The 144,179-nt window shown below is 36.9% G+C and overlaps 4 protein-coding genes across 5 annotated transcripts; 3 read left to right on the forward strand and 1 right to left on the reverse strand.

Annotated features, from left to right (window-relative positions):
- Positions 1-1,526: 1,526 nt before the first annotated feature.
- Positions 1,527-85,729, forward strand: LOC129248515 (uncharacterized). Its single transcript, XM_054888088.1, has 9 exons — positions 1,527-3,899; positions 29,525-29,872; positions 30,183-30,697; positions 30,774-30,870; positions 44,605-44,692; positions 45,318-45,582; positions 45,677-46,029; positions 46,096-46,369; positions 83,633-85,729. The coding sequence occupies exons 1-9, from the start codon at positions 1,527-1,529 to the stop codon at positions 85,398-85,400; spliced, it is 6,081 nt and encodes a 2,026-aa protein (XP_054744063.1). The 3' UTR covers positions 85,401-85,729.
- Positions 85,730-86,033: 304 nt separating this feature from the next.
- LOC129247588 (RNA-binding protein 7) lies at positions 86,034-87,219 on the reverse strand. Its single transcript, XM_054886767.1, has one exon. The coding sequence runs from the start codon at positions 87,090-87,092 to the stop codon at positions 86,343-86,345; it is 750 nt and encodes a 249-aa protein (XP_054742742.1). The 5' UTR covers positions 87,093-87,219; the 3' UTR covers positions 86,034-86,342.
- Positions 87,220-91,922: 4,703 nt separating this feature from the next.
- Positions 91,923-93,174, forward strand: LOC129248092 (uncharacterized). The gene is made up of 4 exons (XM_054887526.1): positions 91,923-92,099; positions 92,248-92,372; positions 92,468-92,565; positions 92,629-93,174. Exons 1-4 carry the CDS (start codon positions 92,051-92,053, stop codon positions 92,987-92,989), a joined length of 633 nt encoding a protein of 210 aa, XP_054743501.1. The 5' UTR covers positions 91,923-92,050; the 3' UTR covers positions 92,990-93,174.
- Positions 93,175-93,284: 110 nt separating this feature from the next.
- LOC129247082 (nipped-B protein) lies at positions 93,285-100,078 on the forward strand. Of its 2 annotated transcripts, XM_054885997.1 has the most exons (4): positions 93,300-93,335; positions 93,387-94,850; positions 94,920-98,057; positions 98,126-100,078. In XM_054885997.1, exons 2-4 carry the CDS (start codon positions 93,648-93,650, stop codon positions 99,971-99,973), a joined length of 6,189 nt encoding a protein of 2,062 aa, XP_054741972.1. In that variant the 5' UTR covers positions 93,300-93,335; positions 93,387-93,647; the 3' UTR covers positions 99,974-100,078. The 2 variants fall into 2 exon arrangements, with proteins under 2 accessions (XP_054741971.1, XP_054741972.1); XM_054885996.1 differs by having other exon boundaries at positions 93,285-93,335; positions 93,387-98,057.
- Positions 100,079-144,179: the final 44,101 nt, after the last annotated feature.

The raw sequence follows: 144,179 nt of genomic DNA on the forward strand, positions 1-144,179 counted from the left end.
ATTCTTCTTCTTTTTCATCTTGATTGGCGTGATTACCGCTTACGCGATTTTGGATGAGTTTAACAAAACGCCGTCGTTTTTTTTCTCATCCCAGTTGGGCATACCAAGTGAAGTCAAGTACTTCTCCGTAGAGGCGGCCTTCCTCTTCCTCTACTACCATCAGCTGGTGCCGCATCGAATATTTTCAGAGCCGACATGACCCAGCCAGCGTACCCGCTGGATCTTTGTTCGCTGCTCTATGTCTATTTCGGCGTAAAGGTCATACAGCTCATTATTCAATCGCCTAGGATACTCGCCATCACCAACGTGCAAAGGTCCAAAAATCTTCCACAGAATCTTTCTCTCAAACACTTCAAGGAACGCCTCATCGGATGTTGTCATCGTCCACGCTTCTGCGCCATACGAGATGATTAGGACGTGCAAGATGGGCGCCTAACACTCTACATACAGTTAGTTTTGTTCGCCGAGAGAGGACTTCACTCTCCAATTACCTACTTAGTCCAAAGTAGCACTTGTTGGCAAGAGAGATTCTACGTTGGATTTCAAGGTTGACATTGTTCTCGGAGTTAATGCTGGTTCCCATATAAACGAAGTCTCTTACAACCTCGAAGTAATAACTGTCAACAGTGATCAGTGACCCATCTTTATCTTTATTACAATATTATAATTTTCTTATTTACAAGTTTGTGCTTCTCTGTATCCATTTTATTTTAATGCGATAGCAAAACAAAAAGATTCAATATCCAAATTTGTTCCTTTCTTCAGCTGCTTAAATGAGTAACGCCTTACGAATCCTCTAAAAAACTACCATCCCCATACTTACAAAAAATGTCTCTCCTCTACCAATTTCCACATTGGCAACACCATCAGCTGATGTCCAAATAAGTAAACGTTAATTTTACACTTCCATTTAACGGTCACTCAGGACTTGCCAATCGTCTACAACGGTACCTACCACCCATATGAGCGTACAAAAGTCAATGGCGTAGCGGCAAAACGCGCAGTCACGAGTTACGAGCAGACGAGAACGGTCGAAAAATTCTAAAATATTAACGTGCAGCAAAAAAGTGCCACAACAAGACCACAGCAGTGCAGGCAGTGAGAAATTATTTTCTTTTCAATAAGAAAACAACTCAGTAAAAATAAGCAATAAGTCTGTGGGAGTGTAGCGCACCGCAACTGGTCAGTGCATTTAATGAGCAGCACTGGCTGAATGAGCGGATGCCAAGTGCGTGACGAAGCTTAATTAGAGTGTAGACCAAATACCGGGCACAATAAAAAAAAGAACGCAATAGTGCAGGAAATGATTAAATGCAGCTAAGAAAAATAAGAACTGTGCATATTATAATAAAATTAAAGTAGTGGAGTAAGGAAAATTGTTCAAAGCAAAAGCGTGGCGCATTTGCGAATCACCCAACGAATTGTGACAATCAAAAGCGAATTTTAATGGAAACATTACCAAATATACCTTTAAGCTTAAGTTGAACACAAGTGCTGGTTTTTTAGTGTTTGTGTGTGCGTGTAATATGTTCTTTCGTCGCATGTTTGCGCGCAAGGACAGCAGTGGCAGCGGTGATAATACCGCTTACGATTTCAATGAGGACGACGTCAACGCAAACGGCAACGATACTGAGCGCGATGAGGTGGGCGCTTTGGGAGGCGCCACAGCACGTGGCAAGCACCACAGCAGCGATAACGGCAATGGCACGCTCAGCAATGGCAGCGGCGCCGGCACCTTCAGCAATGGCAACAGCAGTAGCAGCGATTACGAGTTGCAACGTCGTCGTAATGAAATGCGCAATTATGGTTCTGCTACGGCTCCCTCCAGCGCCACAGCTGGCATCAAGCACTGCGGTTCGGCGAGCACATTGCATCGTGCAGCCACCTCGGGACCGGCTACGGTGCAGCTAACGCCACTGTGGGAGCACATACTGCGTACGCGCACACTGCCTGACAATGTTTATCCCATTAAAATATTCGGTGAATTTCTCGAACGTCTGCGGGATCCCGAGTGGCAGGTGCGTCAGCATGCCTTGCGCGTTTTTGTCGATGTTTTGGTGGTGATGCGCGCCGAGGCGGACGCGTACATGGATCCGCTCATACCGCCATTGGTGGAGAATTTGGGACATCCGGCGCCTACCGTGCGGAAAGGCGCACTCGATTGTCTGCGTGTTTATCTCGCTGAAACGGAAATGCCCCAGACGATATTGCTGCAGATACTCGATATCGGGCTGAATCAGAAGATTACCAACGAACCGTTTGGGGGACGCTTAACATGCGGTGTTATGCTATCCCTACCAGCGCTGGTTCAATCGACGCTGCACACGAGCAAGCGGCATTACATTTTGCGCACGGCCGTGGAGATGTTGGTGCAGAAGATGGGGCAGGTGACACATCAGGAGATTACGTTAAAGGTGCTTTTGAAACTGCGTGAATTGGTTGGCGAGGATGAGTTTCGCGAGTACATGACGAAGAGCGCGTACAGAGAGTTCGACTTGTTGTGCAATGTGTACGACGTGGAGGCCAAAGCGCATGCTAGCACGAACGGATATGGCAGGCATCCGTATGTAAATAACGGTACGAACACTTGGCGTATGTTATCCAAGCAATCGGTGCCTAGTTGCTGGCGTTCGTCAGATGAGGAACAAATGCTCGAAGAGGCAGCCAAGGGAAAAGTAATTATGGAGACGGAGATTAAAATCAACGATGACACCGTAACGATGCGTATACTCGAGGCGAAAGATGAGGATTGCGAAACGGAAGCCGACACAGATTCCACAAGTCCACGCAAATCCGTCGACACATACCCGAATAGTTTGGAGGATGAAGTGGTATGTGGCCGTTTGCCCAGCGCTTCTCGCGACTCGCCGCATGAGATAAGTGCCGTTGTGCGTTTGCTTAGCGATTCCGAGCTGGAAATGGAGGATGATAGAAGTGACAGGGCGCGTCAGTCACGCCAGCGTGAACAACAGAAATATTACACCGTCATAACGCCATCGACGCCATCACGCACGCCAAAACGTGTCACATTCGGCGGTGAGGTGGTGAAGATGCGCACACCGGACAGCGATGCCACTACGTCGAATAATAGAAGCAACGGCAACAACAACGACTTTGCCGAGGCTGAGCACCAGCACACACTCTTCCCGGTGGCGGCAGGCAATCAAAATTCGATTGACGCCGGCGGTGGCGGCAGTAGTGACAGCAGCGAAGCGGTACAACGCACTGTCACAACAACAACTACCACGACGGAAATAAAAATCATCAGTACGCCATCCACATCCACCACAAGCAGTCCGGCGCCTGAGGAGTGCAGCAAGATTATGGCCTTAAGCGTCGAAATAATCAACGATAACACCAAGCCGCTGCCGGTGGCCGCGACTACAGCGGTGGATCACTCAACAGCAACGCGACCCAGAACAGCACAATCGCCGAGACAACCACAAATATCAATCATAGCCACCGAAGACGCTGCCACATCCACTGCAGACGATGCGAGTCCTTTAACCTCTTCGAATACAATTCGTTCGGATTCGCCACCCAAAAGACGCGATTCCGCTGCCAGCGTCACTTTGTCACCGCATTCAGCCTTTAGACGAGTCATCATTAGTCCAGTGGACAATATTATTAGCCCCAAGACGGAACATAAGCCCATTGAGGTGATGCATAACTTGCAACGCGATCCCTCGCCTGTACGTGCACGCAGCGCACGACGCGTCGAGTCGGCCAAGCATTCATCCCAAGCTGGTGTGAGTGAGAAAAATGACGCCTCATTGACGGCTCCAGTGACACAAGTGACACATGCTCCACGTGCGCAAACACCCTCACCGCTGCCACCCAAAAGCTGGGAGGAGCTGGACATTGTCGATTATGACACGTTATTGGATTTGCGTTCAGGGGTAAGTGAAAGTCAATATGCTGGTAATCAGCGAGGCAATTACCTATTTATATATGATCGTACATACATACATGAGATAAAAAAGTTGTGCTTAGTCAACTGTCAGTGTGGCAACATTCGCGCTTTCCATTTCTATGGACTCAACATTCACAGACTTTGCGTCTGAACGCGAAGGTTGTTGCACAGCTGCAATCCAATCGATATATTGCACTTGACGTCAGTTTATTGTGCAATTAAATAAATAAAAGTGTATGAAAATATGAACTTATATCACTTCAGTTGGCACTTTGGTAGTTGGTAGATTTGTCTGCGCCATAAAGTTGCTCGTAAAGTTTTTGCAGCGGCCATCACTTTCACTATAAAATTTTCGAATTCGCTATAGACGTTAAATGTAAACCGGAACCGTGCAGTACTGCAGTTGCACGCACTCACTTTCCGCTATCGAATTGGACCAGTAGGACATTAATTAGCAAGTAATGCGCCGCAAAGGTGCAATTATTTGCACGTGGAGATTTATTTCAAAATTTTATTTTATTTGTTCGCATTTTGTCCATTTGTTCCCAGCGAAAGTTAGTGAGAAGTCACTAAGTTAACTTTTCACTTTTAAATCCGCCGCTAGAAAATTTGCATACCTGCGAAAATGAGTAAAATATCAGTAAAAAATCAGTTAAGTGAGACCATAAAGATTTACAAAAAAAATACAAAATAAAATTCTTGGAATTTAAAATTTGTTTTTTGGTTTCTATATTACTTTTCCCTTATATACCTAACATTATTTCATAGTTTTAAGTACTGTAGCATATTCGAGAAATCTTGTTTTTTTCTTTCGTTAAAAGGTGTCCTAAAAAATTACAAAAATTCATTTTACTTAACTGCTTAAAGAGAGAAAAAAATGGCTATCTATTTCTTTTTTAACATCACCATTATCATCATTTAGCGCTACAGCTCTGTGTGAGGTTTGCCTTACTGCACAAAAATATTTCCATTTGCCCCGATCCCTGGTTGATTCCTTCCAGTTGTTGACCTTGAGTTTTCCCCGTGTCGTTTTCTAATTATCCAATCTATCTTGATCTTGGTCTGACTCTTGCTTTCGTTGCAAATGTTTAACGTCAATTTTTTTTTCGTTGAGCTTTCGTAGGGTCCATTCTCAAGGTATGGCCTAACCATCTTAGTCTTTGAGCTTTGATGAACAGCACAACTTTTCCCTCCTTATAAGTTAATACAGTTCATGGTTCCATCTTAAAAGCCACTTGCCGTTGTCTTTGGTTGCACTGAAGATTAGCCTCAAAATTGTTCTCTCGAAAACTTGAAGTTTTTTCCAAGACTACAATCCGTAACAAAGAACTGGCCGGACTATAGATTTTTACAGCGGAATTTTGCAAAGTCTGTTCAGCAGCTTCGATTTAAAAAGTTTAATAGAATAAAATAGAGCACAATTTTTCCAATAGCCTTGAGCGCTCGAGCACTGACGGTAAAGCAAAAGTCTGTTTGATGAAACTATATTCAGCGTTAACACTGAGTATCACATTGGGCCTCCAGGCCTCAGCATCTGGATTGAGAGTGACAACCAACGCGAATTAGTCTAACTTAACCTAAACACTTACCAGATGGGTTAAGTTTATAAGGTCTTCCATTGAAAAAACACCCAACAAAAATTAAAAGTGAAATTCCACTTAGCCGCAATTGAAACTCCCAAGTCGAGGACGATTAATTCAAAATGTGTTCAAAAATATCGAAGATTTCTACAATTTTTTCGATAGCACAGCGTGAGTTTGTATGTACTGTGAGTGAGTGGACCGAAGATAGAGAGGGGAGCGGTAGGATTACAAAAGCTTCGGAGTGAGCTCGTTTGCGCATGAGACCTGTGGATGCAACAATATGGTTCCGGCTCCTGTAGAGCATCGCATTTACTTTAGCCAACATCTCGCTCAACGAAGAGTACGGAAACTATTGAGACTTTCAAGCATGAATAAACGTTTTTTCCTATAAATTCTAACGAAGCATTGAACACTTAGCCAGATGACCAACATATTCTGAGTTTGGTGTAACAATTTCTATGGGTGCTGCAAGTGATGGAGTTCACTCAGCACTTTTGGTGCGAACACCTCGCACTTTGAGAAATACGCTTTAGATTTCTGGTCAATTACTTCTTTGGGCGTCGGAGCAGTGTAGCTGTAGAAAGAAGGGTTGATCGAACCCGTCAAAAGGTCTCAATAGTTTTGAGCTTCCATAAGAAAATGACTGGGTAAACCTCACCGGAGATTCCTGGCCTAGGCGTTTCTACGAAGGTCTGGACAGCTTATGCAAGGCTTTGCTGGAAGGGCTGTTTATATTTGTTTATATAACGGTGAAAATAGGGAAGTATTTTCTCAGCACTCAGTAATGAGCGCCTCTGGTCAAGGAGTGGACTCTTTTAAAGTGTAGCCCGTCTAACCTATGGAAAAATGATTTCAGAGGAGTGGCCAAAATCAGATCAGCGGTTCTCATTGGAAAGAATCAGCTGATTGGCTGAGGTCCCATTGGTCATGACAGTGGTTTGTTTACAAAAAAGCTGAGATTGTGTGGCGATATGCGAAAAAAATTGACACGAACTCCGCTTATGTTGCTTCGTTGCCTTCAGAACGATTGATCTGACGAATGGGGAAAGAAATTGAAAAGGTGTGGCCAATAACAGACCGTTATCTGGCTCTCAGGGAATTTGACAGAATCAACTGATAGGTTGACGTAACTAGGATCACGAAGCGGGTTGTTCACGAAAAAAAGAAAAATGGGGTAGTGATATAAGAAAAAATTTACACAGGGTCCTCTATTGCTGTCTGAACAACGACTGATTGGACGAGTGTTTAAATACGTGTGAAATGATTGGGCAGAATTCGGCTGCCGAATTCCCTGTGACCTGGCAGCCGAAGTTCCCCACACAATTTTCTTTTTCACCATAGGTTAGGTTAAATGGCTGCTCTTGTGAGAAGCCCACTTGAACAAAAATTTAAAATTTGTCTTTTGTTATATCATACAGGGGGAGGGGAGTGGAAAAGGAGAAGGGAAGGAACCAGACAGGTGGAATAAAATGAAGAAGGCGGCTTTGAATTAGAGGAGAACGGCCAACACTGGCGATTTACGTTTGTATGAACTGCTTCAAGCTTCTCATGAATTTTCCCAGATGTGCGATAAACCTGCAATATTCGCAGGTGCAGCGAAAAAGTGACCCAAAAAAGAAAAAGTCACCATAGATATTAGTCAAACCTTGTAAGTCTATCATCCTTGGATCGGACGTGTGTGTGAATATGTGGAAAATGAGCGAACAGATTTCTGCTGCCGAGTACCCGACGACGTGGCAGTCGAAGTTACTCTCATAATTTTTGTTTTTCCTTTTCTCCGTAGCTGAAGGCCAAACCTGGATATCCTTGGTCTAACCTAACCCAATCTCCTTTAGTATTATGAGCACTTGCATTTCCTGCTGGTACATTTACCGCGCTGAAAAGTATGCAACACGTACACCTATAAGCGGACAGAAAATATGTAATTTCCACAACAATAATTTTCCATATGCATGACCAGTAATAATAATTCTGCAGTGAAGTGCACATATCCGACTAACCAAAATTTACAGGTGCATACATATTTTTTTGTATTAATAAAAGTTGGTTTGCAAGCACATTTGCGAGTGAATGATTTAATAACAGACGCAAAGAAACAATATAAATTAACAACCAAGCGCATACATCATAGGAAATATGCGGCAAACTCTCAGTGCAACTCACGTTTTTACATACATATTTGTATTTATGTGTGTATTTATGTATGTGCAGGACGGTAGTTATGTACACATCAGCATGCCTACATATAACACCGAAAACGTGTGTCCTACGTGTATTGGTTACAGCTAAGTTATTATTTTATCCGCCACTGCACTCGAAACTGGGTCATTAGGATATCGTACGCGAGTCCGTGTGTATGTGTTAGTAAGTATGTAAATATAATCGAATGGGGTTGTAGTAGGATACATTTAGTTATCGAAACTCAATTCATGTTTTATTAATATTCGATATAAACATCTGATAAGTAGCCGAGCATATGGAAGTGCTCACTTTCAGCCATAGGCGATGAAACTTAATGCAAAATACAGAACTTGGATACAAACTCTATACTCACATACTGGCATACCCGTATGATATTGAGATATATTTACCACAACAAGGAGGTTTATTTGTGTTTGGCTGTTTTAGTTCTAAAATTAAATTCAACGTGGTTTTAGCGCAAGGGGCAACTGCTAAGTCGATGTAAGTTCTTTTTCGATAAATCCAGAGTGGTATTATTTATATCTACTATATATGAGTATGTACACCTGTACGTTCAGCACCACATATTGCTAAGTTTTGATTATTGCCTTATTTATTTTTATTTACTATTTAATTTTTTATTATTTCTTTATTTACTATTTTTTTATAAAATTATAGTTCATATTACAACAAAAACTATATAACTTAAAACTCAAACTCGTCCAAAAATTACAAAAACTTAACAAAAAAATTAACAAACTTTCGTAAAATTTAAAAAAAATTGCAACCATAAAGTTGAAAAACTTAAGGAATTTCCGGAAAATTTTTTAGAAAAGTAGAAAAAATTAACAAATTTTCGTGAACTTTTTTAGAAAAGTTTCGCCCATAAAGTTGGAGAATTAACAAATTTTCGTAAAATATTTTAGCAAAATCTCGACCATAAAGTTGAAAAAAGTAATAATTTATCGTAAAATTTTTTAGATAAGTTTCGCCCATGAAGTTGAAAAAATTTACGAATTTTAGAAAAACTTCGACCATAAAGTCAAAAAAAATTAACAAATTTTCTTAAAATTTTTTAAAAAAATTTCGACGTCAAGTTGGAAAAATTAACAATTTTTTTTTTTAATTTTGTAGAAAAAAATTAACAAATTTTCGTAAAAATTTCGATATAATTAAAAGTTTTCGTACATTTTTTAGAAAATTTTCGAACATAAAGTTGAAAAAATTAACTAATTTTTGTAAAATTTTTTAGAAAAATTTCGACCACAAAGTTGAAATATTAACAAATTTTCGTGAACTTTTTTAGAAAATTTTCGACCACAAAGTTGAAAAAATTAACAAATTTTCGTGAACTTTTTTAAAAAAATTTCGACCATAAGGTAAAAAAATTAACAAATTTTCGTGAAACTTTTTAGAAAAATCTCGACCGTAAAGTTGAACAATTGATCAAATTTTCATAAAATTTTCGTAAATTTTTTAAAAAAAACTTCGCCCATAAAGTTGAAAAAATTAATAAATTTTCGTAAAACTTTGTAGAAAAATTTTGACTATAAAGTTGAAAAAATTAACAAATTTTAGAAAAATTTTTTAGACAAATTTCGAAAACAAAGTAAAAGTATAGTTCATATTACAACAAAACCCATATAACTCAAGGTCTCAAACCTCGTCCAAAAATTAAAAAAATTAGGTAAAATTTTTTAGAAAAAATTTGGCCCATAAAGTTGAAAAAATTAACAACTTCTCGTAAAATTTTGCAGAAAATTTTGACCATAAAGTTGAACAAATTAAAAAAATGTCGTAAAAATTATTAAAAAAATTCGCCGATAAAGTTGAAAAAATTAACAAATTTTCGTGAACTTTTTCGCCCATAAAGTTCAAAACAAAACGAATTGTAGTAAAATTTTTTAGAAAAATTTTGACCATAAAGTTGAAAAATTTAACAAATTTTCGTACATTTAAAAAAAAAAATTTCGACCATAAAGTTAAAAAAAAACAAATTTTCGCAAAACTTTTTAAAAAAATTCTACCATTAAGTTGAAAAAATTAACAAAGTTTAGTAAAAATTTTTAGATAAATCATAAAGTACAAAAAATTAACAAATTTTCGTAAAATTTTTAGAAAAATTTCGAGTTCGTAATAAAAAACAAAAAATGTAACCCTATGAATGGTAGTGGTCCTATACATTTTTTTTTGTTTTGAAGGTGTTATGCATTTTCTTCCATATAACGAATGGAAACGGCGGCCACCGTAGCCGAATGGGTCGGTTTATCACTATCATTCGGAAGTGCGTAGGTTCGAATCTGTGTGAAATGTCAAAATGAAGAAAAAATTTTCTCTAATAGCGGTCGCCCCTGGGCTGGCAATAGTAAACTTCCGAGTGTATCTTTGTCATGAAAAAACTCCTCATGCAAAAAAAGGTTTCTGCCGTTCGGAATCAGCTTAAAACTGTAGGTCCCTCCATTTGGACTCGACCAAACATCTAACAGAAGTGTACGCGCCAATTATTTCTTTAACGAATGGTCGATTTTTTTATATGGAGAACAATTTAATGCGGCTATGGCAACTGCGGACAAAGAGCTATTCTTTTATAAAAAAAATGATTATTTAAAAATAGTAGTTAGTTACAAAAGTAACGAAGCTGGTGAAAACAGTATTGAGCTGTAATATGCCGCATGTTCTACAAACATACACACACAATTTGTACTGCTCGATGTAGTTGACCCATTCGAGCATAACGCGTATGAGCTATAATTAAATGCCAACAACTGACTTGTATGCAATTGCCCATACTATTTTTAGCTAAGTCGTATGTAGAACAGGAATGGTGCCAGATATGGCCGATACTGGTATCTATTGCCTATTTATTTAGGTTATTTATAATATATGTACCTATATTTTGTAAATATACATGCAGATTTACCATAAATATTCAAATAGAGGAAGGTGTTAACGGCACCATCTCCTCTCTTTCATTTAGCACAAGTTTTTGTATGTGTATATGGCTGTATGTTCAGTGCTGTTGTTCAGTGATTGTCATATGTAAACTTCAGTCATGGAGAAATGCATGGAGAGAAATTTTGTATGGTGAGAGTGCAGAGACAATTCGCCTTGACACTATTAGTTATGCTTCTTTGTGGTTTTTTTGGAAGGAAGTTGCGTTCGGATAACCCAAAAACAACTCTACTCATTTCATTATCTGCCGTTATTCCATTAGTACTTATGGCAGTGTTGCCAGAAAAGTTACGCCAAAAATCTGTTTAATGTAGATAAAATCTTTCAAAAAATATAGAAAATGAATACAAAATTTTTAATATAATATATTTTTATATAAACAATTTTTTTTGTAAATTTTAATATAAACAAAAAAATACATACAATCTGTTCATGAGATAAATCATTTATTTAATATTAATAAGAACCCAAAACTTTGTTTTAGTATTATACAAACATGAAAATGAACATATAGTAAAATGGAATATACATTTACTAGGTTGTTCAATAAGTTCTGCGGTTTGATAAGAAAAACATAATTTTAAGGTTTGAAATATGGTTTGAAATATGGTTTGAAATATAGTTTGAAATATGGTTTGAAATATGGTTTGAAATATGGTATGAAATGTGGTATGAAAAGTGGTATGAAGTATGGTTTGAATTATTCAATATAGTCTCCCTGAAAATCAATACATTTGTTCCAACGAGATTTAAATTTATGAACTCCAACTCTGAAGTGAGAATCTGGAAGGGCTGCAAAAACGCTTTCCACGTTTGATTTTTTTTAGGTCTAAAAAACAGATAGAAGCCGCTAGTGGCTAAATCTGGTAAATACGAATTCGAACTTTAATTCATGGATTTTCACCGTTGTCAAAATGCAAAAATAAAAAAAAAGATTTTTTTCTTTTGCAAACACGGCCTTTTTCCACGAATTTTTTCCTTCAATATTAATAAACGGTTACAATAATATTCAGAATTTATTTACTAATCCAGAAACCAAATTCCTTTTGCATCCCAAAAACCTGATGCTAACACCAACAAGATAAGAACTCGTTTCGGAGCGGAAGAACCAGGTTCACACCACTCTTTAGCCTTTTGTTTAGATTTAGCATCATAGTTATAGGTCTCTCCAAGTCTCTTTCATAGTGATGAATCCACTGAATCTGAAACCCAATACTTCAATCAAAATATTGCTTACACTGCCCAATGAGATGCCTGGGGCTTCTACTAAATCTCTTTCAGTGACTCGATGATTTTCCAATACGATATCCTGTATTTCTTCCATAATTTCTGGTGTAGTTGCTGTTTTTGGACGTCATTAACGTGGATCGTCTTCAGGGCTTGTAGGACCACATTTAAATCCAGCAACCCATTTTTCTACTGTACTAATTTATGGCGAAATTTTCCTATATATTATACTTTCAACATTCGTTTATAAATTCCCTTTGCTTTTAAAACTTCCAAAGTATTTAATTGCTAGCCATGAAACTTAACAGATACTTTTCCAAGCTTCGCTACCAGGCTTAATGTGGTATGTTTCTTCTTGTTGTCCCGCCAATGGAGGATCCTGCAGTTTTTATCAGAAGCACTTTCATGGAAATTCACTCTTAGTTTGGTCATTGCCTGCCGAATGGCGTTCGCCAATAGACGCCTCTATTCAAATAATCTAATTTTTTATTGAATAATTGTAAAAATTTTGAGTAAGAAATTTTCATATTAAAATCATTCGAGTTGCATATAATAATGGTGAAGTGCTACTAAAAGATCTACGTCTTACTTTCTACTACTGAAATAAATAAAATGAAATGAAATGGTAATTCATGCCCACAACTGGCAACGAACCCTAAACCAACCGGCTGGCAAACATCTACATACCTGCCCAAATGTGATATGTACGGTTAACCTACTTTTCAACACCTTATATACCCATTGGCATAAGGAAAATCGCTGCTGCATGCCACGCTCGCATCTGTGAAATAATCCAGAAAATACAAAACCACAATAGAAGTTAAGTATTTAATATCCGCTGGTGGAGATTTGAATAAGACGTGTCCCTGCAACATTTCTTGCTCACTACAAAGAAGAAACGAAAATAAAAGGGGAACGTGCATTGAAGTTGTAGTTTCGCCGGGTTTTTTCAATTACTCACGCCTGTCAAAGCACTCATTTTTGTGCGGCTTTTCGCCAACTTCAATCCCTCATTGTGATTTTCCATATTTTTAATGGGAATAAGCGGTTACAAATGTATTTTAGCGCTGGACTTAGTGCCCTGTGGCTGGCTGGCGTATATCAACGTCATATCCTGTCCGACATCTAAGCGTCAATGCAGCGACACTCGCCGCCACTTCCTTCCTCTTTCAGCAAGTGCGCTTCTATTTGTGTTGTTGGTGTAGTTCTAGCGGTAGGTGTGTTGGCTGGCAGGCGGTAATTTAGTAAATGTTTTATTTTCGTATTATTTCATTGTTTCTCTATTTTCTTTTTTTTTTTTGGAATATTTTTTTGTATTGTTGTATTTTTTTCGCTGCTCGTTGACCCGAATTCTGCATTGTTTAGTGACTGTATTACCGGTACATTTCCCATTAAAATGTGGTACTCGTATCGTGGCGGCATTATGTGGTACTCAATTACTTCTCCAGCCGCCGGCCGGCTCGTCACTCATTGTTTATACCGCTTTGACTTTTCAACATCGCGTGCGTTTAAGTGGCTGGACGGCGTGCAAAGGGGGAATTATACAAATACTAATGTTTTTTTTTTAGTTCATATCCATAATACAGCTATTTTGCATTTTTCTGCCGCAAGTTTTGAGGATGCAGGTGCTGAGTGGCGGCTGGTAAATTATTTGTGGTGGCAAATTTTATGCGAGAATTTTCAGAAGAAGCTCATAAAATATGGCAATATAGTGCTTGTGTCATTGCAAAAATTAAACCTAATCCATATGCATATTTCTGTTAGTTCCATTTTTCCGCTGCAATCACAGCATAATACATCACCGCTTCACACGGCGTATACGCAATTTCAGTTTGTTTGTGAAAAAATGCAAGTAATTAAAATACATCCGTTTCACATCAACACAAACGCCTTACCAACTACATACATACACTAGTAGATATGTATATGTAAATTACTACGCTCACTCGCATGCACGCACACGTGCAAAGATATCCATGTGCTCATAATAGCACTTCCGGTTAATCGAGTAGCGTTTTGCCGGCCCCAAAACAGCTGACCTCAATTGCTACGGCATTTGTCGCCAACGCAATAGCCACAATACTCGTATATCTGTGTATGATGTGTGTGGGTAGCCGGCCTGTTGTTAGTCAGCTTAATCTGCACTGCTGTTTTCTCTTTCCCTACGCAGTTATCTACGTCATTTACTACGATTATATTTTTGTTACTTAGAATTGCATAAATAATTGCTTTGCTTTATTGGAGCGCGTAGTGGAGTGGTGTGAGTTAAGTAGATGGAGTGCAAAGCGATAAGGCATTTACATGTAAATCGGGGTTAATGTCACGGAAACATGTGAATATCGCCGATGGTTGCTGGTCAATGTGAAGGGATGGACTACCTTGCACTATCATTCTGCCTCTTATAGGCGTTGGATTTAAAGGCAAATAAAGCAAACGGATTTTATTAAATCAGATTTAGTGAATCAGAAAAAAATATACATCTCAAAATCCTACTCTATGAATGAAATAGAACTTTTTTGGATTCCAGCAATGATTTTCATACAAAACATAAATCTCACTTGAGCGCAGAGAAATATTTGCTGAACAAAGAACACTTCTACGAGGGAGAAGCATACAAGCGCTGTCTCCGGCCGCAAACAAGGTATATTTGATCCAACAATCGGAAAATCCAGCCTTCGCGAGAATAGAGAGAGGGAAAGATTTACAGAACAAAAAATACTTCTACGAGAAAAAAGCATACGAGTACTGCCCCCCTCTGCCTGCAAAGAAGGTATATTTGATCCAACAATCGGAAAATTCAGCCTTCGGGAGAACACCTTGAAGCTCAACGAAGAGAGACTGATCGAAGTCACCGCGACTCGCATCATGCATACAGGCTTTTCCCTCGCCACGATATTAAAATTCCGTTAGGCAACTTTAAAGCTAAGGTGGGCAAGAAGGGCATATTTGGATTGACATTCGGAAAATGCAGCCTTCGCGAGAACACTTTCAAGAACAACGAAGAGAGGTCGTACGAAATCGCTCGGAAAATGGTAATGGTTAGTTAGGGCGAGTGCATCCAGTATTTGCGAGCTCACAAATCTCCAGGCGCACTAAACTGTGAATATTCAACTTATGTGGGAAGTCTGTATTGTTGTACGAAAGTTAAACGTGGCTGGTCTCCAACACCATCACACAGAGGCTAGAACGTGTCGTCAATCAACAACGACGCATTGTGGAGATCAACGAATGAAGAACCGAACGAAGAAAGGGGCGATGGATTTATCACAAGCTTAGAAAACCACCAGCGAGCATTACGAGAAAGCACTGGACTGGAACCCGCAAGGGAGTGGAGTTCGCGCTCGGCCAAAGATCACTTGGCGAAAGTCGATGTTGCGTGTGCTAGCAGATGCCGACTCTACATGGGAAGGTGCAAAAAAAACAGCACAGGACCGTGTACAGAGGCCTTATGCTGCCGAACGGAGTGAATAAGGAAAAAAAGTTATCTCAGGAATCCTTGATAATATATGGAAAGTACGTTTCGAGCGTGCTTGACAAACACTCAGTCCGAATTGCCGACATCGACTCGGACCACCGAACCAAAGTACTCGTGTTCCTCTGCAGATTAAATGTTGTTGAATAGTAGCGCCAGTGGTGCGCGTGACGAAGGCGAGCCCAAACTTGTAAATAAGGACTAATCTCAAGTCTTTCCACTTGACATAGTCGAGGTCCAATAAGGTGTCTTAATAACAACGACAGATAAGGTGCATATACCGTTGCCTAGTCAAAACATGCCAGAACATTGGAACCGCAGTGTACCTTACCCAATCGATAAAAAAAGTGATCTTCCATCTCGCGCCAGCCACCGTGGGACAAACCATCCCCATGTCGCCTACGCATTCCTAATGGCAGTACTGTGTGATAAATGGAAGCGCTTCGATAACAAGCTGATTGGCCAAACTTTGACCAGATAGTTAATTTTTTCTTTTAAATTCCGGAAAGCCCTCGTCGATTTGGCATTTCTTCAACTACACGGACGAAATCCAGGACCGAACTCAACTACAACTACTGGATCAGACAGTTTATAAACAGGTATTAAACGACACATTCATCGGGAGTCTCTCACCACCGCCAAAGCATCCAACGACCACGCGTCGCAGACGAAGAGCTTCTGTTGCCTCATGAGATCCGCGTTATCTTGGGACAATAACGTTCATAATAGTATAGTCCGGTATGCGATGGATATCATCGGTACGTGGAGGCATCCAGCATGATACTAACCACCCATTCACATGCCCCCTTAAACCCACTCACCTAACACCTCTCTCCTTTTGACCTCAACCTCAAACCAGACCATGTTTCCTGGGCCTGCGGGTATATAAAATAGACGATGACGATGACCGGTTAACTACCACAAGAGATCCTTCGACTAGTCACCCCGGGTTTAATAGGTAAGAATGAACAAAATGGAAGGGACAGGAGTAAAATATCCAGACTGGACCTGCCAGCACATGGTGCGCGTAAACTCGCGAAACTTCGCAAATCACAGAAGTAACAGACGAATTTTTTTTTGGCTCAAATCGACAAATGGTTGTATTGTTAAATAGAGATAAGAATGGGAAGTGTAGCGTACAGAGAGAAGATGAAATATTTATTATGGTCACACGGAATTCTGTGGAAAGAACCTGTATTTAGTTTGAAAGCTCACAATGCCAAATTGATAATTTCCCGGTAGAGCTCATTCGAATCCCACAGTGGATATGAAAAATAAAAAAATCCGAAGATTTTTTCTAATAGTGAACGCCAATCGGGCAACCATGGCAAGCCTCCGCGTGTGTTTTTGCCATAAAAAAGCTTCTCATAAAAACTATTCAATTTTTTAAGCAGCATTTTTGCAAAATTTCTGGGCGTGCAGTTTTAAGACCCATTGAATTTTAGTATAACAAAGTGCAACTTTCAAATGATTACAATCTGAACGGTAGAACTACACTTAAGTTTTATGGAGGCACGAACTTCTACAAGTTTCTGTGCGACAGATTTTTTTTTTTTTTTTAACATTCGGTAATTTTCCGTTACCGGCCAATTTCAATATTTTTTATTTAATTTATTTTTTTGATATTCCACAAGCGCTAGATGAAGATCGCTCCCAACTTTCTGACTACCAGTCATTCACTCAGCCATATCTGCCCTCTTTCACTTTGCCCACAATTAATTTAATTAAATCACAAACCCACGTAAATGGAAAAGAAAACAAATTTATAAAATTTCCATGCGGCAGACTTGAGGAAAAAAATGTCAACGCCCACTAACCTTGACGTGTGGGTAATAACACTCAAGACAGCTCCCATAACCACTGTAAAATGCATTATCCAATAGATAGTTGGTATCCTATAGAATTTCAGTCGAATTCATACAAACAAACACACGCAAGCTGGCACGGTGAGTGAGTAAGCACTGCATGGCAGCAAAGCATGCCAAAGGTGTGCTAAAGGAAACCAAAAATTCACTATCAACCGCAGCGTAGTATTGACTTTCGGAACAACACCATGAGAAATCGATTAGAGTCACTCAGGTGGTTGGTGGAAAGACAATAAAAATGTACACAATACTCGTTTTTTTTCTTTCCTCGATATACACAGAGGACAAAGGATTTGTCACGGTTGCTGGTCGATTGGCTATATAAAAATACAGTAGTATGTATGTGTGTACATGTGGAGCTTAAGAAAGTCGCCCTCAGAGAAATAAAAAAAGTTGTTGCAATTGTTTAGGTACAGGGTTCAATGGCAGCAGACTGTAAATGTAGAGAAGGCGGAAGATGTTAGTTCTATCTTTAGTAAGCTTCCTTTTACTTCTACGTTACTTAATTATATATAAATAATAGGGCGGGTCGATTTAAAAATCGCTCATTGCTCTGTGAAAATAGTATTCTAGGGATCAAAATAAGAAACTTTGCCGAAGGAACCATACCTCTAAAACGAATTATGATGTCCCCCAATTTGGGTCGAACGAAAAATCCCTCTTTGACCCATTTAGAGTGCTCCAATCGAGTCCAAATGTATGACCGACCCCCACTAACTTTGGACGGCCGATCCACCCATGTAAGTGGCACACCCCCTGGAACTCTCCTTGGGGGTTCCCCATACAATCATTTCAAAATATCACCATTTTTGGCCTTTACATGAGAAAAGAAACTAAAAAGTTCGACCCAAATTGGGGGGCATCAGAATTCGTTTTAGAGGTATGGTTCCTTCGGCAAAGTTTCTTATTTTGATCCCTAGAATATGATTTTCACAGGGCAATGGGCGATTTTTTTGCCTCCCCACAAATCGACCTGGCCTAATAAATAAATAAAAATTGTAGAAGTCAGCACTTCGATCTACAATCCATTGTCCCTACTACTCCTCAGTTCTTTCAATAAACCTGAGATGATACTGGGCTGAGCTGAGCATCTTTGCCTCTTCACAAGGCCGGAATGCTCATTACTTATTCTCGATGTGGCAACACATTCATTCATTTATGGTGATAGGACGTAGAATCAACAGAAGACGTTGGACCTTACACCGAGACTGCGCAGTCCACTTTGCAATCTGCAATGACCCGTAAGCATGCCTGAGTACTCTAAATTGGTATTTGTTGGTCTTTGCCAAGGTTTGTGAGATGCTAAAACTCTTCTGATTATAAGCTCCCAGTAAGGACTTGCCATCCGTGAAAATGGGAAAACAGCACCGAGCACAGTTCCGGCTCTGGTGTCTACTTGGAATCCAACGGGACAAAACTACACTTTGCTCTTGGAATGTATCTGTGTTTCTTGCTATTCAAGAAACAATTAATTTTGTCGTATAAAACAGATGGAAAGGCAGATCTGTATGTACCATATCTGCAATGACAGCAATGCTGCGCACACGGCCTTAGACAGCTCTCCAACCACTTCAAGGGTAGTTGAGTATTGTAAATCCGGGCTGAACTATGTTTAGCTAGGATGAGTTCTGAGGTCCACTTTTTTGGCTCGGAGCCCGTTCTGCCCATTTCTGGGCGTCTGCCCGGCCTTCGCTCGAATCAGTCTTTGGCACTGATGTGTTAAAAAGCGACCACCTTGACTCTCTGGCACTGCAAGATCTACTCAGTTTTCTTCAGAGGTCGGGTAGATTTAAGAAAAGAAAAAAAAAGAAAAAATTAAAAAGAGAAACCGAGTGCAGTACAATCGACTTAATGTTGTCGCAATGCTGTGCTTGCTAGTCTGTTCCCACAAAAAATAAAATAAAAACAAAAAAAGGACTTTGCTTAGCGTAGCGGTGCCATGTTGTTCCATAGATTAGATTGATTTGAAATTTGCACTTTGACCTAATGATCTTTTGTGCCTTCCACTCATCACACAACTTCACCCAGACCCAGTTACCTTATTAAACCTAAGATGGGGCTGTGTTGGACTGAGCTTGTGTGCCTTTCTTCTGACTGCAATTAGCTGCGATATCACAACCTTCCCCACGCTATAGCCCCGCATTCAGATAGAAGGTGTATTGGAGTCTCCGAGGATTCATCGTAGAAACGACAAGAAAAAGGGGACCATATTTTATTCCTATGCAGATGACTGCGCAGTCTACAATAGCTTCTGAGAATGCCCATGATAATTTTCAGTTTATAATTGGAGAGGGTTATGAGTTTTCGAAACCTCTTATGGCTGTTCTCCCGAAAAAGGATTTCGCCTGGCGCAGCCTCATAATTGGGTCCAACTAATCTCCCTTAGCGTTAACTCTTCACTCCTAAGCCTCTACTTGATGGTATGTTGTCCCATAGCAAGGGAGAGCTCGGGACTTATTAATAACGAAGTCGCAACCTCTCTTCCTGATGCGTCCACTACTTCATTCCCAGTTTTACCTCTGTGGGTTGGGACCCAAATGTGCCGAATGCGACTTTACGTTTCTAACAGATTCAGTTTCTCGAAACACTCAAAGACCAGTTATAACTTAATCAACCTTGAGTGCTGCCTACCTGTCGCTTAAAATGGCAACTTGCTCATTCTGGAAATTCCTGTCTAAGTTGATCTCCACTCATAGATAGATGGCAAACAACTCCGTTTGGAAGATGCTTGAAAAACCACACATCGGCACAAAAAGCTTGGTGTTGGGGCCATATATTCCTACACTAATACCTTCTGGTGCCTTTGAGCAAAGCACACTCCTGGAGTTTGCTTTCCTAGAGTTTCAGATGTACTCCAGTTTATTTTGTCGTCCATAGACTTAGCTTTTCACTTGTGAGCGACTGCTGAATGGTGTGGCGTTTCTCTGTAAGGAAAGACCGCTTTGCGTTTCTTAAAGAAATTATTTTTTACCAGGCATCATTTTTAGTCTTAAATATGCAAGGTTGATCTATTAACATGAACACGAAATGCTTGGAAAATTTAATAAATTTAGGAAAAAAACAGCCACCATAACTGCTTAAGCGTTTTTGGTCGAGTTCAAAAACGGTCCCAAAATCTTTCTCAAGATTATTTTCTCGAGCACTCCAAGAGACCCAGATCGGATGAGATCGTCATTGGGGTTTCTGCATATATAATAAAAGTGTAGTTTTTGGTAATAGTGAGTGGACTTTACTACTCAGTTTCCTACTAAGTTCAAAGTAACAAAAAAGGAAGATCCTTCACTGGCTGACATATTGATTGGCGCGATTACCGCTTGGGGGGGATTTTTACGTGGCAGGACCCAAACCCAGTGGACCAGATATTTCAAGCGCTTTCACTTTCTCACATTAACTCGTTCAAAAGATACTTGGGCATAGACCACAAGTTGTAAGCTGCTTGGCCATATGAAGAAGAATCGTTCTGGCCACTCTCAAGTAAATGGCGATTAGAGACTTCTTCCACATACGTGAACTTCTATTGACATATGGAACCATTCTCCTGGCTGGCATAACTAATGGTTTAAACGAAGCGTTATAACTATCAACAGTGACTATTTCTGATAGCAAAAGATAATTAATCTTGTCTTCGTTCAGCTCAAAACACATTTCATATATTGTATTGCAAGTTTTAAAAAATCGTGTTGATTTTTAAACAATTTTTTTTTGTGACACCTCTAGCGGTTTTTTTGCAAACAACAAGTTGAATTTATAAAAGTTGGAATGAAGTTTTTATTTTTTTAGCAACTTAAAAATTGGACTTTCTTATTTCAAAACTCAACGGCCAAAAACACTGCATACATGAAATTTTTCTAAAAATGCAAATTAAAAAATTCAAAATTTGGTTGAAAGTTTTTGGAATTTTTTAAATATTAAGAAAGTCTTAAAGTTTGGTTTTTATGGTTCTTATTAGAGAACGAACGATATTTTTTTAATAGCAGAAAAAAATTTAAGTCGAAAAATATGCTTCATTTCATTTGCTTCATTTCTGCATTGTGTTTAAAAAATGTAGAAATAGCAGGGCGTCTGTAGAGGCTGAGATATCAAATCATCAAGAAATTAGCGTTAGATGACAAGTAAGCAGTTCAGACCTGCATAACATACAGAAATTAAGGGGGAACGCCACTGTGGGGGGTCAAGAAATAGTCGATATTTAGGATTTTTTTTCTGTAAGTTGGAATCATTATTCGAGGATCGGACAAAAAGCAATTTATTACATGTGTATTAAACTATGTTGATGTAAATTTTTAATGAAAAATATTGAAAATTGACAAATTTATGTAAATAAACGTAACGAGTTAAAAAAAATGACGTCATCTGGCGGCAGCGATACAGGAATGTATAATCATCTGAAACCAAAAACCTAAAATTTTTATTAATCCACACAATAGTGGCTGTCGTTGTACGTAGCCGTGTTTTTTTTTTTTTTGGTTTTTTTTTTTTTTTTTTGTGGATAAAATGGGGTTATTTGAATTTCGATGTGTGTTTTTCACCATTTTTTTGATTTTCAACAGGCCTAAAAAAATAGTTATTTTCAAAATTTTGAAAATCGGCTACGTACAACGATAGCCAATGTGATAACAAAAATTAAAAAAAATAAATAAATAAAAATCGGTTCATTAGTCTTCGAGAAATCGTTGCCACCGCATCAAAAAAAGTCGTTTCGAGAAAAACGCGTCTGAAATAAAGTATCGTATCGTAAGCGCTACGGGTCCGAACCGACGCGCGCTCACTTAAGTGCACATAGAATCGGGAATATCGCAAATTCCGGATTAAAATTTTTACCACATTTTCTTAAGTAGTTGTACTAACAATTTATGCAAAAAAATATCAATTTTTTTGAATATTCACAGTGGCGTTCCCCCTTAATAAAACTCAAATACTTTCCCGTTTGTTTCTACCTCCAGACTTGAGTAGATGTTCGGAAATATCTTAATGGAAGAAAATTTTCAACATTGTTTGCCAAAAAAAAATTGTCAAAAATCAAAGGGATTTCTGAGCGACTTAAAAATTTCACTTTATTGACTAAAATCGTATAGGCTGTTGAAGAAGTTCATTTAAGTAAATTTTTTTTTTTAAGTTGAACTTTTTTCTGAAAATTGTTAACATTATTTAAAATTTCATTAGAAGTTTTTGGACGCTTGATTTATGAGATATTTGTTTTTTCGCCAAAAAAATGTCCATGAAAAATATTACAAATATTCCAAAAAGTTAAAGTAACTTAATTATATGAGCACCAGTGTACTATACCGACGTATACTAGCCATGGTCAGTTCCTCTTTCAATTAGGAAGAAAACTGTTCACTGTCTCAGCGCACTTTAAGTGTTAGTAGAAGGACAATCAATAGCGGACAGAAATCGCACGCAAATTAGCGCAGTCATGAGCAATGAAACGAAGAAGAAAGCACAAAGGCGCTTGGCGTGGCTTCCGGTACTTGCCTTAATGTTTTATTTTTCAACTTTTACTGTCTTTCAATGACAACATTTCGTTGATTGAATAAGCGATTACGGGAGCTTCGCGTGATCGAGGCTATTTTCAATTAGCCGCGCATTTAAAAACAATACATTTTACTTTAATAGATAAATATTTTGTTGTCTGAGAAAGTTCACTTAAATTGCTAAATATTAAAGTGCCATAATGAAAGAGTGTCTGTATGTAGTATAAGTAAAGCACGAAACAGAGCTGTCTATAAATCGGCATATCGAAATATGTGTCTTATTTACCCAAAATTTATACAACAGCGTAAAACGGATTAGTCAAAAGGAGCTCTCTGAGTTATATGATACTGACCGGGATTTCAGACAGGTAGTTTTCATTTTGCCTGCTCTTGATTTGATCCAGTATACAATTCACAAGCCGTTGTTGTGACTCCGCACAAAAATATGGAGAACTTACTTTGCCAACAAACACACAATGGCACGCCTTTTGCCTACTCTTACGAGCAGAGTAGTTCAAACTTACTTAGAAAAGTAGAAAAGTTATATACACAGTACCACATACTCGTATAATTGCACGCTTAATTTTAGTTTTACTACCCTCTCTCTGTCAAAACGACGCTTTAGTGCTACTTGGAGAGTGCCAGAGTGGTACTTCAACCATTTCATTTCACGTTCTCGCTCTCTTCTCAATGCATTGCTTACAACAACTTCTAACTCAAATTGTTTATCAAACTAACGGAAATTTAGATTGCAAGCAAAATTGAAGTTTCATTGTTGTTGTTATACTCAAATCAATGTATTCTAAATATCATCAAAATAGCTACATACGAGGTGTGTTCAAAAAGTTTCGCGAATTTTGTGTTTTTTTTTCAAAAGTTATTTTTTTATTCATTAATATATCTTTTGTCCTCTTCAAAGTTATCCCCATGAGACATTATGCACTTGTGCCAACGTTTTTTCCAATATTCGAAGCACTTCAAAAAATCATTTTTTTTATCTTGTTCAGCTCCTCTTTCGATGCCGTCGATGTTTTTATCTCGTCAATCGTAGCGTAGCGTCGTCCTTTCATGGGCCTCTTCAGTTTCGGGAACAAGAAAAAGTCACAGGGGGCCAGATCTCGGGAATCAATGGCTGTGGCATAACTAGTGTGTTGTTTTTGCCCAAAAAGTCTCACACAAGCAACGTTATCGTGATGCAAGAGCCAATTTTTGTTGTTCCACAAATCCGGACGTTTCTCGTTTCTGGCGGATTGCTTTGCGCAAATTGCGCATAACTTTCACATAATATTCCTTATGGACCGTTTTACCCTGCGGCAAGAATTTATGACGCACAACGCCCCTGCAATCGAAGAAACCGACAAGCAAAACTTTTACATTCGACCAAACTTGGCGCGCTATTTTCGATCTTCGTTCGTGCGGCAGCTTCCATTGAGATAATTGAGCTTTGGTTTCCACATCATAACCATAAACCCATGATTCGTCACCAGGTATGACCCTCTAGAGCAAATTTGGGTCGTTGCGGACAGAGTCCAACATCTCATCATTTTTTAAAAATATTTTTGCGATTAATATAAAAAAAGTTATACTATTTTGATTTCGCCCTTTACAGGGGCGTTAGAGAGTTAGAAAGGTTGAATTTGCATATCTAAAAGTCTCCAATTCAAAATAGATTAACTTTTTTTATATTAATCGTAAAAATATTTTTAAAAAAGGACTTTAAAGCTAAAGAGTAGTACTTTGCGATGCCGTTGTGGAAAATTAAAAAAAAAACTTTACCTTGCTAAAAAAAAAATTAAAAGAATGGCCAAAATCTGCATTTTTTGACTATTTAACCTCAAATTGCCAAAAATCCTGACGTGCTGGAGCATTTTCAAGGTCATATTCGTTTTCAGCATAAAAAAACCTTCAGGAAACACCCATAGCGGTTTTAGAAGCTGTAAAAAAGCGAGATTTTGAAGGCCTATGATATTAATTATTTGAAATTTTTTTAATTTTTCTTTTAATTTATAAAGTTTTATAGTTTGATTTATATGTTTTGATTATAGAATAAACAATATTATATATATATATATACATGCCCCACAAAGTCTGCGTTCACCCGAATAGCCTTCTTAAATTTATTAAAAACAAAATAGAATATTATGATTAAATTGAGATCTTTACAATTTGTTTATTCACTACATTCCCAGCTGTTAACGGCAAAAAAAAGCAAGATTCCTCACTTCACTTTTTAGATAGCGGGAAAATAATTTCAGCAGCATGTAAATGTGGCACCAAAAAGTCTGCGTTCAGCCTGTTTATTTTAATGATACCGTTAATTTTAAGATATTTTTCCTTGTTTACATTAATTTTTGATTACGCATTACTTCGACTGAATGTTAACTGGAGATAATTAAAGAACATGCAATGAAAGGGAAAAGAAATAAGCGTTTCTGAGAGGAAAATAATTATAAAAATGTGGAAAGACGGAAAAAGTTTCCGAAATATTCGAAAATCTATTGGGAGAACGTATTCCTCTATTCAGTGAGTTGTAACAAATTTTCGGCAAACTGGAATTTTTACAACTAAGCCCAGGTCAGGGCGTCCGAAAAAATTATCGACCAGCGAAGAGCGTTCTATAATCATCCTCAAAATTAGTTGAAAACCTAAATCAAACATTTAAAAAAAGTATGTGCGCTGAAACTGCCAGAAAAGTTCTACGTCAAGCTGGATACCATGGTAGAGTCGCCCGAAGAAAGCCTTTCATTTCTCTTGTGAACAGACGTAAACGCATTCAGTTTGCTAATGAGTACATAAATAAGCCTCCCTAGTTCTGGAAAAAAGTACAATAATATTTTCAGACAAAAGTAAATTTTGTATATTCGGAATAAAAGGCCGTCAAATTGTTTGGCGAAAACCTGGAACTGTTCTTGAAAAGCAAAATCTTGTTGGCACGGTTAAGCACGGAGGTGGCGGGGTTATGGTTTGGGGCTGCATGGCGGCAAATTGAGTGAGTCAGTTAGAATTTATTGATTCGACGATGGATAAATGGGGATACTTAAACATAATAAAACGGAAATTAAAGCAAAGTGCAGAAAATCTCGGCTTATCAAGAACATTTTGGTTTCAACAAGATAACGACCCGAAGCACACAGCCGAGATCGTTAGGCTTTGGCTCTTGTACAATGCCCCAAAACAGCTTAAAACACCGCCACAGTCCCCAGATCTTAACCCCATCAAGCATCTGTGGGATCTATAGGAAAAAAGAATTCGTCAGCAAGTGATTACTAGTAAAGAGGTTTTGCGGAGTATCATGCAGGCAGAATGGAGGAAGACAACAGCAGAGGAAACAGAGAAACTAGTAAGTTCACTGCCAAATAAACTGAGTGAAGTCCTGAAGCAACGTGGATATCCAACTAAATATTATATTTAATTTTTGCATATAGCATATCATGTTTTTGTATTAGACTTTAAGACTGAACGCAGACTTTATGGTCGCTTTATTTACTTGTTACAGCCATTATTCACCGTTATCTAAAAACTTATGTGAGGAATCTTCAAATTTATTTTTGTTTTTGAAACTTAAACATATAATAAATATATAAATATATACAAATTTATAAAAATTATAACATCTTCCTATTTGTAGTGTGGTAATTTTCGAGTTTCACCGAGATTCGAACCTACGTTCTCACTGTGAATTCCGAATGGTAGTCACGCATCAACCCATTTGGCTACGGCGGCCACCGTAATATTTTTTTTATTAACTTTAAAATTTTAAAGTCGAAAAAGGTGGTAAATATAAATACAAAATATCATCATGCATTTAGTTATGTTTGCCACTAAGGGTACGGTGGCCTTAAACATGAATCGAAAATGCAAGCCAATTTTTTAAGATATTTTCATAATATAAAAATATTTAATAAAAAATAAAAGGAAAATAAAAATAAATAAGTAAATTTTAAACTTAGATCGCACATTACTTCTTCTTTATTTATTTCTTCCTTTTTAAATGAATATATAAAAAATAAAATAAAAAAAAAAAATAAAAAAAAAAAAAATAATAATCACAATAGTTAAAGGTAAAGTGGTCTCGTAGTGGACATGCGGAAAGTAGCGGACTCGACATAACAGAAATGGAGCTGGGAGAGGTATACAAGTACCTTGGAGTTATGCAAAGCAGCAGCATAAATACGATGCAAATGAGGAAAAATCTGATAGCAGAATTTAAAAGGCGCCTTCACGCTGTCTGTAAAACCCAACTTAATGGGAAAAACCAAATCCACGCTATTATTTCATTTGTCGTCCCGGTGGTATCGTATAGCTTCGGAATTGTAAAATGGACATCTACTCAAATAGAAAATCTACAACGAATAATACGTATAATTATGACTAAATATTTACAAGTCACGTCATCGAAAAAGCTCTATCATTCGAATGATGCTACCTAGAAAAGCGGGCGGCAAGGGACAGACTGAGGTTGGAGCACTGCACGACAAACTTATCTTAAACATAAGAGCATACTTCCAACATAAGTGCTCCCAATCCGATCTGCACAAGGCTGCTATTGCTGCGGATAATAATTACACCCCACTTCGGATGAATCAATCCTACGAAATCAGGAACGCAACCACAATAGATGAAAAAATCCAATGATGATCTGAAATGGCTGTATATCGTAAAGACTTGCTGAGCCCACATGTCGACCAAAAATTGTCGCATTTATGGCTTAGCAACAGGTCGATATTTGCCGAAACGGAGGGTACCATTTTCGCCATACAAGATGGTGTGATTCCAACTAGAAATTACATTAAATATGTAATACGAGATCCAAATGCCGCTGCAGACAGATGTCGAATATGAAATAGTCGTAGTGAGACAGTAGACCTCGTGCTAGCGGGATGCACCACACTGGCAGACAACGTGAAAACTCTTCAACTCCCAGAATATTTAATTTTCGACATGCAGAAAGAGGCCTTACTTAATTCTTGTCATATAGTCCGAAACTGTTTACAGTAAACGTTTTCCTTGTTTGTAAAAATGTTAACTATTTTATATAATATTTATAGACATTTATTTAATCGTAGTCTTTGTACCTGTTATAAATTATTGGCTTGCAGCAAAGCTGTCGCCAATTCATGTAAATCACTCCTTTTTGCCAGGTTCACACTACCTTTCTTTCTTTTTTTAATGTTCATTAATTCTTTTTAAAAGTATAGCTTTTTATATAACCAAAAACATATAAAACAGAATACAACATTTTGCATACAAAGTAAGAAAGATTAACAAGTTTCATCAGCATCAACAAGTTTCGAGCTTTTTAATTTAAATCTGTAGAAAATATTTTGGCATACACTCCTATAGCCTATTACAATTTTTATGTGGAAGAAAGTGCACAATTCAGAGGGGAAAAAATTAACAAAAATCGACATAATGTTTTAGCAACTTAAAATTTTTTTGTTCGATTTTCAATCGCAGTTTTCAAAACTCACGAAAATGTCATTGCAACAATCATAGAAATGATTGTTAATCCTTAAAGAGCTGCCGCTATAAAAACAGGGCACTTGGAAAAAAACAGTACAGTTTTAGGTTTTCCTATCTTAAAAAATTATGCAGAACGCAGACGTTTGAAAAGCAGTAAAGTCCCTGCAAGAAACAAAACGAGTGGTCACTGTAGTTATAGATCCCTATTTAGTTGAAAATCAGCTATTGCAGCGAAGAAAGTAGTCCCTTGTTTCAAAGAAGATTTTCATAAATAAGTGGTAGTGGTTGGCAATTGAACTGCACTTATAAAAGACTTACTAACCTAACAAAAACCACACCTTATAAATCTATCATCGTACCCATCTTACTAAGAGGCGAAAAATTATAAGCGCGGAAACGTTACTTTGAGTTTTAAAGAGAGTGGTTAAGATAACGGTGTTTTCCTCGCACGAATCCTCGAGGTGTTTGGTCGAACAAAGAGGGAATGGAGCTTCCTTTGTGCAACATCAAGTTGCTCTTCAAGAAGCGAGGCTTCAGCCAACTCAACAAACGCCTATTTGGACAGAGATACAACTGCGGCGTGCAAATGAATGTGAACTTAACCAGATACGGTTTGGTGATAGATAACCATGGGGTAAAACCCAGCCTCGGCTGTGTGGGCTGTTTGGCGGATGTTAAAGTAGCTCAGTCGCCTCCTTTTCTCAATATTCGTTCTCACTTTTCAGTTATCAATGGCCTAGAAGCATTGTTAATCTTCTAAACTGGTCCTTTTATTGTTCTACAGTGAAACCTCTATTGGGCGGACACTCACCGTCAGTTAGCTTTTGCTCGTACAAGAGAGTTGCCCACTCAAAATAGGGAAACTTCTTTCGATACATAAGATTTGGTATAGAAAAAAATGTCCGCTCAATGGACACTGTTACACTGTACGAGTATATCATTTCCCTGCTCTCCTACTTAGTGTCGTCTTAACCGACAATCGCTCCTTACATATATAGAAGTTTAGCCCAATTCTATTATTGGAGTAGCTTCAAGCTTTCAAGTTGTAAGAGAAACATGGTGGTTCTTTTTTGTACGCAAAAAAGGCAGGTGGACTCTGGGCGGACTGGGAACTGAACTTTGTTCATTTTGAGATGTCATCTAAAAACTTAGCTCTACATTTGAACTAATTTTACAAAAATTTTACTTTGCTTGCATTCTTAATTAATTTAAGTTACATTCTAGGAAAATCATAGGTTCAACGAATTGCACAAAACCAATCTGACAAAGTTCACTCTTGAACTTTGAAATCTTGAAAACAATTTTCTGTCTCTACTCCACTCCAATCCACTTCACTCTGCACTTCTACTTATACTAATAACATTTTTCGTTCACTTCCCCTTCCTCTATTTTAGAATTGTCACCATCGCCTACAGGGTGTCGCTCAACTCGAGGAAGCCTTACGCAACACCGATACACTGGCACAAGTTCAGCCTTGTCTTGATAGTTTGCTCCGCACACTACTCTCCTCCGAACGAAATCCAGATGTGGCAGAAGCAAAGCAACAACTACTAATCAATCTCATAACACGTTTGCCACTGGACAATTTGGAGGATCGCACAACACAAATAATGACCGGTCTATGTCGCCAAGGCGGCGCTGGCGCAAATCGAGTATGCAAAGCATTGATGCATCGACTGCCGACGGCGACAATTGTACTCAAATTATTATCGCAAGAATTTTTACATGCAAAGAGCTCAAGGGTAAGTGCAACAAGCGAAATCGCACAAGAAAACCAGCTGACCAACAAATGGTGGACTGCTGACCGCAGCTCTACTTTGAGAAATTATGAAATGTCTGTGCATATTAACAAGCTGGCCCAGTTGTGGCAACGTGTACTCATTGTTGCTATTTATGTCGCTGTGCTGGCTTTGTATTGCTAGAATTGATGAACTTCCGTTCTTCTTTTGTACACTTTTTTGCATTTAATTTTGTTCACTTGATACTGTTATTATTTGCTACTGATTTTCTTTCTCTATCTCCCTCTCTCTTTCTTGCTTTTTCTCAACACAGTTCCGCGAACATGCGCTTCAAGTGGTCATGTACTCGCTGATGACCTTTCCTAGCACTTGCTTTGACACGGCCACCTGTGTCACACAGGCCACGTATGCCGCCTTGAATCGCAAACGTCGCGTGCGTCAAGCCGCTTTAGATGTGCTCGCTATTTTGGGGCAGATTACCACTACACGCGCCGTACTCGATGTAGTGCAAGATATAGTCTCTGCACGAGATGATGGCCCAGCTCTGCTAGCCGCTGTACGCACGCGACTCGCCCGCAAACAAATGCCGCTCGTCAGTGCTGATGGACAGGTGCAATATGCGCTGCGCGTACCCTCGCCACATACGGCGGAGGCCGCGGATGCAGCTAGCGGGCAGATGGGTGCTGATATTGGTTGGATTGTGGCGGGTGTGGGTTCAGTGTCGCCGGGCACGTTAAAGCGGCGCACTTCTAGACGCAGCTTTCGTTGTTTGCCACCCCACAATGCATCGGATGTCGATAGTATGGCTATGGGAACGCCGTGTGGAAAGTGAGTGGAATGATGATGACGGATTAAGTTGGGATTTAGTTTATTAATTTGTTATTTTATTTATATTTAATTCCAGTTTTCGAAAGGGTGATGGGAACAGCAGTCGGAGGCATGCTTTTCAGTCACCACCAGATGTTTATGACAACTTTAAGGAGTCCTCAGCAAGCAGTAATGTGAGTTTGAATATTATTTTGACATTTTATCAACTATTGAATAGCACAAAAGAAGGTTTGTACTTTGATCTCGAGTTCTTTTGTGCTTTTTCTAATATAAGAATGGTTTTGTGTTTGCAGAAACTCTTATGAATGTTTTATGAATATTTTGCAAATTTCTGCCGTTTGGAATTTTTACTTTGCTCGTGAGAATTAAAAACAAAAAAACAACATTTAATACATTTTTGTGAATTAAAAAAAATTAAAAACATAACAAAAAAAAAACATTTTATAATTTTTTTTTACTATAATACTTCCGGAAATAATTTGTTTCTACTTTAATTCTCATAACTTTTAATTCTCATTCACCCTGAAATATTTCTATGTAACTTTACAAAACAAAAAATATTTTATAATTATTTTTTCTTTATTTTATAATTTTTTTTAACTCTAATGCTTGCGGAAATCATTTTTTTCTACTTCTAAATTAATTCTCACTTATCCCAAAAAATTTCTATAAAAGCTAAAAAAAAAAAAAAAAAAAATAGTTTATAATTATTTTTTCTTTTTTTAACTATAATACTTCCGGAAATAATTGTTTTCTACTTATAAATTAATTCTTACTCTTCCTGAAAAATTTCTATACAACTTAAAAAACAGAAAATATTCTATACATTTTTTTTAACATAATACTTTTTTTCTACTTCTAAATTAATTCTCATCCTGAAAAATTTCTATAAAACTTAAAAAACAAAAAATAGTTTATAAATTTTTTTTAACTATAATGCTGCCGGAAATCATTTTTTTTTTTTTTGTAATATACTTTTAAATTAATTCTCACTTATCCCGAAAAATTTCTATAAAACTAAAAAAAACAAAACAATATTTTTTTTAACTATAATACTTCCGAAAATAACTTTTTTTCTACTCCTTAATTAATTCTCACTCATTCTGAAAAATTTCTATAAAACTTTACAAAACAAAAAATATTTTATAAATTTTTTTTAACCATAATAATTCCGGAAATTTGTTTCTACTTATAAATTAACTCTCACGCATCTTAAAAAATGACTGTAAAATTGAGAAAAAAAAACCAAAAAATATTTTATAATTTTTTCTTCCTTTTTTATTATGTTTTTATAATTTAAACAAAAAATATTTTATAATTTTTTTTCTTTTTTCAAAAATAACTTTATTACTTCTAAATTAATTCTCCTCATCCTGAAAAATGTTTGTAACACCAAGAAACCAAAAAATATTTTATAATTTTTTTTAACTACATATAATACTTCCGGAATTTTTTTTTTCTAATTGTAAATTAATTCTCACTGGTCCTGAAAAAATTCTATAAAACTTAGAAAAAATATATTTTATATATTTTTTTCTTTTTTTTTGTAGTTATTCTGAAAATATTTTTTTTCTACTTCTTAATTAATTCTCACTCATCCTGAAATATTTCTATAAACTAAAACTGCTAAATCTCAATTACATTTTCTTAGAAAGTTCTTTAGTAACAAAGGAACACAAAAATTTAATGATTAGCACCGCAATGAAATTAAAAATATATTTTTTTAAAGTTATTAAATATTCTTATTACTATTTATCATTTCTTAAATGAAATTGGAATATCATCAAAATAAAAGTTTCAGCCAAATATTATTTTTGTTGCCTTTTTTTAAAATAAATGCCTGCCCCCAGGAGTAAACGATCAAATTCACTAAATATTTTTCTTACTAATGATTTTAAACTGAAATAAAACAACGAAAATTCAATTTGAGCACTCTTTATTATTATTGTATAGAACCATTCCTTACATTTATTTTTTAAAGATAATCCCTTTCAAATGTTGGCCGCAACTGCGCCGTAATTCGGCCATCCGTAAACACCAATTTTGACTGACGCTCACATGAGTCGCTCGAGGACTTCGGTCGGTAACTCGTGAATAACTTCAGTTATGTTGGCTTCCAGTGCCTCAATCGAAACTGGTTTATCCACGAAGTACTTAGACTTCACATACCCCTACAAATAAAAATCCAAAGGGGTGACATCACACGATCCTTTTGGTCAATCCACTGGTCTGAGACGAAAGCTAAAGTTAATCTGAATTCTGAGCCCATTTCATTTAGATGCTTATATCAGAAAATGTTTTTTCATATCACTGCTTTCTTTATATTCATATAAAGTTTTAAAAATATATTTCATGTGAAGATTCAATGTAAAGAAGTGGCTTTCTTCAGCTGCTGTGTCCAGCAAAATTGCACAGTTTGGCGTGAAGTCTAGTATACTTAGGACCCTTTTTATGAAGTACCTTTGCAGTTTGTCGACCTCATCCGATAGTGTATAACCCCACATAGGATTGTATAGATCTACAGACAGCTTGAAAAAGTTTATGTTTATTTATTTTAAAAATTTTAGTGTAACAAAGCGCAAGTTTGAAGTTGCTAGAAAATCTCGTTGATTTTTTGCAAGTGTCACCCTTGAAATGTTTGTTTATATGGAGAAGATAAGCAACACCGTTAAAGAAAAAAATTAAAAAAAGTCAACGAAAATTTTGGGCTACTTCAAACTTGCATTTCAATATACGAAAATTGAGTGGACTTCAAAACTGCGTACCCAATGCTTTTTTTTTTTTTTTGTTAATTCTGAATAAAAATATTAAAATTTTAAGGAAAATTAGTCTATTTCTTATAAATATTGTACAAAGTGTGGATTATATATATATAGTTGGCGGGTACACCCTTTTTGGGTGTTTGACCGAGCTCCTCCTCCTATTTGTGGTGTGCGTCTTGATGTTGTTCCACAAATGGAGGGACCTACAGTTTCAAGCCGACTCCGAACGGCAGATATTTTTATGAGGAGCTTTTTCATGGCAGAAATACACTCGGCGGGTTGCCATTGCCTGCCGAGGGGCGAGCGCTTTTAGAAAAATATTTTTATTAATTTTGGTTTCACCGAGATTCGAACCAACGTTCTCACTGTGAATTCCGAATGGTAGTCATGCACCAACCCATTCGGCTACGGCGGCCGTCGTATGGATTACCTGGCGGCAAAGTGTGGATTACTGGATTAATTTGAAGCCTGAATTAATAAAGTTTTTATTAAAGAATAAACTATATTTTTTCAAAAAAATATTTTTTAATTAAAAAGCCAATAAATAAATTATCGAAGCTTGAGGAAATGAGGACTTTCTATATTTCTTTCTTTCGCGCGCTGTTTATGCACCACTTGGAGCAATTACCCCAGTTTCACTGCAAGCAGGTCAATTGGCAAATATTCGTGCCACAACCATTAACCATAACAATTGTGACATAATTATTATCTCATTTATTTAGTTTCTCGTGACTTGACCATACGGAAACTGTTCCAATTCCAAGTGCGATTGACCTCATTTAAAAACGGAACGTTACATACATTTGTATAGCATTATAAATACCCTTATATAAGTGTCTACATAGGTAAACATACGTATATACACAGATGTTTTTCAATATAAAATTGAGTTTGCGTTCACGAAAGGCTAATAAATATTTAATAATCGAAGTTACTTAGGGTTTGTGGGCGGGCGTAAGGGTGGTGATATTTCATGATGGGTCACCGTATTTCTGATTGTTCTAAGAAATATTCTTTTCGTGTGAATATGTATCTACGTATGTCTACTAATTTAAACAAAAATTTTTTTTTACTTTATAGTTTCTTTTTTATTTAAAACTTTATTCATTTCCTGTGTCAACGCGTGACAGAAAAATAAACGTTCAACAGTTACACTGATTTCTTTTAAATTATTTGCATTTTGCAAATTGAAAAGAATAAATGCAAAGGGCATTTACTTGCCATACAGCCCGCGAAAGAATGGATTCACTGTATCGTTGTTTCGGTGAACAATTTATCACTCGTCTCGACAACCAGCTTCTATTGAAGCATTGAAAGCCAAAATTACTGAAGTTATTCACGAGATACCGATCGAAGTCCTCCAGCGAGTCAAATTGGTGTTTACGGATGACCGAATTACGGCGCAGTTGCGGCCAACATTTGAAAGGGACTATCTATCCAGTCAATTTGAATTTTCGTTGTTGTATTTCAATTTAAAACCCGATACCTTTATTTACTCGTCTCGTCAGAGTCCAAAAAAAAACAAGTAATTATAATTTCATATTGATTTCGATATTATTTCACGAATTTATTTGGATTTATTGGATTGTAAGAAAAGGTTTGCCTAAGTTCGAGCGGAATCAAACTTCAAACCGCCGTGACCGAATGACTTTTCGCGTGATTACTATAAACTATGAGTATAAATAATCAAAAAATAAAAAGAAAAAGTGCAGGCCATGATAAAACTCCAAGCGCACAGAGACATCCTCTCTAATAAAGAGCCATACTTTTAAGATTCATGTTCTCAAAGCATAGCCGCTAGAATGTTTTATGTGGTCATGTCATCAAATGCAACGTGCCTTAGATAAGGTCTTTCGCCGATTTTCATTAGAATTTACTTAGAATAACAAATATTTTTTGTTCCACTGTTCATTCACTGTTTCATTTAATGATACTTTAATATTTAGTAGAAGTTTGAAATGGTTAGCCGTGCACCTGCCAAATAGCAGATTCGGGGATGATACCTTCTACTCTTAATAAGTACATCGAAAGTATTGGATATAAACTATTAATTATCAAACTCTTTTGTCTGCTGCACTAATTACGTGTCATTAAAATTTGAGCTGGGTATTTAATGTCGTAATATTCTCCTGTGTTCACAAAACTGGCAATGAGATATATTGCAAGGTTTTGAATATTTATTTAATTTTTTAATTATTTATGATAAAAAATAATTATTTAGTTATTTTTTTCTTATAAATTATGTATTTAATTTGTATTTAATTTTTTTTGTAAAAAATATATGAATTATTTATCTACTTCTTATATAATTTTTTTTTATAAGAATTTGTAAATTATTTATTTATTTCAAAAAAAAAAAATAATTTTTAATAAAAATGTTATATATATTATTTATTTATTTTTTATGTAATTTGTTTTTTTTTTTTTAATATATTAATTGTTTCATTTATTTTTATTTACTTTTTTTTATAACAATTATACAAATTATTTATTATTGTTTTACTTAACTTTTTCATAAAAAATATATAAATTATTTATCTACTTCTTATTTGATTTTTTTTATAAAAATTTATAAATCATTTATTTATTTTTCATGATTTTTTTAAATAATTTTTAATAATATCTAAATTATATACTTATTTCAAAAAAAGTAATAATTTTTAATAAAAATATTATATATATTATTTATTTATTTTTTATGTAATTTGTTTTTTTTTTGAAATATGTATATAAAATTATTAAAAAAATTATTTATAAATCATTTATTTACTTTTCATGAATTTTTTTTAATAAAAATTTGTAAACTATTTACTTATTTCAAAAAAAACAAATAATTTTTAATAAAAATATTATATATATTATTTATTTATTTTTTATTTAATTTTTTTATAAAAATATACAAATATTTAATTTATTTTTATTTTCTTTTTTTATAACAACTATATAAATTATTTATTATTGTTTTACTTAACTTTTTTCATAAAAAATATATAAATTATTTTTCTACTTCTTATTTAATTTTTTTTATAAAAATTTATAAATCATTTATTTATTTTTCATGATTTTTTTTAAATAATTTTTAATAAAATCTAAATTATTTACTTATTTCAAAAAAAAAAAAAATTTTTAATAAAAATATTATATATATTATTTATTTATTTTTTATGTAATTTGTTTTTTTTTATAAAAAATATATAAAATATTTATTTCCGTTTTATTTAGGTTTTTTTATAAAAATTATATAAATTATTTACTTATTTTTATTTAATCTTTCTTAAAGTATAAATTAATTGTTTATTTTTCATGTACTTTTTAATTTTTTTTATTTTTATTTAAAAAAATTTGTGAATTTCTGTATTTTTTTTTAATATTTAAATTATTTATTTTAAATTTTTTAATAAAACATATAGTTCACACTACAATAAACTCATATAATCAAAAAACTGTCCGTTTTTTTAAACAAAAAAAATTTTGGTATATATAATATTTATTAATTTTTGTTTATAAGAAATCTGTGACTTATTTATTCAATATTTTTTTATAAAAAAATAAAAACAAGCTTATAGAATCAAATAACGGTAGTTTTTTTGATAAAACTTTTTTAGTATTTATTAATTTTTTTTTTAATTTAAACACTACAACAAACTCATGTAATCAAATAACTGAAAATTGTTTTTAATGAAAAAAGCTTATTATTATTTTTTTGTTTTTACGTAAAATATTTAAATTATTTATTTAAGTTTTTTTTTAATAAAAAATGTAAAAACAAACTCATGTAATCAAATGACTAAATTGTTTTTTAGTACACATTTTTGATCATATATATACATTTTTTTATAAAAAATATCAAAATTACTTATATAAGTTTTGTACTAAAAAATTTTTTATATTTTGTTTTATAAAAAATATGTAAATTATTTATTTAATTTTTTTTAATAAAAAATATAGTTCACACTAAAACAAATTCATGCTAAGATGTAACTGAAAGTTCCAAAGTTGAGCAAAATTAAAGACAAATCTAAAAAATTTTCATAAAAATTTCAAATTTAAAAAAAAAATTCGGGGTATGCAGCTTTAAAGCCCATTGAATTTTGTGGAAAATATATTAGAATTTTTTAAGCCGTAAAAATATCAATTTCGATAAAGTCAGAAATTTTTCTAAAAGTTTACATTACACTCGTTTACAAGTAATTAAAGATTTGTTTACCCCACAGCAAATATTTTTTTCTGTCCTATAATTTTCGCGATATCGTCAAATAATCCTAATCATTTGGATTTGGAATTTTCAAGGCATAAAAAAGGGCTTTTAAGATTGATACTTGCTTATAGAATCATGCTGTTGGTTGAAGTGGTGATTCACCAAGAATTCAATTAGCGCTTCCACATCATTTTGTTGTCACATCCTCGCTACCAGCGACTTATACAGGTTATTCCTTCACGACCATAACCAGTCTGCGCGATTGATAAACCTTATAAGGTTGTTTACGTCTGTACCAGCCAACTCTTCGAGGTCAGTCAGCTCTTCTCAAAAAGCGTTTTGCCAAGGATTAACATCCTCGTCTTCCATAGGCCAGAGCATTCACAGAGGAAGTGGAATATGTTTCTTTCCTTTTGCTTCTTTTTTTGGCTACTTGCTCTCCTATGGGTCAGAAGCCAGCCAATTATTAAAATTTTTATTTTAATCATACATGTAAGTATATATGAGAGCTTATACATTTCTCACAATAAAGGTTTGGTTATGGGGTAGTTGGGCTGTACGACCAGCTCACTTAGACCTTACAGATTCGTTGTGATATCAATGTGTGACACAGCAACCTCATTTATTTTTCTTTGTGAAACCATTTTATGGCTCTTATGAAGTGCAGAATTGGTCCCTCCCCTCGCCAGACAGTTCCGTATGAGAATTTTAAAAGTATCGACCTCAAAAACCTGCTCTGATTTTAGCTATGGCTGGATAATTGCAAAGGCAGCGCTCAACTGTTTCTTCCTCGTCTCTACAACTTCTGCAATATTCATGGGAGCAAAAAACTAATCTCAAGGAATGCTAGCCAAATAGTCAATGATCGGTTATAAAGCTATGACCTTCACGATATCATCTCTTCAAAGGCTAAGCAGTTCCTTTTTCTCGTTCTTGTTTATTTGCTACCACAGTAACCTACCTGTAACACATGTGCCTTATTCGCCTCTTGGATAATTATAATAGTTTTTGTTACTCACAATACATATAAATCGAACATTTTCATAGCTTTAGGGGGAAAAATATATTTTCTGGAAACTTTGTAAATACCTTCAAAATATTTTATTTTAATGAAAAATAAGGTATAAGCAAAATATATATATTTTAATTAACTTTAATCGACTAGCGCTTTCTCTAGATATTCTAAAACCATTAATGGGCGATATGTCGAAACCTGCATGACAGAAAAAAAATTATGTAAATTTTCGGACTCAGCGAGTGGATTTAAATAGGAATTGAATGGTATTCATGCCCAGAGGAGTAAAACTCGAAATAATCGAACCCTTGCTAAACTTAAGCGGAAAGAATTTTCCTTGCACTCTGTCTTCAATTTTTGTATTAAATTAATACAAACCCCGCATTAACTTTTGTTTTATTGAAATTCTCAAATCAAACACAACAGCCATTTTTATGCCGGTGCATTTATAATTTAAAACGTCTGTTTACTCTCATCACTCAATAAAACTAAATCGAAAGCAGTGGGTAAAACGCCATCGGTTATTTTAAAACCCAACTCGTTTATAGAACAAACCCACCTGGGAAATTCATGGAAATTTAAATTGCTCACGCCGCTTATTGTTGTGAGAGATAAGACATTTGTACGCCACACACATACATACAAACGCCCATAAACCCAGCCACAGCAGTTCAAAGCGATTGTGCTCACACACACACGCGCGAGTTAAAATCCATCCTAACACTTCACAGTCATACGAATGGAAAAACTGTTAACAAAGTGCTAAGCGCGTTACGTACTCACATACAAATATAATAATTTAAGCTACCGGCATGCAAAAACAAATAATACACATCAACTTACACGTACAAGTAAAATTTTTAATGGTTGAATGGCTGTTTTTAAAAGCAGCTGATAGACAACTGACTGGCTAATTTGTTACTGGGGGATATCCATGCACACCAACATACATAGGCACGTAGATATATACTTATATAGAAATTTCTTACACATAACTGTGTTTGTTTATAAGCAGCTATACGCCATGCAACTGCTTAACTACGCCATGCCTACAGGCAGCCAGTGTCAGTTCGACTTTTGTTGCCTGAGGTCTACAACGGGAATTCGCACGGATATTCGCAGCCACGGAAACTTTGCAATACTAGCAGGAAGAATTGGCGGCTTATGCATTTCTGTATTTTCTGTTTATATGTGTGTGTGTAGTTGTGTGCCGGTAAAGTGCAGGAATTTAAATTTCTATAAACTGGTGTTAAAGTGTAGCACAATAACAAATGGTTTTACCATTTGTGATTGATCCGAAATATAGTAGACGAAAAATGGTCGATATCTATCAAGCGTTTCCAATGTTCAATTTGGTGCCGGTGAATTTCAAAGCATGGGTGAGTGATGAAATTGCAAGTTGCAAGTATTGAAATGTGGTAGAGACATTGGAATTCCGCAGCTAAACTGATGCATTGGGCCTCTTCGAAAGTTACCGGCTGTAAATAGCATTCAACAAAATAATTAAAAATAATTTTTAATAAAAATATTATATATATTATTTTTTATGTAATTTGTTTTTTTTTTTTTTTATAAAAAATATTTAAAATATTTATTTCCGTTTTATTTACGTTTTTTTTATAAAAATTATATAAATTATTTACTTATTTTTATTTAATCTTTCTTAATGTATAAAGTTAGCGGCTGTAAATATAATAGCATTCAACAAAATAATTAAAAATATTTTTATGCTAAGAAGACAAGTGATTGACGCTAGACTAACACAATTGGTTTATTAAGCGCACAAAAGTATGCAATGGAATTCAGTTTTAATAAATTAATAAATAAATCGTGTAGGCGCCTCCCAGTTATCATTCCAAGAGTGTTCCAAATTTATGAGATTCGGACTGAGTCATAAGTAGTTCATATAACTAGTAGAACGTGCGTCTATAATATTGGTGTGTTGTGAGTCGAAATAATGTAAAATAAATATAGTGAATCACAGCTTATTTGATGCAGCCGAAAAAAATTATTAAAATATCAAATATATTTTATGGTATTTACATTACAGAAAAAAATCTTATATTTTTTTATTGTTAAATAACATGTTTTATTTAATAATAAAAAATAACAAAAAATGTTTCTTCATAAGAAAGATATGGCAAATTAAATTAATTCAGTTACAGTTTTGAGGTTACAGCTTAAATGATGCACTAAATTAAAAGTATTCAAAAAACGTAAACACCTTTAAATTTCGATTTCATGATTACGGCTAAAACTCGTATTTAGTGGGGTATCCCTTTTGATTCAGAACAGCTTTTAGTCGGGAATTCATAGATTCTACAAGTTTTGCTGTATAATCGGAACTAATTTTATCCCATTTTTCCTGTAGTGCCCATTTCAGATTAAAAGCATTAGAAATATTGTGGTCACTTATTTTATGTTCCAGCACTGAACACAAATTCTCAATAACGTTGAGATCTGGACTCTGTGCAGGTGTCTGCACTACATGTGGGCAGTTCCAGATAAGCCAAGTTTTTACAATACCAGACGTATGCTTGGGATCGTTGTCTTGATAGAACCTAAACGAATCCCTAATGCCCATTTTATCCGCACTTTGTACTACATTATCTTTTAGCAGATCCAGATACATCTATTTCTTCATGTTTCCTTCGATAAATGTTAAATTTCCGACGCCTGAAAAGGACATGCAACCGCTTACCATCATACTGCCCCTGCCGTGTTTAACTGTAGAGCGCAAATTACATGGTTGAAGCGCGGTATTTGGTTTTCTCTAAACGCAGGACTTTCCATCGTACCTGAAAAGGTTAAATTTGCTTTCAGCCGCAAAAACAACGGACTTCCAGAACGAAATGTCTTTGTTCAAAATTCTATTCTTTGTTTTCTATTACGAGCCTTAATCAACGGCTTATTTGGGGCAGTCCTTCCACGAAAATTTTCTTCGCGCCGATTTGTACGAACAGTTTCAGGGTTACAGATCTTGTCTAAGTATTTTCCGACTTCGTTCGTTGATTTTGGAGCGCTTAAATCGGGTTTTTCTTTAACTTTGCGAACAATCCACCTCTTATCTGCATCATTAAATATTTTATTTGACGCAGATCTGCCCTTATGTTCTGTCCTGTTTTCGTGGCGAAACGTTTCTATAATGTGCTGGACAGTTGAGGAACTAATAGCAACAATTTCTGCCATTTTTAGTTGGATTTTGCCCTCTTTATAATGACGAATAACGTCCTCCCTTTTTTCAAGTACGGTCCGTTTTCCCATTTTAAAAAAATTTAAATTTTTTCAACTTCTCTTTACAAAATTTTTTGAGAATGACTTAAGACACTTAGCTAAACAGAAAAAATACATTTCACCATTATTGCATTCTCAGAGAAAATATAAAATACATTGCATCATTTAAGCTGTGAGCATATTTTGATGAGAAAACTATTTATTTCTATATTTTTTCAGCAAGCTTTGTTTTTGTTATTGTTCTTTCTGCAGTGGTAAACAGTACATACATTTCTCATTACAAGTCGCATACATTTTTTTATTAAATTTAATAAACATCGAGTCATTTTCTTTTTTCTAGAAAAGTATTATTTGCACAGCCATCACCAAAAAAATAGGCTGGCATCTTTAAGTACAAGTCTTCTTCTTTCAAATGGCGTTTTGTTTGCTCAAATATCATTTTTTTCGCAGAGATATCGCATTTTGAAATTTTCATGTTTCTAAATTTTCCTACACCTGAAAATCTATTAAAATAACATAGACATGATATAGTCGATTACTAATTTTCTTGAATTGAGTCTTATTTTTCTTAAAATTTTGTCTCACACCATAAGTGTGCTAACTCACCAAACCACTACACTATCTAACCCACGGGTACCGAGTCACACACAGCCCTAACCCCTAGAAACCACCCCTACCATACCGCAAGCAGGCTAACCCACTTAACCCTGGAGACAGTGAGTTTAGTCACATATCTTTCTTGAAAAAAATCTTATTTTTCTTGATGTCTCGTACTACTCGTGGGTTAATTTACTTAACTTCTAACTTATCTTAATCGATTTTCAGGTGCAGGAAAATTTAGAAACATGAAAATTTCAAAACGCGATATCTCTGCGAAAAAAAATGGTATTTGAGCAAACAAAACGCCATTTGAAAGAAGAAGACTTGTACTTAAAGATGCCAGCCTATTTTTTTGGTGAAAGAAAACATCTGCAAGGCTACATAACCTCAAATATGGGCAAAAACGGTGTTTTTTGCACTTTTAGGTTAGGATATCTCGAAAAGCAGAGCTGATAGAGCAATTCTGGGGTCAGATTTGGATTTAGCGCATCATAAACCTTCGGAAATATATAGTCTGGTTTCTGGGTCTGAATGTTGGTTAAATTTTGTCGGCCTGTGTAATTGACAAAACAGAGGTTTAATTATACAAAACAAAATAATTATCATTAATACAGTATCGAGTGATAGAAGTTTTGTATATACGAGGTGTGTTCAAAAAGTATCGCGAATTTTCTGTTTTTTTTTTTTAAATTATTTATTTATTCATTAATATTTATTTTGTCGCCTTCAAAGAAATTTCCATGCGATATTATGCACTTGTGCCACCTTTTTTTCAAACCTCGAAGCGCTTCTAAAAATCATTTTTTATCTTGTTCAGCTCGTCCTTCGATGCCGTTGATGTTTTTATCTCGTCAATCGTAGCGTAGCGTCGACCTTTCATGGGCCTCTTCAGTTTCGGGAACAAGAAAAAGTCACAGGGGGTCAGATCTGGGAAATACGGTGGCTCTGGCATAACTAGTGTGTTGTTTTTGCCCAAAAAGTCGCGCACAAGCAACGATATCGTGATACAAGAGCCAATTTTTGTTCTTCCACAAATCCGGGCGTTTCTCGTTTCTGGCGGATTGCTTTGCGCAAATTGCGCATAACTTGCACATAATATTCCTTATTGACCGTTTTGCCCTGCGGCAAGAACTCATGATGCACAACGCCCCTGCAATCGAAGAAAACGACAAACAAAACTTTTACATTCGACAGAACTTGGCGCGCTTTTTCGGTCTTGGTTCGTGTGGTAGCTTCCATTGAGATGATTGAGCTTTAGTTTCCACGTCATAACCATAAACCTAAGATTCGTCACCAGTTACGACCCTCTGGAGCAAATTTGGGTAGTCGCGGACAGAGTCCAACATCTCATTAGCAATGTTCATGCGATGCTGCTTTTGCTCGAAATTGAGCAGTTTTGGTACGAATTTTGCGGCGACCCGTCTCATGCCCAAATCATTGAAAACAATCGTATGGCACGAGCCAATCGATATGTCTAGGTCCTCAGCAACTTCTCTAACGGTGATGCGACGATTGGCCAAATACCATTTTCTTCACTTCATCAATTTTTTCGTATGCTGTTGAAGTGCTCGTGCGTCCGGTACGCTTTTCGTCGTTCGCACCTTCTCGGCCTTCTGAGAGCATTTTGTACCACCGATAAACGTTACTTTGATCCAAAGTACTCGAAGCTTCTCCGTATGACACAGTCAACATTCGGAATGCATCCGCGCACTTAATTTGTTTTTTGACACAAAATTTGCTACAGATTCTTTGAACCATCTTTTCAAATAGGTAAAAATCGAAGACGAGCCGAAACAGGTGCAAGCAAAGCAGCTGTCATCAATTAACTGAACATTCAAAATGGCGGAGCTCGTCGGCATGAGTGAGAGACATGAGTACCAACATGTCGCCATAAAAAAATTGAATTAAAATTGAATATACGTAACCTGCGAAAAATCAAAATTCGCGATACTTTTTGAACACACCTCGTATTTTGAAATGGAAACTGCTAAAAATGGAAATCAAAAACCTGAAACTTGCTCTCAGAACTCTTTTTAGATAAAACCGCATAATAAAGTATTTTACATTACTAATACTACCACACGTCTTTTATTTCCAGAACGATTTGCATTCGCACAATTTTCAACATATTATTGGCAGCAATGTGCCATTGCACTATGGGCAAACAACTAAGAAATCAACGAACGGTAAGTAATGTTAAGAAAGTCGACGAAAGCTGCGGAATATTTAAGTTTACGCATTTGCCTGGTGAATATAGAGGCTTTCTGTGTTTTTTTTTTTTTTTTGTTTTTTTTGTTTTGTATATTTTTTTTTATATATATTTTTTTTGTTTTTTTCCTCTCTTTTTTTGTGCGGACGAACCCAAACGTTTACCATTTTATTTATTGTTATCAATATGCTAATGTATGTATGTATATATGCATGCATATTATCAGTAGTTTATCGATATTTTGATTTTCATTACCAACAAACAACCTTTCTTTACGAGCCTTTAATGCACAGACCTCATTTTTGGCCCATTTATGCGCGTTGCCTCTTTTGGGTTGTTTATTATGACGTTGACCTAACAACGCCCGCATAAATACATACAAATGTATGTTGGCACAGAAATACATGCACACATACGTACATATGTATGTGCGCCCGTGAATGTCAGCCGTCATTCATAACAATGCAATTTGGTTTCTTTTCTTTTTCTGTTTCTGTTTTTTCATGCCTTGCATAGGTATTTGAATATTTATTTCTACTCACGCACACACAAAAATTCATTTTGTATTATATTAATTTCTCCTTTCTCTACTCACCCCATAGCTGATTATGGCAACTATATGGCTGGACGTCGACTGGTTGCAAAATCCTGCTCAGACTCCTCCATGGAAGGCAGGAGCTCTGATAGCACCTACACAAGCAGCAGCGGTGGTTGCGGCGGCGGCGGCGGGGGAGGCGGCTGTGGTAGCGGAGGCGGTGACGCTGACGATAAGTCTAACTGCAAGGGTAGCGTTGGTGGCAGCACAGCGGCCAATGACAGCTGCACGGGCATTAGCGGCCGCTTCACACGTCAGACTGTAAATTCACGGTAATTTGCATTAAATTTGCACGAACTCAAGCTCGTTTAACCTTATTTACTTCTCACTTATATGCGGTTACGCCCACCATAAACACATTTGCAGTTTCCCAACGATGGATCGTATGGATATGAATACCACCTACATGCGCGCTCACAAGCCAAACACCTACCACCACCACGCGGGCATGGGCGCCTATGCACAACTACAACAACAGCAAATCAATATGAGTTCAACGTATCCGAAAATTAACTACGGCTTGGCCGCACAACAGCAGCAGCAGCAACAGCAACAACAACAGCAACAACAGCGTAGAAGATCGCAGCAACAGCAACAGCAGCAGCAGCATCAAAGGCAAACACAGCCGTCATCGTTGGCGCAACCGGTTGTGGTTGGTACGCGCGCTATGCAGACTGCGCGCGGCGTTGGTGTTGGTGGCGGTGACCCCTTTGCTCCAGGTTTGATTGATTGTTTAATTGTATTTTCTGCATGCAACTGACAGTAGCTTTGCTTTTTGTGTATAGAAAATTTCCGTACTGCCGAAAATTCTCCAAAGGAGCATAGCAATAAAAATAGCAACATTGGAATACACAACAGTAACGCGAATTTGGATGGCACCAACACGATTTACACAGGCATAGATAATGGCGGTGCCACGCCCGCTGCACAGGCAACAACAAGAAGCAATCAACAGCAACAGCAACATGCACACCAACAACAATATTTGAATGCCATGTCCACAACAGCAGCAACAAATGGACGTCGCTTTTTCAATGTGGAAAAGTTAGCAAAGCAAAGGTGAGTTCAGTTGTGTTGGGGTATTTGTAAAAAAACACACAAAGCATTTGAGTACGTGAGTGCATTTGTACTCACTCACACTTACACTCCAGCAAGCATGCGCTAATATGCACACATGCATACATAATTGAGATTACGCCAGTGTGCGCTGAAGTAGTTAGCTGCGCTTTAAGTGCAACACAAACTTTGTCAGCAAGCATTGCTGGTTTTTGTTGTCCGTGCAGATTTCTGCAAGATAATTAAAAACTTTTGAACTATGAAGTTCAGGGAAGCAACGGCCTCTTAGTAGCAATTTCACATCAACTTCTTCCATTTGCTATTAGCAACTTTGCGGTTCCATTAACTCTTAAACTTGTTGCATACCTCGAGGCACTTACTGGAAAGTTCTTCCGTGGGAAGGAAGCCAAATTATAGTAGAAATTGAATAAATAAATATAAAAAGAATATATGAAATGAAGTAACCACTTGAAAAGCATCAAATACGAAGGTCGTTTGAAAAGTCCGCTCAAAGTCAGAGAGATGACACTGCTGGCGCATATTGAGGTTATGTTTAGTTAGTAGTTCCAACACGACAGCGTACCAGCTCACGCCTCAGCAGTTATGGTCGCAAAGTTAATGGAAATAGAAAAGTCATTTCACAACCCCCATATTCTCCAGACTTGGCGCCCTCGGATCACTCGGCCTACTATTTGTTCTCCGATTTGCCGAAATGGTTGGCGGGAAAAATATTTTGTTCAAACGAGAAGGTGATTGCAGAAACGAATGTCTATTTTTCAGACGTGGGCAAATCCTATTATTCAAAAGGAATCCACAACCTAGAACAGAGTTGGACGTAGTCTATAAGCCTAAAAGGAGACTATTTCGAAAAATAAAATATAGCTTAAAAAAACTAAAAAACACGCTTTTATTGCTAATCGAACTAAAAAGTAGAAAATAAATTTTAATGACAAAGGGACCTATAATGAAGTAATAGCAAATCGATGGATCAGTCATAGTCAACTACCTCAGAACAGAATTATAACAAAAATTAAGATACAAATAGAGTAATTCAAATTAGAGTTAAAAGCGTGGGAAGCTTGATATAGTAAATATTACAATCATTCTATTGGCAACTACCTATGTACAGAGGATTATGAAAGTGAAGCAAAATGCATCCCACGCTTTTAACTCTAATTTGAATTACTCTATTTGTATCTTAATTTTTGTTATAATTCTGTTCTGAGGTAGTTGACTATGACTGATCCATCGATTTGCTATTACTTCATTATAGGTCCCTTTGTCATTAAAATTTATTTTCTACTTTTTAGTTCGATTAGCAATAAAAGCGTGTTTTTTAGTTTTTTTTTAACTATTTTTTATTTTTAGTATATGTAGGTGTTTACGAGTAATATACTATTACACAACCGCACACTAAATACTAACCTCAATGGTGGTGTGAAACTAAAAATTCCCAATTTTTGTTTAAAAAAATACCCAATTCATGTTTCTACCGGTATGGCAATATTGGCAAATGTTATAAAAAATGCACATTTTTCAGCGCTCTCACGAGAAAAAGAGTTTCCCATCTAGTCATCTATGTTGTGTGTTCCGAGTCGATCTGATTTTTAGAAGCCAGTGAAAATTAAGCTCAAAGATTCCGTTACAGTCATTCATACATACAACCCGAGCTAATAAAAGTGTGTTAAAAAAATAAAATATTAATCCTGGCAATCCTAATAAGGATAATGGAAAATTTATCTCACATGTCTCACACTGCACTCGTTCTTCGTGACTATTTCGCCAAAAATTCCACGCATATCGTTCCGCAACCACCGTATTCGCCCAATTTGGCTCCGTGTGACTTCTGGCTATTCCCAAAACTCAAGAGACCACTACCGGAAATGGAATATTTGGCATGTTTCGGGGATTGGAAAACTCGTTGGCATAAGTGTATTTCATCGAGAGGGCATTATTTTGAAGGAGATGAAATTGATTTACAAGAATAAATGACGATTTTTCATTTTACAACCAAATTCACCTTACTTTTTGCCCACAGGTAAAAAAAGAAAATATTAATCCTGGCAATCCCAATAAGGATAATGGAAAATTTTTATCAAATTATTGCATTGTCATCGGTCCTTGATAGGTGTGCAAAATTTCAAATCGATCAGATGTTTAGAAGCCAGTGAAAATTAAGCTCAAAGATTCCGTTACATACATACATACATACATACATACATACATACATACAACCCGTCCTAATAAAAGTGTGTTAATAAAAACGTTCACCCCAAACAATTAAGTAGGTTTTATTATGTCATTCAAATGACCATCGTAAGTCAAAGAGAACTTCTTAGGAATATTCTCGCCGAGTTAGTTTGTGATGATAAAAGCAGCCTCTGCTAGCAGCAGTCGTCACTCTGTAAGCACTAACAAACTTTCTGCTAGTTAAATAAAAGTTCTCGACAAGCAACTAAATTGGCACCTGAATGTAGAAGACAGAGTAGGGAAAGCTAGTAATAGAGCTACAGCTATTCTCATGGAAAAAAGCTATAGGACGCAGGTAAGGTCTTTCTCCGTAGAACAATTACTGGGTGTATAGAGCCTCCTTTACGGGATTATAGTCTGGTGGACGGCTCTCGATAAGACCACGATTAGAACCCCACCATCTGATGCTCTGCATACTCTTTTCTACTTACCTCCCCTAGACTTGGTTCGTAAACAAAATGCAGCTAACACTCCAGCTCGGCTTGCCGCAACTAATCAATGTGGCGATTTAGGTGTTGAACACTCGGTCATAACATTCGGTCTGGGTACAACCAGACTAGTGTTTGAATGAACCATGCCTTAATATGTTGTTTAGTACTAAAATTCCAGTTAGATGTGAGTGGGTTGACAATATACCTGGTCGGAAAAACTGCCTACGGTTTTTTACTGATGGCTAGGCGATAATATTGGCTTTAGTGTCTACTGTAAGAAGCCAAAAGTAAGCGTTTCAGCTTGTCTTCCTAACCATTGCAGCTGAAATTCTAGCCATTAATGGGGTAGCTGTCTGGCTAGGCAAAAATGTGACTACTTTTTAAGAAGTCTATAATTACTCCGATAGCCAAGCGACGATTAAGTCTCCCTTGGTGGAATGCCGGGCACCTATTAACGAGGTGGCGGATTATTTCCGTATACATTTTATATAGTTAGGTTATAGGCATAGTTCCATACAGGGGCTTCCAAGACAAATAAATTAGCGAGTGAGCGCACTAATACCCGCCTCCCTCTTGATATAATGATTCTAGGCATACGCCCTCTAAATGTAGCCCTCTCTTAACCTCTAAACTGCGTGGTGCACGTAGCAGTACCACTTCAGCCAACACGAGATGGGTTGATAGTCTCACATGTAATGCTATAAAAAGAATTTGGCAAAGGCGTTACTCAATCGGCCAAGGAAACCCGTATCCATGTTAGTTGCTTTGATCATAGGCCACGGTCTCGGTCGACATGCCGAAAGATTGAAAGTACTTCAATTCGACTAGTGCAGAAGCTACAAGAATGAGGGGAGGAAGAGTCTATCAGACATCTTCTCTGTCCCGCGTGGCATTTAACTAGCTTTAGATACTTTGGCTCCACACTCTTGAGTGATACTGATGACCTTAGCAATATAAGTGTCAACCAGATCAATGAGTTGGCACTTAAAACAAAATCGTTCAACGAGAAGTAGCAGATAAACTGCTACTGTGGTAGCACTGTGGTAACGGCAGCGGTCTAAGTGAGTTGGTCTAGAGGCCGACTGTCACTTTTACCTTCCTACCTACCTACCTATGTAATACACGATGCTATTAATTCTCTATTCGTACCAAGGCGCATTCATTCAAGGTGGTGGCACTAGATCAACAACACAGTTCTGTACGTTCGATTGTCAAAGCAAAGTATTGAGAAACTAGAAAATAATTAATGAATTCATTCGCCTTGTTTCATTCTGAGCTGATAGCCACACGAAAGAAACAACAACAACTCAACTGTTTTACCAACACCACCTTTAATACAGTGTGCCACTTAAGATAATATATTTTCTTTTAAGCTATATTACAAAAAAAAAGCAATTACTTTTAATTTTTAGTCTTATCTTATTACAACGAAAATAAACATACTGAAATATTTGCGTCAATAAAAGTCTATGTACCATTAATTTCTTGCGCTGTCTGGCGCCAGCGTTCTTCTTAGAAATAACGGGGATTTTTGAAAAATGTGTGCAGTACTGAGTAAATTCATTATAGTTGGCGTGTTTTGCTGGAGCTGGACAAAATGCATCGAAAAGAGTTATCATTCGATGATCGTGGAAAGATCCTGCATCTCCACACAAAGGAGCAAAAATCTTATGCAGAGATAGCTAGGATTATGGGTAGAAGCAAATCCACTATGCAGACTGTCATTGGGCGATTCAAATACGAAGCGCGTATTAAAAATAACAAAAGATCCGGCCGGCCACCTGCACTTTCCGATCGTGACAAACGCGCAATAAAGCATCTGGTAGACAAGGATCCGTTTTGTAGCGCAGTGCAGATTGCAGTGCTCTGGCGATCGCAACATTGACAAGGAGTCCGTAGAGCGATAAAAACATATAACTTTAGGTTCTACACACCTCGCAGGTAGCCGCACGTACATTTTATTAATAGAAGGAAGCGCTTAGAGTTTGCCAAAGGGTATGTGGGCAAACCAATTGACTTCTGGCGAAAAGTCATCTTCTCAGATGAGTCGAAGTACAATATTTTTGGCTCAGACGGGCGTCTCTGCTTATGGAGGAGAAGCCCTAAATCCAAAAAAATACCATAAAAACCGTAAAACACGGTGGCGGAGATATTATGGTTTGGGGCTGCATGGCTGCAGCAGGAGTCGGAAATTTGGAGTTTATCGACGGAGTGATGGTTCAAAACGTGTATATTGAAATTAAAAAAAAATATGAAGAGCAGCGCCAAATTGCGAATAGGTTCCGATTTCTATTTTCAGCAAGACAACGACCCTAAACACAATGCAACGAACACCAGGCTGTACCTCGCGTACAACACTCCACTCCATTTGGAGACGCTACCACAGAGCCCGGATATCAATCCGATTGAACACTTATGGAATATGGTGGAAAAAAATAAGATAGCACCACATAAGCAATAAAAACCCCCCTGTGAGAGGCGTTCTACCAAGAGTGGTGCGCAATGGATCCCAATTACATTGAAAATCTGGTGATGCCAATGCCAAATCGCCTCAAAGAGGTGATTAAGATATGAAGTTAGATACTAAGTTAAAAGTTGTAAGGAAAATAATGTTCCTTATAGTTAATAAATTTATATTAGTTTGTAAGAGTACGTAAACTTTTGTTGACGCAGATATTGAAGTTCCTTTTGTTTTTAATTAATAATATTATATTACATTCAGTTTGAAATCTTACTATTTTTATTACATTTTTGAAAAAAAAAATATATTGTTTTGTTAGCCTGCATCAAAGTTATTTAAATTTAACAAAAATTTGGCCAAGTTACAGTTACAGTTTAAAGTTACAGTTACAGAGGATAGGAGCAGACTAGCTGATTTGTTTTTTTTTTCCTTCGCCGTTTACATTCGGATGTCGGCACAAAATAAATTACAGAATGTATTATTTACACTCAAATTTGTGATTTGCAAATTGAGTGCTTGAATAAAAATATTGTAATACAAGTCTAAGCTGGTCTAGAGCTGAAAAAATGCAATGGAAAATTTCCTTTTTATTGAAGTTTTTATTTAATTTTGAAATTGAAAATTTGAATGAATTCAAAGGCTTTTTATAAATAAAGGCTTTTCCAATAAGAGGTGTTATTCCCGTAAAAGATCAATGGTTTCGTTGCTTGTGTGGCACCTAGCGCCGTTTTATTCAAAATAAACATTGTCCAAATTAATACCATCCAATTCCGGCCATAAAAAATCGTTAATCATCTCTCGATAGCGCAATCCATTCATCGTAACTGTTGCTCCAGCTGCATTTTCGAAAAAGTAAGGTCCAATGACTCCGCCGGACTATAAACCGCACCAAACAGTCACACGTTGAGGATAGAGATGCTTTTCAACAATAACTCTTGGATTTTCTGAGCCCCAGATTCGACAAATTTGCTTGTTGACGAAGCCACCGGGGTGGAAGTGGGCCTCATCACTCAAGATGATTTTTCGATGAAATTTCGCATCTTTTTCATGCATTTCAACGACCCAAACAGCAAAGACATGACGTTGTTGGTGATCGGCCGGCTTGAGTTCTTGTGTTAACTGGACTTTATAAGCCTTAAGACTCAAATCTTTATGTAATGACGTTTGTGGAATGACGTTTGTGGAATGCCTAATAGCAAAGAACGGACGAGGAGTGGACAAACTTGGATTTTCTTCAACACTTTCGACTACAACAGCAATATTTTCGGCTGTTCTTGAGCGACGTGCACGGGTTTTATTATTCACATCACTAGCTCGTCCCAACAGCGCGAATTTTTTCACCAATTTCTGTATTGCGGGCCGACAAGGTGCTTCACGGTGACCCAAAAATGTTCGAGTTTTACGAACCGTCTCTGCCAAATTTTCACCATGAATTTTAATAATTTCAATGCGTTGTTTAAGCGTTGATCAAATATCAAAAAATTACAGCTTCAAAAGTGCAATCTACCTAAAAAGCGGGCTATTCAAAATAACACCTCTTATTGGAAAACCCTTTAAATAAAATATTAACAAAATTGCGCAATTTGTTTTGAATAAATAAATCACTTCTTTGTTTTCTACTTTGACGTGACATTCTATTGCGCAAAATGTTGTTGTTGACCTATTGCCAGCACCTTCAATGAATTCGCCTTGGATGGTAGTCACGCACCGCCGTCATTCGACTACGGCGGTCGCCTTTATTCCCTAATGCTAAAGTATAAAAATTAATTTATTTTGGTATGTAATTTTTCTTTTATTTATTTTTTTTTTGCTGAAAAAAATTAAACTGCTAATATGGCGTGACCGGGTAAAAAAATACTTTTAAGGTTAGAGAAGTGAATAACAGCTGCTCATTATATGGTATAATATTTTCTTGTTTTGGAATGAGTAAACGGAGCTCTAAGTATTAACTGTAAGACTTTTTGTTTTCTTTTAACTAGTGCTGATTGTCCAATCTACTTATAGTATTACAGAAAATACCGTTTATAAAAGTTGTTCCATTTATAAAAATTGAAGCTTTAAAAAGTTCATGTTTTTTTTTGGTTTTAAAATATTCTTAAAACAAAAATTTTTTTTAAATTGTAAAAGAAATATATATTGCGTTGTAAAAGACCAGAATCAAAAGGTCATAAGTAACTTACCCGAAGCGGTCAGGTGGTTTTCATCCTCAAACACTTAGCCTTTTGGCAGGCTATATGTAAACAAATCATTCTCTTTGAACACAATTTCCAGTACAAATGAAATTTGGAAATTTGTGAATAATTCATTCTCATAAATTGGTGTTGGTTTAGGACAGAAACAAATGTTGGGGGTGTCACTTAAAAATGTCATAAAGTTTGATGGCTAATAAAGCCCATTCATATGAACTACCAATTTTTGTATGGCGACCAAATCCAAATTTTTTATATGGAAAAAGGGTTCAACACAGTAAGCAACAAAAAATTTTATAAAATCAACGTAATTTCTGCGGCACTTCAAGCCTTCACTTTGTTATACCAAAGTTGAACGGGCTACAAGACTGCATACTTAGAAGTTTTCTGAGAATTTTGATTCAAAAGTTGGCTTTTGTTTAAAAATAAATTAAGTTTTTATTGAAAATTTGGTAAAATGAAATATAAAAAATTAAATGTCAAAATTTACAGTCACAAGGCTTGCATTGCCCTGAAAAGGATCTTCACAGCCTGTCTTCCACTTGATTATACACCATCCCAATGGCGACGCTTAACCAGGTAAAAACGACTATTCCCTAGCAAAAAGTTTTAGACCAATCAGTTTGACATCGCTCGTGTCGAAAAGTCTAGAACGAGTGGTGGAGAAACATATTCGAATGGGGGTATTGCCGAGAAGTCCACTTAGTAGAAATCAATACGCATCCAGAGTGGAAAATCATGTGAATCAGCCTTACACGATCTTGTTAGCAAGATTGAGGCGGGGCTGGAAGCTGACGAACACACAATGGGCGTGTTCGTGGACATTGAGGGGGCTTTTGATAATGCCACTTTCGGCTCAGTATGTTCTTCTGCCGAACGACACGGAGTTAATCAAACCATTGTAAAGTGGATATATTCTATGTTCTCTGAGAGGCTCACCGTCAGGACCAAGCCATGATGTCCCCAAGGGAGCGATCTTTCTCTGCTGCTGTGGTGCTTGTTCGTAGACTCTCTACTAACGGAGATGCAGGAACTCGGTTTTCATATCCAAGCATATGCCGACGATGTCTGTGCGCTGACATCGCATAAATCCCTAAAGAGGTTTTGCACGAAAGTGCAGTGGATTCTGGACAAACTCGATGACTGGTGCATGAGACATGAGTCTTTCCGTTAATCCGAACAAAACCACCATAGTCTTGTGTACAAGAAAACGGAAATTGGATGGACTCAATCTTCCAACACTGAGAGGTGTGACACTTGGTCTTTCCGATGAAATTAAATATCTAAGAGTAATCTTGGATAAGAAGCTGACTTGGGAAACACACGTTTCACTGAAGGTGAATCGCGCGTTGAGGATTTTTCAGCAATGCCGCAGAGCCTCTGGTAAAACCGGGGGTCTGAAACCTGCTGTGGTCCTATGGATATGCACAGCACTTATCAGACCAATCATCACTTACGCCTCTGTGGTCTGGTGGCGACGGTGCATGGTTAAGTCCACAATCCGGGAACTATACAGGCTGCAAAGAAATGTATGTTTATGCATCACGGGTGCCATGAGTAGAACCTCTAGTGATGCCCTAAATGCTATGCTTGATTTGCTCCCCTTGGATCTTAAGATACAACAGGAAGCAGTAAAAGCAAGGTGTAGACTCCATAAATATGGTTGCTGGCAGGAAAACGGAACTTCGGGACACAGAGAAATCTTTAAGTTGCTATCTGAGCAGTATCCACTGTTTTGGGCACCTAAAGACGACCTGATACCCACAGTTTCATTTGGAAAGAAATTTGATGATTGCTCACGCAATGGAGCAATCCAGAATGCATGCAGTGAGGTTTGACGGATATTTTCTTTACGGATGGGTCCAAGAACGAAATAGGGTCTGAAACCGGATCGTATTTAAACGATAGTAATAAGTATCACTATGCTATGGCAGAAATGGCAACTGTTTTCTAAACGGAAGTTTTTGCCATCCTGAAAGTAGCCGAATGGATAATCGAGAGGAGATGGAGTGGGAAACAGATTGAAGTTTTCAGTGACAGTCAGGCTGCACTGAAGACCCTGAAGAACTCGAAGCAACCCTCAAAGATTGTTCAAGAATGTAAGAAGAAGCTCAATTCTGTCGCAAGACAAAACAGGCTTGTGCTCATATGGGTTCCAGGACACTCCGGTGTTCAAGGAAACGAAATTGCCGATGAATTGGCCAACCGTGGATCAGCGGTGCCCCCACAGGGGCCAGAGCCAATAATCGCAATCAGTCCCGCAGGAATCAAGAATTGGATCAGCGATTATGTAGGCAATCTACATAAAGAGCGATGGCCCGGTCTATAACTAAATTTCGCTTGTTAACAATACAGTGGGGAGCTAAGAAAAATCGCATGAACAATCGTAATTGCAAAAGTGTGGTAAAAGTGCACAAGATTTCGCTCCAGCCCTTGAAGCAAAAACCACCCAGCAGTGGCTAAAAAACATATTGGCACTTGGTTCATATTCGCAGAAGACTGGCCATATGGAAGTCCAGATTTGAGTCCATTGGACTACAGTTTGTAGTCAGAATTGGAGAACATGGCCTGTTTAAGACCCCACAGAAATTTGGAGAGTCTCAAACAAACTTTAGTTCGAACAGCGACGTCAAAATCTATGGAGACCGGGAAAAGCAAATGTTGACCTTTTCGAATGAAAATCAAAAACATTTCGTTTCATATTCAAATGATTAAATAAAATGAGCTTCATTAAAAAAAAGTATTATAGAATAATTTCATACCCATAACGGACTTAACTTGTAAAAGAACTTATAACAGGTCTAGATTATATTAGATTAGATTTATGGGTGAGTTGGACAAGTCCAAGCACTCAGTTAGGAGAACATTGTACTACACCCGGATAGATTGCAGTAGATAGACTAGAGAGATGGGAAAGATACAGGTACAATGTGGGTGGTAAGACGGAAAAAATAGCTTGAGTTCACTCTTCCACAAATCTCTTGGATTCATTGATGAATCTTAAGAGATCCGGAAGAGGAAGAGTATGAACTTTATCCTTACTCAGTATATCGCAGCCCAATATCCTAAGCCTGATTCTGGAAAACGCCGGACAGCTACAGAGAAAATGATGTGCATTGTCCTAATCCTCAAGACAGGATAGGTATATCGGGCTGTCGACGACCTCCACGGCAGCCATATGCTGGCCACAGGCGTTGTGCCCTGTGATTACACGCACCAGTACTCTCAATTCCTTTCTCCTGAGTTTTAGGAGAAAGGTCGCTAGATATTTTCCTGTTTGGATCTTTCACAAAGCACTTGGCTACTCTGCACGAGTTCAACCCAGACCAACGCCCTCTATGAGTAGACCTCAGGAAGTCGTCAATCCATAATTTAATCGATGCAGAATTGACACCTAAAAAAAGTTCAGGGCCTAGTGGCATACTTGCAGAGCCTTCATTAGTCTGTTTATCAGCCAACTCATTCCCTATAATCCCACAACGTCCAGGCACCCAAATAAGACTTCGCCAGACTTTGAATTTAAGACACCAAAAGACTTTGTTATGTTTTGCAACACTGTTCAGTTTTGTCTTACATTCACCGACTAACTTCGAAGAGCAACGTGGGTTAGCAAGGGCTTTCAGTACAGCTTGACTGACATTTTTTAAACTTATCCGCCGGAATCGCGTTCAATTCGGATGTCACAGTTTTTTGGATCGCCTCGATGGAGTCGAAACGCCTCCCCTTCAGCTCTCTTTCCCGCACATGTAATAAGTTAAATTTAACTCTTCACTGATCTCACGTAGACTAGCACGACGGTCAATGTTCAAAAATTCACGAACTCGGCTCACATCATCGTCTGTTTGCGTCAGCGAAGGCCTTCCAGATCGCTGTTCGTCTTCGACGTCCTCCCGGCCTTCCTTGAACGGCTTGTGCCACCGTTTTACCTGGGCACTGGACAGAGATTGCTCCCCGTAAGCCTCCTTGAGTAGCCCAATGGTTTCGTTACTCGTTTTGTTTAGCTTTACGCAAAATTTGATCGAATAACGTTTCTCCAACGATCGCTGCATTTTCGCCACTGCAAAATTCTAACACACTTTTAAAGCAGCTTTCACGCGCGAAGCGATGTTGACTGCACCGCTGATGCCAGCGAACTGGGACCGGTTTCTAGTGGAAGGGGAAGGTCCAACGATCATTTTCCACCACCAGCTGATTCAGTTGATCGCTTGGCAGACGCTCCGCGCGGGAAGGCTCATTTCAATCAAACCCAGTATATCTGACAGTGACCAGTGCTTTCTTAATTTCCCCAGTCTCCGTTTAACTTGAGCCTGTACGCCGCCTTCATCGCTTCCTTTCGAATTTGAAGATCTAGAGGTTGTAAGTTCAGAAAGACATTAAGGGCATCACCGAGTACGACATCTGGCACCTGTGATGCCCAACTAAGCAGGACTAAGTACTATATATTTAGCATATAAGGAATGCATAATATATACTTGTAGGAGATATAGTGGGTATCACCTTCCTGCTACCAGCTTTTACTTAACACAATTTTTAGCTTCCAGTAGAATTATTTAATTAAAAGTTCCACATAGTTGATGAGAAATATTCTAAATAATTAATTAGCCGCCATTCGCGTCCATTCCGCCACCATTCAAATGCAGTTTTCTAGGCTGTGCAGCTGTCAATGGTTAGAACAACTGCCGATCAGTGTATCAACATATTCAATTGACCCAGATTATACACAAAAGTTTAAACGCATATTAATTGGCCACTGACCACAGGCCGCTTGAAAATGCCAATCGTGCTGCCACTCACTGCCACTTCGAGGGTAGAATTCTGATGCCATACGAAGTGCGCGCAGCTGGTGGTACGCGTGCATGGGGCGTATCAATTGCTTGACCGCAAAATCACGCATATAATAAAATTACCACACAACTGTGAAGCTTATACAATTATATGGTTTTGCAAACATCAAAAATTATAAATGTTTGACCCAGAAAATGAATGCAGAAAAATGAGAGCAAAGCAGTAAAAGGCGACTTTAAAATAAGAATTCTTTCATTTGAAGTATTTTCTCAACGAAACAGCAGAAAATAGAAGAAACAGCAAACCTTTACTCACACACTGCCAGCAGTAATCCATGTACGGCGTAGGAAAGGAAAGTCCTAAAACGCATTCAGAGCTGAGTCATAAAAGGAAAAGTCAGCTTAAACGGAAATTCGAACGTAATAAATAAGCAAAATGTGGGAAAAAAACTATTTACATGCTACGTCGCCAACAGCAAACGACTAGACTTTAACTAGTAACCCCCACAGTGCAACTACTACACATACACACTCGTATATACATACATACATACATACATACATACATACATACATACATACAAGAACATGCTGCTATAAGGTAGTAAATAAAATTTCCAGAAAGTGAATTACACCAGAAAACCTCCTGCTAACAGTCATCATCCCCTCCTTCCACATTGCCAGCTGAGGTGTTTCGTACCTTCTTAAGTTTTCGTGTTGACCACTTGAACTCTGCCTTTAAAGTGTTTTTTTTTTGTTTTTTGTTCTTCATTTTCGTGTTAAAAATGAATGCTAGAATGTGGAGTAATGGTAACTGTTTCGGGCAGTGTTGGCGCAGAACAAACACACGCAGCGGTGGTGAACCTGCCCCACTAGTCGGTCAGTTGCACAGTGTTTTGGTGTAACAAGATAAGCTGACAAAAACTATTTTGGGTTTTAAAAACAACTATGGAAGATTTCATAACGAGAAATGCTTTGTTATTAGCTGCCTCATTCAATAGAGACTTTGCTTTACCTAGTAGCTGAATTTGACGTTGAAATATTTTTGCTTTGGGGCAGCATAAATTAAGCTAAAACTGACTAAAGTATCTCCCTTTGTACATATATCTGATGCAAGATGTTTTATATAATTCTGAATTGATGTAAAGTAAGAAGAAACCCTAAATGAACCCCCAGAGATAACTTACACCTATGCATACTTACTTGGAGAGTAAAGCATCTAAGTACAAAATTTAAGAAATGTTCGATTCGTACGGAAACGAAAATAAGGTTCTGAAATAAATGCTTCATCCTGTTCTTTTTCAGTAAAGCCACTTAGCTTTTGAAGACTTGAATGCTTAGTATTGAGCCCCAAGGAACAAGGCTCAATTTCCTTTATAAGGCTTTACATGGGAAGGCGTTGGATCCAACACTGGTGGGAATTTCAATATTTCCGTACGCTTAGTCGACCTCACCAAGAGTTGCTGTATGCACTTTTTGGAAGACAAACAAGACTGTGCAGATAGCTGAAGAGGTGTGAAGTTGAGTATTAGAAGTATTTTTTTTTTTTGTATGGAGACTAGATTTTATAACTCGCGCCTCGAAAAAGGGCCTTTGAAGTAACTGAACCTAAATAAACTGCGATGCCGAGGACTGCATAAAAATAATAATAATAATAGGGGACGTATACAATCTTAAGCTCTACTCTTAATCCAATTTGGATTATCCGTTGGTAATGGAGTTTATATTATAATTATCATTACATACTGAAAAAAAGATCCGAAAAGGAGGCAAGTGGAAAGAGATTCGTCCCAAGGGATGCTATTAAACACCTTAAAAGTAAGAAAAAATTATGGAAACAAAGTAGTCATTTCACCGCTAACGTTTAGTGGTTGCATATTTTCGATGCGTTGCAGAGATTCGTTACTTCGTAATAGGTTAGGTTGAAGCAGTTGTCCACTATGGAGCACACACAGGGGTAGAGCACATTGTGATGCCGCATGAAAATTGTAGAGGATCCTTGATTTCCACAGTACTAAGATCTTTCAACCCCTTAAAGAGTTGTCTACTTAAAATGGTACGTCTTCGTCTGGATAAAGGACTCAACCGTACAAAAATCAGCACACCTGAGAAATAAATGCTAAGATGTGTACCACCTCAGCACCATACAAACAGCTACCACAGAAAGGACTTAAAGTAATACTGAGTTTCAGATAATATATTTTCATTAAACAGTAACCGATTAAGGCATCCATCACTATCGAAAGTTGCAGCTTTGCTAGTCTTAGAAGTCCTCTCGATCCCCTACGATCTCTCCATGCCCAAAGAAATATACAATCTTGCATCTCAAAGATGCTTGATTAATCCTTCCAGAGCTTAGGTGGTAGCCGCCAAGTAACCTCACATTCTCTCAATAAGCCAAAAATCTAGGATTCCCCGTCTAAGCTCGAAACATCAGCGAGGCTCTTCTTGACAACCACCGAACATCATATTTTACGTTGAACCACACTGAACCGAAGATTTTCAATGGCACAATGGCTTATTGACATCTGTACCTTTCTAGTGGCACCGTCTATCGGTATAGAGATGGCCTGCAGCGCTGAACAAGTGCTCACTAGCCACACTCGATAGAGGATTACAAAAATACAGACTTTGCTACTAGTATTTAGAAAATTTTACAAAAGCTAAAGGAAATGTTCAACCTTTTCTTGTCGAAGCCAAACCGAAAGCAAACTAAACTTTTGTGGGCGAAACATGGCCCGGAACCGAAGTTTCGTTGTTTTCTAATCTAATCTCTCCGAAAGGCTGGATCTCAGCATATCTAGCTGGCTCAGGTAAAGGTATCATAATTTTGATATCATTGGTCTTGGGGACACAGAGTTTGCAATCTCCACAACAAAATAAATTTAGACAGTTTATTTTTGGTTTTGAAGTATCAATTTATAATAGGGACCTCGATTTGAAAAATGTTCTACATGGTAGGTCTACTACCTAACCTATTCCGAACATTCATTCTGAGGCATAAAATAAATAAATATGTAATTGGCGCGTACACTTGTGTCTTAGTGGTGTTAGTCTTGCTGTTGTACCACAAATGGAACGACCTGCAATTTTTTAAGACGACTCCAAACGGAAAAAGCTTTTTCGTGACTGAAATATACTCTGAGGCTTATAAAAACTTTGTTCCACCATTTTGCTATTTCATGCACGGAGGTCGGAACCTACGTACTCCCAAGTGTAGTAAACACCAACCATTCGGCTACGGTGGTCGAGGCGTAGTACAATCTGAGACTTAGTACATATTATCATATATCTATGTTTTTATGAGGAGGAAGCATCGAAAGCCTGTACCCCGTCAGTGTTGGATTCTAGTCCGAACTAAATCGTCTACCGTCAATGTGCCGATACCCTCCCGGTACTACCGTTAAGTAAAACGTCGGCAGGCGATTGAGCACTAGGCTCTAGGTCAGTTACTCTTCGCATACAGTCCATCGAAATTTGCGTGAACTTTCATCTTTGTTTATTTCCAAAGGAAACTATCCCATTTGGGCCTGTTCACTATCTTCTGTCTTACTTTTCTCACGTCGCAATCTGATGTTATCGGATCTTCTGATAGTGTAGCTAAATCACGTCTTCTTCTTCTTCTTTATGGGCGCAATAACCACTTACGCGATTTTGGCGAAGTTTAACATAGCGTGCCAGTCGTTTTTTTCTCCTTCTAAACGGCGTCAGTTGGACACACCAAGTGAAGTCAAGGCCTTCTCCGTAGAGAAGGCCTTCCTCTACTACCACCAGCTGGTGCCGCAACGAATATTTTCAGAACCGACATGACCCAGCCAGCGAAGCTGTTGGATCTTTATTCGCTCCACTATGTCTATGCCAAAAATCTTCCACAGAATCTTGCTTTCAAACACTCCAAGGGACGCGTCATCGGGTAGAGTCATCGTCCAAGCTTCTACGGTTATGTTAGGATGAGCAAGATGAGAGCCTAACACTCTACAGGTAGTTTTGCTCGTCGAGAGAGGACTTTACTACTCAATTGTCATCTTAGTCCGAGGGAGCACTTGTTGGCAAAAGAGATTCTCCGTCGGATTTCAATGTTAACAATGTGAATGTCGGTGTGAATGCTGGTTCCTACATAAACGAAGAGACCTCAAAATCATAACTGTTAATAGTGACATGGGGCCGAAACGCGAAATCAAATCGGGGGCATACAAAAAACTCACGCTTTGCATCTTCCTCTTCATGGCATACTGGACATAGTTGCGACTCACGTACCTTAAAGCGATGTAGGACTTCTGGTATCAACCCTGACCTATCAGGAATTATGTTAGCTAAAAGTTAAGCTCTCCATAGCTTCGATTTAACTTTCGATGTTTAGGATTAGCGTATAGATTCACTTACCTTTTGTCGAGTTTTACCAACACTTCTGCCATTATGTTGGGTGGCGCTGCTCCTTTTGCAGGTACCTACTCGCTCGTTGTTCCGTTAATATATCTACCACGATACTTACCTCTACTTACCTAGAACTATACCACTCCAATGCACTCGTGCGTTAGATGCAAATTTAGCTACTAAAACATTCTTTCACGTAGTTAAATTTTCAATCATAAAACTATAAAAACATGCCGCTATAAATCGTATCCGCACTTCAAGCCTGTAAGCTTCATGCAACACACTGTACAAAATTGCCAAAACAAACGCAACACAAACCCTGCACGTTCTCGCTTGTTGTGCTGCTATTCGAGCCTTCTGGCTGAGTGTTGCTCACAGAAGTCCTAGCGAAGAGCGTGAAACTACGGTATGAGCATTACATGGCCACGACGAGGACTAGGAAAATAGCCAAAGCACTGGACATAACGCGACAGTCTGCAAAGTTAAGTCGCGGCGAGTGGACGTTTCTACTATTCAATTAGGCGCCCACCGCGTCAGTTTCTATTGTTTACACGGTAATACCAAAGCAATAAGAATTGAGCGAAAAAAACAGTTAAACAGTTAAACAAATAGATAAATAAGCGCCAGTTAGTGTAAACTCATACAAACCAACGAATGAAACCACTGAAAAGGCTTGCGACACTTAGCAGAACCCGTAGCGTACAATGACCGCTGCAACGGGCATAGCGCACCGACGACAGCAACACCTGCAGTCATGTCCTTTGAGGCGGCCAGCAGCAAACGATGGCAATGGCAACACTGGGACAAACTTTTTTTAAATGCGCATAACTTTGAAACAATTCGAATACCATTTGAACGTAAAGTTATAAAAAGATGCCAAATATTTGCTTGGATTGCAATTGTATGCCCCACTCGCCCGCGCATTGTCTGCAACAATATTTTCGCACGGCCAAGGATTATCTATGGGAAAAAGCTGCGCACACACGACCGGCTGTTGACTTTGTGCGCCACTTTGTGCGTTCCTATTGTTGTATTTGTTGCGATTATCGGCGCAGAAAATCGATAGGAATAGCCGCTACTGACAGTGCTGTTGAGGCGGGTAGTGCGAGGAGCACGGGAAAAGGCAGCATGCGTGAAGCGGTTGATGGAATTGCAATAACAAAGCAAAATAATAATGTGACTTTTGTTAACTGGAAGCAGCCGCTCGAGGAACCACCACGGCTGGAATACGTCGACATGGAGCACGTGGACATACAACAATTGGTTTACAATGACGGTGGCGATCAGCAGAACAACAGTACGCCGGTTTTGACGGTGCCGGGCATTTCGAGTGGTGAATACATGTAAGTGGCGTGTGTAATTGTGAATGATGGGTGAATGATGGATGAGACATAGGTGAGATAGCAAAGGATGAGTGCGTAAGTGAGGAAGGAGTAGGTCAGCTGGCATGCGATGTGGATAGAATTATTGAAGAAAGTTGTTTCGCCAGTTAACAATTAAAATCCAAAGGTAAAAGGGTTTTTGTAATCTATACTATAAAGGTGAATGTCTGTACGTTGTCCGCGCATCACTACGAAACGACAACACCAAATGACGTCAACATTTTTATACATTCATATTTTCACCCAATGAAGGTTATAGGCATGTTTTTATGATGGAACTCCCTTCCCACAGCTCCCAGGCCGCGCCACTACTCTCATTCGTCACTAATAATCGAATATTTGCTTAAATTTAATCTAAAGAATCTTAGTTTTTCCTATTTCCCACTATTTATAGCACACTCTAGACTTCATAATCCAACTACTTCTACGCGAGCAGGGCCGCCGGTTAAAGCTAGTAAACTTATAAAATGACAAATCGCGGGTTACGGTTGAATACGTAAAAAATGTTTTATTTTACGTCAATTTGGTGTCACAACTGATTCATACAACTTGCAGTAAAAATTATACATTTAACCTATAGACTGAAAGGTCCCGGGCGTGACAAAGTAAACACTTTTTTTTTTGTTTGTTCAAAATTAGCTTTATTCATCAGCGCCGCTCTCTCATTTCAATACCACTTTTGTAGAACGACTTATCTTTTGTCTCAAAATAGCGAAAAGCTTCAGAGTCAGCGATAACCTCTTCATTCGAGCGATATTTTTTTTATGGTCTGCGAACAGCCAGTAGCCATTAGGAGCCAAATCTGGCGGATACGGTGGATATGAGGGCAATTCGAATTTCAATTCTTGTAATTTTGTCATTATTTTGATTTACTTGTGACACGGTTCGTTGGCTTGAAACTGGATTTTTTTATGTTTTCTGGTTTTATCGCCTCATTTGGACGTCCACTGCGTTGTGCATCATCAGCGTCTCTACGCCCACGTTTCACGTCACCAACTCATCGTTTTATTGTTGTTTCTGATGGAGCGGAGTCCCCAAAACACCTTTCAAGCTATTACTTCGCTTGAGCGGTATTTTTTTTCCTATCAAGAAGCAGTGCAAAAATTAAAGCACGAATGACAGCAAATCATGAAAAACGCAGTGTGGCGCTTGTACCTTAACAGACTTCACTCGTGTTTATCTACGAAATTAGGATGCACCACTTCTCGTTTTTGTTTTTTTACATTCAGTCTTAAACAGTCTTCAAAAGGGAGAATATTCATAAAAATCGAAACTGAGTGTATTACCACCGCTTGTTAAGGGTAAACCATACTCAACCAACTCATAGATTAGGTTCGGTTAGACTTAGTTAATCCTATAGATCGCACATAGACCAGACATTGAACCTAAGTCTACCGCTTTCGTTGCTGCGTAGATATCAGCAGTAGTCCGGCAATTTGTATGACTGTTGATAGTCTAATTCCGAGTAGAATACTACGGCTCCAACCTCCTCTTCCATTTTGGAACTGTCTGTGTAAATGTGAAAGGTTTGGCGCGTTGAAAGTTGTCCCTTCCGCCATCTGTTCTTTTCCAATATTACGCAAAAATACGTTTAGTTCTTTGTTGAAATTAATCCTAATCCGAGTTAGCATTTAAACCTTTGTATATCCGACTATGGCCATATGGCCTTTGAACTACTTGTTGTCAATAGCCTAAGTGCAACTCTTTGCAGAACTTTTTGCTACCAAGTCTATTGGGTGAAGGTCCAGTGAGTTTCATTTTTCTTTTTTATTTAGGTACTAATTTGTAAGTTCGAGCACAAGTAAAAATCCTAGTTAAGAAGTGAACCAATTCTTTTTTAAAATAAGGGGCGTCTTTCATAAGTGACGCCTAGTAATGAATAATTTCTAGACGGTAGCTTTATTGATATCATCTTTGACATTTGTTGTACAATTTTACACCACAGAATCACGCGTTAAAATTATCAAAACCTATTATTAAATTGGTCGTTCTTTAAGTACAACATATCGCGAAATTCGTATTTTTTTTTTTTTTTTTTTTGTTTTGGTGAAAATAATCGTCCGAATGAATTGGCAATTTCAAAGGTTGGTAAAAAAATTTCAAGGACAGAAATTTTTATCGAGGACAGAAAAAGGACTGGTAGACCAATAACTAGACGTTCTGTTGAAAATGTTGCTGCTATAGCCGTTGCTGAACAACCTTCAATATCGATATATCGACGTTCTCAATAATTAGGCATTCATGTGTTGGCGGATTGTACCTGCTGACGTGCTCATGGTGGATATTTCAGAAAAAGATTTGAGAAAAAAAATTGTCAAATATCAACGCGAAACTTAATTTACTTCAAACTTGCATTTTATTATGATAAAATTCAATTAACTGTACACCCACTGAGAAAAGACTGCACAGCCAGAATTTCACAAAAAAAAATTTTGAAAAAATATTTTCAAAAACCAACGCGAAATTTAAGTTACATCAAACTTGCTTTTTATTACGGCAAAATTCAATGGGGCTGACTGTAAATCCACTGGGAAAAAACTGCACACCCAGAATTTTTAAAACTTTACAAAAAAAATTTCTGAAAAAAAATTATCAAAAACCAACGCGAGATTTAATTTACTTCAAAATCGCGATCCCAGAATTTTTAAAATTTTACAAAAATAATTTGAAAAAAAATATTTTGAAAAACCAAAGCGAAATTTAATTTTCATCAAACTTGCTTTTTATTATGACAAAACTCAATGGGACTGACTGTAAACCCACTGGGAAAAGACTATACACCCAGAATTTTTAAAATTTTTCAAAAAAAAATTGAGAATAAAAATTATCAAAAACCCACGCGAGATTTAATTTACATCAAACTTGCTTTTTATTATGGAAAAATTCAATCGAACAGTCACCCACTGGGAAAAAACTGCACACCCAGAATTTTTCAAAACAGATTAAAAAATTTAATTTAATATATTCAAACTTTTTATTATGGGGAAAGATTACACACCCTGATTTTTCAAACATTTTAGAAAATTTTATTTCCAAAAATCCATTTATTGGGACGAAATTCCATCGGACTGACTGTACACTCACTGGGGGAATACTACACTCCCAGAACTTTTTTGAAAAAGTTTGGTTTGTTGTTTCTTCCAGATAAGAAAATGTTAAAAATAAATTCTTTAAAACTAAATTATTTTTTAAAATAATAATAAAATTATCAAGATAAATACTATGAGCCTCAGTTGCGGCACGTTATCATACACGAGAAATTTAAAAAATTGTAAATGTATGAAAAAATTAAAAAAATACAAAAATATAATTTCATAAAACTGAGATTTTTAACTGATTGTCCTGAAACTTTAGTCAACAAAGATCGAAATATGTTTTATATCAAATTAAATGTTCCAAGATTCAATAAATTTAGTCGCAAAAAAATCATATACAGCGCTGTCAAGTCTGCATACAAACATATGTGCATACGTATGTGTGTAACAAAAATCTGTTGAAAGAATAAAGCAAAGCAAATTACAGCCCTTGAGTGGACTTAATCATTTATTATATTTAATTACTTAATATGAAATGAAAATACGCCGCGACTAAGCCAATAGAGAACGAATTCTCAAAAACATATGCATAAGTGCTAGCGTTGGGCATTTAATGTATTTACATATGTGAGAAAGAGTACTCAATATGCTTACTCGTATAAAGCACGTTCTCTGTGCATTCTTACATACATACAAATGAATGCCGACTATGCGTAAGTTTATACAATCTAATTATGAGGCATATTTTATATTAAAACATACCTATGGGTACCCTTACCCAATAAAACAATAACACGTCTGCGTGAATATTTCAGCTTATTTGTGTATGTTAAAGTATAAAAGAGTGGAGCTAAAAATACACGTCTTGCGGTAGATCCAACAGAGAAATATAAAAATAAAATAAAAATTAAGCGAAATTTTGGTAAAGAGAAAATTATTTCCATTTAGCAAATTCCATGCCATGAAGCAGTAGATGACTGATTTATATGGTAATACTCGTAATCAACAAAATTTCGGTTTTCAAAACTCACAGAAGGAAAAAAAATATATACAGGGTTGGCCATATTAAACTGACCCATTGAGTAACCCTATAACTTTTTACTGTAATTCGAAATCTAAGGTTTACGTCAACAAGCCAAAGACACTAGGCGCACTTAAGGCCAATATCCGACGGGAAATAGCCGCCATATCGGCCGAGACGCTGGCCAAAACTATGGAAAACGCCGAAAAACGGGCACATTACGCTATACGAGCTAAGGGCGACCACTTGCGCGATATCATATTCAAAAAGTGATGTAAACGAATCTCCTTGAACTAAATTAAATGTTTTTCACAATGAAACACAAAAAAATGTTTCTTTTTCCATATTTTTTTAATAATCACATGGGTCAGTTTAATATGGCCAACCCTGTAAATACAATCAATTAATAGAAAGTAGTTTAAGGTGCTGAGAAACGTGTCAAGTCAAAATTAATCTGCTTTCGAGGCTCCATTTTCTAGATCTCTTCAAAAATATGTCACTGAACTTGAATAACTAAGAACGAAAATTCGAAATTCGTAGAGTGAAGTCATTGGATTCGCTTGTAATGTGAAATCGTATAATTAAGTTTTCCATGAAAGGTTTAAACAATTTAGAGTTTATTTCTTAAATCGCGAAAATATTACTTAAAAAGTACTAAAACATGGCCGCGTCTAATCACACCAAACTTCCCGACAAGTGCTAAAGTTAACATGAAACAGTGTTCTAGAGGAGGTCGACTCAGACATATCGACAACCATTACGGACGCTTGAGTTAACGACTCACGGCCATATCATACGCAGACAAGACGGTAATGCACATGACATTACTGCACACTTCCGAAGTTCCATTTACTTCTTAATGGAGTAATGGAGACTATCAGCGACGTATAACCTCCATGCGTCGTAGGTAGAGAGTCTGGATGCAGGTTTCTTTTGTGGTTGTTATCCACAATCACGGACCCACCCTCGATGTAGTGCAAATGCGGTCCCGGGGTGGAAGTCAGGCGAAGAGGCGAGGTCTGTTTTAGTGAGAGCGTGCCCCACATATGATTGGTGCGACGGCATCATTTGCATGTTTCTAACATTTGTATCATCCGCACTCAAAGGTTCAATAAATGTGGCAGTGTTACTTTTTATGAGATAAATCACATTCTAAGCGATGATTCCGGCAGCATTGGCAACATAAAGTCTTCGATCAGCAACATCTGGGCAAGTCTTCGATCAGCAAAATCTAGACAATCAGTTGCTCATCACTAGCAACACAAACGTAATACAAAATAAAATTCACTTCCCAATTGAGATGGATGACGAAAAGTATGCAAATTTTGTGATAAAAGTTATTTTTGAATTCAATATACTTAGTTTAATAATAAATACAGCTCGATCAAGGTATTGGCCTTGTGCCAACTGGATTTAAAAAAAAATGTATGATTTGAGACAGAAATACATTCTTTGGATCGAAGTATGTATTGAACAAAGTGCAAATTTATGATCCATATAGTACGTCCTCCTCGCAGTACTCATCAAAAACCCCTAAAGTTCGTATGTGCAACACAAGGCCACAACGAATTTCTTACATTCGGGTCTGTTTTGCGCCAATCTCTTAACTTCCTTCCAGCTAAGGAGCATACCAATCTCTTAACTTCATTCCAGCTAAGGAACATAGCGCAGCTTTCTGACTCCAACAGCTGTCTCCTGTTGTTCTCTCAGCTGGTCTTCCTCCCTCTGCAGCTTCCTTGGGGGTCCCAATCAATTGCGGCTCCTGTTATGTCGCTATTTTGCCTGCGCAGAACATGAACGATCCAGCCCCATTTTCTCTTTTGGATCTCTAATGGCATTGCTGTCTGCCTGCTTCTGCTGTCTTCCGGCCCAGAATATTTTGAGAATTTTTCGGTGACGTTTGTTTACAAAGACTTGTAGTGAACTTGTTCCAGCTGTCCTCGCAGTCCACGATTCGCATCCATAATTACTTACGACTTTAGATTGGAATTAATAATGCGAAATTTTATGCACCGTGAAATGTGTGATGCACTCCAAATTGACTGTAGAGAGACAAATTCCGCCGTTGCCTTCTTTGTTCGGCGTTTGATATAACGCTGCCCAAGTAGCAGAAAGTTTGCACCTCTTCCAGATCAATGCCATCAATTGAAAATTTTGCATTTTATCTATGTTCAAAGACATGATTTCAGTTTTTTTGATATTGAACTTCAGACCGGCTTTTTCAGCTGCTTTTGCACTGCTTGGATCCTCGTTGTCATTTCATAGTAGTTGTGGGACAGTAGACAAACTCGAGATCCGCTAGACACCTTTGCAGTCCTCAGGTAATGCCGCCTCCAGATAGCGTAGCGAACTTCTTGACGGCGCCCAATACGACGTTGAAAAATAGGGACGCGAGGAAACACACTTGTCGTACATCTGCTAATAAATACTTCCATCATCCGACAGCCCTCATCAATGTAAAGTGCATCGACGAGTTCAATCCATTTCGATCTAACCTCTTTGCACTCGAAGACTTTAGCGCCATGGTGCATTTAGAAAGTCTATAAAGGCAATGTAAAGCGGATTGTTCAGCGATAGCTCGGAGTCTACCGATGTGGTCGATGCATGTACGGTTTGGCGGCTTAAACTTAGCCTGTTCCTGTCTGAGTACTGCTGACACACACGGAACAGACTGTGCTGGGGACCAAGAGCTGCTGGTTTGTCACCGCACTGGATTAGAAGGATAGAGGGTGGGCTTTGTTAGGGGAGTTGTGTTGCGCCGATAAGCTCCTTACCGTGGGTATATGGGTTGTGGTGGCGGTTGGTAGTGCCGGCCTATTAGGGGGTATAGTAGCCGTTGAGGCATCGGACGCCTTGGTCAGGAAAAACCCGACTCATCCGGCAACGTAGAACCGGCTACGATAGGAATGAGTTCTAAGTTCTGCTCACTGAGATTTTTTTTCTTCTTCTTTCAATTTATGACGAGGGTCACCACCGGTTGCCCAAAATCCCAAAACTAATGAGTATATTATGATTATGCACTGATGGCGGGAGCTCACTCAAAGCACTAATGCCAAAAAAAAATTTTAAACATGGACACATCCTACATTTATCAGTATCCCACTCCAATAGCTCACCAGTTATTGAAAAGTCAAAATTTTCAACCCTCTTTTTAACTCTTTCAAATATCATTTTGTATATTTATTAGTATTATTTTCTTATATCCGCTTTTTCTTTAAAATAATTTTCTTCTAACTGAAGTCTTTATAATTTAACCAAAGTCTTTGGTCGAGTCGTAGATTAGTTTTTAGGTCCCATTTTATCGTCCTGCTGTGTATTTTTTCTAAAGTTTTTACATTAACTTTTGAAAGTAAAGCGAGATCTGAATGTACTCTACTTGCTAAGTCTGACTGCGCCTTTACTTTCGAAATGGCAGTGACACACATTTTTCTGAGCCAATACTGTTTTTAACAAAATTTTAACACCCTCATGTCCGGAAAGTAAGTAATGAATAATTATTCAAGCCACAGCTCCAAGAATATTGTGTACAAACTATAGCAGCACAAAAGGTGCTGGTTGACCTTATTTGGAAACATGAATGACTTCAGCTGATTGCTGAAAAAATAAACTTCAGCAAATACAAATTCAGGACACACATGCCCTGTAGGAAAAACATCATGGCGGCGAACTGTATTACTGGTAAATTTCAGATGAAGACTAGTTTACTATATGTTTAACGAATTTCAGACTAAGAGTCATCTTCGAAATAATTTGCACTGGTTGCGTGCTTGCGTATTTCCGGAAAAACATCCAGACGCTCACCATAAATAAGAGGAGGAGCTTCGCCAAACACCCAGAAAAGGTTGAAAGCGCCAATTATATTTATAGTAAACCCGTCCATTTAAAAAAGGTATTCTATTAAAGTCAGCACACGCGTTTTTCACCAACGTTCGCCATTCGCTACGGTGTGAGGTTGAACGACCAAATACTCATTTTCATTTGTAAATATTTAGCTCAACTGTGCGTTAGCCACGCGAAATTTCAGTTCACCAGCACTTGAGTGGTAATTAATTGAATTCGAAGAATGTAATAAAAGAAACAAGGTAAATAACAGCACACAATGCTTAAGCGCCTTCAAGTATGCAATATAAATACGTATGCATTAAAAGTACGCACGTGGTGGGCACGAAGTATGAGAAGAAAAAACAAAAAATAACTTTCGACAAAAAATAATAGCTCACACTGGACTTGGCTGCGACTCAAGTGCCAAGTCATTAAAATGACTGATTAAGCTTCGAATTTGGCATGCAAATTTGGTGTTTTACTACCATCCACCCTTTACTTTTACCGTCCAATAGCTTTTTTGCTTTTATGCATATATGGCCTTTTTCATGTGTGGGGATAGCAGACGTCTATATGTTTTTGTTTTTCTATTTTATGTGAGACTAGTGTGCGATGTATTCTTATACCCTTAATGTAAATATGGAGTCAAAAAGTGCCCATCGCGGCATGATTTTCAGAAAATTTATGGTAAAAAAACAATTCAACGTATTTATGGGAGTTGCCACCCCTACTTTTCTCAAGGGCAAGACGTACTTTAAGCAGAGATTGCAACATTTACTCAAATTAAAATTTAATCACAATCCAGTTTCAAAATTCATGGCAGTTCTTGCAAACCCGCATGAACACTTAACGCACTTTGGCTTCTGAAATTGTCATATTATTAAGCTTGAACGTGTCCAGAAAGCATTTCTACGTTACGCATTGGATTCTTTGAATTTCTCTGACCGAATTCCATCCTATAAAAGTCAGTGCTTACTTATTAATCTAAGCACACCATATATTAGAAGGACTATTTTCTCCCTCTCTTTCGTTTTCCTTTTGATAAGTGGAGCGATTGACGCTACTCGCGCATCGCTACTCGAGAAAATTAATTTAAATATTCCTCAGCGAAGCTTACGAAATCTTGATATTAACTGGTTGGGGATGGTAAGAACTCATTATGCTTCCAATGCTCCGATTTCTAGAACTTAGAGATAATTTAGGTTAGGTTAGGTTGAAGCGGTTGTCCTGTGGGACACACTCAGGCTCATAGCCCATTGTGATGCCGCGTGGGGAGCTTCCCCTATTTCTCCTAAAACCACTGTGTGCTTTTCAAAAATTTTAGAATATCTCCTATTTCTTCGGAACTGAGATCTTCCAATTCGTTAAAAAATTGTCTGCCTAGAATAGCAAATCTCCGTCTGAATAGAGCAGGATAATGGCACAGAAGGTGTAAGATTGTCCCTTCCTCTTCCTCATCAAGACAACTTCTACAGAAGTCAGGTGCTTGCACACCCATCCTTTGGGCGTGCCTACCTATCAGACAATGTCCCGTTAGTACTGAAATCAGTGTGCTAAGACTGTGCTTATTTTGGCTTAGCAAAGATTCTATGCGTTTACGCACTAAGTGTCGGCCACAGATGATGGGCGATTTTGCAGGTGGCTTCATTGCGTCATCTTTCATTTGCTTTCCTTACGATTTGTTCAATGTCGCGATGGCCAGGAACCCATATTATCCTTAGGCGAAATAACTCAGCCGTCTCGTTAAGAGATGTGCGGCATTTCATGGCTACCTTGGAGGTTGTCGACTGTTTTGTGAGGGATTTTATCGCCGCCTGGCTGTCAGTGAAAATGTAGATGTCATTTCCGGATATCGCATCACACTGTACCAGTGTCGCGGCTTTCGTTATTGCCATCAGTTCGGCCTGAAAGACAACACTACAGTAGTCGAGGAGCCGAAAACTGAAGGAGATCCCCAGATGCTCGGAATATATACCTCCGCCCACCCAGCCCTAAGAGATAATTTAATTCGCTTTCAAATCATTTGGAACTAGATTTTTTTTTTTTTAATTCTCGTACCGCTTCAAATTGTTACTAAATGAATTGTGGAACTAAATTCTAAGATTTATCTAATATTCTTCATCTGTAAACTATACGAAATTTTACATTTAAATGGAATTTTTTTTTTTTTAACGCTTACATGATAATAAAATGATAAGTAAACTCAAGCAAACGCAGCGCTAGCAGCAGAGGCTTTCGGCTGGCTGGTAATGTGTTTTGGATCAGATACGACGGAGTAGGTCGGTGTCCTTTAGAAATGTGTAAATTTTTTTAATGTTATCTTCAGTGGCATCTTTTAAAAGTTGAAGAGGATCTGTGTTGCTGAAGTGGTGATGCCTTTGAGAAGCAAGTTCTGGGCAGGATACCAGTAGGTGATGCACACTGACTGTGGCTTGGCAGAAGGGGCAGGTGTTGGATGTATTACCCTGTAATAGGTGTGCGCTAGTTATTATGGTGTGTCCACTACCGGCCCGTGTGTATGAGATAATGTGGTTGGTGGGTACCGATGATGGATAGGCAGGTTTTGTACGTTTGGGGTTAATGTTCGAATAATGGTGTTTATAATACAACCATTCACGAAGTAACTTTGTTTGTCTCTGTTCATGAATAAGTCGATATATGTCGCTGGGTAGGATGACCTCGGATGTGACTGTTGGTGTAACGGAAATGTCCTTGGCAATTGTATCTGCCAATGTGTTACCCTGGATGCCGGAGGACCCAGATATCCACATAATTTGATGCTGCTCCGATGGGAAATTAGTATGTTTTTAATACAGTCGATGATTTTGCTTGACTTTTTGTGGTTTTGGATGGCTTGGAAGCAAGACAAACTGTCGGAGCAAATTACATATATGTTTACCCTTGCTTTTGGCGTACTATTAAACGGCTTGTAATGTAGCGGTTGCTTCAGCTTTCATTCATGTCAATGAAACAAGTAAATTACCTATAAGCTTCATTTATTTTTGATTGAATTATTTAGCATCGATCTTTTTTTCATAGTTTGTAAAAATAACTGAATTTTTAGATTATTAAATGAATAAATAAATAAATAAATAATGCGAGCATTATCGGCACCCTTCTTCCGCGGACTATAGGCATATAAATATATACCAAGCTGATTATGGAGGCTGTTTAATCACTCCTGCATCTTCCAGAACACATCTTTCGACTTTTTCAACAATTTTTGGCGGACGGCGCCGGTCTATGCATTGATCGTTTTCGATTGATTCTCTTCCGTGATTGAACAAACTATACCGCTAACATTTTTTTTTTTTATTTCTGTGCAGGAATTCCTGTAAATATTTGACATCTCTTCCAAAATAATCTATTATGTATTGCTTTGCTTAATAAGAAACTTAACCCTTAGTAAGAAACTTAACCTCTCTATAGTTGAGTTTTCTCCCTTTTTGTTTGTCCAGCGACATTTTTATATACATAATTGAAGGGTCAAATAAATGAACCGCTTTGACTGAAAACTAACATTTATGATTATAAGGAGCCCCCGCGCACTACTCCATCTAACCGCTCCATTCAACAAACTTATTTATCGCCCCTCGTGGCAAAAAGGATAGAATGCAAGACCATGCATATTGAAATGGAAAAACGAGCGTAACTTTGCTGCGATAACGAAAATAGATGAATTGTGTGATAGAACTAAGAAAAGAGTGTCAAAGTAACAATGAAAAGTTAGGTTAATTACGCAGCTTAAAGTGGAAAAATTAACGTAACTTTGCCGTGATAGAAAAGGTAGATAAATTGTGCAATAGAACTAACAAAATAGTGTAAAAAAAATCAGCTTTTGAAACAAAAATGAAAAGTTAGGTTAGGTTCAGGAATAATAAAACACAAGGTTACGCAGGTTGAAGGAGAAAAATGAGCGCAACTTTGCTGGGATATAAATGTGGATGAATTTTGTGATAGAACTAAGAAAAGGGTGTAAAAAAATCAGCTTTTGAAACAAAAATGAGAAGTTAGGTTAGGTTCAGGGATAATAGAACACAAGATTGCGCAGGTGAAGTGGGGAAAAATGAGCGCAACTTTGCTGGGATCTAAATGTGGATGAATTACGTAAGGGAATTAGGAAAAAGCTTCGAAATAACCAGCTTTTATAAGCAAAAATTAAAAGTTAGGTTAGGTACAGGGATAAGAAATAAAATATTACACAGATTGCAATGGAAAAACGAACGTATCTTTGCCGTTTTATATACGAGTACTTAAATGAATTGTGTGAGATAACTAAGAAAAGAGTTTCAAATTAAAAAACTTTTGTAAACAAAAATTTATATTTAAAAAATGATAGGTAAAAGAATAAAACCCCCTAGAGTAATCCAGAGTGCAAGCAAAAAAATTTTACGGATATTTACTGACGGCTCCAAGAATGAAATACATTCTGGAGCCAAATGGTACTTAAACTAAGTATCATTACGCTATGGGAGGAATGGCAATTGTTTCCCAAACGGAAATTTTTGCTATTCTAAAAGTATAGTAAGTGATAGCAGAAGCGATAATTGAGAGGAGATTGACCGGAAAACAGATTTGAATCTTTAGTGGCAGTCAAGCTGCACTGAAAGCCCTGGAGAATGCAAAGCAAACCTGAAAGATTGTTCAATAATCTAAGGAAGAAGCTTAATTCTGTTTCAAGACAGAATAAGATTGTACTTACCTATATGGGGTCCAGTATACCGCGGTGTTCAAGGAAATGAAATTGAAGACGTTCGATTGATGATCGGTATTATTGCATTATCCATGCAGTTAGAATATGGCCACTATTGAAATCATTGAAATTTAGGCCGGGTCGATTTGTGGGGAGGCAAAAAAATCGCCCATTGCTCTGTGAAAATCATATTCTAGGGATCAAAATAAGAAACTTTGCCGAAGGAACCATGCCTCTAAAACGAGTTCTGATGTCCCCCAATTTGGGTCGAACTGTATAGTTTCTTTTCTCATGTAAAGGCCAAAAATGATGATATTTTGAAATAATTGTATGGGGAACCCCACAGGGGAGTTCCAGGGGGTGTGCCACTGAGATGGGTGGATCGGCCGTCCAAAGTTAGTGGGGGTCGGTCATACATTTGGACTCGATTGGAGCACTCTAAATGGGTCAAAGTGGGATTTTTCGTTCGACCCAAATTGGGGGACATCAGAATTCGTTTTAGAGGTATGGTTCCTTCTTATTTTGATCCCTAGAGCAATGGGCGATTTTTAAATCGACCCGCCCTATTGAAGATCCTATTTGCCTGTCTTGCTTAGAGAAGCCGAATAGCAGTGAGCCTCTTCTCTGTGGGTATGGGCTTGGGTTCCGATGTCGTGAGAATGAGTAAAATTCGTGCTCTCAAACTGGAGTATATTTTCAGTTTTGCCAAAGAATCTGGAACATTTGCACAAGACTAGCTATCTCTGTCTCTGTCTCTATTCTATCGTATCTCTTTCTCTGTCACTTCTCTCCCTTCCTAATTGACTATCAACCCTTTTACTTTCCGGAGCTTTGAATACAATGCGTTTTTTTGAGTGATTTAGGAGTTACTATTCTCTAGGCGCTTCTTGGTTCGCCTTTTGCAAATTTTAATTTCAATATTCATAAATTTATTTTCATTTTCGTTTGGTATATGCGTAATACCGTGAAAAAAGGCCAAATGAGATTAAACTCTTAAATGGGATAAGCTGGAGTTTCCCATCCTACAAACTCCTGTTTGATGACGCCTTCACATGCTGAGATAATCTTGGCATCTCACTACAATTTCCGCTCTAGTCGACTTAAGCACTTTTTCGCCACAGAATAATTTAACCAGCGCTTTTGCTTTCTTGTGTTTTTATTTATTTTTCTTACGCATTTTTTATGTACACCGAAGTTAGGTGAGCTAATAAAAAAAAACGATAGAAATTTCTTCATTTAAGCGACACAAATAAATTATTGGTAATCCTCTTGCACAAAAATAAAAATAAAAAATAAAGCAAAATCGTAAAAGGGGAGTAGTGGTGTTTTTACGATGCAAAGAAACCAACTTATTCTGCTACTTGAAATGGCCAGTTATTGACCAGTTATCGGCAGCAAATTGCCTTGTTTGCGCTTTTTCAGTTATGATATCTTCCTCCATACATACGCACACACACGGCTAGCACAGTCAGACCTGGTCGTTGTGACAAATTGTCATGTTGACAAATAGTTGATGACATTATAAACAAAGCGCCGGCGTAGGAGCTGAAAGAAAATAGATCAATCAATTAACTATTATTTTTTTTATTTATATCCCGGCATATTCTTTACAAAAGCACGACTGTTACATATATATTTATTAATTTTTAAATAGCGTTAGGTTCATTGAACTTTTAGCTAAATGTTTAGAAATGTTCTAAAATAATGCCCGCATTTTAATGGCCATGAGGGCTGCGGCTATGTATTAGTGGGTTATGCACCACATACAATAAATATCGATATGTGTGTGGTAAATATGTTTGTATGTATGTACCGCATTGTATTAAAAAATTTCAAAACTCTGGTCATGCAGTGACGCTTACGTGCGCAAACATATCATAAATTTGCATGATTGCATTAGGGTGGCCAGATGTGCGTGCCATAATACACTCGTACAGGTACATAGTTACATACATACAAACATAGATCACTGTTGATTATGCAATCTACGATGTAAAAAACCTGCAATTGAAGCATAAAATTATTTCATAAATACATGCATACATACATATGTACATACATACATATATATGTACCATATACATAAATATACTTTTATTGTATTGTAGATAAGTATGCATGCAAGGTTACACCTTTAGTGGGAATAACGTAATGCGATTGAGTAGAACCAACTTAGGATTGCTTACTGGTTACCTCACTGGTTATAATCGAAAGTAGGGGAAAGTGAGAGAGCAAAATGGCGTTTTAATTTGAGGGGAGTTGCAAGTTCTTACTAGATACATTTTTACACAGTCTTACAAAATTTCCAATTTTATGAAGAAAAATGCAGGTAAAATTATTTTTTTTGTTTTATTTTATTTCAAAGTATTAAATATTGAAAAATAAGCTTAAAAATAATTAGATTTTATAAATTTATATTGAATAACACAAAATATTTCAGTTTTTCATTTGAAGAGCTTTTACATAAGTTTACATACGCATAGTAAATTATACAAAAAAAAAATTAAATTAATATTTGGTATGGCCTCCTTTGGCTTCTATTACATCTGCCAGGCGATAGGGCATGGATAATGCCAATTTTTTTGTAATTTCTGTAAGTAATTTTACTCCACTCCTCCATTAACGCCACCTTCAGATTTGGAATTGATGTTATTTGCCGTTTTTCTAAATTCCGCTTCAAAATATCCCACAAATGTTCAATAACATTTAGATCAGGAGATTGTGGGGGATGTTCCAGCTTTCGTTTGACGTTATATAGAAGCCATTCTTTTACCATTTTGGAAGAAAGTTTCGGGTCGTTGTCTTGGAGAAATATGGAATTTTCTTCCAAATCTAGCATTTCCACACTAGGGAGGTAACTATCCTTTAAAATTTCAATATATTATACGTAGACTTATCCATTAAACCATCGATAATCCTTAATTTACCAACGCCATTTGCGGCCATGCATCCCCATACCATGACAGAACCGCCTCCATGTTTGACTGTTGGGTTTATATTCTGGGGCAGTAACGCTGCATTCGCTTTTCGCCAAACTTTTGCCCGACCATCACCTCCAAAGACCATAAATTTACATTCATCAGTAAAAATTACCCTTTCCCAAAACGTTGGGTCACTTATGTGAATTTTCGCATACTTCTGGGCGTATTCCAAACGCTTTTGTCCATTTACAGCTTTGAGAAGTGGTTTTCTTCTTGCCACTCTGCTGTTGTAACCATTGTTTTTGATAGTTTTGCGAACAGTTTGATCAGAAACATTTACTTCTAGATCTGTTCTTATTTTACGATTTATTTCCACTGCACTTTGTTTGAGATTGTCTTTTACTAATCGCATAACTGCTCTATCTGTTCTTTCATCTAAAATCCGGGGGCGGCCGGAACGTCACTTGCTTTCATAATTTCCACTTTCCCTGAAATTTTTTTCAACTGTTTGCACTGTCGACTTCTTTAAATTTAACATTCTTCCAATTTCAACCAAAAGAATAGCCATCATTCCTCAGTTTAATTACAGTTTTCCGAATAGGTTCGGGAATTTCCTTCCTTTGCCCATGTTTATTGGGGATTAATAACACTGTGTGACAAAAAAAAAAAATTAAATATACTTTTATGGAGACCTAGCACAACTTGTGGATATAGAAAAGCTAAAAAAAAATGGTATAGGAGAAATTTCCAATACACCCCCAAAATCTCATTTTATGGCCATAAAACCGTTTTTCAATAGGTTGATGTGAAGAATCACTCCTAACTTCGCCAATTTCCATCCGATTTCGAATTTGTTCGAAAGAACAAAAACAAGCCTTTTTGACAGTGTGTTGACCATTTTTCTGAAATGACAACTGACGAGACTGTAGGCGGAATATCGGATAATATCGTAAAAATTATGTCAAAGTTGAAAAAATAGAGAAAAAATAAAAAAAATTCCAAAAACTTCCGCGTACAGTCTCGTCAGTTGTCATTTCAGAAAAATGGTCAACACACTGTCAAAAAGGCTTGTTTTTGTTCTTTCGAACAAATTCGAAATCGGATGGAAATTGGCGAAGTTAGGAGTGATTCTTCACATCAACCTACTGAAAAACGGTTTTATGGCCATAAAACGAGATTTTGGGGGTGTATTGGAAATTTCTCCTATACCATTTTTCTTAGTTTTACTATACCTACAAGTTGTACTAGGTCTCCATAAAAGTATAAAATCACTGTCGCACAGTGGAATCTTAGCGATTAATAAATTATAATTTTGATCACTTCCTATGAAATATTAATCTATACTGATGATTTAAAACAAATTTCAAGAAATTTTGCAGCGGTACTCATAACGGCACACTTTGTTTTTTTACATCGTACGTATACTTATGTAAATATGGAAGTTTAAGCTTTTTAACGTTCTTGTTGTTATTGTAGAAATTACAATAAAACATATATTGTGGAGTATTCATAATGATTTTGTTTTTTGTTTAAAGTTATAAAAATCAGTAAAATATGAAAAATATTCTTATATTTATAGTCAAAATAAATTTTTATGGTCGTATGTAAACTTTTGTAAGACTGTGTATTTGTAAGAATTTTGAAGTGAGAAAAACCGCTGATCGCAAAGTAAAAATAAACACGAATTGAAATTTGCGAATTGAATCAAAGTTCTAAATTTAAATAAAAATTGGAGAATGTAAGCAAATATATTTTAGATAAAGTGTATAAAGTTTATTTGAAGCCAATATTAAATAGGAACCGGTATGCGCTTCTGAACCATAGACTCCAGTCACCGTTGCTGCAGTTCCGCAGTTCATTATTAACTAATTACTAAACTAAATACATACATAAAGGGTGATTTTTGAAGAGCTACAGGAAAGTTGTTTAAAAAAACACACGGGGAAATTCAGAAAAATGCATGAAATTTTTATTTAAATCGATAGTACAGTCCATATAATTTAACGTTTGAAGGTTATTTCATGCAAATGTTGACCGCGACTGCGCTTCAAATAGTCCATCCGCTTAGTCCAATTTTGGCATACTCTTTCCAATGTTCTCACATATAAATGCTTTAATGTTGTCTTCCAATGCGTTAATTGAAGCAGGCTTGTCTGAATAGACATGAGCTTTAACATAGCCCCACAAAAAATAATCTAAAGGCGTTATATCGCACGGTCTGGGTGGCCAATTGACAGGTCACGAACGTGAAATAAAATGTTCAGCGAACTCGCCTCTCAACAAGTCCGTTGTTACGCGTGCTGTGTGGCATGTGGCACCGTCTTGCTGAAACCACATGTCATGCAAGTCAAGCTCTTGCATTTTGGGCAAAAAAAAGTCGGATATCATTTCACGCTAGCGCTTACCATTCACAGTTACGTTACGATTCGCAGCATCTTTGAAGAAGTATGGTCCAATGAACAAAAACCGTATAACCAAAAGCTTCAAATTTTGTACAAAAACAAAAATTCAACGAATTTTCATAAAAATTTCAAACCTTTTCATCTAGAAAAACTATGGTTATGCAATTTTGTTAGTCCAAAAAATTCTTTCACAGTGTTATTCCAGTTTAAAGTGGCGTAAAATTCACGATGATTTTTCATTTCCACATAACGAATGTTCACAATTCCGGAACAATTAAAACTTGACTCAGTTTTTGCTCTTATTTTTTATTATTCCCTCAAATTTCATAAAAAAAATTATAATTATTAGCAATAAATTCTTTTTATAAATTTTAGAATCATGCAATGTTGAAAGTTTTTGTGTATAAGTATTTTTTAAATGAAATATCTTCGGTTCTTTTTAACATTTAAAAAACAAATTCGATTTCATTTTTAGGATAAAATATATGTACATTAATTTTTTTTAATTTCTGTAAAAAGTTTTGCGACATTATTTTTTTGTAATATAAATAAAACCCTTAAACCATTTTCATATTTTTTCTTTTTCATTAATAACTATGAGACTATGCGCAGTAAAGTTTCATAATGGAGTCCCCATAAGTTATATTCTCATCGAGTTATGTATGTATGTATGTATATTCAAGTACGTACAGCTAACCAGTGAAAAATGCCGTGTATTTGTTTACTAATACATAAAAGCACGCACCGACGCTTCGATTGATTTGCTCTGCTGCTTCGGTCACCTTGAAAACCTCCGTTGCATTCTTAGCAAACTTCGCATGCTGTGCTCTTGAACAGCGATCCTCTCGTTATATTGCTTTTCCATTGCTTGCAGTAGTTGTTGCATTTCCGTTTGAATAGTTTCAAAAACTTCAAATTCATGTGCACACATACATACATATACGAGTACTCTCCGAGGTTTATGTTGTTCTTGTTAACGCTCGCTTGGATAACTACAATCTAATGATGCCAAATCAACGTGCGTACGTGTTTAATCGAAATTGAGATTATTTGCTTTATTTAGCTGTGTTGGTCGCTACTTACAATACTATAATTCGAACAAGAAAATAAAAATCTGTTAACATTACGTTTCGTTTTGATTTTCTTGGTAGCAGACGACGTTTTTTCTTTTTTTGTTTTGAATGCAAAGTGACTTTTTCAATTTTATAATTGATTTATAACTTCCAAACATCTAAAGTTTCCTTAGAAATTATACGGTTAAAATTCAAAATAATAACCGAGTGCAATCTGTTCCCGTGGATCTGCATAATTTTTACACATTCGCCTGTTCTCAAGGCAGTCGATTCAACGCAGATTTATATCTGGCCAAGGATTGTCACTTCAGCAGCAATCCCTTTAAATGTATGGGAAATGTTTATGATGCTACAACAACAATTACAACAACTTTATTTGGAGTCCATCACACTAATCATAAAAAATATTTGTTTTCTTTTTTTTACAGCAACAAGAGTGTTTCTTCAGATGTAGAAACGACAGTGACCGCAGCAACAGCATTCACGGACTTGCAACCACAACAGGCAAACGAATCCAAACAAGCAACACCTGTCTCAATCAAATCAGCAACGTATTCACAGAAATCAACCGCATCCGCGCAGTCATCTACACTCGACGATAAGTCAGTGGGCACACCTAAGGAGAACCTCGACACCATTACGGCCAGGAATACGATCACAAATACGACAGATACAACTGATAACAGCTCAGCCATACAAATGGGCGCACTGCAAGATACGTGCAGTGACAATGAAGTTAGCAGCCCATCACCAACAACAAAATGGCGAAGCGACCCTAACGTCTTGCAGCTGGAGGATGTGCAGGACACAACCACTGTGGATGGCACATTGAGTGCTGTTAATACATCGCTTAAGAAAAATGGAAGCTTGGCTAGCTTGCAAAGCAAAAGTGAAAGTATTAAAACACTGCTTGGTGATACGCCACCTGTGCTTTCGCGCACACAGTCTGCGAAATCCCTTTTGATTGAAGAGGACATAGAAGATGATAGTAGCTTTGTAGTGATGGATGAACAGCATACTGAGCGACACGGAAGCGGCATTATTCGTGGAGAAGCGCGCGAAAGAAGCGTCAGCAATTACGCAGATACGCCGCAGGAGGCTGTTAATATGCACGCCGCTGACACAGTGGATGAATGTGCGTATCAGGGTAATATCCGATCATCACGGCCGCATACCCCAGTTAGCGTACATCCACAATCACGTTCGCGTTCACCCACAATAGCGGAGATTAAAATGCTATCGCGTCGCAATTCAATGATCAAATCAATGGAATCTCTGTACGAACGTCCGCCATCGAAACCGGAATTGATGGTATTCGACAACACAAGCACCGAATCGGGTTCGGCGACAAGCTCGCAACTCAATACAACCATACCCATCAAACCGCAGCATACGCCACTCAAGCAAAAGGCAAAAACATCGCATTTTTTGAAGAATCATCGACGCATTTCACCCGTGAAGCAAGCCATCAAAATGCCACAAGCTGAGCTTTATCCACCGACAATGCAGCGCTTCGATAAGCCACGTGACGCTTTGTTGAAAACATTCGATCAGCTCGACTCAAGTAATTGGGAAATCATAATACTTGGACTTAAATCCATGGTGCGTCTTATGCGCCATCACGCCGAACATTTGGAAGCACAGATGCATATGGTATGCATACAGCTAACACGTTCCGTGCGCAACCTACGTTCGCAAGTGGCACGCGCCGCATGTCAAGCCGCCACAGAACTCTTTTCGCTCAAATCCAAGTGCCTCGAGCAGGAATGCGATGATTTGGTGTGTGCACTGCTGCATCGTACCGCCGATACAAATCGTTTCATACGCGCCGATGCGACACGTGCCCTAGAATCAATGTGCGACAATTTAACGCCACCCAAAATACTCAACATACTCACCACTAAAGGCGCCCTCCATCAGAACGCATTGGTGCGCACGACTGCGGCAAAACTTTTGCATCGCCTTGTGGAACGTCTCGGCAGTGATAAGGTCTACACGATGACGCGCGAAAATCGTGATAAATTCTTTGTCACGAGCGCCAATTTGCTCCTGGAAGGTAGTCTGGAAACACGCAGCTACGCCAAGTCAATATTTCGGCTACTCTCCGACCATCCCAACTACAATCGTTTACTCATAGAAGTGATACCAACGCGTACATACCGAAATGTGGAGAAGACACTAAAGAGTATACGTTAAAATGTGGCTGACTATGAGTGAATTCTAAAATTAATTTTGTAGTAAATATATACACCATTTTGTACATACAAGTGAATTTAATTTATTTCCTGTCAAAATTTCGAAGAACTTATCACTGTCCCGTTAGATTAGTTTTGGTTGAATGACAATTGTAATTACACATATTTTATGTATGTAGTCTCTAAGTTCTCTAGAATGTAAGTAATGTACGCGAATCGAGTATCTTAAGTAACATCGCGATTTAAAATAAATATTAAATGCATAAGATAATCGTTTTAACGGATGCATACAAATATTCATATATTAATAAAGCTCAATTGTTAAAAATACACATTTCGTTTCATATTTTATAGGTTGGAAACGGTGATTAAAAAGCTGTACACATGTGAACGGCTATAAATAGTAGTTTTACATACTATTCTTAAAATTATGCTATATTTTACATAATATATTACCTTCTGAATTTAGATTTTTACTTTGAAAGTTGCTAACAATAATTTGTATTATTTTTATTTTTAAATTTTTTATTTTCATTTTTAAATTTTTTATTTTCATATTTTTTATTTTTTTATTTTTATCTTTTTATTTATTTTTTTTTTTTTATTTCTTAATTTTTATTTTTCAAATGCGTACACTACACTCCAGTTAAGATTTTTTTTAATTATAAGTATTTTAAATTTATACAAAAAGATTTTAACGAGTTTGTGAGCAGAAATCTGCAAAGATTTCTGTAGTTAAAAACAATAGCGCGTTTACTAATGCGTATAAGCTTCGGCGACCCAATAAAATAAAAATTCCAAAGTATTTACATTATTTGCACCGATGCAAGTTACATATAAAGTCAAGATCGGCGTTTATCTTCAATAAAGTCTATCAACTTTGCCTTTATATTGAGTCTTCGTTCGAGGCATCAACTTCTCCATCGCTAACGCCTTCCAATTGTTATCTACGTTGACGACGGCTTTCGTCATGCTGACGACGTTCATCACGCCTGTACGGATGCGGACGGGAACGTGTATTTGAATGTACGTTCATACGGTCCCTGACAAAGTCCATATCGCGTTCGCGATCGCTGCTACCTCTTTCACGACTTCTACTTGTCGTAGCTCTTGTACAATCCGGTGAGTTTGTCCGAAAGGGGTTGGAAAATTGTGATGAGATATCATTGTCATTCATACCTGGATCATAGAAACTTGGATAACTTGTGCTGCGCAACATACTATTGTCACCGGGGCGTGTAATATAGCGTTCACAGTCGGTCGGCAATGAGCGGCGATTTCTGGATGCATTTGGATCAACTTGAAGCTTAATGGTTAACGTTTTCCTGTAGAGTGTCAAACCTGCAAATAATTTAACAGCATACGATGGGGTACAACGATTTGAATAAACCACGAATCCAAAACTTCGTTGGCGTCCGCCATTATCCTTTGGTATGCGTATCGTTTCGAGTGGTCCTGCTTGTAAGAAAATCTCATAGAGTAATTCTTCAGTTACACGATCGTCCAAATTGCCAACATAAAGTGTGCGTAATTGTTCATCATCCTCGTCGTCTGTGTCTCCACCATTATCATCAATTGGAGATTGAGCCAAATGCGGCGGTCGCTGGTTCAACGCGTAGCCTGGTGGCGCAGACATAGAATACAGCAATTGATTTGCAAGCTGGATTGCAGCTATTTGCTGTGCCTGCCACATTTTTTAAACGTTATTGAATTTATTTTGCTGTTATAAAAGTAACAAAATAATGCGATTTCTAGATAGACGGCGGGTTGTTTTTACGTTTGTTTGGGGAAAGTTGGCGTCAGTGATGTAGTAAATTTACTCTGTGTTGTGTGCATTGACGCATGAAGTACCGGGTACTTTATTTAAGCACGCCGAGTTGCCAACAACATGATAGAGGTTCTTGAAGGCAATTTTATGTGATTAATTGTTTTGGTTAGCAATAAACATTTAAAAAACAATTTTCAATTCATTATCTACCGGCAAGCGATCTAGAAAATTCACACCACGTATTAATTATATCCGACATCAGCGTCATGGCGATCCATGATCCAGATTTATCCAGATTTAAGAATATTAAAATAATTAGCTATCTGTTGAAGTTCGATAGGTTAATTTCAAAATTTTTCAGTGAAATAATAATAAATATAAAAAAAATACCAGTCTAACGGTTAGACGCGATAGAAGTGAAACCTTCCGTAAAACAAACTGAGAGAGAATAAGACGAAAGCAGCATTAGGAGCGGGATAATTATAGGTTCATTATAATATTGCTATAAAGTTCATTTTTTATTTTCTTCATTTTATTATTATTCATCCTCAATGTTTTCAATTTCAACAAATGATACGAGTGGCTTATGATAGCTAAAATATGATACAAATGCTTTGGTTTCGATGTTGTCAACATGTCTTTGAAATACCGCGTCAATGGTTGTTTTTGATCGTGTTGTCGATTCAGTGCGTTTGTTACACATTTTTAAATTGAATGTTGTATTGAGAACGTCAATTAAAGGAACCGCTGTGTCCAATGCAAAATTTACGTTAAAATCGCCACTTAAAATCATTGGAACTTTATTGTAATCTTTTCTAAGTATCCGCGATACTTCTGGTGTATACTTTATTAAATTTTCGTGAATGAATTCCGTGATGCTATTTATTGATTTTTTTTTTCTGTCGATATTCACGACACTTTTCTGCATTATTTTTCGGCATAATTGCGGTAAATATTTAAAAATGAAAATATTTACGAATATAAAAATACACACGCGGTTGCTATTATGAGCGTCCCCAGCAAAACCTGCGTGACCGAAACTCTAACACAATTACATTTTTTTGAATGTTACAGACACATATGCACGCAGGTTTTGCTGGGGCGTGACCGAAACTCTAACACAATTACACATATGCACTCGTATTTGTTTGAAAATCGACTTTTTTTTTTGGTTCTCCGTCACCTTTGGAAAATGTGTAAACAGTAAGCAAACTTTATTTATATATTTTTCCTCATTTTTGCATCAGTAAAATTAAACAAGTTCGAATCTCGGTGAAAACACCAAAATTAAGGAAAACTATTTTTCTAATAGCGCTCACCCCTCAGCAGACAATGGCAAAACACCGAGTGTATTTCTGCCATGAAAAAAGCTCCTCATAAACATATCATAAAATAAAATAAAATAACTGTATAAAAAAAATTGTTTTCTTGTGATTCGAACCAAGGATTTTGGATCGGAAGCTCACATTGCTAGCCGCTCGGCTATCGCGCCATGCTGTCGGCGCTGGCCTAAAAGTTATTTAGTTCGTCGCTACGTTTATATCAACATATAATATAACGCTTCGTAGCCAAGAGTGTCGCTTTTTCGTTTCATCGAGTCTCAAATCACTCTCAACGATTCTAAAGAAGTTTTCACTTCAAAAAGAGGTTGTCTGTAAAGTCGGTTTACTGACGATAGTTTAACGTGACAACGTCATAAGAAAATAATGATGGAATGGTTGCAATTTTCAAAACAAAATTTTAATTTTATTTGTTTGATAGATATTTTGTATGGATATAGAGGAGGAGGTAAATGGAATTGCAATGGAATAGGTCAAGTTACATTTACACAAACGTGAAAAATGACGAAACATTTATCAAATTCATGAAAGATATCTTCAATTTCGATTGTGCATCAGACGTTAATAAGTCAACAACACTAAGAGGCACCATCATCGATTTGCCTTTTTCAAGACACTTTATACTCGAAACACTCCCTTTCATTTCCTATTTTTCCTATCATCGTCCTATTCTCAACAGAGGAATGGTTCATTACCATGCACACAGGAAGAAGGCATACGCAAATACAAGTATGTGAATTTATATACAAATGCGCATATACATACATACATATATATGCTCACTCAAGTTGGACAGAGCCAGATGTCGAACGTTGCCGAACGCGGGGGCCGATTGTGCTCTTTGTCGTTCGTTCCGCGCTCTCGCTTGCAGTTCAAGCACATTAGCTTACATTTGCTTGCGTACGGAATAGATTCGTATATTTGATATGTCCATATGACTTGTATGCATCTTGACATATAGATTTATTCTTTTTGAAAATTAAGCGAAATTGTATGTGTATATGCATGTTTATATACATATATTAGTATACAACATATCTTATAAGGTATATGGTAAATATTACCATACATTTTTTCCTTCATATATAATAAAAAAATTATGAATTATAACATTAAAACAACAGGTATTATTAACAAACTTGGTTTCATTTTAAATTCTTCAAGTAAATCAAATTAATAATAATCAATAAGAAGGCATATGCAAATACAAATACGTGAATTTATATATGTATATTACATGTGCGCATATACATACATATATACGCTCACTTAAGTAGGAGAGAGCAAGATGTCGAACGTTGCCGTTCGTTTGCTTTGTTTGCTTTGTCGTTCGTTCCGCGCTTTCGCTTGCAGTTCATTCAAGGTAACAGCAATGAGCAAGGTAACACTAATGAGCAAGGTAACGACACATTTTTTCGTGCGTGCAGCCTGTTAAATCGAACTATACGACGTTATCCCGTCAAAAATGAAAAGTCGAGAAAAGAAGATAAAGTTTGTACTATAGCTGTCCGGTCACAGCGTAACTACCTAACGCTCGCCTACCTTTGGCTTTGTATCTACGAAAATATTGAGAATTAGGCTCTGTAACTTTGTGTGAATATTCTGAAATATATTAGGAATCGCTTAAAACAAAAAAAAAAATTGATTTTTTTGATCTTATAAACCAGGCTCCCCCTTAAACTAACGTCAGTAAACCGACTTCACAGACAACCTCTTTTTTTTTACTTTACTGCTTTGATTAGCTTCATTCCAATTAAATGACTTTCCAGAAATTTGAAAAAATTGATTTTTTTTACAGATTATTATTCTTTATAGTTTTAGGCATATTTCTGTGGAAGTCGATCGTGAAAATTCGCCGTAGATACAAAATTATGGTAGAAAATGTAACTGCCCGACGAGAGTTCAATGGGCACAGGTGGCTGTCCTTCGTTTGCACTTGAAAGTTTAAACTCGTTTTTCTCGAAACTACTTTTCCCGGTACGGTCTGCATGATAACTCATACAGTTTTTAATATTTTTTGATGCGGTTGATTTTTTTTTTTTTAATATTCGGAAGTTTTTTCCCTATAGTCTGTCGAACCGGATTTTTGATATTTTTATTATTAAACGAAAAAGCGACACTCTTGGCTACGAAGCGTTATATTATATGTTGATATAAACGTAGCGACGAACTAAATAACTTTTAGGCCAGCGCCGACAGCATGGCGCGATAGCCGAGCGGCTAGCAATGTGAGCTTCCGATCCAAAATCCTTGGTTCGAATCACAAGAAAACAATTTTTTTTATACAGTTATTTTATTTTATTTTATGATATGTTTATGAGGAGCTTTTTTCATGGCAGAAATACACTCGGTGTTTTGCCATTGTCTGCTGAGGGGTGAGCGCTATTAGAAAAATAGTTTTCCTTAATTTTGGTGTTTTCACCGAGATTCGAACTTGTTTAATTTTACTGATGCAAAAATGAGGAAAAATATATAAATAAAGTTTGCTTACTGTTTACACATTTTCCAAAGGTGACGGAGAACCAAAAAAAAAAGTCGATTTTCAAACAAATACGAGTGCATATGTGTAATTGTGTTAGAGTTTCGGTCACGCCCCAGCAAAACCTGCGTGCATATGTGTCTGTAACATTCAAAAAAATGTAATTGTGTTAGAGTTTCGGTCACGCAGGTTTTGCTGGGGACGCTCATAATAGCAACCGCGTGTGTATTTTTATATTCGTAAATATTTTCATTTTTAAATATTTACCGCAATTATGCCGAAAAATAATGCAGAAAAGTGTCGTGAATATCGACAGAAAAAAAAAATCAATAAATAGCATCACGGAATTCATTCACGAAAATTTAATAAAGTATACACCAGAAGTATCGCGGATACTTAGAAAAGATTACAATAAAGTTCCAATGATTTTAAGTGGCGATTTTAACGTAAATTTTGCATTGGACACAGCGGTTCCTTTAATTGACGTTCTCAATACAACATTCAATTTAAAAATGTGTAACAAACGCACTGAATCGACAACACGATCAAAAACAACCATTGACGCGGTATTTCAAAGACATGTTGACAACATCGAAACCAAAGCATTTGTATCATATTTTAGCTATCATAAGCCACTCGTATCATTTGTTGAAATTGAAAACATTGAGGATGAATAATAATAAAATGAAGAAAATAAAAAATGAACTTTATAGCAATATTATAATGAACCTATAATTATCCCGCTCCTAATGCTGCTTTCGTCTTATTCTCTCTCAGTTTGTTTTACGGAAGGTTTCACTTCTATCGCGTCTAACCGTTAGACTGGTATTTTTTTTTGTCTCCGTAACAGTGTGAATACCTCTATTTCTATTTTCCTACTTTTGTCTCAACAGGTCATGAACAATCGTAGTTTATTAGTTGCGCACTCTTGCTTTAAAATACAGTTAGTTTTCAAGTGTATTTATTAAATAATAAAATAATTAAGCGAGACTGCAGGCTCAGCTCTTAGCATGTAAAATAAAATTTAAACGCGGTTTGAAGAATTATAATTAATTAAAATTGAAATGGAGTTAAGAAGCAATACGCATAGAGATTACAAAATGTCGTTAGTTAGTAAGTTTTTTTTTTATTTTATTTAAATTATATCATAAGTGCAGTAATTTTACCTAGCATTAATAGTAACTTATTAGTATAGGAGTTGCTTACTAGTATTTCTATTGCTTTTGGAACATCTTTAAATCTATGTATTATAAAATAAAAGGTTTAGGGCTCTATGAAGAAGGCATGAACTTGAATGAAATGCGACAGGTTATGCAAGCACTAGAGGAATCGGAGCTGGAAAGTGAAACCGTTTTCTTTGAAAGCGATATGGAACGCGCGCTGAAGGTACAGTACTTCCTTTTCACAATAACAGAAACACAAAAAAAATGGTATTCAAAGATTTGAAAGTAAAATAACTTATTAGTTTTGTTCTTTTCTAGGAAAGTGAATTGGACTATGTTCAGATGCATCGAGACGCTCACTCATCTACAATGATTAAACACTCAATGCCAGACCATAACTTCAATATTGTTAAACCGTTAGTATAATTGTAAGATTTCTTAATAATCTGTAATCCACATATACATTTTGTTTTATACAGCCAAAATACCCCAGCACATCATTTTCCCAACTCTGATGCATCGCCATTCAGCAGCCCAGAAATAGTATCTAAAAAAATAATAGTAGAAGCTATAGTGCATCATGAACTCAATTGGAGTCCTCCATCACCGAAGCGTAAACAAGCGCAAAACAAAAACATGAATAGCGATTACAATAATAGTAACTTGGAAAAACGTAAAGTGGTGGAGAATGCAAGTGTCAAATGTGATGTTAAACGCTTGAGGTTGCCTATAACTTCATCTCCCAAAAGTTGTAGTTGTGATTCGGGAATTTATTCGGTTTATAGTTCTGGCGATGCTGGTGACGTGACCGAGGACTATCGATCCGAGCCATCATTTTAAAAGTGTTTAACAGAAATGAGAGTACATGCACTACATATTAAAGAATATTGTTTTTAAAGAGTTACAAAAAAATTTGTTAGTTGTAGTGAATGAATCAATTGTTCTTAATTTAATAAAAAAAATAGTTAATCTAGTAAACCTGTGTTGATTAAAAATAAAACTGAAAAAAAAAGTTTGGAGACGGAGCAATTGTAGCTTGGTTTTCAACACTGTCATCCTTTAGTTTGGTCGTTGGAATTGCGTTTGGCAACTATAAGGTAAGCTAGTCGTTTAGTTGGCAATGCGGTAACAAATGTCACTTTATTTCCAGTTTTCTTGTGTCAGCTATTTTGTGTCAGCAAAAGAGGTAAAAATCCAATATTTTGTGAGAATTTCCTAAATTGTTCTTTTTTTTTAGGTTTTTGCGATAATCATTTCAAGTTATGTTCATATATAAACTGGCGCTAAACTATTGCGCAAATCAGCTGCACTGTGAAACAACTTAGTTTTTAACGTTACACACAGCTGCGCTTCTTACGAATGTACACAATTGTGGGATATCTAAACTCACTGGAAGGAAGCTGCGTCTGATTTTTAAGATATATAGATTAAGGTTCACCAGCCAAAGAGTATACGCTTTGCTCTGTGCTAAGAACATTTGGCAAAAATAGTAAATAATATGACTGACCCCGATATTCCCAGTGTTCCAGTTACAACTTTGGCTTGCTTGACAAGTTTGTCAGATTTACTTAGCGAACTTCCAGTGCCAGACACACTAGCGAGTGTGACTTCGTTAAATAAATCTCTGCTATTCCACACCCTAGTGGCTAAGGAATCGAACAATTTGTTGTCTGTGCGGGATGACAACCTCGTGAAGCAACTGGTTAATGCCATCGAACAGACAAACTCTGAAATAATAGAACTTAAATCCCAGTATGCCATTGAACAATTTGGTACTAATATAAACACATACCCGGAACTGCTACAGGGCATTTACAGTTATAGTCCCACAGTGTTTAATACTAATAATGGCAAAATAAATCTACAGAAAAATAATAGGCAACAAACTCATCAACAACAGCAACAACAATGGTACAATGTAGTGCACGGTCAACGAGGCGGCAATTCAACGTTGCAACACGACGAGCTACAACGTATTCAACAGCAATCGCCACTGGATGTTAATAACTCAACTATATCAAATGATTTGCCAAGTGGGATTTTTCCAACAATGGAAATGACTTCCATGCAAAATAATAATTTTGATATTCAAACTCCGAAGAAACGTAAGCAACATACAATAACGGATCAAGGGCAAATGCTTCCGGTCGAACAACAAAAAGTCGATTTCGAAAATATGGCGTGTTTCCAGAATGCGAGTTCTTTATCGGTAACGATGAATTCAATAAGTCCCGAAACGCAACAAAATATAGTTGCGCAACAATTCAATGCAGCGCCACCAACCGCAATTCAGCAGCCTATTGTGCATACTCAAAACCATCAAAATCAATTTTCCGCGCCAATGCCAGACAACATTTGCACAGCAACGCCCGTTGTATCCAATGCCCAATTCCAAGTTAATAATGGATATACCCAACATAATATCACTGCTCTAGTTCCAGGAACTCCGGCTCTTGAACCAGGAACTCCTGCTCTTGCGCCAGGAACTCCTACTCAACCTCCAGGAACTCCTGCTCTAGTTCCAGGAACTCCTGCTCTAGCTCCAGGAACTGCTGTTCAAACTCCAGAAACTCCAGTTGCAAAAGAAGTTAAATCAAATAGTGATGCAACGCTGGAGCCAATTAAGAGTGAAATCGTAAATGATGTTCCCAAGACCAATACTGAAGCGAGCAGCAAACCCGCTGAAAAATCCAATGTTCGGGTATGTATAAATCGACTTAAAGAAAAGGATGCTTCTCTCATGCAACAAAGCATACAAAAATTTGTAAAGAAATCACCAGAGTCCGCAAGAAAATTTGGCTTAATATCTCCACCTGAAGTGGAGACACCAACAACAGCAACGCCAGCACCACCGCCAGTACCGACATCAGCACCTGCTAAAATGGCTGCAACAACGGCAGCTACAGAATCTGCGCTAAATGCTAAAAAGTTAACTACCAAAGCAGCAGAAAGCGATGATGCATTTACCTTGATGAAAACGAACGACAAACCACTAGCAATCAAACGGAAGATTCCACCTTCCGTTGACGAAGTTCCACCAGAACAAATACACTCCCTACCGAAATTACGTTGTGTTGAGCGCGTCGTTTCCACGCCTTCCGCAAAAAGCTCCAAGGACGAAATTTTACGATCGCAGACCTATCAACAGTTTATGCGAAACTTGGAGCAAATTATTGAAACGTTGGACGACACAGAAATCCCAAATTTCGATACCGATGAGGTGGACGAAAACATCGAATGTATATCGTCTAGAATGCTAAACATAATGAGCAACGACATCGCTAAATTAAAAGCAAAATATGTCTTAGATGTTATACCGAAAAACAAATTGGCCCTATTAGTTAATTACGCTATGCGAAATGTCTATTTGGCTAAAAACTATTCTGCAGGCCCAGATGACGAAGACGATATCGTGGACGATGAAATTATGGAAAAGATTTTAAATGGCATCGAAGCTTGCCTGCTAATTTGCAACATCTATTGCACTTCGAAAGATATCAAATTCTTGCAAGAGGACAACATTTCACTTATCATTAAATTCATGCACTTTCAGTTTCGGGAAACAATCTTTCCGTCGTACGATCCGGTTTATACAGTTAAGAGTATGAAGAAGACGGATAATCGTAAGAAATCGAAAATTTATCAAAATTATAACCGCAGCTTGCAGTTGCTCTACTCAAAAGCCACTGAGCTAATGAAAGTCTTCGTTACACTTTTCGATAAATACATATTTGTGGACACCATTATTTTGCCGTTGTCCACCTTGTCCATCGAACCATTCTTTGTTGATAATATCGAAACGTTGCAATTTGTTTGCCTCGAATTGGTCACAACCATATTTCGCAAGGAGGAGTACGTCAAAATACGCAGTAGTATACTCGGCGATATATTGACTTCAATAGATCGGTTGCCGTCTTCGAAGAAAAACCTACGGCCTTTCAAACTAATCAACAACAGTGGCAACATACAAATGGTCACCGCTTTGGTGCTGCAACTGATTCAGTGCGTTACCATTTTACCCGATGTCATGAGCAGCAACTCACAAAACAAACGGAAGGCATTACCACAATACGGAGAACTGGCTAGTCAGGCTTCCAGTTTCTCCACCCAAACCGATCGTCAAAACATCGATGTGATTGTTCTGAAGAAATACGATGTTGCTATAAGCATAGGAGGCAATTTTCTAACAACGTTTTTGAATAAATGCAAGTCGCGCTCAAATGAAACTGATTTCCGTCCAATATTCGAAAATTTTATTTACGATCTCCTGGCAACCGTAAACAAACCAGAATGGCCCTCATCCGAATTACTGCTCTCGCTTCTGGGCACGATGCTGGTGCGTTATGTGTCTGACAAATCTATAGAGCAGAGCATACGTTTGGTTTCGCTGGATTATTTGGGCATAGTGGCTGCGCGTTTGCGCAAGGATGCCGTAGACTCGCGCTACAAGGTGAATGTCATAGACTCAATGATCAGATATATCAAGGTGGAGCAAGAGAAAGAAGGCGACTTGCCCACTAGCAACAACAAGGTCGAATTAAAGGAAGACGAGCGCGTTGAGTTTCTGCAAAAGATACTCCTGGATTTTCTAGCCGCCAATGCACACGTGGATAATCCCATCTGGGATTACGCCAGACACTTCTATTTGACTCAGTGGTATCGTGATATAATATATCAGCGCCGGAATATTAACGAAGGCGCCAAGCGCGACACGTCACGAAAGAAGAGCTCACGCAAAAGGCGCACGGAAGCCGACCTGTCCGGCAGTGACTCGAATGACGACAGCGGTGATGATATTAATTTCGTGAATGTTGATAGTCGTGTCGGTGGCGATTGCACTATGGGTGACCAGGAGCTGAATATGGAGCGTTTCAATGCGCTTGATAAACGCAAGCAATGCCTGCTGAATAACATAAATCCATACTCAACGCTGGGCGATTCCAACCATGCACAACACATCAAAACTTATATCGATTACAACAATGCACTTTTAATAGCACAATATTTGGCCAGCAAAAGACCATTTAGCAAGTCATTTGATGGCTACCTGAAAAAGATAATATTGGTTGTAAATGAGCCGTCGATTGCAATAAGAACACGCGCCATGAAATGCTTAGCTAACATAGTCGAAGTTGATCCCATGGTGCTGAGGCGCAAGGACATGCAAATGGGCGTAAACCAAAAGTTCTTGGACGCTGCAATATCGGTGCGCGAGGCAGCCGTAGATTTAGTTGGTAAATTCGTATTGAGCAACGAAGAGCTGATCGACCAGTATTACGATATGTTGTCGACTAGAATTCTGGACACGGGCGTGTCTGTGCGCAAGCGTGTCATCAAAATTCTGCGCGACATATGCATTGAGTATCCGACGTTTCAGAAGATTCCGGAAATATGCGTGAAAATGATCAGGCGGGTGAACGACGAGGAGGGCATACAAAAACTGGTGACGGAGGTTTTCATGAAAATGTGGTTTACGCCGTTGCATAAAAACGACAAGGACGGCATACATTTGAAGATTAATCAGATTATAGATGTAGTTAATATAGCACACGACACCGGCACCGCCTGGTTGGAGGGCCTGTTGAATAGCATATTTCAGCCGAAGGAGAATACGGCCAAGGGCGATGACGGCATGAAGGACACGCTGCACAAGAAAACTGAGCCGCCGGCTGATATTTTGTTGTCATGCCAGCAATTGGCCGACGGCTTGGTCGCGCGTTTGATCGAACTCGAGGACACGGACAACACGCGCATGTTGGGCTGCATAACCACATTGCATTTATTGGCGAAGGTGCGCCCCCAACTGCTGGTGCAGCACGCAATTACTATAGAGCCTTATCTGAACATCAAATGCCACCCCACAACAGCACCGAAATTTATTTGCGCAGTGGCAGATATACTGGAAAAGGTATTCAATTCTTATAATATTTTTATTTGCCGAAAATTGTCAATTGCGTTGTGGTTTGTTTGTTTTAGGTTGTTCCACTGGTTAATAACGCTAGCGAATCGTTTTTGGCTTCGTTGGAAGAGCATTTGATGTTACTGGTTGTGTCACTCAATCAAGCGGTGGTAAAGAGTTGCGTCTCGTGCTTGGGCGCAATCGTCAACAAAATCACGAAGAATTACGCTTTGATAAGAGATTGCTTTCAGAAGTTTTATCGCATTTTAGATCAAACTAGAAGTCAAATACTGCAAAATAGGCAAATTAATAATTTAAGTGCAGCTATACGCCGGAGCCTTTTCACCATTGGCATCCTGATGCGTTATTTCGACTTCAAGTCGAAAGAGGTGGTAGGCGAAACAAACGGCTTATCACCAACAATATGCAGCGATGTCTTCGATTGCTTGATGTTCTTCGCACAATATAAAAGTCACGACATACGCAAGGAAGCGCTCATAGCGTTGGGCTCATTTTGTGTGATGAACGATGATTATCTTACGAATACGAAGCTGAAGCGCTACTACTGCGACTTGCTACTCTCGGAAACAAGTGATGCTGGCATTAAGATTATTTGCTTGCGCAATATTTGGATTTATCTGACTGAGTCGGAAATGCATATGTACAATAAGGAGAAGGATTGGGACAAACAGTCGAAAACCGAGGATCTTAAGGAGATGAACGACGTGTCGTCGGGTATGTCGAGTCGTATCATACAACTGTATCTGCAAGAAATCTTCGAATGTTTCCTAAACAGTGATGACAACGTGCGTTTATGGGCCGTCAAAGTTATACAAATCGTGCTGCGACAAGGCCTCGTGCATCCGGTCAAGACTGTGCCATATCTTATATGCCTAAGCACAGATTCGAAATTGGAGTCTGCGCACAGAGCGGATGCCTTGTTGAAAGACATCGATAAGATGTACAATGGTTTTGTGAATATGAAAGCGCAGCTGGGACTGCAGTTTAGTTTCAGATTGCAGGGCATTTTGCAGCACAACCTCAAGGGCAAGGGAAAAGTCATACGTGGCTATGTTAAAAGACACATGGACGCAATGCCAACAGCGCTGAATGACTTTTTATATACGCTTTTGCGCCCAATCAAGACGCAGCGACGCGCGCTAGTTCAAACGATTATAAAGCAATTCGATGATCAAAAAACATCATTACAACAAATGCTATACATAGCGGATAATTTGTCTTACTTCCCGTATGTGGTGCAAGATGAGCCACTATATTTGATACATCAAGTCGATTTACTCATTTCTATTGTTGGCACTAATTTGCTCACCACTTTCAAGGAAAATCTAAAGCCCAGCGTCAATGTGGGGGACGTTTTGGAAGATGATGACGACGAAGATGATCCCGATGTGCTGTTCAAGCGTCTGCCAGAGAATGCATTTGAGATGCAAAAGTGCATAATGTCTTCACAAGCGTGTATGCTCCTACTAATTCTAAAGGATCATCTGAAGCATATGTATAGTCTTACGGATAGTAAAATATCAAGGTACTCACCGTCGGAGCCGAAGTTGTACGAGAAGGCAGTAGTTCGTAAAACAGTGCAAGATTTTAACCCTAAAACAACAATAGATATTATTAAGAAGCAACAGGAGGCGATGTTGACCTCGAATGTTGCGAATAGCAAAACCAATTTAAATGACGACGAACGGATGGATCTGGTTATCAAATATTTAGATTTTAAAAAATTAATGCTTAAACTGGATCCCGACGATGAGGATTCAGATGACGAGGGTCGCAATAAATCGAAACTGAATTTAACAGCTAATACGTCACAGCTGAATTCGAGTTCAGCGAGTGCAAATAAGTCGACAGATGACAGCTGTTTAGATGTGGATAAATCAATGAAGCAAGAGAATTTGACTTAATTAAGCTTTGTGACTATAGTAAGATGATGAGTAATATAATGAAAATATATATAACCATGTACAAACATACTTTCATAAATAAATACAAAAAAAATTCACACAAAACGATTTTACTCCAAAAGTTCGTTTGAATTGAATTGGAGTGAAACAACGCACTAAAATAGATTAAAGCGAGAAAAAACAAACGTTTTCCTTTTGAAATAAAAAATATATAAAAAATAAAAGAACAAAGAAGAGCGAAAAAAACAATACAAAAAATAAAGAAAAGCGAAAAAACTAAAAAAAACGAAAAAAACAAAAAAAAAACGAAAAAAACTAAAAAAAACGAAAAAAATCCTCACAAACAACAACCTATTCCACGTACGCTGACGTAGCGTTGCAAGGCGGATTGAATACTCATCCTTGGAAGTGTAGTACCTATATCGAGTTTTGTCGGGGTGGGGTATACGTACTGCCAACATAAGCCATTGAAACGGTATAACAGTTCTTTTAATTTATTTTTTTATATTTTTTATACGAGTATATTAAAAAAAAAAATTTTAAATTTATTTATTTTTATTTCGTTTTTATTTTTTTTTTTTGTTTTTTTAATTTTTTATGTGTTAAATTTTTTTTCTTTTATATATACATATGTATATTTTTTATATGAATATTTGTTTATATATATCTTTTTTATATATGTATATTAGGCCGGGTCGATTTGTGGGGAGGCAAAAAAATCGCCCATTGCTCTGTGAAAATCATTTTCTAGCGATCAAAATAAGAAACTTTGCCGAAGGAACCATACCTCTAAAACGAATTCTGATGTCCCCCAATTTGGGTCGAACTTTTTAGTTTCTTTTCTATAACTCACTTAAATTAATTTTTTCATTTACATATGTTCTGACTAAATAAATTTCTTAAGAGAAAAAATAGATATTATTTAAATAATAAATATTATTATAAATAAATAACAAAATATTATTATATGTAAATAAATAATAAATATTATTATAAATAAATAATAAATATTATTATAAATAAATAATAAATATTATTATAAATAAATAAAAATAAAGAAAAACCATAGCCATTTAGCTGATTTTTTCATGTAAAGGCCAAAAATGGTGATATTTTTAAATTGGGGGACATCAGAATTCGTCTAGACTCTAGAGGTATGGTTCCTTCGGCAAAGTTTCTTATTCTGATCTCTAGAATACGATTTTCACAGAGCAATGAGCGATTTTTAAACCGACCCGCCCTAATGTATATATATCTTTTTTATATACGTAAGTACCTATGTATATATATTTTTATTTTTTTCCAAATATTTCTTTATATCTTTTTATACATTTTTTTATATTTTTTTTATATATTTTTTTATATATTTTTTTATATATATTTTTTTATATATATTTTTTATACTTTTTTATTTATTTAAACTTATTTTTATTTAATTTCGTTTTTTATATTTTTTATATTACTGGGTGAACGAAATTCAAAACATCATAGCGTTTTTGTGTGAAATTAGTTTTTATTGATTTCAAAGGCAAAATTGTACAAAAATGTTTACAATTTTAACATATATTCACTTTAGCTCGATATGACCACCTTTTGCCTTGACTATAGCCTTCAAACGGTTAAAAAATGAGTTGCATGCTGCACGAATGTGATCTTGAGGTATTTTGGCCCAATCTCGTATATCGGATTTGCGTCTGGCGAATTCGAAAGCCATTGTGTGGACGAAATGAAGTGTGGAACATGATTTTTTAGCCATTCTTGGCTCACACGAGCTTTATAAGACGGTGCCGAGTCCTGTTGGAACGTCCATGGTCTACCACCGAAATGTTTGCGTGTCCACGGCTCTAAAGCAGCTTTTAAAACATTTTTCGGATAATAAGTCGCATTCACTTTGACACCAGGCTCGATAAAAACGATTGGAGAGCTTCCATCAGCGGTCACTGCGGCCCAAACCATTACTTGTGATGGGAAATTGCTTCGAGTGGCCATACGTAGGCTCAAATTCTCGTATGAGCGTTCGGTCAAGTAAACACGATTGTTTTGAGTGTTTATGAACTGCTCAATTGGGAAATTTTTTGCATCAGAAAACACAATGTTAGGAAATATCATTGTAACGTTTTATAGTGCGATACACAAGCAGACGTTTTTTAACTGTGGATAATGCAGTGAGCTTGAAACAGCAAAAGATAAATATGGAGCTGAGGCCGCAATATCTTTTTATATGAATGAAGGCTAGCCACTTTAGAGAACGCTAAAATATTGTATAAAATATCATATATACTTATTTTATTTGACTAAACTCGAGCCTTACCTTAATAAGTGAGCTAAAAGTTACCTATTTTAGCAGCTGGCTACTTAATTTCCCGTAGATGGCAGTAGTGGCGTTTGTTGTAATTGTAAAAAGTTGACTTATTTCCCCACGTTTCTGACTTCGTTTTTCCTACTAGGCAGCGTTAGCAGATAACAGTTAACCGTTTCAAATATTCACATAATAACTTTTATCTCATATGGAAAATAACAGCGCTCTGTAATTAACAGTAATTGTTTCCAGAGCGCTGCAACCTTTGTAAATTGCGGTGTAAGATTTGTTTCAACCAACTGGTAATACCTAATATATTATTACAATTTTTAGTGAAAAATATCAAACTTTTTATATTTATTTATAAATTTTTAATAGATTTTTATTATATTCTAAAAACTTTCATATTTATTAGGTGAACCTATAGAACACTTCATTCATTGTTATAATTTTGCATAATTATTTGCAACATACTTGCCCTAGCCATAATTAATGCGTACCCCAACAAAAATCATATAACGCAATATTTCAAGGTTTGTAATTTTTTTATTAAAATATCAAAACTTTAAACCTTCTAATTTTTGGATTTTTTCTGGGTATGCAGTTTTTAGGCCATTAATAATAACAAGGGGAATGTTTCAAGATACCACAAAATACTGTTAGTAGTTGACAATTAAATGCATGCTCGAATTTTTTATATGATCAAAAATCTAACCAATTATACGAGGACGAAGTGCCATTTTTGGCTTGCCTACTTTTTTTGTTCTTTTATTTTTAATTTTTATTTATTTTATTTAATTTTTTTTTTCTTGATACAATTTTTTTATTTTTATTTGTATTTTACTTTATTAATTTTTTTTAATTTAATTAAATTTTTTTTATTTAATTTAGTTTTTTAATTTGGTTGGTTTAAGGGTGACCCCGCATCGGAGTGCCACATAGACCGCAAGTTGGGTCCGTTGTGTTGCCCTAGAGCTCATTATTTTAAATGATTTCCCCACCTAACCGAGATTTTTATTGTAGATTTTGGTCAAAGATATTAATTCGTTTCGAAAATTTGATGAGAGATTCGATTTTCAGGTCCGAGAGTACTGAAAGATTGTCAATTGTTGGAGAGCCTAGAAGAACGAGTCGACTTCTGGCTAGACCCGGACAACTGCACAGCAAATGTCTGCTCGATACTTCCTCATCTTCGTCCTCGCAGTATCTGCACAGGTCGCGTTGAGGAACCCCGAGCCGACGTGCGTGAGTGCCCAAAAGGCAGTGGCCGGTGATAAGAGATGTTATATGCCTTAGCTCGTGTTTCGAAAGACTTATAAGGGTTTTTGTCTGTTTCAGATTGTAGGATGGCCAGATTTGTCTGGTCGTAACGCAAGTAGTTTCCACTCGCCACCTCCGATCAGCAATGCTGTGAAATTCTCGATCGATGAGCATTTTACATGTTGAGAGCGGAATGTGGATTGTGGGTAAGTTACTAACATATGATTGCGCAGCTCCAGCTCTTGCGAGCTCATCAGCTTTGCAGTTACCTTCGAATCCACTGTGACCCGGTATCCAGATAACTTGGACAGAATTCTGAACACTTATCTCGTTAAGAGATAAGAGACAGGATCGAACCACATCTGAGTGGGTATAAGAGGAGCTGAGTGCTCGAACGGCCGCTTGACTGTCGGTGAAAAAGCGGATATCCTCTAGTGATATTCTATTTTCTAAGAGAGTTTTCGCAGCATACCAGATAGCGCATACTTCCGCTTGGAATACGCTACAGTAGTCGGGTAATCTAAATGATAGGTTGATGTGAGGGGATTTGTCATTCTTCCCTAGTTGGGAGTGAACAGGAGAATAGCAAGGGTGGTGATGGAAGACTTACATGATAGTCTATGTCGGAAGAGATAACAGTGTTCCTGTTCAGTATGGCCGAATGGCCAAGATACTTATTCCATTTCGATATAGCATTCATGCGTGTCGCTGCTTTCGCTGCAATCGCTTTGCCAGCCAAATCGATAGGGAACAAGTGAAGCAACGTGTTTAGAGCCTTAGTAGGTGTTGTACTTAAGCATCCTGTTATCAGAAGGCAGGCTGTTCTTTGAACTCGATCAATTGTGGCTACTCTACACCGTTTTCCGAGTGCTGTCCACCATACAATCACACCGTAGAAGAGTATCGGTTTGATGATCGAGGTATATATCCAATAAATGATCCGAGGTGAAAAACCCCAGGTTTTGCCTATAGCTTTCTTACAAGTATAGAGAGCTATGAAAGCTTTTTTACATCTGTTTTCGATGTTCAATTTCCAACTCAACTTCCTATCTAGAATAACTCCTAGATATTTAGCTGAATCAGATAGAAGTAATGATTCCCCTTTTAAAGTTATTGTTTGCAGTGGAGGAGATTGTTGTTTCCTTTTGAAGAGAACAAGATTTGTCTTTGCTGGATTCGCATTTAGTCCGCATTCGGTGCACCATTTTGACAGAGTATTGATTGAGCGTTGCATGAGCTCAGTGAGGGTATTCAGGTGTTTGCCTGACACGCAGAGAGCAATATCATCTGCATAGGCTCCAACCTTGCAGCCTGCTTTTTCGAGATTTCGAAGCAAACTGTTTACAGCGAGATTCCAGAGAAGGGGTGAAAGTACTCCGCCTTGAGGAGTGCCTTTGACGGCGTACATTCTCATGCGGCTTACCCCAAGCTCTGAAGTGATTATTCTATTTTGGAGCATTTGTTCGATCATCTTTCGGATGGAGTAATTGATACCCAATTTGGCCATTTCAGACAAAATAGCGTTGTGTTCAATATTATTAAAAGCACCTTCTATGTCCATAAATGCGACAAGAGAGTACTCTTTATTGTGAAGGGAAGTTTCCACTGTTTGCACCAGTGAATGAAGTGCCGTTTCAGTCGATTTCCCTTTAGTGTAGGCATGTTGTGCCTCAGAGATCAACTTAGTATCAAGTTGGGTTTTGATTTGCTCATCTAAGACTTTTTCAAAAGCCTTTAAGCAAAAAGAGGTTAGGCTAATGGGCCTGAAGTCGTTTGGTTTGCAGTGTGAAGGCTTTCCCGTTTTCGGAATGAATACTACCTTCGATTTCTTCCAAATTGTCGGAAGGTAAGAGAGATTTAAACACTTGTTAAAGATCCTTGTTAACCAAGGCAGTAGAATTTCCAGTCCTTCTTGAAGTTCTGCTGGAATGATGTTGTCAGGACCTGGTGATTTAAATTTTTTAAAGCTTAGTATTGCTGTGGAGATGCTATTAGAGCTGATTAGATCTGATCTATTCCCATAATTACTCTGAAGAGTACTGGGAAGTGCAAGTAAGTTGGCAACACAGCCTGGAAAGTGAGATTCTAGAAGTATTCTAAGAGTGCGGTCAGTTGAAGTAGTCCAAGTTCCATCTTGAGTCATGATAAAACTGGGAGAGACTGGGTTTGATGCAAGAATCTTGCGTAGTCTGCTTACTTCTGAAGTGTTCTCTAATTCTTGAGTGTATGATCGCCAGGATGTGCGTTTTGCACTTCTGACAGCTTTCTTAAAGTCTTTGAGACTTTGTCGATATTCTTCCCATTCGTCTGTTATTTTAGATTGGTTAACGAGTTTCCGAGTTCGATTGCGAAGTTCTGAGATTTCTGGAGTCCACCAAAAAGGTTTATGCTTACCTCCTGTTTTTGTCAGGGGGCAAGATTTTCGTGCTGTTTTTTAATTTAATTTAATTTTTTTAATTTCATTTCATTACTATTTTATATCTTATTTTATTTTATATCCTATTTTAATTTTTTGTTTTTGTTTGTTACTTAATATTTTTTTTATATTATTAATTTTTAGGTTTTTTAATTTTTTTATGTTTTGTAAATATTTTTAATTTTATTTTATTTAAATTTTTTGAATTTAATTTCAGTTTTTTCTCATATTATTTAATTTTTAAATTTTTTTTTGTTGTGTAATATTTTTTGATTGTATTTTATTTAAATTTTTCGAATTCAATTTGGTTGTTTTTCATATTATTTAATTAAAAAAAAAAATTTTTTTTAATATTATTGTTTTATTTTATAAATTCTTTTGATCTTATTTTTTTTCATATATAATTTTTTAATAGTTTTTTTATGTTTTTTAAATTTGTTTATTTGATTTTACTTTATATAAATTTAAAAACTTTTTTTCTTTAAATATATTTTTTATTGTTAATTTTTTTATTGTTTTTATATTTATTTTTAATTTAATTTTTATTTTTATTTTTTGCATATGTTTTTAAATTTATTTACTTAATTTTTTGTTTTTTTGTATGTGTTTTTTTTAATTTATTTTTTATATTTTTTAAACTTTTTTATTTTTCTTTGTGTTTAACTTTATTTAATTGTTTTTTAATTTTATTTAATTCTTTTACTTAATTTAATTTATTTATTTTTTTTATTTAATTTAATTTAGTGTTATTATTATTTTATATCTTATCTTATTTTATTTTATTTCTTAATATTTTTTATTTTTTGTAATTTTTATATGTTTTGTAAATTTTTTTGATTTTATTTTGTTTAAATTTTTTGAATTTAATTTTGTTTTTCTATATTATTTAATTTTTTGAATTTAATTTTTGGTTTTTCTTATTATTTAATTAAAATTTTTTTTTTAATTTCATTTTATTTTATTAATTTTTTTGATCTTACTTTTTTCATATATAATTTTTTTTTAATAGCTTTTTATGTTTTTTAAGTTTTTTTATTTGATTTAATTTTATTTAAATTTAAAAAATTTTTATCTTTAAATGTTTTTTATTTTTTATTTGATTTTTTTTTTATTTTTAAATTTTTAAATTTAATTTTTATTTAATTTTTTGTTTTATTTCTATGTGTTTTTTAAATTTATTTTTAAAATTTTTTTAATTTTTTCTTTTTGTGTTTTTGTCATTTTGTTTTCAAAGAAAGATGTGGACTAAGCTTGACCTGGAGAAAAAGGCTGGGCTGCTTCTGGCACGAAGGAAAACACACAATGTAATATATTTTAATCTTCGCACCTATTACTGGTTTTGATAGAACTTAGAGTGAATTCTGTGCTGTTGAGTGTTAAGCTATAAAAGGACCTAATGGCCAGTACATAATGACAACATGAAATTTATTTATTTTTATTTTTATGCAACTTTTCTTACATTATTGGCAATAAACGCATTAATTTAATTAAATCGGAAAGGCCAGCAGTTTAGCTCGGGTAAGAAATAGCACAAAAGATCTGAACAAATATATGAAGATTAATATGTAAAAGGGGTTCCAATAGGTCTGCTCGAAATTCGATAGTATGTAGCGACCATCTTCTCAGACATTTTCTTAACTTCGCGTTAGATTCCACACATAATGTCAACAAATATGAAATAATAAGAATACAATTGCTTTATCTAATTTCTAAGTTCGATCGCTCTTAATGAAATACCCTGTACCCGCTAAGCATCATTGAAACATAAATTAAAAATAAAATAATTTCAAATTAACAGCAAAAATAATAACAAACAAGTAATCAGTGATTTTAAGTTTTGAGTAGGTGTGGGAACATAATAAATAACACCACGGATACCGCACTACTCCTCTTCATAAAACAACAAAACGATTTGCAGTAAAGAGGTGCTGAAGGCCATCGGCAGAATGCCCGTTGATGTGGAATGAAAAATAGCAGAGGATCAAATAAAAATAATGACGACAATACTGCCTTGCCGCAGTGATTTCTTGCTGACTGGTGCAAAGTAGGAGTAGGAGTAGTGGGCAGTGGCAGAGGAAAAGGGCAGAGACAAAGGCAAAGTCGAAGGCAGCGAGGCGAGCAGTTGAGCGCAGGTGAAAGCAAGCACACGAATAGCAAATGTATGTATACGTACATACATACATACATACACATGTATACGTACATGTTGTTGGTGTTGCTGTAACGAACGGAAGAGGAGGTGTTGTATAAAATTAAATAAAATGGGTATTTAAAAGGTTTAAATCGTGTTTTCCATGTGGACTGAAATTGCCATAAGCCGAATTGAGCAAAGATTAATACAACTGATTGCATCGTACACAAGTAAAATGTCACAGAGGAGTGAGAGTGAGTGCTCACATTGAGGTAAATTGAGGTGAGTTGAGTTGGGCTGAACGGAGCTGTCGGGTAAAGATAGAATGGGGAGCACGACGACCCAATTGTAAGGTGCGCGTAAATATGCGTGCTATTTGTGCTTTACTTTTTAACTACATACATACATGCATACACATACACAAGCGTGCGCACACATACTAAAGTGTATAAACTCAGTTAAGTAAATTTATGCTTAAATGCGCTCAGAAGTGTAAACAACCGCGGGGGTTGTACTGACTTTGTGACGGTATTTACAAATAAGCACGACGACACATTTTATGCCACGTCAAAGGTTGACGCGCATATTCTAGCGTATTGGTGTGTATGCTCTCGGTGTGTGCATGGGAGTCTGGGAGAGGGGTAAGTTTGGACCGTAATGTATTTACCGGAGGATGTGCTAATACACACAGGATGAAAGTATGTTTTTTGTTCATAGAAAAACAAAACACATGCCACGCCCACAAATCTGCTATGCGAGTTCAAGTTAGCCAACAGCGAACTTTTTCTAGTAAAATATGCCCGTCAAGTTTGTTAGGGAAATAGGCAAATAGCGCACAAAAAAAAAAGAAAATAAAAAAATACTAAGAAAAAATGAAAATGGGAAAGGTTTGCTCTTTTTTTTAATGTAAAGGCCTTTTCTGCATTGCAATTCCAACATTTTTTTTTTGTCAAAAGTATTGCCTCCAGAAGGAAAAAATCTAAAACTCTACTCCAATAAGCAAAACCGGTTTTCCCATCAGCCAACCCACGCAACTGGCTAAATTCCATTTTTTATGTTCGATCTGCATCGGAATTTAAGTCAGCAAAAAAGGAGCAGGAATAATAAGGTTTTGATTTTCAAACCGAATCGCTACGTAGAAATATTAAATATTAAAAGTAAGAAACAATTAAAGCGCCAGCCTTACACAAAGAGGCCAGCGCAATATAACTTCGAAATACGAAAAACTAAATTTCTGTTGCTGATTGCTGTAGCGAGTGAAAAGCACAAGGTAGGAGAAATTTGTGTGTGTGTATGTGCGTGGATGTTTAAATCGGACAATTATGTCACAAAAATGCTCGCGCGTACACATTACATTTGAATTACGCACAAAGTTTTGCCATATTTTATCAATTATATAAGTACGACGCACTTGAGTGCACATTTAGCGAATGATTTGCTCGCCTTTGGCCACAGAGGTCAAATGCACAAGCAAACGTGCACATAATGAGTAAGCAGTCGAAATTAATATGAGGTCAGAAAAGGACTAGTTTTGCACTGGTTACTTTATTGGTTGAATTTTTACGGCATTTCTTGGTTGATGTGACACCCATTTTATGACTCCAATTACTGTCTCATTAACGCAGAGCGCGATTTATTCAAAAAAAAAAAAAAAAAAAATTATAAAAAAATTATTAAAGTTGATCAAAGTAAGAGTTTACTCAAGGGCAATTTCATACTTTTGACGAACTTTCATAGTGCGACTTACGCTGGAATCCCAATCTGGTTCTATTTGTAAACAAATTGGGGCAATGGAGGAGATATTCTGCGTGAGTTTCAGAGCTTGAAGTCAGATCTAACGGGAATGGAAACTCGCTGCTCCGGAACTTTTCAGAGGCTTGGTGCTGTGTAGAAATTTTCCACCTAATTCTTTATAGATTACAATGGCAGCAAAAGCTGGCTTATTAATTTTTAGACGAGTCTATCAAAAAAATTGCTTGATATATACAAATACTACATGTTTATGGGCACACCTATCTGCTGTTTAACAAAATTTTCAGAGATTTTATAAATTTTTCACATATACGAGGGGTACCTGTGTTAGAAATGAATACACCATTTTTTCACATTTTTTTTTTATTTCAGAAAGATTACCTTCTCCCAACGCTACGGCCATTTTTTTAACCCCTCCAAAAAATAGGATTTGTCGAGCTCTCCAAAATACGCCTCTGTCTCGGCAATGACTTCCTCGTTTGAACTAAATTTTTTTCTCTGCGAGCCATTTATTCATGCTAGGAAACAAAAGTAAGTCGCAGGGAGCCAGATCAGCTGAATACGGGAGGTGCAACAGCAATTCATTACGCAATGCATGCCGTTTGGTGGCGCAAACTCCGGATGAATGTGCTGATGTGATCTCGTCGTGAAATAGCACCTTATTTTTCGTCAAATGCGGCTGTGTCTACTTACATTTTTTGTGAAAGCGGTTCAATAACTCCAGGGATCGTTCTTTCCTTTTTCTAAAAAATTCATGAAGGTGGCGCCGTTCGCATTCCAAAAAATCATCGCCCGATGGGACGGTCTTCGCCTTCCATGGAGTAAATTTACCGACAGAAATCCATTGTTGCTTAGTTCCTAGTGTGTAATGATGATTCCACGTTTCATCAACGGTGACAACTCGACGCAAAAATTACTTCGGATCTCGCTTAAATTGCTCCAAACACTGCTTCGAAGCTAACCGCCGCATCCACTTGCAGTTCACCGTGGGCAATCGCGGCACCCATCGGGCTAACAATTTTTTCATTGCCAACTTATCATGTAAAACATTAATTGCCGTTCCGGTCGACACACCTCTGTTATTTCGCGCACTTTCGTCCGTCGCTCAGCGGGAATCATGTCGTCGACTTTTTGAATGATTTCCTCGTCTGCCGGGCGTCCTGGTCGCTCCTCATCAAAAACGGATGTTCGCCCACATTTAAATTCGTTGAACCAATGTATCATTGTGGATGGCGAAGTGCCCCATAGACAGCATCCAACTTTGCTTTTATCTCCTCGTATTTTTTCCCATACAAAAACAAAAAGCGAATTACCGAGCGATACTGCCCTTTTTCCATCCGAAACTACGTCTTACTCGAATAGCTGCCAAATCCAATCTAACCTATCAATCAGTCTGAAATTTGTTTTGCCGTCGTTTGATAGATGGCAGCACACGATGCTAATACCAACTTGCTGCAGGAACGCCCCTGTTAGCAAACTCGGGGCCGCCCTCGTACATTTTACATGTTAAAAAGAATAGAGGATATTTCACTTTAAAAACTTTGCATTAAAATTTTCAGCTTTGCATAATCTCAAAATTTTAAATTTTTTTTAGTTTATTTCTTACACTCAAGCCGACAAATAAAATTTTATAAAAAAATTTTCTAAAAATTTTTCCAAAAATTTTTTTTTCTAAATTTTCTCAGTAAAATTTTATAAAAAAAGTTTCTACAAAATTTTCCATAAAATTTTGAAGAAGAAAATAAATTTTTTTCCCAAATTTTTTCTTAAAACCTTTTTAACAATTTGTTTTCTATTTTCTTTTCTTAGACTTAATTCTAAAAATATTTTTTCCAAAAAACTTTTGAATAAGAAGTTTATTTTTTCTTTATTTAGTTTTTTTTTTATTTATTTTTTTTTTATTTTTATTTTTTTATTTTTTTCTGAAGTTTGATGTCGTCGTTTAGCTCAGCTAGGCTTCAGTTTAAAAATAAATAAACCGTTTTATCTCTAACATATCCAGTGCTGAGCACGGTCCTTACTCCGATCATTCGTATGTCGTGTGCCGAAATCAGGGCAGAGTTTATCTACCGGCTGTGATTTATTATCCGCACTGTTTAATCAGGTAGTTGATGTGGTGCCCAGAGTGCCCGGAAACAAAGGCTTCTGAATGGAAGAAAAAAAACACTAAATCCAGTAGTAGAAAATCTTCTTCAACATATAGGGTGGTACGGTAGCCAAAAGTTCGAGTGAAACTTTGGCAGTATGACAAGTTGCACCGTCCTGTTGAAACCAAATGTCGTCCATGTCATCCTCTTCAATTTTTGGAAACAAAAACTCGTTGAGCATGTCACGGTAACGCTCGCCATTTGCTGTAACCGCGGCTCCACGCTCATTTTCGAAAAAAAATGGCCCGATGATGCCGCCAGACCAAAAACCGCACCAAACAGTGACTCGTTGTGGATGCATTTGCTTCTCTACAGTAACGTGTGGATTTTCTGAGCCCCAAATCCGACAATTGACGTAGGCACCGATGTGAAAATGAGCTTCATCAGAAAAGATGATTTTTCAGTAAAAATGCTCATCTTCGGTCAAACGATTTTCTGCCCATTTTCCCAATTTTGTTCTAGCGTATAGCGTCCCATTTCGTAAATCTCAAACCCTTAAGTAAATTATGAACACATTTAATATGTCATTTGTGTTACCATTCTCAAAAAAATAGGTGGTTCAAAAAGCAAACGCTATATGGTCCACCCTGTATATGCCTGCTGAGTTAATTCTTGTACCGACCCAATACTTTACCTTGGAGCCATCCGTAAAGATTAATGCGCCGAAAGAGTTGATAAATTGTGTGGCTTACAAATCCTTTTAAAAATGCATTTTCTTTTTTTCGCAGAAGATCGAAGTGCAAATTTAATACGACTTTTTGTGAATTGGAGAGCCCCTGAGGTAGCGCTGTGTACCTGCTTGTCTTGCACGGCTTATGAACTCTTGGTGTACGCAGATGCAGAAAGAACTAGTTGGTGTTCCGCTTTGATGGGAAAATGAAATAAATATGAAAATTTCCTACAGCCAAAGGCTTCACCACGTGAACTAAATAAGCGGACCAGTTTTGTCTCATAATGGCATAGTCCCTCGTTAGTCTGCAGCCTAATTCGATTTACTGCAGACTTCACAGGATATTCACAAACAAAGAGGCCTCTACATTCACATTCAGCATATATAGCATGTATGTATGTATTTGTACTTGAACACAAAACATACAAACGTAAGAAATCTGAGAAATACGCTTGAGCGCATAGTTTAAGGATTAGCTCAAAGATAAGTACACATTTCTACATAGTGCGAGTGCATATGTATGTATGTATGTATGTGTGCACATTACAAGTAGAGCAGAAATATCAACATTTACATAAATTTTCGCTAAGTGCTTAGAGAAAGTTGCCTGTCACTTGCATTTGGAAAAATGCAATTTTAACGCAATGATATACGAAAACGATATTTTGGTAGGAAGCAAGAATAGCCTAGACTACAAGTAGGGATATAACCTTGCGAAAAGTTGTATGTGCGATTAGGCTATGCGGGTATACGCGAGTGCGAGATCCAATTGTCTGTGCATGTGCGGGCATACGAGGGGTTAGTCTGAAATCCAGATTGTGGGCTCGTTGGACATGACTCTTGAAGGACATGAAATACCGAACGGTTAGAAAAACTGCTAATGTTGGCCGTCATGAAAAAAGCTTGTCATAAAAATTTTCTGTTTTTTAGAAAGTGACATGAAACACAAAGAATTTATCTCTAATGGAAGCCAGGCGGCCGTCATGCCACGATGCAGTTCACGCTTTTATTCATTAAAATTTTGTTAATTTTGACAGAGATAAAAAGTTAAATTATCGCTCAAATTTATTTCTGTTTGCAGAGCTCAAATCCAGATTGTGGACTCGCTCTAACCTCTGGTCTCATTAAGCTCTAACCTAATGGGTCACACATTGAAACAAAGACATCCAAAGCACTGACAACCTTCTGGCAGTGCAAGGCTGTCTTTGAGAAAACGTGGGGTCTTTCTTCTAGGAAGATCCTATGGATCTACACGGCTATGATACGACCTATTATCACCTATGCATCAGTGGTCTGAATGAGTAGTCTCTCTCTTGTGGGAGTCAGGAGGACCTTATCGAGACTACAACGCACTGTTGCCATCTGTGGCATCAGAGATTTTCCGATTACTTCAGGCTCGGCATTAGATGCTCTGGTTAGTCTACCACCACCTGATGTTTTCATCTAAGGAGAGGCATTGAAGGCCATCTGCAGGCTGAATCACAATGGTAATCGGTACAACCCTTGTCTGGCATTGGATTAACAGAGAAGGCATGGACTTTCATTCAACGATTCTCTCCATGCCCTTTGACTCGTACTTAGAGTATTGGAGTCGTACTTTGAAAGAAATGCAATGTAGTGCTGAATTGTGGTCAAACTCTAAAAATGAGCTCGGCAAACTCTGTTTTCGCATTTTCACAGATGGCTCCAGAACCGAGCACGGCGCAACATTCAGGGCTACCTAACCGACTTCAATGTTTAATTTATTGCTTTTGGATGATGCTTTTGGTTTTACAAACGCTATCGCGAATGGGTGCATGACTCAGTCATTATAGTAGGAGTGACTATAAGAGGAAGAGGTGGTGCACTGGGACAGTCATTTCTATCAATAAAAAGCGAGCTTACGAGAAGAGAGAACAATAACTTTGGGAAGCTAAGAAATCGGGAGAGATAAGAGATCCCGCTTGTTAAACAAGTGTCTGAAAGGCAAATGCTGACGCCATAGCCTAAGATTACTGCGAAGCCCGTAGTATCCTATGACATACGCATAGGTATACGCTCAGCGACTCCAATGGAGAGGATTTCCGACCTAACACTTTTACATATAAATACAGAATAGGCTGCCAAACGAACCCTAGTAACTATAATTAGGAAAGAGAAAGTACAGCTCTCCGTGCTCGAGATGAAATCAAAATGACTACAAATTTATTTTCGAAAGATCGAACTTGAACAAAAAAAAAAAAATAACTCACAGCCATATCGAGGCACGCATACTCCTTTGGTAGACGCAGATTTTTGATCCCAGATGGGTAGTTTTTCAAGCATTTTTTGAAACGGTGGTGTGCGCCATCTACCTATGTACCAAGATAAACTTAAACAAGCGATAATGAGCTCATCCTCATCTAAAGTGATAGTCAAGGTGCATACAAAACCCCAGCATGGTTTGGGGAAAATCCTTATTAATTCTGGAAAGCATAGGTAGGTAGGTAAGTAGAAGTGACAGTCGGTCTTTAAACTATCTCAATTAGACCGCTGCTGTTCTATTGTGATACCACAGTAGCTGATAACCTGCTACTCCTCATTAAACCATTTTGTTTTTAGAGCAAACTCATGGATGTCGCTTACACTTACATCCTTAACGCCATCGATATCACTCAAGAACGATGAGTCAAACTATCTAAATCGAATGGATGTCACGCACGATGCTGACAGAGAAGATGTCTGACAGACTCTTCCATCTCGTCATTTTTGGAGTTTCTGCAGTAACCAAAATGAGTTACTTTCAATCTTTGAGCATGTCGACCTAGAAGGCAGTGGCCTGTGATCAAAGCATCTAACATAAAAACGATTTTCTTTATCGATTGACTAGCACCTTTGAGCGCTGGACGCCCCATTTTGGTAGCATTACATGTTAGGCGATCAACCCTCGTGTACAAGTAGCATTCCACAGGTTGAGAGGAGCATACTTGCAATCTCCACACCAAAAGGGAGGCGAGTGGTAGTGGCCCCTCTAGCTAATTTGTCTGTCTTACAATTCCCTAGATGTCAGATGGATGCATAGAGAGATTAAAATTGCTAATGGGTCAGAGAGGTGCCAATGAATACGAGGAAGCTAATGGATTAGCTAAAGGTTAAGGAAACTAAATTAATAGTACCTGATCTCTCTTTATCTGTTGGACAGCACATTTTTAAAGAAAGGTTTAGAAAAGAAGAAAAATTTAGGAAAAGAATTGTATTGGCACAAAATAATAAGCCGAGACCAGGAAGGGTCTAGCTTTCAAAGGTTTAAATATCTATCAACTTCTCAGAGAACAAACTCAAGCTTTTCATAAGCCACCTAATGGGACACTACAGATTGCAAAGTCATATGCAAAAGTCCGAGATATGGAGGAATGACTCATATTGGTCTCATATGCATCAATAAACCAGCTGCTCCCCATCTCTAGATGGAGACGAGAAAAGAGCAAATGCTACAATCTACTGCCTTCTTGAACCCCTAAGGTTATTGGATCTGGACGAGGTATGCTGAAATGTAGAGAGCACAATTGATCTACTTCAATATTTGTCCATCCACGTACGCTGACTGAAGTACAAAACGCTCGTTTGCTAGAGGAGTGTCATAGTTTAAAAAAATATTAAAAAAAAATGCCTGCCAACTCTTTTCCTGTGCTGTATATGGCGCAGAAGGTTGGACTATGACAACATCCGATGAGGCCTTCCATGGACTGTTTGAGAAAAAGATTCTGCGGAAGATGTTTGGACCTTGGACGACGGAACAATGAGCTGTATGAGCTTTACCACGACATAGACAAAGCGCAGCGAATAAAGCTCCAGCAGCTTTGTTGGCTGGGTCATGTCGTCCGAATGGTTATAACTGCTCCCGCTCTAAAAGTATTCGATGCGGTACCAGCTGGTGGTAGCAGAGGAAGAGAAAGACCTCCTCTATGTTGGAAAGATCAGGTGGAGAACGACTTGGCTTCACTTGGTGCTTCTTTTGGGATGCATAAAAAATTCTTAGCGGTATTTAATAAAAGTGTCCCACTATTTTTAGTTACGAAGGAATAGAAAATTGCAAACTTTCAAGGCAGTTTTCTCAATATTAGGAGCTTCAGTGAATTTTTCTATTTTTTCTTTTTGGGTCAATGAACTCAAAAGGCTTTAACTTTATTGCTTTCGGTAGGTTTCTTTGTTTGATGAGACGATACAACGGTGTTGTAGTGCTGATCTACTCTATTAATTGTGAGTTTTTTTCTCAATACTTCATGCAAAATGAGACTTTCTTTCTGTGCGGCTACCTTGTCGTGGTTGAAGATGGCCAAAAAGCAGTAGGAGCAAGTAATGTTAGCGGTTTGGGAGTTTCAGGCAGTTTTTGCGTACGAACCAAACATCTCGTATTTTCTATCTTCCAAACAAAAGTTACACATTATTATTATTATACTTACACACACATACATACATTCAAATTCAAGCTCGTCGAAATGTGGATCCATTTAAAGTTTCTTTCCGATAATAAAGAAAAAAAAAACAGTAGTCCAAACTAATTTAATTCAATGCTTGCCCACATGGAAATGGAATGCTGAAACCGAAGTTTAAGTGCATTCGCAATTTTATTGTTGGTCAAAACTTTGCCAGTTTTGTGTGTGGTTGCACTTTGCCACCATGCCACTTTGCCAAAGTGTCATGTTCAACACCGACGCAACAATACCGCAGAGAGCCGCAAAAAGACAAAAAGCAAATCAGAAAGGATGGGTTAAAAGCAATGCAAAAGCATAAAAGATGCCTGCAGAAGAATGTGTGTACTTATATATGTACATGTGTATGTGTGTGTGGAAATGAGTAAAACTTTTTGACCGCATTTAAACGGAAGCAAAGTGGTTAAATGGCGACAACGATGGCCCTTACAATTTAAATGCAGGCGGTGAGGATTTGAAATGGTGTTTCATCAGAAGATATACGCAAATGAGAATAATGGCTTAACACACATACATGTATACATACATGTATGCATATTATAATTGCATTTCTAGACAAGGCCTGTGGAGGTTACTGCGAGTACGGGCGCGCTTATAAATTACTCGATAAAAATGTATTAGTGGTAGTGAAGGACACGATTTGATTTAGTGATTTATTATATAAGGAGTCTTGCTAAATATTCCAATAAGGCCACCAAATTCCAATTGCATGGATTTAGAAAAATGCAAAAAATCCAAAAAATGGTTTCTTGCATTTTAGAGACGCATAAGCAGACAGACAACAGAGCACGCCACTTTCGCTTTTAATGATAGTGACCAGATATCAAAATTTCGTATCGATGCTGAAACGGTATCCGGGTCTGAAAGTTTCAAATATCTTGGCTCCCAAGCGATGATTGCTCACTTGACTGCGCAGTGATGAACCGCATACAAGGCGACTGGCAAAGTTAGCGCGCACTGTCAGGAGTCTTGTGTTGCAAAAAGATGTCAACAAAGTTAAATGACAATATTTTTAAAGCCGTGGTTAGACCTGCAACGGCGTATGCCTCAAAATGCTGGCCGCTGTCTGTTAAACAGAAACAAAGAATCCAAGTGGCGGGGATGAGAATGCTGCGATGGGCATCGGGCGTAACAAAACTGAATAAGATGAGCAATAAACATAGAAGAGGTAGCCGCTATGTGGCTAATGGAAAAATTGAGAGAAAATCGCTTGTGCTGGTATAGACACATTATGAGAAGACAGATTAGATAAAGTTAAGATTAGTACCTGAGATCTGTTTATCGGTTGTACAGCACATTAAAGAAAGGCTTAGGAAAGTGGAAAAACTATCAAAAGAACCGTATTGGCACAACAAATAGGCACCAACACCAAAAGGGTCTAGCCCTTAAAGGCTTAAACGCTCTATCAACTTCTCAAAGAACAAACCCAAGTTTTTCAAAAGCTTGCAACAAAGAAATTGGGAACACAACCGCTACCATCAATGGGAAAGTGCTGGCTAAACACTATTAAAAACGATATGCAGCGAAGCGAAGTCAACTAAGGGATAATCCAGGGCCGAGTAGCCTGGAGATTACGTGCGAGGAGGACTGACCCCAACTAAGGAAACTTGGCGAAGACGAAGAAGAAGAAGCACGACAGAGTTTAATTGTTGCTTAAGGAGTTGTATTTCAAAAAAAAGTTTTTTCACCCTGACTATGCGCTAGGTGGCGCAAAATTAATCACCCTATGATATTTTTGAATAACTTTTTATTAAATAAAAAAAATATTTTAAGTAAAGGAAATTTATTATTTTACCTTTACGTATGTATGTTTGTACATACATATATTAAAACTGCCTAGTTTGCAAGTGTCAAATATGATTAATGTACGCCGATATTTGCTAAAATTATAAATTTTGCGATAGGGTGATTAATTTTGCGCCACCTTGTACATAGTCAGAAATAAAAATAAAAAAATTTCAATAAAAAATGTGTTATATTTTAAATTAATTAATTGAATTTTATGAAATTTATTTATTTCTTTTTTGTAACATACATATTAGGCCGGGTCGATTTGTGGGGAGGCAAAAAAATCGCTCATTGCTCTGTGAAAATCATATTCTAGGGATCAAAATAAGAAACTTTGCCGAAGGAACCATACCTCTAAAACGAATTCTGATGTCCCCCAATTTGGGTCGAACTTTTTAGTTTCTTTTCTCATGTAAAGGCCAAAAATGGTGATATTTTGAAACTCCCCAGGGGAGTTCCAGGGGGTGTGCCACTGGCATGGGTTGATCGGCCGTCCAAACTTATTGGGGGTCGGTCATACATTTGGACTCGATTGGAGCACTCTAAATGGGTCAAAGTGGGATTTTTCGTTCGACCCAAATCGGGGGACATCAGAATTCGTTTTAGAGGTATGGTTCCTTCGGCAAAGTTTCTTATTTTGATCCCTAGAATACGATTTTCACAGAACAATGAGCGATTTTTAAATCGACCCGCCCTAACATACACATATTTTTATTTAATACTAAAATTCCAGCCAGGCGTGAGTGGGTTGACAATATATCTGTTCGGAAAAACTGCTTACGGTTCTTTACTGAGGGCTCGAAACTTGACAGTAAAATTGGCTTTGGCATCTAGGAAGTCTGTATGTAGCCAAAGTATGCGTTTCGTCTCAAATTCTCGCCATCAGTGGCGACGCTGCCTGGTTAGGCAAAAATGTAACTGTCTTTAAAGAAGTCTATATTTACTACGATAGCCAAGCGGGGATTAAATCTCTTGGTGGGTCTGTTACTACTATAATTCCATCATTGCTCTCAAATGCTTAACGAAATGGAGGAATATCCATTGCCATCCACTTGATATGGGAGCCAGGAATCGTAAGGTGACATACCAAAGAATTGTAAGGCAGACAAATAATTAGAGAGGGGGCACTACCACTCGCTTCCTTGTTCATATGGAGATTGTAGGTACACCCCTTTCAACCTATCAGCTGCGTAATACAAGTAACATTGCCATTTCAGTCAACACGAGATGGGTTGATAGCCTGACATGTAACGCTACAAAAAGAGTTTGCCCGAAATGGCACGCCCGGCGCTCAAAGACGCTACTCAATCGGTCAATGAAAAACGTCTCTATGTCAGTTGCTTGGCTTACAGGCCACGGTCTCCTAGGTCGCCATGCTCAAAGATTGGACTACCTAATTTCGACTATTGCAGAAGCGGAAAGAATGAGAAGGCGGAAGAAACTGTCAGACATCTTCTCTGTCACAGTCCACAAGGTTTACATACTTTGGCTCCTGTTTCTTGAATGATACTGATGACCTTAGTCTGATGCGGTCTTGCGCATTTTCTTTATACGAGTAAATTAATGCTCATAATTTTCTTATATGCAAAAAAAGCATTCAACACCACCAGCAAAAAAAAAAAATAAAGTGAAATATTAAATAAATTTAGCTACTTCAAACTTGCATTTTATTGTATCAGAATTCAATCGGACATAAAACTGCATACCCAAAGTTTTTCCAAAAATTCTGATTAAAAAATTTGAAATTCTGATAAAAATTCGTAAATTTTTTTTTTAATTTTTAGCTGCTTCCATTTTGCACTTTATGGTATCGGAATTCGATGTGCTAAAAAACTGCAGACTCAAAGTTTTTCCAAAAATTCTGATTAAAAAGTTTGAAATTCTGATAAAAATTGGTTAAATTTTTTTTTTAATTTGCATAAATTTAGAAACCTGAATTTTTATAGTTTTTGTAGAAAAATTATCAATATTAAAAAAAAAAATTATTAAAATTAAAGTAGAAACAAATAGATTTTCCAAACTTTCCCACAAACTCCTGCGCTATAGTTATTAAACCACTGAATGTATATGAAAAATTTTGAATAAGAACTTAATTGAGCCAAAAATACGATTTTCCAATCAGTCGTTGTTCAATGGCTACTAAGCAACATGAGCGAAGACTGTGTTGAGTTTTTTCATATATCACTAACAAAATATCATCGCCTGCATGATCATATCACAGGTAATCACAACTTGTCCAATCGGGCGTCGTTCAGAAGACAACGAAGTGACATTGTGTCAAGCTTTTTAGATATCACTTACACACTCTTAGTTTTTTTCGTAAGCAAACCATTTCATCACCCCTGCTACGCCAGCACATCAACTGACTCTATCAAATTTTGCTGAGAGCCGGCTAACGGGCTGATATTGGTCTCATATTCAACATGGCATGTAATTGGCAGCCAAAAGAGTAACGGTTCACATAGTTAAGCAAACATAAAAACTTCAGCATGAAGTTAAAATAAATAATATTAATTACAGCTAAAAAATATTTTTAAATAAACTCAATATTTGAAATAAAAATAGGTTAAAATATTATTTATTATGAATGATTTATATATACATATACATATACATATATAATTGGTGCCCCTTTTTTCTGGTATTCGACCGATCTCATTGCTGTTGTTCCACAAATGGAGGGACCTACAGTTTCAAGCCGACTCCAAACGGCAGATATTTTTTACGAGGAGCTTTTTTTATGGCAGAAATACACTCGGAGGCTTGCCATTGCCTGCCAAGGGGCGACCGCTATTAGAAAAATTTTTTTCTTCATTTTCGCCTTCCACCGAGATTCGAACTTCCGTTCTCTCGGAATTCCGAATGGTAGTCATGCATCAAGCCATTCGACTACGGCGGCTAGATTAATTCTTCTTCTTCTGAATTGGCGCGATAACCGCTTACGCGTGTGGCCGAGTGTAACAAAGCGCGCCAGTCGTTTCTTTCTCGTGCTAATCGGCGCCAATTGGACACACCAAGTGAAGCGAAGTCCTTCTCCGTCTGCTCTTTTCAACGCAGAGGAGGCCTTCCTCTGCTACCACCAGCTGGTACCGCATCGAATACCTTCAAAGCCGGAGTGTTTGTATCCATTCAGACGACGTGACCCAGTCAACGTAGCAGCTGGATTTTTATTCGCTGCGCTATGTCTATGTCGTCGTTAAGCTCATACAGCTCATCGTCCATCGCCTGTGATATTCGCCGTTGCCAACGTGCAAAGGTCTAAAAATCTTACGCAGAATATTTCTCTCGAACACTCCAAGCGTCGCTTCATCGGATGTTGTCATCGTCCAAGCTTCTGCGCCATACGTTAGGACGGGCATGATGAGAGCCTTCTAGAGTGTTAGTTTTGTTCGTCGAGAGAGGACTTTACTGCTCAGTTGCCTACTTAGTCAAAAGTAGCACTTGTTGGCAAGAGAGATTCTACGTTGGATTTCAAGGCTGACATTGTTATTGGTGTTAATGCTGGTTCCTAAATAAACGAAGTCTTTTACAACCTCAAAATTATAACTGTCAACAGTGACGTGGGTGCCGATAACCGAGTGCGCCGACTGTTTGTTTGAAGACAGAAGGTACTTCGTTTTGTCCTCGTTCACCACCAGACCAATACGCTTTGCCCCTTTATCCAGTTTGGAAAAGGCAGAACTAACAGCGCGGTTGTTAAGCTCGATTATGTCGACATCATCGGCATACGCCAACAATTGTACGCTCTTATAAAAAATTGTGCCTGAGCGATTTTGTTCTGCGACTCGTACGATGCTCTCCAACATCAGGTTAAAGAAGTCACACGACAGCGAGTCACCCTGTCGGAAACCTCGTTTGGAATCAAACGGTTCGGAGAGGTCCTTCCCAATTCTGACGGCGCCGCTGGTGTTGAGCAACCTCATATTGCATAGCCGTATTAGTTTTGGGGGGTACCAAATTCAGTCATCACGGCATACAGGTAATTCTTCTTCGTACTGTCGAATGCAGCTTTGAAATCGACGAACAGATGGTGTGTGCTGATTCTCCTTTCGTGGGTCTTTTCCAATATTTGGCGTATTGTGAATATTTGGTCGATGGTAGACTTTCCAGGTCTAAAGGCACACTGATAAGGTCCAATCAGTTGGTTGACGGTGGGATTCAGCCTTTCACACAATACGCTCGTTAGAACCTTATTAGCGATATTTAGAAGACTAATCCCGCGGTAATTGGCACAGATTGCAGGATCGCCTCTCTTATGGGTTGGGCAGAGCACACTTAAATTCCAATCGGTAGGCATGCTTTCATCCGACCATATTTTGCATAGGAGCTGATGCATGCACCTTACTAGCTCCTCGCCGCCATGTTTGAATCGCTCAGCCGGCAGTCCGTTGGCGCCCGCGGTTTTGTTGTTTTTTAGACACCTTATCGCTATTCTCACCTCGTCATGGTCGGGTAGCGGAACGTCAATTCCGTCGTCGTCGTTTGGGGTATCGGGATCTTCACATCCTCTGTGACATGCGCAGCTATCACTGTTTAACAGGTTCGAGAAGTGTTCCCTCCATAATTTAAGATTGCTCTGGATGTCAGTCACCAGTTCGCCGTCTTTGTTCTTACAGGAAAGCGCCCCGGTCTTAAAACCTTTTGTAAGCCGCCGAACTTTCTGGTAGAATTTTCGGGCGTTGTTCCTATTGGCCAGCATCTCAAGCTCCTCGCACTCACGTATTTCGGCCTCTCGTTTCTTCTTTTAGATAATAGCTCTCTGTAGCTATCCCACACGGCTCGCGTTGCGCCCGATAGCAGCGTGGCTCTCCTTTCGTGGCTCTTCCCGTGGCGACATCCTTTCTTTCTGCGGCAACATGACATTCCTCGTCGTACCAACTGTTTTTTCGGGCTCGCCGGAATCCGATTTCTTCTTCGGCGGCGGCACGTAGGGAACGAGAAATGTTGCTCCATTGCTCGTGTATGCCGGTTTGTTGGGCAGTGCTCTCTGAGAGCACTCTCTGAATTACTGTTTTGAAATATTGAACAACAAGTACACCAGATTTTTTTTTGAATTTACCTCTGATTTAGGTAGAACAAAGCTTTCACCCGTTTGCCCATTCTTATGGCAAATAGGCATCGATTCGAAATTATTCGATATATTCAACAACTAAATGTAGAAAACAAAGGGGAACATTTTAACACTCTAACTGCCCAATAGATGGCTTTTTTTGCCCCATTTTAGAGAAAGCGCAAAAAGTACTTATAAAGGTGGGCCCCTCCGTTAACCCATGCACTATAAAAAAATTTCTATAAAATTCTGCTATAAGTCTCTTAACATTACAAAGCTCCAAATTGAACTCAAACGCCAGCAATAGGTCAAAACGATAAACGCTTAATTTCGTTAGACTGTAGATAAAAAAATATTTTGCTCAAATTTCAATATACAATCATAGTTAAATTAAAATGTCTTTTCAAGAAAATTCCCTACAAAATCGTTTCTGCTTGAGTGCCTGTAGGTTTTCATTTAATTTTTTCCACATTTAATTCTTATAATTTATTTCCTCATAAATGCTTTTTTTGTTAAAACGACCGAAAGGGTCAGTTAAAAAACAGTTCAACGTACTTTACTGCATGCTTTGTTGTTGCTTTTACAAAAACATATTAAAAGTGTATAGCATATAATGAGCGAGTACTTGTATATTCGCATAATTGGCGGCACACTGAGCGCACAAAAGTCAAAATTATAATAATAATTTTTTTCATATTTTTAAAATCCTTTCAACAAATAAATATGTCCTCCAAAGCTTCTTTGTGCTATTGAATGTAAGCATATATTTTTTAATTTAAATTTAAATTCAAGGCACTTGAATCTACAGACTATAGTAATTCGCTTTTCTACCATGAAATTCCCCAGCCATTAGAGCGAGTCTCCGTCTCCAAAGAGTTTCCGTCAATAGCTGCTGCGACCTGTAAAAACTTTTGAGAGCACTTGCAATAAACGTTTTGAATGCCGCCATTCAACATTTTTGTTAAAAAATTTTACACTAAGGGAAATTATGGCATGAAAAATAATGCAAAGAATTCGGGTAAAAGTAATCGCTTCATAGTAAAAGCAGATAGAAATAGTAGAAAATAAAAACCATAACAAAAAACAAATTTATAGACTTATTATGTGCATATGTATGGGTGTATATATATAAGTATTTATGTACACACAATATAGCTCGAATGATACAAAAAGTTGACAAACGCCAAACGAAGCAGGAAGTTTGGTTCAGCGCATGTCAAACTGCCACTTAAAGTCATTGCTGCTGTGTGCCGTAGTTGCAGAAACAAACAGAAAAAGTTATGAGAAAAATAACAAGAAAAATAAAAGTTTGCTACAACAAATAACAGCTTGTTTGCCGCTTACCCTTTGCTACGCAAATTTTGCATTTCTGTCTTTGTGCGCTTTTTTTTATATACATTTTTTTATTCATTTTGCTCCATCTATTGTTTTACGTTGTGTGTTTGTTGCGCTTTTTATACAGTTACTGGCAACCTTATTTTTACAGTTTTGCATATAATTTCATTTAACTTTTCAATTGCAACTGCAATAATTTCGTAATGCTGCTTTTTCATTAAAGTTTTCGCTCTCTTTTGCCGCTCCTCCAGCTATTTCCTGTGCATTATGCAGCTGCGTCAGTTGTTGGAGTACATGAGAGTTTTCACTACCACATTTACATACATTAAGGCAGAATTGCTCTTGCTGCGTGAATGTTCTGCTGCGCTGTACATAAGGAGCAAAATGGCAAAATTGATTATTTACAAATAAGTACAGTGCATTAAGAGAGCACTGAGAGAAATTAAGAATAACGTTTTTTCTAATAGCGGTCGCCCCTCGGCAGGCAATGGCAAACCTCCGAGTGTATTTCTGCTATGAAAAAAAAGCTCCTCATAAAAAATATCTGCCGTTCGGAGTCGGCTGAAACTGTAGGTCCCCCCATTTTTGGAACAACATCAAGACGCACACCACAAAATAGGAGGAGGAGCTCGGCCAAACACCCAAAAGAGTGTACGCACCAATTATATTTTCAGAAAATACAATAATGATGAAATTATCTGAAAATTACGCACCCGACGAAACTTTCAAAAAATCGACTTAAAAAAAATATACGCTAGCCGTTAAACTCATAAAAAAGTACATCCTCAGCGCTTCAGAATTTCACAAGAGTCCAGGGGTGGTTCAGCTTTTCGAAAACCACATGTAACGGATAGGACAAACGTTTTTCATTTCCCAAGTTTAGTTGAGAAAGTGAGGTAAATCTTAGAATTTTGGGGATCTTGTAGATTTTGTTAGCACCTTGAGCGTACTAGAATTTCACAATCGTCCAGCCAATTTCGTGGTTCTTACAGCTTTTCGAAAACAATATATACTTATAGCGTAATGGATGGGCTAAACGTTTTTCGCTTCCCGAGTTTAGTTGAGAAAGTGACGTAAATTTTTAAAATTTTGGTGATCTTTCAGTAAAATAAAAAAAAGTATATTCTTTAAGTTTTGTGCTCTTCTAATCGGTACTGTTCTGATTTTGTTAAAGTTTGAGGCCAGACTATTGCAAATATGGATCATTTTTGCAGCAAGAATAACGAGCAAAAGTTTAGTTTCAGGAACTTGAAATTTGAATAGGTCGAGCCAAGGAGCACTAAGACATTTGGTGGTTCCTAAAACACTCAGGCAAAAAAGCCCTGTAGATAGAGAATAGATATTCAAGAAGGGGAGGCGAAAAATATCAGAGAAAGAGATAGGAAAGAATAGAGATAGAGATAAAGGTAGTTAGACCTGTGAGAATTTTCCAGATTCTTTGACAAATTTGCAAATATCCTCCAGTTTTAGAGAGCGAACTTCCTCGAACTTAAGGTGCCTTGTTGTTTTGAGAGAATATTTAACTGGCTTTCACTTAAAACCAATTTGCTTAATAATTTAACTTTAACCCCTTAAAGGTTCTAAAATTTATAACCCGCCTACAAAAATAAAAAATAACACTGTGCAACCAAAAAAAAAAAAAATAACACAACAAAGTTCCGACAATGGACTTTGGTCGAGAGGACCAAAACTTATACGTCTGAAAGCGATGTGAAAGAAATGATAAATCGGCTTAGGAAAATATGTTATCCTTCCATTTTAGATATATAATGTGCTTAGCAGTTCTTTGTAAAAAAAATATCGGGGAACATTTTTGTAGAGCATTTTAACCCTCTAACTCCTCACCAGATGGGTTCTTTTTAACGCTTTTGTGGAAAAGCGGAAAAAATACTCATAACAGAGAGATATAACGGGTTAGGGTGTCAAAGACTAGACACTTGGTGGCTCTAAGGCCCATTGTGATACATGCCATTGATTTCCATTCCCTATCTAAATTGCTTATACCACTTAGATCTCTTTAAGAAGGTAACTAGTCCCGTAAAGTTCTCTCTCGACGAACAAAACTAACACTCTACAAGGCTCTCATCATACCCGTCCTAACGTATGGCGCAGAAGCGTGGACGATGTCAACATCCGATGAAAGGACGCTTGGAGTGTTTGAGAGAAAGATTTTGGGTAGGATTTTTGGACCTTTGCATGTTGGAGACGGCAAGTTTCGTAGGATGACGATGGAACAATGCGCTTTATGAACTTTACGACGGACGACATAGACATAACGCATCGAATAAAGATCCAGCGGCTACGTTGGCTGGCTCATGTCGTCCGAATGGATACCAACGCTCCGGCTCTGAAAGTATTCAATGCGATACCAGCTGGTGGTAGCCGAGGAAGAGGAGGGCCTCTTTTGCGTTGGAAAGATCAGGTGGAGAAGGACTTGACTTCACTTGGTGTGTCCAACTGGCGCCGCTTAACACGAGAAAGAAACGACTGGCGCGCTTTGTTAAACTCGACCAAAATCGCGTAGGCAGTTATTGCGCCAATTAATAAGAAGAAGAAGAACTAGTCCCTATAGTGACACATTTTGTAAATTTCTCAGGTCTTCAAAGAAATAAACGCCAAGATATTTGACACGACTTCTTTGAAGGGCAGGACATTAACAGAGGAGGTGTTGTACTGACTCAATTTCTTCTTCATCTCCACAACTCCTGCAGAAGTCATTGTGAGGTACACCCATTCTACTGGCTAGAACAGCCGTGAGGACACTGGTAGTTGATTTCTTGAATCCACGCATAAATTTTGTCCTTTTAAGATTCAGTTTTGGCCAGATCCCTTTGGAGCCCCTGCAGTTAGTAGCCAGAGACCAACTTCTATTGGTTTACGCTATTACGGGCAAGTCAACCATAGTGTACAATTCGTTTAGAGGAATGCTTATGGCCTTTATCACTCGCTGAAGGTCAAGCTCAGCGCCTTTACTTGCATACATATTCGCTCTTTCATTTCCCTTCACTCCATAGGGGTCGGGGTCCCAACAAAGTGTGGTGTTGTGCTGTTGCATAAGCTAGAGCGATCTCCTGAATTCTCTAATACCTCTTAAATTGATGCGTGCTGTGGTCAGTGCCTTGATCGCTGCGTGACTATCCACAAAAATGGTAAGGTTTGACGGAGGTAAGTCCATTAGTCTTATCATTTTCGCCTGGTCTTGTATTTATCACGCTATAACGTAGAACTCAACTCGGAAGACGCTTCACCGGTCTGAGAGTCTAGAGGAGCAATTCGAGAATAACGGGTTAAAATGTGCCACAAAAATATTTGCCATAAAGTTCTACTATAAGTCCATTAATATACTAAAGTTAAAAATTTAACAGAGTCGTCAGAAATATATTAAAATTCCGTCGGAAACTATCAATGCGCCAATATACGTAATTTTTCTCCCTGCTCTACCAGATTCCATTGCTGGAACCTTGTTGTTTTGGAAAACGTTTGATTTTGTTGAATCCGTGTTATGAGGATGCTTAATGGTTTCACGCTCAACTACGCCCCATATGTGGTAATCCAGCGGACTAAGGTCTGGGGAGTTAGGTGAGGGAGTAAGTTCGGTGTTAAGTGGTCGTGGGAATTTTTAGCCATCCAATTTTGTGCTGCCATCGTTTTTTGTGAAGGAGCAGAGTTTTGTTGAAAGGTGTATGAGCAGTCACCGCTTACACTTTCAATCCCGGGTTTCACTACCGTCTGTAGAAATTCGATATATGCAGCAGAGTTCACTAGAAATCCTAGAGTAAAGAAGTGTGTCTTTTCTTGCTTACAACACCGAAAACCACAGCAGCGACTGGAAACTTCGTGTGATGACAACAGTAACCACTGTAGGATTGGAATCTCGCCATCTGTCATTCTGGTCATTTCTGCGGTTGGTCTTTTCGTCTTGATCAAAATTTTTTTCGTCAAAAAAAAAAACATAACATCTCAGGCGCTTCGGGGGATGTAATTTTGTTTAGAAGGCGTTTTTATCAGGTAACTCGCTGTTCTCATGTTTGCTCCGACACAAACTGTCTTCTGAGCTAAATGTAGAGCTTAAACCGCAGATTTTCGTGGACAACTCGACGGTTAAGACCCTCAAAAACCTGAAGCTTCCTCGCAAGGGCCTTCATTGATTTTCAAGATCCTCGTCAATGATCGCTTGGAACGGAAAGTAACAGAACTTCCTCGTATTTTTAGCGTTTTGCAACAGATTCTGCATCGCCGCCTGATGCTTCCAATGCACGGTGAACCTTGTGAATGAATGAACGGGCGCACTTAAGAAATTTCGTGATTTTTAAATCGGTGTGATTTGCACATGAAGCGACGATAACTGCGTGTCTTTATATTTCTCGCGTTAAGTTGTAGTCCTCCATGTCTTTCTGAAAGGGAGAAAAAAGAAAAATGGTGGTTTCGGGAAGTTATAGCCACATTTAGTCACAAATATCGTATGCACGCTGTATAAAATCCATAGTTTTATGTGCCTATCAAATTTTTCCGGGATAAAAAAAGTTGATTCTTGTTGCATAGTGTAATATCTATTCCTTGAGCACTAAGCACTTCAGCTCTTTTTATGAATCACTAAATTAAAATTTAAAATTTTTATTATTAGGTGCGCAACTAAGTTCTCGCTGTTTTTTTGATGAAAATAAAACTTTATTCTGAAAAAGTGGTTGCACGTGAATCATTGAAAGTATTGCCCATCGCTGGCTACTACTTTTGCCCATCTTTCTGGTAGATCTTGTATACCGTCGCGGTAAAACTGTTCATCTTTTGAGGCAATCCACGGATCAAGACATTTTTTGATGTCTTCATATGAATGGAGCTGCTGGTCAGCTAGACCATGTGCCATCGATCGGAGAATATCTGGAGAATATGGCGGGTGGGGTAGGATTTACCATTTTAGTGCTTCCAGGTAGGTTTTAACGGTTTTGGCAACGTGAGGTCGAGCGTTGTCATGCTGTAGAATAACTTTTTCATGCCTCTCCGCGTATTGCGGCCGCTTCTCGCGCAGTGCTCGGCTCAATCACATCAATTAAAGTCGATACCGATCCTCAGTGATGGTATCGCTTGGTTTTAACAGTTCATAATAAATAACACCAACTTGGTCCCACCAAATACAACGCATAACCTTCGCAGCGTGAATATTCGGCCGAAGCGACGACGTAAAAGCATGACCGGGCAGCCCCCATAACTTTATTTTCTTTGAATTGCTGTAATGAATCCATTTTTCATCACCCGTCACGATGCGATGAAGAAAACCCTTCCTTTTTTTCCGGGACCAGTTGTTTACAGGCGAAAAAAACGACGTTAAGACATTCAACATCCTTTAGTTTTAACTCATAAGGAACCCAAGTCCCCAGCTTCTGAATCATTGCCAAAGCATGCAACCGTTTGGAAATAGATTGGCGGATCACTCCTAATACTGAAGCAAGCTCTTCTTGCGTTTGACACGGATCCTTATTGAGCAATGCCTCCGATTCAGCGTCTTCGAAGGTTTTTGGCTTTCCTTCACGCGAACGGTCGTCAACATTGAAATCACCGTCTTTGAAGCGACGGAACCAATCTTGGAACGTTATTTCACTTAAAGCAGCATCTCCATAAACTTTTTGTAGCTCTCGATGCGCTTAAGCCGCCGTTTTTTTCGAATGCAAGAGGAAAATCAACACTTCACGCAAATGACGACTATTCGGCACAAAATCAGATATTTTCACAAAACCAAAAATAATTGATACCAAAACAAAATCACTAATGTGTCGAAGCAGTTTGTTTACCATATGTCTAAGCTTGGTTTATGATGTTTAGGTTATGTTAGAATCGACTAGCACACACTGCTGGCGGCATCTATTGACAAACATCGGGAACTTAGTTGCGTTTATATATTTATATTTATATTTTTATTTATATTTTTATTTTTATTTTTATTTATTTTTATTAATTTATTTCTACTAATTTTATATAGTTCATAAAAATTTACATTTACATATCGATTTTAGCTATTTTTACGAATTGACGCATATTCCAAACTAAGTTTTTGCGTTTTGTTTCGCTTCAATATTTCAAACTCGGTTCTTCCGCATTTACGCGCATTTGCTCACTATGAACTTTGCATTCGCGTTTGGTTGCATTTAAATTTCTGCAAGTTTTTCCCTTACTTTCCTCAGCTGCGCGTATATTTTTTTGTAAGAGTCCTTTTTTTGCTTAAAGTTTTATTTTTGCCCATTCCTTGTTGTTTTCAATTATGTGGCATTCATTGCCTTGAGCTTTTGCCTCATCCCTTAGCGGCGGCTTCTTTGGCTGCATCTTTTCAGCCTTTTGTTCCAGTGTTGCATGCCATTTGACCTAATTTTAGTGGCAGAGCCACCAACGCGTGCAACTAAATTGTTTGTGAACTCATCTTTTTGAGTTGAATGCTGTTGAATTCTCCAAGTGACGACAAACGGAGGTGGCTGCGAAAGTGTTCGTGCGGATGGTACTTTGTAGTTGTATACCTGTGTAATGGCGCACACACATACATACATATTTCGTTGCCGACACGCAGCCAAAAAACACTATGTGGCCAACGACAAAGACGAATGACGCTGTCCGAAAACAGCGCGTTGGTTGCTGGCTGCTGGCTGCTGTTAGTTGGTTGCTCGTTGTTCCGTTGATTGGCTCACTTCTTTGACTCGCTTTTGCCAAGCGCTTACCTTTTTTCGGCGGTTAACTGGAAATGTAGCGCATATCTTTTGGTGCATACTTTCAAAGAAGCAATTGAGAAAAACTTTGAATGAGACTAAACCAAAAAAAGCGCATTCAGCGGTGAATGCTTGCATTTTCGCTGGCAGTAACTTTTTTGCCACCCGACATGCTGAGTATTTACTTTGAATTTGCAAGCTCAGCAAAATAAAAACTAGCTTACTTTTTCCCCATGACTAATAGATATACTCCATAATACTGTGTACATAGTTTTCAATTTAATTTCCACACTCGCTTGTTTGAACAGCAGCTTTAACAGCTGTGCTCAATGTACACTACGCCAACCGTCTTGTGACCGTACAAATTGTTGGAGGGAAATTTGTTTTTTGCCCGTTGCCTAAATATTTGACCCTATTCTTGTGTGCAACGGTGAATATACGCATTTTATGGTAACACACTTTGGCACATCTGTACATGGGTTCAATCACAAATAGGTACAAATCTAGCCCCTAAGCAAACGATGCCGTCAACAAATTGTGGCTTGTTCTGTTATTCCCAAACATTGAATTAGGCTCTTCCATACAATCAACAGCAGCAATGCAAGCCTAGACGGTGAGTAAATAACGCATGCACTAAAGAGAGTTACACGCATGGATTTATGCTCATGCATACCCAGCTGGAAAAACGTTTCTAAATGTACTTCAAAAGGTTATAATATACTTATATCGTATTTCAGAGAGCGTAGAATATATTTCAGAATGGTCAATTCTATTTCAGAAATCTTAAAGTAGGTTACAGAATAGTCAATTATATTTCAGAAAGTGTAAATTGTACTTAAGAACAGTAAATTCTATTTCCGAAAGCTCAAAATAAATTCTCTTTCAGAAGATGTAAAATATATTTGAGAAAGTGCAAAACATATTTAAAAATAGTTAATTCTACATAAGAAAGTGTAAAATATATTTCAGTATAGTAAATTCTATTTTAGAAAGTGAAAAATATATTTTAGAATAGTCAATTCTAAATCAGAAAGTGCAAAATAGATTTCAGAATAGTTAACTCTATTTCAAAAAGCGCAAAATATATATCAAAATAGTAAATGTTTCTCTAGAAATCATAAAATATATTTCAGAAAAGGCGATTCTACAATATTTCAGATTATGCAAAATATATTTCGGACTAGTGAGTTCTATTTAAAAAAGCCTAAAATAGATTTCAGAATAGTCAATTCTATTTCAGAAAGTGCAAAATATATTTCATAAGAGTCAATTGCATTTCGAAGTTCCTTAGATATATTCCACAAAGCCTCAATTGTATACGAAAGACCATAAAATGTACTTTAATCTTTTCAAATACTTACATACATATGCATTAGGGTGGGTCGATTTAAACATCGCTCATTGCTCTGTGAAAATCGTATTCTAGGGATCAAATAAGAAACTTTGCCGAAGGAACCATACTTCTAAAACGAATTCTGATGTCCCCCAATTTAAAAATATCACCATTTAAATGGCTATATTTTTTCTTTATTTTTATTTATTTATAATAATATTTATAAAAATATCTATTTTTTCTCTTAAGAAATTTATTTAGTCAGAAAATATGTAAATTAAATTAATTTAAGTGAGTTATAGAAAAGAAACTAAAAAGTTCGACCCAAATTCGGGGACATCAGAATTCGTTTTAGAGGTATGGTTCCTTCGGCAAAGTTTCTTATTTTGATCCCTAGAATATGATTTTCACAGAGCAATGGGCGATTTTTTTGCCTCCCCACAAATCGACCCGGCCTAACATGCATGTATACGGTCCACGAAACAAAATATAGCACCTCAATATTTTCACCGGTTTTCACTACTTTTCTTGTTTTTTGATATTTATTTGTTTTGTGTAAAAGTAAAGTCTAACAAAAAGCCACATAAATCTAAATTTTAAACTTTACACAAAAATTGGAAAAACTTAAGAAATTTTTATCAAAATTCTGACCTTTTTACGCAGTTTCATATAATTTAATATATAGTTAGTGCATTTGAAGTTTGAAATTGCTAAAGAATCCAGGTGATTTTTTATAATATCTTTCCTTCACAGTGTTGTGGATTTTTCCCACATAAAAAATTCACGAATTTGTTTAGGTAGCTTCTAAATGGGCTCTTGAATAATACTGATGCCCTTGGGGATATACAAGTAAGTGTCAGCGAGATCAATGGATTTGCAATTGAAAGAAAATGGTTTAACGAGAAGGAGCAAGTAAACTGCTACTATGGTATCACAATAGATTGGCGACGGCCTAAGTGAGTGGGTTTAAAGGCCGACTGTTACTTCCACCTACCTAAATATCAACCGAAATCAGTTCTTAGCGGCCCAAGATTAATTTCCTATATCCAATCCGAAAAAATGGAGGACCACATTAAATTTTGAAGGTTTCAGTTCAAGTAAGACTTATACTTAGAAACTTGAATTTGTAATAAGAAGAAAATAATAAAAATTAAAATTAGTTTGCCTTTCGAATCAAGGGCCTCCTAAATGGTACGCTATTCCTCCACTTTAAACAACAGCAGTACTTCCAGTTAGGTTAATTTTTATTTCTCGTAGTAAAATTTAACATTGGTTCAGAACTATCGAAAATGGAATGCAGAGCATAATTTAAAACCAACGAAAATGTTAAAGGAGCGTGGCACTACTAATAACTACTTCCTAAGCCATTGCTATGTAAAACTCTCTAAATGCTTATACATATGAAAAAGAGCGAAAATGGAACGTGAGAGAGTCATGGTGCTAAATTCACTAGAAGCACGCCAGTAGATTGGATTTCCCGCAGGGTATTCGCAAATGCCTGTGTGAGCATTGGTATAAATGAGCACTATTGTTTTGCTGCACACGCGGCAAATGTATGGATGAGTTCATAACAGCAAATGCAATTGACGTGGTCAAGTTTAGGTAATATCCGCGCATTGTGGAAGCATTTACTGATTGGAGGCGACACGGCAGGAGATATACAAATGCATCTTAATGGGCTTGAAATTTTGCAATCAAGTTTTACTTGTATGTAGGTGCGTATGCGTATTCATGGAGATATTAACACTCCAATTCCCCTGAGCTTTGATCATTTAATTAATTATTGTTGTCATCGTCACAAACGTCTCAGGCAATCTTGGGGCCCACTTCATATGAAAAGGGTTTTAAAGGCTATTTGAGGCGTACTCTATGGAAAGAACCGCGCTGAGTCGACTTAAAAATAATTTCGTACTTCATAAAATTATTTGTCGTCTTCGATAACACAAAAATTTGTAGAAAGTTATTCCAATTTTTCCCCATAAAATTACCCAACACTTAAAAATTTCATACGATTTGTAAGCAAAGATGTGTTTTGAATGTTGCAGTATACGAGTAAGAATGTGTTTTCGTTCACTCCTCAGTCTGTGCGAATTTCCTAGTGAATTCGCCAATATTAATTAAAATCGTGCCTATTCATGCTCTGAGACAGTGACTCTTTTTGGAAATTAATCCTAGGAAATTAATTAACTAACGAATAAAAACTAATTATTTAAAATGAAATTGAGAAAGCCGAGTGCTTGCGAAAAAAAGTTGATTGTAATCAGCCGAAGGTGTTTTCATTTGTCAAAGGTCATTTGGAATGTGTTAAATGTCATCGGCTGACCTTGATTTTCTGCTCATATCAAATAAAGAGTATTTTTATTATTCGTACTCACTTGAGCTTCGAGCATTTATTCATTTTTCGCCTCCTATTGCTGTCTCTATTGCAGATAAAAATTTGGAGCATAGTAACAATTCAAGTGATGAATCCAATACAGAACAAAAAGTTTTATACGTTACCGAAGTCTATTTCATAAATATTTTAAGCTTTTAACCAAGCGTTAGTGACTGCTACCTAACGATTTCTCCAAATTTCCAAACTTTAAACGCGTTTTTCTCAAAACACGTTTTCTGAAATTGGCACGCAGCATAACTCAAACAATTTTAAATATTTTTAATCAGGTTTTTCACTACGTCTGTATAATAACCTTCTTATGAGAAGAGCGTAGGGGATTTTCGATAGATTAATTTAAACGATTGTTATAATTATTTAAGTGCCGTTTTTTTAGTCCAAAATAGAGTTTTTTCCTTCAAATTCTTGCTAATTCCACAAAAATAAATATTTTTTAAGTCTCCTACGTGTTTCTCTAGCTATTCTTATCTAGAAAAAAATGTTTCTTTGTTTCAGATTAAAATTTGCACCCTCTGTGCTGCGTGCCGCGGAGCTCCTTCAAGAGAAACCACGTTACAAAAATGTCTCCAATGCCGCCATTTTATAAAATTTTTCGATCAAACTTTGTAGTTTTGTATTTTAATATATAAGTAATAACTTCCCAAATCAGAGTGATTGTTTCCCCTTTCCTTCTATACAAAAAAATTCTTTAAAAATCGTGTTTATTTTACGCGTGTACAGTGGTGTTACCCCTTAAAGCTACGGAAACTGTAAGTTAAAAAACAAACTGTATTACTAAACAAAATATGGTTAAAAAAGTCACTCTGAGAAGATTTTAGTGCTAATGAAAATTTGTTGATTCTTATTAAATTTGATATTTTGAAAGTGGAAATTTAATTTTTTGCCCCTTTTGGGGTTACGCAAAAATATTAGATCTCAACTCTTCTTAACATTGACCACCTTTTTACACATTTTAAAAAGCGTTTGAATTAACTGAATGCGAATTAAAACCATAGAGGTGTAATCGTTTCTTCCGGTCCTCAATCCTTAGTGGGACATAGGGCATCAAGAGGTGTATTCATAGTAAAATAAGCAACAAAATATTAGAAAATACTGAATAAAGTATAACGAGTTTTTACAAAAAGAGTACCTTATTTTGTTACAAACCTGAAATATAGCAAATAAGACGTTCCTTTAACAAAAGAGTTGCTTTTAACAAACAAACTCATAAATTAAATTGTACGTATCAATAACATATTTATTTAAAACAAACCCACATTTTAAAAATAATTTGTCACGCATACAAAATTCTTTATCAAATTGAATAAAAATTTGGAATTTCATTTTCTTCAAATGGGCATTTTAGTGCATTTTTTATCCAAAGCTTGGCAACACTGCAGTAGCGAGAGGAAGATTTGACTGCTGAAAGGAGAAAAACACCAACAACAATTGCAATCGCGGGCAATGCGACGATGTTAAAAAAAGATAGAGCTGAATAAAACTCAGTGAATTACTGAACTAATTAAAAAAAATGTATATTTTACAAAAAAACAAACAGGCTAGAAAAATGTGCATGACAGATAGAACTAAAACTCGGAGACTAAATAACAAAAAAAAATGCTAAATCAAGTTACAAAAATGGTAATCTGGCCATACTGGTGCTAATACGACATCACTCATTATCAAATTTGCTGAGGGCAAAGTAACGGTACCATGATAGGCGCCATCTCATTATTCTTTCCATCATGCCAATAGCCAACATAAATCACTGCTCATAAACCAAAGAATGCCGAAATAACTGCTCTGAGCAGTGTTGATTCTCAGTTATCCCAAAAGTGTGATAGCTTGTTCGCTGAAGTTCGTTCTCTGTACGCACTGAACAATGACAACAATGCGGTCATCTCTTCGTTAAATGCAAACTTACGCAATGCTGTTGCTAACTATGCAAATACAAGCAATCCCAGTGCAGCTAAGAAAAATAATAACAAGAATTTGACTGCAAAAAATAAACATCAAATCGCTAAGAACAAGGACAACAACAAATGCATTACTGCAAAATCAGAACAGCCTCTAATTAATTTGTCTCCACCTTCGTCTATCATCGTATCACCTAATGAGAATCCGTCTGTACTCTTGTCAGAGTAACTTCCACCGCCACGTCACCGGGCACTCGGCAACAGAAATACCTATGTCTGCTCTTTTCTCACGTATTCACACTCTTGACCAATCAGTCGTTGTTCAGACGGGTACGAAGTTATATGAGCGAAGACTGTGTTGATTTTTTTCGTATATGACCAACACAACCTCAGTTTTTTCGTAAGCAAATTGTTACATGTCATGCTGCAGTTACGTCTGCCAATCAGATGTTGGCTTCGAATTCGCTGAGAGCCGGTTAACTGTTTGAATTCTTTTCACCATGATCTGTAAGCATATGATTAAGATTTTTGTAAATAAACAAATTTATTCTTTATGGAATCGGGAATTTGGTGTACTTTTGTCCTTGAGTTGGTTTGCAATTTGTAGTTTATAGTCAGAAACGATAAATGGAAAATTTATCAAGAAAAGCTTGAACATATTAATTGTATTTATGGTAATTTTTGCCATGAACTGAACCGGTCTATACGTGACTATAAGTCATACAGTTCAACCTAACCCATGGTAATTTTTTTATACAACTCAAACATTTTTAAACAAACTGAGCTGAGAGATATGTCTTCTTCTAGCAGTTTTTCAAAGTGATGTATAATTTTTGTTAATTTTTTTGATTTTTCTTCATTTTGGGGAGAATCTTAGCTTACGCTCAATATTTGGACTACGGCTGATGATAGTTAATTTTGTCATCGAACACAACTATTACTTAGGTTATTTCTGATTAATTTGGTTATATGATATAATGCCAAAAATGTAATTAATAAAACAAAAAAAATGTTGGATGGATGTAATTATCGAACTACTAGAAAAGACAAGCTTTGCTAATGGAAGGTTCAGTATTTTTTTAGGAATACCAGATAGAAAAGCAATAAAAATTAAAAGAAAAAATAATCTACAGTTCATAGATGCAATAAATTTGTAGGTATTTGTAAAACCACATCAAGATTCACACCCTAACCAAGAGGAGTAACTTAGTCTAAATGCCTTTCAAGGTTAATACTTGTATACATATGTATATTATAAATAAATATAATTATACATATGTATGTGTATAAATATATAAGATTTTATTCCTTGTGAAGCATAGCGTGTCTGACGTTTCATTAGCAATTTAGATTTGAATAAGTAGTCCGGGAGTGGTATTTTACTTTCCATCTACCTTGCATATCTGCCGAGCGTTCCCTTATTCGTCACCTGGGATGCGACTGATGGGAGACAGGCAACTCCACACGATATGCATGAGTCTATTATTATTATCATACATTTCCATGTCACCTCACATCAATTGATTGTTTTTGTGTCCTCTCCATTTCTTAATATTGACCATTTCTGTAACTCATTACTTCAATAAAACTATTTGCTTAGGTATTCTCTCTGCCTTAACACATACCATTGATAGAATTCATTAGTAAAAAACTTAATATTAACTGAATACTCCCAGCTACAGCTCTTTACATCTCTCCACAGTTATGCACAAATGTACACATACATACCCATGTATGTATAACTCAGCATGAAATCTGTTTTCGACTGTGACATTGCGGAGAGAACCATTTTGCTTTTAATGGGTCAACAGTTATGGAGCAATTCTCCCTGTAATTCAAATTGACGTTGATGAATCAACGGCGTATGGATGTATGTATGTATGTGTGTACGTACGTACGTATAAACATAACAAGCAATTATGAGCTGACGGTGCAGATGACGACGAAGTATCATAGTTGAAAGGTTTAAGCAGCTGAAGTCACTGCTGGTCATTTGCTTATTCATGGCCTCGGAAGCGCATAGCTGTGCGCAGAGATTTTGTGAATAGCTCTTGCACGCATATGTGCATATTCATCGTGCATTCAAGTAACATTGCACCCTTAGTCGTAGTGCATATGGGCCAACTGAAGTGCAGGCATTCCATACAAGCTGGAGAGTTCAGCTGTGGCCTAAGTGGCAGGGTAATTGCATCGAATGAATTAAAAAGCACACACATGTGGCTGCTACACTGCGATCGGCCAGCGCAAATTAGTCGAACTGACAATATGTGCTTATTTCAAAGATTTTCAGCACTACTACTTTTGTATCTGTGAGTTGGAAATGAAGCAGGAGTTTAAATGAAAGCATATTGGAGAAAAAATTCAAGAATAAAACGATGCTTTCACATTAATTATTTTAGAAATTGTTAAATAAAATTCAAATACACTTGAAAATGTGTAAATGTCTGGTTTAATATATCCAACATCAAAGAGAACTGAATCGCATGTTTCGAAAATTTTGTGACATCTATGCAATCATCTTTTTTTTTGGCTATGGATGGAGTTTCATAATTTTTCATATTCGTATACACTGTTTTAATTTTTTACTATATTTTTGGCGGGCGCCGTAGGCGAATGGGTTGGTGCGTGACTGTCATCCGAAAGTGCGTAGGCTCGAAACTCTGTACATGAAAGACCAAAATGATAGAAAGAGTTTTTTCTAATTGCCCCTCGGCAGGCAATGGTAAGCCTCTGAGTGTATTTCTGCCACGAAAAAGTTTTTCATAAAAAATCATAAAAATTCTGCCGTTCGGAGTCAGCTTGAAACTGTAGGTCCCTCCATTTGTGGAGGCTATATTGAAATTTGAAGATCTCAAAGTTTCTTTCAAAAATTATATGTTACATAAATTCGTGTAGTAAACAATGCAACATTTTTGATGATAGCAAAAAAATTGCGAGCTGAAATATTTTTAATAAAAAAAACAATAAAAATTTTTTTAGGTGAAAATTTAGTTTGAATTTGTAAATTATCTCTTGATTATGTTTTACTGATATCTAAACCGTATAAAAATGTTTGCCAAATTGGCACGACTATACAAAAAGCAAAAAAAAAATAACAAATTAAAAAAAATTTGAGGTTATAACTCAGTGCGCGCTATTTTGAGGTTAAACTTTTTTTGTCTTTACAAATTTTTTGTAGCGATTTAAAATATATAAATAATTTTTCTAAAATAAATTAAGTAGAATAGAAACATAATCATTTGTTTTTATTCTACACAAATTATAAGTTTGTAGAAAACATTTGTAAATAAAAATTGTATGTAAATATGTAGTTATAGTCTGTCAAGCCGGGCTTTTGAATTTTGAAAAATTTTGCAATTTACGGCATATTAACAAAAGTATGCGCTTTACGTCATAAATGTCCCACTTTAATATAGTTTATAAAATTTTTTAATAAAAATATTAAAAATTAAATCTATAGAGAAAAAACTTTCGAATATTAAAAAAAAAAACACATCAAAAAGTATTAAAAACTGTATGAGTTATCATGCAGACCGTGCCGGAAAAAGTAGTTCCGAGAAAAACGAGTTTAAAGTTTGAGGTACAGCAGCGCGCGGACCGCTCTCTACCTAGTTAATGGACCGTAGAAGCTATGATATTGGAAATTTCCGCATGAAAATTTCACAGTATATTCTTAAGATACTATACTTTCGAAATATCGAAAAAACAAAACGTGAATTGTTGGAAAATTCTGGACGTATGTAACCCCTTAAGGGTAAACGGTGGTCTAGAGCACGAAAATTTCACCTATTTTCACGATTTTTTTTTTCCATTAAAAATTTAAAAAACGATGTTTCAACTTTTCGAGCTTATTAGTACGTTTATTGAGCATACAAAAATTTTTTTTTTACTTTTGAAACAATATTTATTATTATAAAAATGCCGCTGAAGATGACCCTCTCGAAAAATCGAACCCGGACGGTGTAGATGATTTCGAGACTTCTACTCATCTGAAACACAAAATTCAAAAGATTCTTAATCAGAAAGAGTGCAGTTATGGTCGGAATTAGAACAAATCGAAAAAATGAAAAATTGACAAAATGGCACACTTTTGAAAAAAAGTTCGTAAAATCGGGTTTTTTTCACTAGTTTTGTAGTTTAAAAAATAGGAAATTATTTCAATAAAATTATGATTCTAGCTTCGACGATAGCGTTGTTGTGAACAACATATCCAAATTTCAAGTGATACGGTTGAATAGTTTTTTTGTTTTCATCCCCGCCGTGCCGAAAAAAGTCGTTTCGAGATAAATGAGTTTAAAGTTTGAGGTACAGGAGCATGTTGACCGCTACCTAGCTAATTGGGCTGTATAAGCTATAATATTGGGAAATCGCGCATGAAAATTTCACAGAATATTCTTAAGATACTTTATTTTTGAAATATCGAGAAAACAAAAAATCGATTTTGTGAAATTTATAGACCCTCTGGTCCCCTTAAATGTTTTTTTTATTCAAGAAAATCATACTACTATTTGACATAAATAACGTTATAATGAATAATTTTTCTAAATAATAACAACAAAAAAAAATTAACAAAAAAAACTTACTTATTCTACATTTCTTTCCTACTGTGTGGGTACTACTATTACTCTGACCGCAGTATACACTGTATACACCTTATTTTGAAAATATAAAAAAAAATTTATTTGGCAAAGAAAGTAGTCAAATGACTTTCTCAACATTTATACTCGTATAATTGACATTTCCTGCATCTTTAACATTTGAAATATCTCTATTTTTAGAGTAAGAGAAGAATATTTGTTTTTGCCATTTGTTTTTGTTGATGAACTAAAATGTGTGCTGAGTAGTTTCGCCTTCCCCTGCAGAGCAATTAAAATTACTCAAATTTTAAGTTCTCTCACGGCTTCTCAGCGCTTTACTTCATGTATATGCACCGGTAAATATACAAGCAAAAAATGTGTGTATGTATGAGTATTTATACTGTGTATGTATGAGAATATATGTAGAAAATATGCATATTTATCAGTGCTTAATCTGTCACACAGACCTACGTGAAACTTAAATGCAAGAACATTTTGCTTGCTGCTGTATATCTGCCTTCCCCGGCTTACTAATACACACAAATGTACTTATCACCAAATACATGCACATACACATTTGCATGCTAACTTGTTTGTTGTTGCGCTCTCATCATAATATTTATAATATTATGCAACCTTTTGTATCACTGCCTGCATATGCACTTCCTACATACCAGCTTCCTGAGCTCAACGCGCCTTGCAACATTTGGCTGTGCCATGTTTCGCTACAGCACAGGAGACTATTTCTTTTTTGCTTTAAAAAATTGCTCATTTTGCTTATGTTCTTAGCTGCCACATCTTCAGTGTTCACGTGCATATTTGCATCATAATCTACAACAACCAAATCCCCAATTTATTTTCACTTAAGCTGCTTACAGCAACACAAATGCGCAACAACAAACACATAAACTCTGCTTGCCTTCCGCTGCTGCAGTTCTTGAGCGGAAGATTTTATAAGGAACGTCTGCGGCCTCAAAAGAAGTGTAAGCGTGGCAAAGCGAAATAAAAGAAAACAAAAAACAAAAAACGAAAAAATGTAACTGTTACTACTCGTGTCCCAGCTGGGTTGCATGCAAAATAAGCAACTTCTGCTTAGCACCTTAAAATATGCATTATTAACTTGAAAGCTGTTTTTGTGCTGAGCTTACAGGTTTTTTCACTGAATGCATTTGCCGTGCACAAGTGGCTTGCTGATTCAATAGCAGCTAAGTAGCTGCAGCAGTTTTAAGCGAAAGCCGTTCAATCCTTAAAGCTGTAGTAGTTAGGTGAGCATATACACATACGGTCATTAAAATAGGTACGTTGCCTTAAGCTAACGATTTCCATGTGACGCTAGGAAAAATTTTAAATTATTATTGAAATTTCGCTTTTTTTACAAATGTCAACTCCTTCGTTGTGAATTTAAAATATCCGTTATATTAAGTTGCGTTATTGGTTGCACAGATTCGGTAGTGTAATTTTGTGTGGGCACTAAAATAGGTAGTTTGCGGTTAGCTCTTGCATTTTAACTAACTACATATTATGTGAAAAATATTGAATGTTACGGAAGTAGCGATTTTTTGGTTAATTTAATAACTAATAAATAAATAAATAACATGAATTTCTTTCAAAGATGGCTGGTGCGCAGCATTGAAATTTGAAAAGGTCGAGCCAAGGAGCCCCAGGAGATTTGGTGGCTCCTAAAACACTCAGGCTAAAAAAGCCCATTGTATTTAAAACTCTGGAAAGGGGGTAGATAGTCAAGAAGGGAAGGAGAAAAGTATCAGAGAAAGAGATAGGAAAGAATAGAGACAGAGATAGAGATAGTTCGTCCTGTGAAAAGTTTTCAGATTCTTTGGCAAATCTGTAAATATCCTCCAGTTTTAGAGAACGAATATTACTCATTCTGATGACATCGGAACCCAAAACTCGTAGCCGTGCTCTAGCAAAGGCAGGAGGCTCACAGAGAAAGTCCTCAGTGCTATCCACCTCCTTCAAGCATGACAGGCATACCGGGTCCTCGATGATTCCAATGGTGGTCA

The sequence above is a fragment of the Anastrepha obliqua genome, chromosome 5 (assembly GCF_027943255.1).
Source record: "Anastrepha obliqua isolate idAnaObli1 chromosome 5, idAnaObli1_1.0, whole genome shotgun sequence".
Classification (NCBI taxonomy): domain Eukaryota; kingdom Metazoa; phylum Arthropoda; class Insecta; order Diptera; family Tephritidae; genus Anastrepha; species Anastrepha obliqua.

What these genes read in the sequence shown, in the direction of transcription:
- LOC129247082 (XM_054885996.1), top strand. Translation starts at nt 93,648, where the DNA reads ATGACTGACCCCGATATTCCCAGTGTTCCAGTTACAACTTTGGCTTGC. An exon ending in TGGCAGATATACTGGAAAAG is followed by an intron (nt 98,058 to 98,125) that starts GTATTCAATTCT and finishes TGTTTGTTTTAG; the next exon opens with GTTGTTCCACTGGTTAATAA.
- LOC129247588 (XM_054886767.1), bottom strand. Translation starts at nt 87,092, where the DNA reads ATGTGGCAGGCACAGCAAATAGCTGCAATCCAGCTTGCAAATCAATTG.
- LOC129248515 (XM_054888088.1), top strand. Translation starts at nt 1,527, where the DNA reads ATGTTCTTTCGTCGCATGTTTGCGCGCAAGGACAGCAGTGGCAGCGGT. An exon ending in ATGGGAACGCCGTGTGGAAA is followed by an intron (nt 30,698 to 30,773) that starts GTGAGTGGAATG and finishes ATTTAATTCCAG; the next exon opens with TTTTCGAAAGGGTGATGGGA. An exon ending in AGTCCTCAGCAAGCAGTAAT is followed by an intron (nt 30,871 to 44,604) that starts GTGAGTTTGAAT and finishes TTTTATTTCCAG; the next exon opens with AACGATTTGCATTCGCACAA.
- LOC129248092 (XM_054887526.1), top strand. Translation starts at nt 92,051, where the DNA reads ATGGAGTTAAGAAGCAATACGCATAGAGATTACAAAATGTCGTTAGTT. An exon ending in ATATGGAACGCGCGCTGAAG is followed by an intron (nt 92,373 to 92,467) that starts GTACAGTACTTC and finishes GTTCTTTTCTAG; the next exon opens with GAAAGTGAATTGGACTATGT. An exon ending in AACTTCAATATTGTTAAACC is followed by an intron (nt 92,566 to 92,628) that starts GTTAGTATAATT and finishes TGTTTTATACAG; the next exon opens with CCAAAATACCCCAGCACATC.